The sequence below is a fragment of the Globicephala melas genome, chromosome 11, assembly GCF_963455315.2.
Source record: "Globicephala melas chromosome 11, mGloMel1.2, whole genome shotgun sequence".
Classification (NCBI taxonomy): Eukaryota; Metazoa; Chordata; class Mammalia; order Artiodactyla; family Delphinidae; genus Globicephala; species Globicephala melas.
This window is the reverse complement of record NC_083324.2, coordinates 75,898,821-76,032,353: the sequence shown is the minus strand read 5'-3', so window position 1 is coordinate 76,032,353 and position 133,533 is coordinate 75,898,821. Positions and strand designations below refer to the sequence as shown.

At 38.3% G+C, this 133,533-nt stretch overlaps 4 protein-coding genes and 1 non-coding gene across 9 annotated transcripts; 3 read left to right on the top strand and 2 right to left on the bottom strand.

The window, feature by feature from the left end:
* Positions 1-12,483: 12,483 nt before the first annotated feature.
* Positions 12,484-34,214, top strand: RHAG (Rh associated glycoprotein). Its single transcript, XM_030870503.2, has 10 exons — positions 12,484-12,646; positions 23,260-23,443; positions 23,819-23,969; positions 25,699-25,846; positions 26,036-26,202; positions 28,298-28,435; positions 28,982-29,103; positions 33,025-33,098; positions 33,309-33,382; positions 34,100-34,214. Exons 1-10 carry the CDS (start codon positions 12,484-12,486, stop codon positions 34,178-34,180), a joined length of 1,302 nt encoding a protein of 433 aa, XP_030726363.1. The 3' UTR covers positions 34,181-34,214.
* A 1,991-nt stretch (positions 34,215-36,205) lies between these two features.
* LOC115860872 (U6 spliceosomal RNA) lies at positions 36,206-36,313 on the top strand. Its single transcript, XR_004042564.1, has one exon. It is a non-coding gene; the product is annotated as a U6 spliceosomal RNA (small nuclear RNA).
* A 6,750-nt stretch (positions 36,314-43,063) lies between these two features.
* Positions 43,064-90,132, bottom strand: CENPQ (centromere protein Q). Of its 5 annotated transcripts, none has more exons than XM_060308465.2 (9): positions 89,719-90,125; positions 85,390-85,532; positions 84,575-84,629; positions 83,165-83,285; positions 82,508-82,576; positions 81,829-81,958; positions 76,786-76,905; positions 76,557-76,631; positions 43,064-43,117 (listed from the first exon to the last, which is right to left on the bottom strand). In XM_060308465.2, exons 1-9 carry the CDS (start codon positions 89,843-89,845, stop codon positions 43,079-43,081), a joined length of 879 nt encoding a protein of 292 aa, XP_060164448.2. In that variant the 5' UTR covers positions 89,846-90,125; the 3' UTR covers positions 43,064-43,078. The 5 variants fall into 5 exon arrangements, with proteins under 5 accessions (XP_060164448.2, XP_030726368.3, XP_030726373.3 ...); XM_030870508.3 differs by lacking the exon at positions 43,064-43,117 and adding an exon at positions 54,998-55,496 and having other exon boundaries at positions 89,719-90,132; XM_030870513.3 differs by lacking the exon at positions 43,064-43,117 and adding an exon at positions 55,828-58,456 and having other exon boundaries at positions 89,719-90,126.
* On the bottom strand, positions 53,620-54,832 carry C11H6orf141 (chromosome 11 C6orf141 homolog). Its single transcript, XM_030870516.3, has one exon. It carries the CDS (start codon positions 54,810-54,812, stop codon positions 54,237-54,239), a length of 576 nt encoding a protein of 191 aa, XP_030726376.1. The 5' UTR covers positions 54,813-54,832; the 3' UTR covers positions 53,620-54,236.
* On the top strand, positions 89,883-117,266 carry MMUT (methylmalonyl-CoA mutase). Its single transcript, XM_030870504.3, has 13 exons — positions 89,883-90,062; positions 93,414-93,838; positions 95,041-95,408; positions 98,855-99,012; positions 99,755-99,926; positions 101,209-101,457; positions 103,859-103,970; positions 105,374-105,489; positions 107,334-107,449; positions 109,024-109,155; positions 110,317-110,464; positions 112,845-113,012; positions 116,810-117,266. The coding sequence occupies exons 2-13, from the start codon at positions 93,454-93,456 to the stop codon at positions 116,936-116,938; spliced, it is 2,253 nt and encodes a 750-aa protein (XP_030726364.1). The 5' UTR covers positions 89,883-90,062; positions 93,414-93,453; the 3' UTR covers positions 116,939-117,266.
* Positions 117,267-133,533: the final 16,267 nt, after the last annotated feature.

Genomic DNA, 133,533 nt, shown 5'->3' with positions numbered 1-133,533 from the left:
AATTTCTGAAAACATTTGCCTATAAAATTAAATTTTGGGAGTTCCCTGGCAATCCATTGGTTAGGACCCTGCACTGACACTGCAGGGGGTCAGGGTTGATCCCTGGTCAGGGAACTAAGATCCCACAATCTGTGTGGCATGGCCAAAAATAAAAAATTTAAAAATTAAATTTTAACAATAACAAAAAGGAATCAGTTGTATTCTCTTTTTGCTTTTTGACATTTTGCTCTCTTCTGCACTGGTTTGATATCCTACCTTTTGTGTAAAAAGAATAGTAAATACAAAAATACACATGTAATTTCACATTTATGCAAAATGTACATGAAACATGGGAAAAGTATACCAGAAACTAATGAGATTGGTTATATAGAGTGGGTGGGTGAGAATGGGTTGGGCAGGATGGAGGGTGTCAAAAGGCTAGGAGAAAATGGGTGGGGCGTGACACTTCTCTATTTCTTTTCATATAGTTTTAGCTTATGAATTTTGTTTCACATACTCTTCAAAATAAAATATAATCAACAAGGGTGGGCAGAAAAATCCAAAATGAAATAGAAACAAGAATAAAATAAACTGTTTTGCACATAGATCAAATAATCACCATAAAGGGTGGGAAAAAAGAATCAATTCAACTAATGTTTGAATGTCATATTTGAACTGTATGTCATCTATATTTATATAAACAAATGTTCAACTCTAGTGAATAAGATTTTGTTTTGTTTGTTTTTAACATAGACACATGGGTTAGTAATTCTGAAACTACTATATATCCTATGAACACACAAATAAATAATTATAAATAATGGAAGCCAGGTTTCTCACTGTTGGAGAAAGGCTTTACACACATGGAAAGAAGGAATACAGGATTAAACCCTGTGTTGTTGCATTGGAATTGGAGGTATTAGTGTGAATTTGTAATTTTTCACATATACATAGAGGTGTTAGAAAAATAGTGAACAGAACAGAAGGAATTCCTGCCCTCATGCATGGATAATTTTTGAAACTGGAGGATAAGAACATAAGGGTTCCCAGAGCCACTAGGGACACAAACCATTCTTTGGGATGATAAAAATTGTTCGTAAAATGTAACAACAAAATGTAGTGTTAACCACTTTTAAATGAAACACATAGTGGCTTTGAGTTAAAGAAAGTTCCAGGGACTTCCCTGGTGGTGCAGTGGTTAAGAATCTGCCTGCCTATGCAGGGGACATGGGTAAGCCCGGGCGCTACAACTACCAAGCCTGGGCTCTAGAGCCTACGAACCAGAACTACTGAGCCCACGTGCCACAACTACAGAAGCCCGTGCACCTAGAGCCCATGCTCCGCAACAAGAGAAGCCACCGCAATGAGAAGCCCGCGCACCGCAATGAAGAGCAGGCCCGCTCGCCACAACTAGAGAAAGCCCGTGTGCAGCAATGAAGACCCAATGCAGCCAAAATATAAAATACATAAATAAATTTAAATCGATGTGATGCTAATTAGAAATTAAAAAAAAAAAAGTTCCAGGAAAAAACGGTTTCACGTTGGCCACATGAAGCATTAATCCTTATCCCGGCAACGTTGGCAGCCAGCAACAAAGACGGTAGTAGCTGATGAGCGGTCACTTCAGTGGCGTCCAGAAGACAACCTCATCTTTGAGATCTGGAGCTATTGGAAACATGTTCACTGAGAGTCCCCAAGCATCAGAATCCTTAGAGTCCCAGATCTGTGAAAGAAGGTGGGGTAGAAGAGTAGAAAAAGAGCAGATGCTATGGGGGAGGTAACAGGATCTGTTAGCACACATGAGAAAATCCCTGGGGGCACCCAGTAGCAGTTGGGTGAAAAGTGTAGGGTTTATGGCTCTTTCAATAGCAGGCAGAAGGGAACACCCTCTTCCCTGTCACATACATGCACACACATACATGAAAACAATTGATGGAAACTGTCTTAAAACCAAACCCCCTAGTACTGGGAAATACGATTATAAAATGTACTCTGGATCTATATATAGAATATTTAAATGTCATCAGGTGCTGATTTCGCTATTTCAAATTGAGATACTGTTTCTCTTTTGTAAGTGAAATAACACATGTAAGATATTTAGGAGTAAGAGAGACTAATGGTGCTCAGTAAATTCTAATTTACTTCTCTGTTTCACCTTAGTGCTACCAAAGTTAATTAGAAAACATTCTACATTCCAGGTGATATGCTGATTCTTTTACATTCATTTTTTGCACTTTATCCTCACAATAGTCTTTTGTCTGCATTTTGCAGGTGAGTGAACAGGGACAGGAGGGTTAAGTATTTTGTCCTGATATGGACTGCTACCCAACATCAGAGCACAGACTCAACCCTCACGCTTTTAGGGAATACACAATGCTGTTTCCTGATCTAGACTGAAATTAATTGACAGTTTGGATTAAAAATGCATTCAGACAGAGGATTTAATGGGAAATGAAATAAAGTTTTATACAAAGTTCTTAGGTTCTTTGTTCTATATTTATGGAGATGTGTTTATTTTTGACAATATGACATTTAAGACTTGTATTAACAGTTCAATGGTAGTCAGGCATGGAATACCTCCTTAGAACTTTATAAAATTACATCATGACTCAAGCCTATTGACTTCCATTTCTATTATCTTAAAAACCTGTTCTATAGTTATAAAAAAGGTGACAGGAAATAAATTAAAACTTGAAGAGAACTAATTAGGCTGGGTGCGGGCATGAAGGAGACTTCTGGAATTAGTATAGCTAGTTTCATAGCTATACACCTATGTAAAAATTAAATTGGCTATATACCCTTAAGATTTTGTGCATTTATTGTATATTAGTTATGCTTCAATTTTTTAAAAAAAGATGCAGGGAGGGAGGAAGGAAGGAAAAAAAAGGAAAAGGCAAAAAAAAATAAAAGAAAATAGGTTACTGTGATATGACAAGGAGCACAGGTTTGGGAAGAAAATCTGGTTTTTGTTTGGCGCATATCATGAGTGGAGGTATGGAGTGGCAGTTGAATATATGAGTCTGGGATTCAGTCTAGAAAGGAAATAAAAATTTGGAAATCATCTCTGTATAGTTGATACCTACAGTCATGATATTAGATTAGATTCCTAGGAAGTGATTGAAGGGATGTGCTAAATCCCAGAATATGCGGAAGCTTGGAAAATAAGATATAAACGTTCACCAAAAGTGTCAAAACAGGAGAAGCAGCAGAAAGGACTGAAGAGTATAATGTAAATGAATGTCAGAGAGACAGATTACTGTGTAACTCCTATCATTTTTTTCAATCAAAGAAATGAATCTTTAAATTCTCTATGCCTGTGCAATTACCTGAAGGAGGAAAGGAATAATTCCATCTCTAAGGAGACAGAAAAGGATCATACAGATGCTTGGGGAATATTGAAAACCTTTTGAAAATGATCGTGAAATTACTGTCAGTTGATAGCTATCAGTTAACCCTGAAAAATGATGAGGAAGGAGGAGCCGTATAAGGTGACTGACATGACAAGTGGAAGGAACCAGAAAATCTTGAAAGCTTGATATTAACCTGTGGGAAATTCCTATGATTTAAAATATTTTTCTTATCTTCTTATATTTAAAATATTTGACTTATCAACCCAATCAGGTTATACAAGCTCCTTGGAGTTATGGACGACTTTTCTCTTATGTCCCCTAAACACTCAGCACCCTGTAGAACAATATTTGATGTTCAGGGGATGTTTGTCGTGTTAAGTTGTTTCTAAACTCCTTTTCTATTTTTTTTTTTTTTGCGGTACGCGGGCCTCTCCCTGTTGTGGCCTCTCCCGTTGCGGAGCACAGGCTCCGGACGCGCAGGCTCAGCGGCCATGGCTCACGGGCCCAGCCTCTCCACGGCACATGGGATCTTCCCGGACCGGGGCACGAACCCGTGTCCCCTGCATCGGCAGGTGGACTCTCAACCACTGCTCCACCAGGGAAGCCCTCCTTTTCCATTTCTTATGTTATTATTTTTATTTTTAAATTCCGGATGGATTTTTTGGTATATTCACCCTGCAAATATGAAGAGCCAGAGCTGAAAAGGACCTTCAGAGGTTCTATGGCCTACACTCTTTTTCGAGATGAGAACACTGAAACCCTGAAAGAGGTTACAGAAGTAATTAGTACAAGTTACAGGTCTAACATTGATTCTAAACCCAGGTTCCCTGAGTCCAATTTTAGTAAGTGTCTCACTAAAACTACACTTATTCTTAAATATCATCATTGCTTACCTCTCTACCATAATCATATTTGCCTTCATTACCCATTTCAGTATCAATCACTCAAAAGATTATCTGCTTTGATTCCTTGACATTTCCTCAAGTACATCTTTATTCATTGTTAAATTTGGTCTATATTTAACTAGAACTCTGTTCAGTAACCCACACCCAGTACTCTGCTCAACATTAGCTACCAAGTAACAATTTAATAAATGGATACATGAACAAATAAGTAAATGAATGAAAAAATAACTCATTAATTGCTACAGGAATGTGTTTTGTGAGACTGACACAGATTTTTTCAGAAGCCAAAGGGTTCTTTACCAAGAAGGATGTGTTGCCAAAGAATTCCTTAATGTACTTCTTGCTAAAATTGTACATGAAAGAACACTACCTGCTCTCTAATTTAACAAAAAAAAAGAGAAGGGAATAGTGTCGGCTCCACCCTTTTGGTAAACATGGACCATCACTACTGTTTCTGTGGGGAAGAGGAAATAAGAGCCAGCTTCCCTTTGAAATATAGTAAATACAAGGAAGAAACATACATAAAGGAATATTGAAAGTTTAGTTGATTCCCAAGTCCTCTCTCTCTCCTTAACATGATGTTTATTGTTTTAAAATGTTAAGTTGATATATTGGTTGTTTGGTGCCTATAAAATTGAAAGAGAAAGTAACAGTGTCTAAAAATGTAGCATAAAGGAACGTACCACAATATATTTATTTGATCGAACAAGAACATTGAAGTTAAAAGGCAACTCTGAGCACTGATATACATAATTATATTTATAATTGAATATCCAACTGAATATCCAACACCATTATGCATATCTCTGGTGAAAAAAAAAGATAGTTTTTCATTCAAAAATATATTAAATATATACTGAGGATCTACTATGTCCCATATGTACTGATTAGTTGCATTGGGAAAGCCTGACTTGATGGAAGGTATGGATCTCGTCAACATCTTAAAACAATGTGGGCAGGTTTTATAATGTTTTCTAAATATAAAGAACTCCAAGACAGGAGGTCATCATTATTATCAGGGATGCACATTTGATTTAGCTTTTTTATTGGCAACGTGGAGTTGTGAGTTAGGATGCTGACTTGCCAAGTTTTAGGTTGAACTAGAGCTGGAGAGGATAACAAACTCAAAGGTAACATGAAAGTCATCAGTGGGGTCAAGTCACACTAATGTACAAAAAGAAAGGAAGGAAAGAAGGAAGAAAGGAAAGAACAAGGAACATTAATTGCATAACTCGATAATAAAAAAATAATATGAGAAAAGACAAGGGATACCTAAAACAATTATGTGACCATCAGAGGGATAATTTCTGCAACTTGCCGAGTCTTACTGCAAAACGACATAAATAAGAAAATCCAATAGAAAGGTAGGCAGAAGTCCTTATCAGATGATAAACAAATAAATACAATCACCAATAACATATGTAAGGAGGCCTGGCTTTATATACAGATATAAAGAATGAAAACTTAACATTTTTCATGTATCACATTGATGAGAATTTAAAGTTTAATAGTACCCAGGGTAAGGGAAGAAAGCAATCACTTTCTTATGGGAGTACACATTAATGCAAATTTGAGGACAATTTGATGATTTTTTAAATGCACATATTCTTTGATCAGCAACTTCACTTCTGGGAAACTCTTCAATAGCTATATTTACTTTATGTGTGTGAAAATGTCCAAACAAAATGATATGATTGCAGTATTGCGTGGAATCATAAAAAATTTTTTAAAAGGCTGAAAATAGCCTACGTGCTTAAATCTACATCAGGAAGGAACTGAGTAAAGACCTTATGGTATGTCTACAGGAGGAGTCAACAAATTTTTTTTTAATTTTATTGAAGTCTAGCTGATTTACAATGTTGTGTTAATTTCTGCTGTACAGCAAAGTGACTCAGTTATACATATATATATATACTTTTTTCATACTCTTTTCCATTTTGGTTTATCACAGGATATTGAATATGGTTCCCTGCTCTATAAGGTAGAATCTTGTTGTTTGTCCATTCTCTATATAATAGTTTGCATATGCTAATCCCAAGCTCCCAATCCTTCCCTCCCGCCCGCTCCGCCCTTCTCCCCCTTGGCAACCACAAGTCTGTTCTCTGTTTGATGAACTTTTTTTGTAAAGGTCAAGATAGTAAAATTTTTAGGATTTGTGAGCCACATAAGATCTCTGTCACATATTCTTCATTTTTTTCTTTAATATAGTATTGGCACAGACTTCTGATCTAGAGAATGGGATACCATGGCCAGTAAAAATCATTCATGTGCAAAGAAGGAAAAGTCATGTGAAATATTGTTTGGCAAAACCAAAAAGAACAAAACGTGTTTTCTTTATCTAAAGACCTTCTTTCTTATAATACTGGAAAAAATGGTATCCATCAGGCATATGTACATATATTTATTTACCTTTTTCCCTCCTGTTCAAATGGAAAAACTGTCCTTGCTCCACCCAAGGCCAACCATAGAACCCAAGCTCTGGAGCCCAACTCCTTTTGCTCACACGAAAAGCTATTTTTTTTCCTTCACAGGAAAATTTCACATTGTTGTCTTTGTTAATTCCTTCATTTAGACTTTCCCATTTTTCTCCTCAACCCACTCCATTCCAGCTTTCATCTCCTCTAGGCCTCTAAAATCATTCTCATTAGGGTAAGTAATACCTGAAAGACTTAGTAAAAGAGCGCCAACGACAATTAGCCCAAGAAAAAGAGCAACAGTGTCAGAGTCAGACAGACTTGCATTTTAATTGAGTCCTGGAACTTTTCTAGGTGCTGTTAGATTTTGGGAGTGATTTAGTTTCTTGGTTTTCCCATTTGTACAATGACAATAAGAAACAAACCTACCTTGATGGACTGTCTCAAGGATAATAACTTGTGTAAACAGCCTGGCAGCTATCAGGTGCCAGTGGATGTTTAAAAGGTCACTAAATACTTACTGGAAAGACACATTAGTGCCCGAAGCCCAGTATGCTGATGCACCTTGATAAAACGCAATGGGGAAAGAAGCAAGTTCCGGGAGGAAAAAAAAAAAGTTCTGCCATACTTTCTGGGAGGCCCTTCAGTTCTAACCTTATCTTTGGAAAGCAGCTTGCTCAAGACCGTGCCTGGTTTATACGACTTCCCTTTCATTTTAGCTGTACCCTCCCTTGGGCCCAACGGCCAGGACCCTAATCAGGCGGGATCTCCCTGGAACCCAGATACAAGTTTCTGTCCCCACCTTTCTCCTCTACTATCATCTCCTTCTCTTTTGTTCTTTATTTTAATTTTGTACAGTGGAATTGCAGCTACTGCATTTTATTATGAGTGAATTTAGGGAAACATGTTTGGGACCTAATCCTTTCTTGGCAAGACTGTGGAGAATGAATATTTTTCAACATTAAAACTCTTCTCCACCTTAACCAAGTAACCAAGGTTAACATCACCAGTGATAAAACATATCCATATCTCATACTTCGTGATATGATAGGAGGAGAAGGGCAGTTCACCTCTGGAGTAGTTAACCCTAAAATCCATAACCCCAGTCTAATCATGAGAAAACATCAGGCAAACCCAATTTGAGGAACATTCTGCAAAATATCTGAGCAGTACTCTTCGAAAACATCAGAGTCTAAGATGACTAAATGCAATATGGGACTGCGGATTGAACGCTGGAACAGAAAAAGGACACTAGCAAAAAAGTCTGGAGCTAATAGTATTGTACCAATGTTAATTTCCTGGTTTTGATCATTGTACTATGACGATGTTAGATGTCAACATTAGAAAAAAACTGAATGGAGGGTAATAAGGAACTCTCTGTTACCTTTGCAATAGAGATAAATCTTAAGTTATTATTCTAAACCTAAAATTATTCAAAATAAAAACTTTAAAAATCTCTTCTGCTTCCTAATGTTGATAGGATATAAACATTTTAGTGACTTTATTATTTAAATAGTATGCCTTCATTTTTCCAATTTATTGTCCTTATATCAAGGTTTCAAATTTTTCCCCCAAACTGCCCCATACATTTGCCACTGTTAGCTTTTTAGTTTGTTTGTTTTTTGTTTTGTTTTGTTTTTTCGGTACGCGGGCCTCTCAGTGTTGTGGCCTCTCCCGTTGCAGAGCACAGGCTCCGGACGCGCAGGCTCAGCGGCCATGGCTCACGGGCCCAGCCGCTCCGCGGCATGTGGGATCTTCCCGGACCGGGGCACGAACCCGTGTCCCCTGCATCGGCAGGTGGACTCTCAACCACTGCGCCACCAGGGAAGCCCTAGACTGAAAATTTTTGAGGTAGCAAGGAGTTACCTCCTTAAAAAGGGGATGTTTTTATAGAATGTCAACTATGGCTCAACACTTAACCCATAGTAATGATCAGACTTGAAGATTCTTTGTACCTGACCATTGGTTGGTGAGATTCATCCATTTAACAGGCAGGGGTAAATACATGTTAGTGATCCCCACACTTTCCATAGTAAAAACTACATTTAAATAAATATAGAATTATATTTTAAATATATAATATAAATGTATAACAGTCCTCAACAGAATAGAAATGTAGTTTTCATATCTTTTGATTTGAAAAGTACATAGGGTATATTTTTTTTTCTCAGTGCAAAGTTTGAAGTTCATAGCAATTTTTAGTATTCTGCAATAAAGCCATTATGTATCAGGGACAAAGTTTGGGGACATCTGTCAAATAACTATATGCAAACATAAAATATTCTCCATTATCTAGATGTCCTCACTGGGGAAAAGAGTGCCCCAAGTAAGAAAGTTGACGTCTATCTTAATTTGATAGTACCTTCCAAATTAAAGTAAAATAAAATATAATAAACAGAAGACAGAGCTAAAATTAGAAATGTCTTCCTTTAATATTTCAGAAGATTCTTTGACATTTTTCAGTACCTTGAGATCAGCAGGAACCTAAATTATCTTACATAGAAAATGAAATGGTATAGCTGAAAGACGTTAAATTTAGGAAATTGGACAGACATGTTTGGCCAAGCTCTGCCTTCTACCTGCTGTGCAACCTTGAGCAAGTTGCTTAAACTCTCTGAGCCTCAAGTTTATTATCTGTCTATAGAGTTCTACTTGGCAAAGTTAGCTTTACTGTCTTTGTTAAGCATCATTTCACAGGTCCTCTAGCTCTTCTTATGCAACGCCGATCATATGAGGGGTGTTGAATTAACTTTTCTAAGGTGCACAGGATCTCCTAGGAAGATTTTGACTAATATTCCTCTAATTGTCCCTGGGATGTAGAGTTAAGGAGATTTATTGCTATAAACTAAGGTGTCCATGAGAATTACCAAGAACAAGAAATGATGAGGAGATTCCTGAGGTAAAATTACATTGAAACAAAGGGGAAGTAAGGCCATATTTAAAACAGACTTTTTTTGTTTTTGGCTGCTTTGGGTCTTTGTTGCGGCGCGGGCTTTCTCTAGTTGTGGTGAGCAGGAGTTACTCTTCATTGTGGTGCGCAGGCTTCTCATTGCGGTGGCTTCTCTTGTTGCGGAGCACGGGCTCTAGGCGCGGGCTTCAGTAGTTTTAGCACGTGGGCTCAGTAGTTGTGGCTCGCGGGCTCTAGAGTGCAGGCTCAGTAGTTGTGATGCACGAGCTTAGTTGCTCTGTGGCATGTGGGATCTTCCCAGACCAGAGCTCAAACCCATGCCCTCCTGCATTGGCAGGCGGATTCTTAACCACTGTGCCACCAGGGAAGTCCCCAAAACAGACATTTTTAACCAGGGTTCCATGGATAGAGTTCAGGTGGTCCATATACTTGAGTAGGAAAAAAAGTGCATTTAATTGAAATTCAGTATTTCCATTAGTAGTTTTATGACTTTGTCACCAATAGAAATCCCAAATAATTTTCTCTCATATTATTCTTGTTCCAAATATCTTAAAATAATGAGTAAAAATTGTTTATACTCATACTCCTACTTTGAAGTTATACTAGTTATTAGAAATGCCACTAGATCTTGTTATTTTCTATATTATGAAGATGCATCTACATCAGACTTTTGGATTTTATTATATTTTGATCAATGAATTTCAATGCAACTGGTTAACTTGATAATTCTATGCATGTTATTTTGTACATTTAAGAAATATTTCGAGAAGGAATTCAGAGGCTTCAACAAACTGCCAAAGTGTGCATAGCACAGAAATGTTAAGAACCCTTGGCTTAAGACAAGGGCCTACACCTCAGACAGCTGCTTTGGGCGTGCTGGAGCTCACTCTGGTCCTGTAACCCAGCTCGGTGGTAATATTCTGGGAAATAATTCCACAGCCATGTAGGATGATGAGGAAAGACAGGGCCCCCCAGCTAGAGCCCTGAGAGGTGGAAAGAGCCTTTTTGGGGACAGGAAAAACCTTTTCTTCACTAGATACATATGGGATCGTAGTTCCTCGACCAAGGATCAAACATGGAATTCAGGCCCCCTGCAGTGGAAGCTCAGAGTCCTAACCACTGGACCGCCAGGGAATTCCCTGTTACTTGGTTTTCTACAACCTTGTGTAGAGTTTATCAGCATTAGTACTTTGCCTTTATGATCTGTTGGAATTATCACGAGCACCCTTTGGGCCACTGCAAAACCGAAACCACAGTGGAGGACATACATGTGTGTCCCCGAAGTTAACCATCTGAATCCACTCCTGTGGTGCCGTCTTTCACTCAGCACGATAATCTCTAGGTCCTTCCGTGTCACTGCAAATGGCATTATTTTGTTATTTTTTATGGCTGAGTAATATTCCATTGTATATATGCAGCATTCTTTTTTTTTTTTTTTTTAATTTTCCTTTTTTAATTATTTTTGCGGTACACGGGCCTCTCACTGTTGTGGCCTCTCCTGCTGCAGGGCACAGGCTCCGGACGCACAGGCTCAGCGGCCATGGCTCACGGGCCCAGCCGCTCCACGGCATGTGGGACCTTCCCGGACCGGGGCCCGAACCCGTGTCCCCTGCATCGGCAGGCAGACCCTCAACCACTGCGCCACCAGGGAAGCCCTGCAGCATTCTTAATACTGAATGCAAGACCCTTTATAATCCAGCCCAGCTACCATTACAGCTTTATCACCAGATACCCCACACCTGGTCCCTCCCCATTTCTCCCAGCTTTACTTAACGAATTGCTATTCCTCAAATATGCCGTGTGCGTCCAAGCCTTATGCTAGTCCCTCTTTCTGTTTTACTGGTAAAGCCTATTTATTTTTTTAATGCCTCCATCCATAGCATTTCATGTGCTAGTAGTGTTCTTGGGCCAAGACAAAATGAATTGCTGCCTTATTTATGTTCCCCAATACTTTTACGAACACTTACATTACTTATCTGTTTTTATACGATCACTTGCTTACATTCCTGTCTTCCCAACTAGATTAACTTCCTCAAGGAAGTTAATAGACCCCTTCTATACTTTGCTTACTTTTGTGTCTCCTAGAGGGCCCAGCTCAGTGCCTGTCATACAATTAGCAGCAAGTTTCTGCTGAATTAAAGTTACATTAGAGACTAGACACTAGAAATAATGCCACTTGCAGCAACATGGATGGACCTAGAGATTGTCATACTGAGCGAAGTAAGTCAGACAGAGAAATACAGGTATCATATGATATCACTTATATGTGGAATCTAAAAAATGGTACAAATGAACCTATTTACAAAACTGAAATAGAGTCACAGATGTAGAAAACAAACTTACGGTTACCAAGGGGAAAAGTTGGGGGAGGGATAAATTGGGAGATTGGGATTGACATATACACACTACTATATATAAAATAGATAACTAATAAGAACATACTGTATAGCACAGGGAACTCTACTCAGTACTCTGTGATGACCTACACAGGACTAGAATCTTAAAAAGAGTGGATATATGTATATGTATAACTGATTCACTTTGTTGTACAGCACAACATTGCAAATCAACTATATTCCAATAAAAAGTTTTTAAATTAATTAAAAAATTTTTTAATTTAAAAATGTAATAAAAAGGGGAAAAAAGAGTCTAGACACTTGTGTGCAATAGATCATTTCCATCAGCTGGCTTCTTTCAATCTATATTGTATTTTCTTCAAACCAGCATTTACAACAGTTTGATTACAGAGCATAATTCACTCCAGTGGATGGGGCGTTTTCACCAGTCTTGCCCATTTTTTTTCTTGCAATGTCACTGGAGTGCCTTGAGCATGCAGCCTAATTCTACACACAGAGCAGCCCTTCTGTCCTTATCAACCTCCCACAGACCGCGAAGCCCTCAGTGTGCCTCTGTCCTTTGCCACAAACATGAGGTTCACGTTCCCTCTCATGGCCATTGGCCTGGAAGTTGCCATGATTGTTTTATTTGGATTATTTGTTCAGTATGAAACGGATCAGAACGTTTCCCAGCAGCCCAACAGCACCAAGTCACCTACCGTGGATGTGGACAGATACCTTGACCTGTATCCTCGTGAGTAAGCAATCTGCTTCTTATTGTACATTTTTGGGTTCTCAGAATGTGGACCCATTTTAGGTTCTCAGAATGTGAGGTCTGTGAATACCGTAACCCCTAGCACTCTACATGGGAGCTCTTTACAGAATTATGTGATAGTTCTGAGTGCTAAGGTTATTATAAGTTTATGCTGGGGCATCTGGTCTCTGTAGTTAATGTGTTTGGATAGAATCTGTGTTTATTAAAATATGAGAACAAGAAGCTGAAAATGTAAATAATTGATCAGTGTTTTGTGTTGTCTACATGCTGCTAAATGACCTTATTTTTCCCTTCATCACTAGTTCTGCAAGGTATAAAAATATCACCCCCCCAAAAAAAAAGACTCAAAGTTAACTTTGGAGGAGAAAGAGTAGAAACAAAATGGAATATTGAGAAGGAATTCATGTAAGGGCCTTAAGGTATAAGAAGGGGTATTAAGGATGATACAGGATGTAAATGATGTACTCAAGGCTTTATAATATTCTGAAAGGAAGACGGTTTGTTCCTCTGAGATGAGAAGAAACGTGTGAACTACCTGACATATTTTAAAAGCAGGACCCTTCCCTGGGAATGGCAACTGGAGGAAAGAACGGATATAGTTTCAAGTTTGGACAGGCAGGCTATAAAATACTTAGTATAAAAATAATAACTACCATTTACTGACTGCTTACTATGAGCCAGGCATATTCATCACCTTGTTAACCAGGGAGGGAGGTTGTGATATAATCTTGTTATATAGACTGTTTATTCAGTGAGGCACAAATAATTTTAGTATTTATTATTTATTAAGTGTTAAATTTTATTAATTTATTCAATTATTTTTGTAGCGATATTTATTATAGTTCTATAGCATATGTCTAAGCTTTTTAAAGAAAATATGACATTTGTTCTCTCATTCCTACACATTTTTGAGGGAGTTTACATAATGCGGAGTAGTCTCATGTAGAAACTGTGACCTAGAGTTGCCAAGCGACTCAGCCAAAATGCACATTCTCAAGTTAAGGGCAGAGTTAGGACCATAAGTCAGAGACTCAGGGTCCAAATCTAGTTCTCTTTACACTACATAGATATCCAAACGGGTTCTTGATTAAAGAATTTTATAATTTGCAAGTTCAAGAACACCAAAACAGAAAAGAATTCTGTTCAACTCTGTATGCTTTTGTACATTTTGTTTCTTCCTCCAGTAAACATTTTTACTATGCACCAAGCATGTGCTACCGCAAACTTACTCAAAGATGAAACAAGTAAGATGTCTTTATTGTAAGACTCCACTGTTCGGTGCAAATGTAAACGAAGAGCTGCAGTATGGCATAGAAATAAAATGCCAAAAATATAATCTAAGATTAGTGTTATTCAAATAAAGTTATCTTAAGAGATCAAAAGCTCTGTAATTTGCATAATTCAAGCTGAATTCTCTCAGTTCCAGTGTCAACACTCATAGGTAAAACTTCAATTCAGAATTTGAGATAAAAGCCAAGTTGGAGAGAAGAGTTACTAAACATGGTCATTTTTTTCAATTGCCTAGCAATCATATAACTTTTATACTCTGCTTGCAAGGAACATAGAAATCCATTCATTTTATGATGCATTAAGAAAATATCTATTTAGCTCCCAATTCTCATCAAGCAATCTTCGAGGTCCTAGGCTCTAGGCAGTAAATAAAGCAAAGCAAACAAAGCAAGCAAAGTCCACGCCCTTGCTATTACCGAAGTGGGGTCTGGCTGCTCGCCGCTCAAAAGCCAATAAAGAAGCAAGTTTGGTGGAAAGGAAAGTTTGCTTTATTATAGATGCTGCAGCTGAGGGGGAGGGCAGACTCCTGTCCAAAGGCCGACTCCCCCCCGCCCCCCCGACAATCAGGGCGCAAGAGCTTTTACAGACCGAGGGAGGGGGCTACATGCAGAAAGAGCACAGTCAGCTCTGACAGTCCTCTTGATATTGGTCATCAGTGGTCTGATCAGTGTCATATTGATTGTTTTAAGTACTGTTAGTCTTTAGTTCCAGGGTTGGTTTGTTCCCATTTCGTTGAGGCCAATTCTCAGAATTGTGACAGCTTATGTCATGGCTACAGTCTGTTCATCATGTAGTTAACTTCTTCCACCTGGCCGGGGTTTCAGTGTCTATAAGGCAGCTCACAGCATGTGGCTCAGGATATTATCTATATCCCATGGGGAGGAACTAAAGGTCCTTGACTTTGGTTAATGACTAAACTATTATTATTTAGTCTTTTTTGACTGCTATTCTTTGCTTCTGCATTTTCTCACTTCTATTAAACTTATTCTTTGGCTACAGTTTTTCCACAGACAAAAGGCAGGTGGAGAACATGGATTGCGGGAGGACTGTAGGGTCCTGCTCTATTTCATTATAAAGTTTACATTCCAATGGGGAAACCCAGACCATATATATATATATACACACACACACACACACACAAACAAACACATATATATATATATATGAATAGATATATATTCAATATGTATATATATATTCATATTCACATATGTACTGTGCTGGGAGGGGAAAAGCATTTACACATATGTACATATGTGTATATATATACATATACATATGCATATCTGTGTATAATACAAGCAAATATATACATGTATATATTTGCTTGTATGTTATACATACACACAGCACACAGCCATACACTAACACACACACACTCACATGGTAATAAAATGCCACAGCAATAAACAAAGCAATATTTAAAAAATAGATGTACCTGGACCAGGGGGATATCCTTTCAGCCTTTCTCAACCAGGGTTATGTGAATGAATTAAGTCTTACTAGCCCAAGGCATCCACTGCATACAATTAATTAACTTCTCTTCTGTGCTTCTACAGTGGTACCAATCCTGTACCATCTTTGAGAGAACTAGAAAATAGTTACTTAAATCATTATCTTGTTCCATGGTTTAAATGAGAAATCTGATTGAGAAAGGCAGTTAATGTAGAGTCTGGATAGGTCTTTTTGATACGAAGTGACATTAAACAGAACTAAAAGAGGCAAGAGAATAAGCTATATGGAAACGGAACAAGGACATTTTATATGGAAGAAACAGCAAGCGCAAAGGCCCTGGGGTATTTAGTATGTGCAGTGGGCAAGCAGGGAAAACAGACTCAGAAGTGTGAGAGTTCGGGTGCTACAGAGCCTTGTAGACCGTTGTAAGCAAACTGTTTTTATTCTGAGTCGATAAACAATTGGAGGACTTTGACAGGAGGAGTATGATATGATTTAAGTTTTAAAGACATTCTTCTGGATGTTACGTAGACAAGAGTTTGTAGGGGATCAAGGGAACAACTAGGAAGTCATATTACAAGAACCATCTAGTAATCCTGAAGAGATATGAAAGTAGGCTGGACCAAGGTCATAATGGAGGAAGTTCCGAGAAATGGTCAAATTCTGGCTATAACTTGAAAGTATCGCTAAAAGGATTTTCTGTTATATCAGCTGTATCAAACATGAAAACAAGAGAGGGATCAAAAAATGATATCTAGGGCAGGATTCTTTTTCACTTCTTTAAGGAAACATCAAATCACAGTTGCCAATAATAATAATGATTAACAGCCAACACAGACACACACAAACCACAACATCTTCCTCACTATAAGGGCAGTGAAGCCAGGACATAGGCAGGGGGCGGGATAAGGGAAGAAGAATTTAAGCAATAGAGGCCCCTGGGGGCCCAGAAGAAGGGCATTACACAGAACACAAAGTGAAATTTTACATGGAAGGCAGTCTTCACTCATTCAAAATGCTCCCCATAACTCAAGTCTATACACAATTAAAAGTTCTCTCTTCTGTAAGGTGGCTCCCAAGATCTAAAATTCTGGTTAGTACTAATCTTCCAGTTCAGCTATGTTATCACTGGTTAAAATATTTTGTAGAACAGCCCTAGAAACCACACAATTATACTAATTATACCTATATATTTTTTCCTACATTTCAACAATTGATGTACATCAAACTTATGCAACAGCATAAGTCACTGGAGAGAAGATTATTAACTATTCACTCACTAAGAAGTAAAGTTCAAGTCAGGTCAACAAACATTTGGGGGCACCTACCCAGCACCATGGACGGTGCCAAGTTCAGGGGTTCAAGCACAGAAGAGGCTCATTTCCTGCCTAAGAAGCTCACAGGGACTTTCACCAGTTCTCAGTTGCAGTGTGGTGAAAGCTATGAATTTTTCACAAATAAATAAAGTAGGACCTTAATTTACATTTAAAATAAATTCAATAGGATATAATTTTATTCATCTCTCTCCTCTCTTGCATTCCTCACTATGCAATGCAGAGAAAGGGGTGATATCACACAATCCTGGCATCTGCTCCCATCCCAGGGCACAACTACGGAAGTGGGCAATACACCTGAATATCACATTGCATGTCATGACGGACCCCAGAGAAACTCACCTGAGGAACTAGATACACTCCACGGTTTTTGGCCTTCATGGCACCCAGCAAAGTGTTGGCCAGTTTGTTGAGGCAAATAATTTGATAAAGGAATGACGTTTGGCTGTGACTGTCAACTAATCCTTGCTAACACATAGCAAGACTAGAGAAAAGTTTAAGGAGAAGGCTCCTTGAAGGCTGTTAACATGTTACTAGAGATTCTACAAACACAAGGTCTTTAATGCCTACAGGACATTAAAACCACATCAATGAACTTTATGTCCTCTGTTAAACATTAGAATCCATTAGTCTATCTTTTTTTTTTTTTTTTTTGCAGTACGCGGGCCTCTTACTGCTGTGGCCTCTCCTGTTGCGGAGCACAGGCTCCAGACGCGCAGGCTCAGCGGCCATGGTTCACGGGCCCAGCCGCTCCGCGGCATGTGGGATCCTCCCGGACCGGGGCACAAACCCGTGTCCCCTGCATCGGCAGGCGGACTCTCAACCACTGTGCCACCAGGGAAGCCCCCATTAGTCTATCTTGAACTTTGAGTGGATCCCATGTGTGATCTTGTTACACTGATCATTTGAAAAATACTGATTCACAGTTACGCAGATACTCCAAATGTTGACATAGTTCATTATATAATATCAAAAAAGGATACTTGTTAATATCACCAACAATCTCACCAGAAACCCCAAGAAGTTTCAGAAAGCTGGCAAGCTTGTAGTGGCAGACATAAATATTCTGAAATTCTAATTTTTAATTTACTTCTAATTTTTTAATTTACTTCTTATTTAACCAAGTATAGTTGATTCACAATGTTGTGTTAGTTTCTGGTGGAATTCTAAGGTTTTTTTTTAAAACTCAAAATGTATTACTGGCATACTGTGAGTTCTTTTCATTGAAATCATAACATCACTTCGTTCATTTTTCAGAAAAAGTTAATACCCATTTGAAAAACCATAGTTTATATCAATCTTTTTTCCAAAAAAAAAAAAAATGGAGTTCTGTGGAAAAGTTGCTCACTCAGTTCATAACTCAAACAATAACAAACGTGCTTTTTCTTTTCTGAGACAACCATCATGTTTCAGTAGTGCTTTACGTGTAAAGACATGTATGAGAGGGTTAATAGTTACAATTAATAATTTTTACTGATTCATCAAGGAATTTGTAAGTAAAACTGGCTTTTTTTACTGCAAGTGTGTGGTCAGGAAGAATACCAGACTACTAATTCAGTTTGGTACCACTGCTTTCATTCATGCTAAAGTACAAGTAGTTTTCTATACCATTGTTTTTCATCATCTGCGGAAATATCAACACAGTGAAAAAGTCAAATAACATCCTGAATTAGAATTATCATAAAAATAATTTTAACCTCAGATTCCCTGAAAGTGTTTCCAAGATGCCCAAGATGTCTGCAGATCACACTTGAAGAATTACTGAAGATATAGGTAAACTGGCAACGAATGTACACAGCACTAGAAATTATTTTATGAATTTCAATACCAGCAACAGATTAGTATGATGATTTATTTTTAAAATCTCAATTTAAGAATATGCTCCTATATTTATTCAGATATCATTCAGTTCATTTATTTATTTATTTATTTTGGCTGCGCCGCACGGCTTGCAGGATCTTAGTTCCCTGACCAGGGATTGAACCCAGGCCAGGGCAGTGAAAGCACCGAGTTCTAACCACTGGACCACCAGGGAATTCCTCATTCAGTTCATTTATTACAAAAGATTCAGCAAATCTAGATATACGTGACAGGCAAAAGGTTACAAAAAGTGCAGGGTAAATGATTCCTAGGAAATTGTTTGCTGCTATCCTAAGTGATACAATGCTTGAATTAACATGCTGTGTTTTATAATCTAACAATAAGATACCAGCCTCCTGTATGCTGCCTTTGAGTTGACTCATTTTGTTTACTTAAAAGGACTGGAAGCAATGAGCACAAATAGAACCCATATCTTGCCTTCTAACTACCATTTTCCACTCAGAGGCTCATTCCAGGTCAGGGCAAAGCAAGCTCAATGTAAGCCAAGTGTATAAAGACTAATGGGGGCGTGCCAAGAGAACACAAGATCCTACTTGAAAGAGCACCAGCTAGCCAAACTGGGGATAAATAGAGCATTAAAAATAATAATGGTATGACGGTAATAGATTATAACACACTGAAACAAAGAAAAATTGATGATAAACGGGCACAGACAAGCACATAAACAAATGAAATTAAACCAGAGGGACGTGCACAATGTTACAGCTGTGCCCGGCAACACTGTGCAGAGCATCTGGTGCTTGAGGGTCATCTAGAAGTATGCCAGGTAAAGAAGTGTTGGGTATAGGGGAATTCCCTGGCGGTCCAGTTGTTAGGACTTGGCACTCTCACTGCCAGGCCCCCGGGTTCAATCCCTGGTCAGGGAAGTAAGATCCCACAAGCCATGTGGCGTGGCCAAAAGAAGAAAAAGTGTTGGAGGTGGGATGGGGCAGACATTCTAGGCAGCACGCGTATACAGGAAATAGAGGAGAAAGAAGGTTCTATTTCATTTTTCTGTTGGTTGGTGGTGGGAGAGGGAGAGTTGGAATCCTCAGTTGCATTTCAAAGACATTGAGTTATCGGGGCTTAAAAGATACCCTAGTCCAAGATAAATGTGAAGTAAAATATAGAACAAAAATACCAGACGTTGCCAAGTTTACTTTAGAGGCTAAAGTTGACTGCTAATTGACAGAGACAGACAAATACTATAAGATATCACTTACACGTGGAATCTAAAAAATAATACAAATGAATCTATATACAAAACAGATACAGACTCACAGACATAGAAAACAAACTTATGGTTACCAAAGGGGAAAGGGAACAGGGATGGACAAACTAGGAGTATGGGATTAACAGATATAAACTACTATACATAAAGTAAATAAGCAACAAGGATTTACTATATAGCACAGGGAGTGTTACCCAATATCTTGTAATAGCCTATAATGGAACATAATCTGAAAAAAATTTTTTAAAAAAGGCAAATCACTATGTCTTATACCTGAAACTAACACAGTATTGTAAATCAACTATACTTCAATTTTTTAAAATTGCCTGCTACTGAGAATATCTGATTTAGACAAGTCTTGGCAGTCTTTAAAACCCATCAGAAGACTTCACAAAAGTTCCAATCACTAAAGAAATCCCTTTTTCCTTCTATGAAGAGGATACTTAATTCCTTTAATGGCAGAGTCTTGCACCATAAAACTAAACTCATGACCCTCTCCTTTGTCCCCACCCGCAAAAAAAAATTCCTAGTGCAGGATGAAAGACAATACACAATCCTGTTTATAAACCTTTTTATCCATACCTTTCATACAGAATCATTATTTGTCAAGAGCCTTCTCAACTTTGTAAGCTCTCTTAGATGAGGTTCTTAAAGCCCCCTTGTGGCGAAAAGCAGTAACAAGAATTAGATTTGGGGGAGGGGTGGGAAACAGTGGAGCACTGTTAATACAAGAAATTCCTCCCTCTATATAATGTCTGGTTTTCCAACAAAGGAAGAGGGGGATAGAATCTGAATAATTATTACTCCCAGTGTGAGACATTACAAAATTAGTTAAAACAATTTTTTAATTAGTTGGTTACTGCACACTTTAAAATCAGCTGATGACAGGAGGAACGAGAGTACTCTCGGAAAAAAGAATGTTTAGAAAAACAACTTGGCGTAATGAAAAAAAAAGAAAACAACACAGTGAAGACAGTAAGACTGGGTTTGTTTTTGTTTTTTTCGGTACGCGGGCCTCTCACTGTTGTGGCCTCTCGCGTTGCAGAGCACAGGCTCCGGATGCGCAGGCTCAGCAGCCATGGCTCACGGGCCCAGCCGCTCCGTGGCATGTGGGATCTTCCCGGAGCGGGGCACGAACCCGTGTCCCCTGCATCGGCAGGCGGACTCTCAACCACTGCGCCACCAGGGAAGCCCTGGGTTCTTATTTTTATTTTAGTTTTGTGATTATAAACAACTCACCTAACTTCTCTGGATCTTAAGAGTCCTGACCTAAAAACAAAATAAAATAAATGAAACAACTTATAGAGCTAGGAGAGACTTTGGGCTTCATCTAATCCAAACTGTTCTTTAAAGAGGAGAAAACCGAGTTGCAGAAAGGTCTAGGAAAATCATAAACAGTAAGTCACGCATACTCTCTGAGCTCCACTCCAACTTAGTCTATGATCTAAATCAAATGTTTACGTAAAAAAATTTAAATGGTGGTAAAACAATCTGTAAAAATAGATGAATGCATGTGGTCACCTATATTTCCAAAATCAAACAGGTTGATGTTAGTTGACAGTTGCCCAACGGCAGGTCAGGTAAAATCCCAATTCTGAAGTTCTCTGGGAAGATATGAGATGAGGGTGGGCATCCAGAATGCGGGTATAAGTCATATTATTGCCAATAGGCATTATCGCACTAGGAAAAAAAATAAGACTGCAGCATTCTCCTCTCTGAGACCTCCCTCAAAGCTGCTAAGGAGAGGGAATCTTCAGAAATCTTTTTCCTTTTTCACCCTCCTCAGACTGACTGTCTTGGGAGGTTGCACCAACAAATAAAATGACCAAAAGGCTCACTGCGTGGATGGAGTCGAAACAATGATGACGCTGTGTGTACCTGAATCAGCAAGTTTGGTCTGGTTTTCTCATTCTCTTTATTACATTTGCAGCACTCATATACAAGTGAGACTAGCTTCTAGACCACCAAAGGAACCTCATAATTCAGTCTATGATGCCAACTTCTGTCTGTCCTGGTATTTGTCATAGAGTAAGATGGTAGGGTAAGTCCCCACGGCTCCAACCAGCCCTTTTCAAATACTGGGAATCTTTGGAAAGACAGCATCTTCATCTACTTCCGGGTTTGTGATCACTGCCACAGATTAGTTGATCGGATTTAATCTGAAAAGTTTGAAAAAAATGTAGTATGCAAGCTGTGTTGGGGAAAGAGTCAGGACAGTTCTACAGAGACGAGGGGAGCCCAAAGGGAAGGTGCTACAGACTCTAAGAGTGACATTAGCCTGAAAGAAGGTTATTGGGGAGTGTCTTATGATCAACACCTGCAGCAGAAGTGTTTGGGCAGAGAGAGAAGCCTCAGCTGACCCCACCAGAAACTCTGAGACTGGTATTGTCTAGCTTCAGGTGGCCCTCTCCCGAGGCAAGGGGATGCACATGTGAACCAGTCACTGGGCTCAGGCTTCCCGAGGGAAGGCCTGTGACCTGTATAAGATAAGAGTGTTTCCCAGAGGGAAGGGAGAGCTGTCACCTGGCAGCACTCCCTACAGCCCCAGGAAATGTGAAATATAGCTTTTGCAGTATTGCAGATGAGAACACTGAAGCTCCCAGAGAATAAGTGACTTGCCCAAGGTCTCACAGTCACGTGATACAATTGGGGGATATCAGCCTACATCTCCAGAACCAAGTCAAGTATCTGTTCCTCAAGAGGATAAAGCCTTCCTTCCGTTGGCTTAGAAAGTGTTAACAAAGACATTATCCCATATGACTTGAATAATGATCTAGTAAGATTTCCAGGGCTGGTCCTATTATACACATTTGATAGATAAAGACAGCAGCTCATTCATTTAGTCAATGTTGCCTCTTTTCCTATATGCACGCTTTTATGACAGATTCAGGGGAGCAAAGGATGAGTATGCCCTAATCCCTTCAATCGGGAAACTCACAATCTAGTGCAGGCAATGGACACCTCACAAAATAACTATTACAGTGTGATACGTGCTAAATAAATGGTAATGCAATGTGACAAATGCTAAAGCTGAGGTTTGGGAAAGACAAGAGGAAATATTAATTTTCCCTGGAAATATTGGGAAAGTCTGCAAGAGCGGGTGATACTTGCACTATGCTTTGCAAAGTTTTCCTCAGGTGGAAAGTAATGGAAAACTCTTCAGGGAGAGGATGAAAGACACACTGGTATGATAGTGCATAGTCTTCCAAGAAAAGGCTCAGACACTGAATAATTTGCCCAAGGTCTCCTGGCTGGTAAGTAACCAAGCTGGCACTTGAACCCAGCCTTTGGCAGCCCAGTTAACATTCCCTTTGTAGTGTTTTCTGAAAAGGATGTAGCACTTAGTAAATGGAATATGCTATGATGTAACACTTTCTCAGTGGTCCCCTTATGCAGATTTTTTTTCCTCTGCTCTTTTGCAGTCTTCCAAGATGTGCATGTTATGGTATTTGCTGGGTTTGGCTTCCTCATGACCTTCTTGAGAAAATATGGCTTCAGCAGTATGGGCATCAACCTACTCATTGCTGCTCTGGGCCTCCAGTGGGGCACTATTGCACAGGGGATCCTGCAGAGCCATGGAGAGAAATTCCACATTGAAATCAAAAAGTGAGCACCCCTTATTTTCCAACCATTGTGTTTTCAGAGCAATTGTTTCTCTGCTTAGTCTCTTGACAGTCAGCCTCTGAACTAGCTTGCAAATTGTTATTATTATTCCTTTACCTTATTAAGGTAAAACCCTAAATGAGGTAAAGAACAGGGAGGTTAAAGGAAATGTGAGAGCAACTAAAGATTGTATGGTAATTGGAGGCGGGGGTGGGCAAGAACGTGGGAGAGGATAAAAGTAGGCCTGGGAGAAGCACCTGATGGGGACAGGTGGGGAGAGGGCCCTTGAACTCTAGACAGGGTGATGCTATAGTTCATTACAACTCATATATGTGGGGTGTGCATTATTCTTCAATGTCTTCTTTCTTCTTCCCTCAGCATGATAAATGCAGACTTCAGTACAGCCGCAGTTCTGATTTCTTTTGGAGCTGTCCTGGGAAAAACAAGTCCAATCCAAATGCTGACCATGACAATTTTAGAAATTGCTGTCTTTGCTGTCAATGAACATCTGGTTGTCGAGGTATTTGGGGTAAGTGTTCTAGTGATACTTACCTAGCTTTGAACATCACAACACATGTATTGGATGCCCACTATATTCAGGGACAAACCTTGGTGACAGTGATACCATAGCAAATAGTACTCATAGTCATCATTTGAGTGCCTACTGTAAACCAGGAGTTTTATAAACATTATTTAATTGCAGTATCACCACAACAGTGTAAAGTAGGTATTATGATGTTACTATTTATACACAATAAAACTGATGATCACAGATGCTAAATGACTTACTTGCCTGAATCTGGATTCAAATCCAGAATTTTCTAGCTCTACAACTCTTTTTATTAAAATACATTTTCTATCAATGATCAATTCCTATTTATATTTCAACTACTCATTGAATAGCTCTTTCAAAGCCTTTTATTAAAGCTTAGATGAAATTTCTTCTCCTCCGTGAAAATCTCATTGATTCTCCCAAGGAAAATAAATAGAATATTCCTGGGCACTCTCCAGTATTTTATTTATGCCTCTATTGAACATGTAATTCAAAAGCAAATACTTTTGGTAACTTTCTAGGTGTCATGTGTTGGTGATTCAGTGACAAACAAATAGTTAAGGTCTCTGTCTTCATAGGGTTTACAATCTAGTGGGGGAGACAGACACCCAACAAATGATCATACATTCAACCATCTACCTATAGAATCACGCACACATACACAAAAATATTACTGTAAATTGCAACACATGCTTTGAAAAAATAAATAGAGCGGCTCTGAAGGAGTATACCTAAAAGATCTAATTTAGACTGTGGAATCAAGGAAGAATTATGTAAGGAAGTGACAGCTAAGCTGGACCTGAAAGGTACATAGGAGTTTATCAAGCATGAAAATTTAAATAAATTAATAAATTTGTATCATTTTCCTACTTTAATAAGTACAGAGCAATGCCTTGGGTTTGGCACACTGAACTTTCCATCTAGAGACAAGAAATGTAGAAAACTGGATCAAATCCATTGTGTCCTAAAGAGGGACCTAAAATGCGCTTCTTCAAATGAATCTTGGACCTCAGCTCATTTTCTTTTTCTTTGGTTTTTTTTTTCTTTTTTTTTTGTGGCGGCACTGAGCAGCATGTGGGATCTTAGTTCCCAGACCAGGGATCGAACCCGTGCCCCCTGCAGTGGAAGCGCAGAGTCTTAACCACTGGACCGCCAGGGAAGTCCCTCAGCTGGTTTTCATATCATCATTGCAGGGTGAAGCTTCTTGAAACTTCAAGTCTTTGAGTTACAATGAAGTGAGCTTTTACTGCAATGTCAAGCGAATGCAAAAATCATGTTTGTTTTGTATCAAGTGCAATGCATAATATTTCACTGAGAATATCTCTAACCTTGAAAAGTAACCTAAAAGGTATTGAGTGCCCACTAAGGACCTAACAGTTGAAAAACATGGTCCCAGCTCAATCTTACCACAAACTGTATTAGCTGGGTAACATTTCCCCATTTTACAGAACTGGAGATTCAAAGAAGTAGAGTAATTTGACTAACGTCACATCAAAGAAGTACCTGACCTAGGATTGAAAGTCAGTTCTGTGTGGCTCCAATGCTTGCACTTTTTTGTTTTTCCCGATCCTGTTTTATTCCCTTTCTCTGACACATTTTTTCTCTCTTCATCTTTTTTTCTTTAACCCATGAAGCAGTTCTTTCATTGACCTCCCTCCTGTAGTGAGTTTCACCTCTATTTACATGAATGTTTTGCCACCCTCAGGCCTCTGATATTGGAGCATCAATGACCATCCATGCCTTTGGGGCCTACTTTGGTTTGGCTGTAGCAGGCATCTTGTATCGATCAAGCCTGAAAGAAGGGCATCGCAATGAAGAGTCTGTGTACCACTCGGACTTGTTTGCAATGATTGGTGAGTTGGGATGAACTTGCCTGATTCTTGTCTATTTGGTCAGACGCAAGGGAATACCCCTATTTTCCCCTAACTCTTAGATAACAAAGCATAAAAGGAAAGACATCTTGTCCATGCCCAAAGCAAACGGCTTCCCCTGGACTGCCTTCCATATTCAGAACGAATACCCCTTTTTGTGATTTACTACAGGGACTCTTTTTTTATGGGTATTTTGGCCCAGCTTTAATTCGGCCATCGCTGATGCTGGAAAGAACCAGTACCTGGCCATCGTAAACACATACTTCTCTCTTGCCGCCTGCGTGGTTACAGCCTATGCGTGCTCCAGCCTTCTTGAGAGCCGAGGCAAGCTCCATATGGTAAGTGCCATGTTAACTCCCATGGAACTTTCGCTAAGCGACCCTGATGGCTGCTCTGATGACTAGTTCACTTCTGCATCACTGCTGAGCTGCCCGAACAAATCACAACACTGCAGACCTTGGAGAATAATCTGAAAACAACATTCCTTTATTCTTCAAATGTGTACTCTGGCAAATCTAGTAGGGAATATAATTATGCAAAAATGAAAGATCTGAAGTGTATTTCTTTAATGATAGAGCTAACTGTCCCCAAGTTCTTAGAAAATCTTTCTTAGAAACAGGAATTTCTACAAGAGTAAAAAAAGAGAGTGGGGGAATGCAAGTTGATTTTCTAACAGCAGATATTTCTCTCAAAGAAATAACAACTAAATGTAATGTGGGATCCTGAATAGGATTCTGGAAAAGAAAAGGGATATCAGTGGGGATACTGGTGAAATTCAAAAAGGTATTTAATAATATTACACCAATGCTAATTTCCTAGTTCTACAGTGATGTAAGACGTTAACATTGGGGAAAACTGGGTGTGGTATATATGGAAACTCTCTGCAATATTTTTGTAACTGCTACATGTCTAAAATTATTTCAAAATCAAACTTTTTTTATATCTCCCCCAAAATAGTCTTTTGAGTTTCTTGACTAAGAGCTTAAAGAAATATCAGTGAAGGAATAATCCTCAGATCAGCCACTCTTCCTTTCTGAGCTGAGGGAGAAAAAAGATATTGTACCAAAATACTACTTTCTTTTTTAAAATTTTTTTAAATTAATTTACTTATTTTGGCTGCGTTGGGTCTTCTTTGCTGCGTGCAGGCTTTCTCTAGTTGCCTCAAGCGGGGGCTACTCTTCATTGCAGTGCACGGACTTCTCATTGCAGTGGCTTCTCTTGTTGCAGAGCACGGGCTCGAGGCGTTTCACTAGTCGTAGCACACGGGCTCAGTAGTTGGGCTCACAGGCTCTAGAGCACAGGCTCAGTAGTTGTGGCGCACGGGCTTAGTTGCTCCACGGCATGTGGGATCTTCCCAGATCAGGGCTTGAACCTGTGTCCCCTGCATTGGCAGGTGGATTCTTAACCACTGCACCACCAGGGAAGTCCCACTAAAATATTTCTAAGCATAGCTAAGGACATGTATTTCAGTTCTCTACAAATTGTTTCATGAGAAAAAACTGAAAACAATAAAAGGAAGCAATCGTACATGTACAGCTCAGTGGTTCTCTTTCAAAAGCACTGATAACCTGTCTTCCTCTGGCAGAACAGTCAGAATATGATTTTTCTGAGGAATTCTGGTAAATGGAAACTGGTTACTCTTTCCTCCACCCTCAAATGTTCTCAGAAGAGTGACACTTGCAAAAGCTGTTGTCTTTGATGTGTAATGTGTACTTTTCAATGTCTCTAAATCCCCTCTTTGATTATTGGAATATCATGGACTCTGCAAAAGCACACAGTGGCCACAGGCTTCTTTCAGTTCACGGTAACCACAAATGCATTCCAAAGCTGCATAAAAAGGCAGAACACTGCCAGAATAACTGCTGTATATTCCCACCCTCCTACTACAACTTCTTTTGATTTCCTCACATCCCTCTCCACACTGGTCTTACTAATCTGATCTCTCATGCATGACCAAAGAACCCTACAACAAGGATACCAAGTGTCAACTTCTGGGAAGAAAGGCCTTCTGAAATTACAAAGAACCTTCTTCTTAAAAAGGAATCCTGGGACTTCCCTGGTGGCACAGTGGTTAAGACGCCACGATCCCAGTGCAGGGGGCCTGGGTTCGATCCCTGGTCAGAGAACTAGATCCCACATGCATGCCGCAACTAAGAGTTCACATGCCACAATTAAGGAGCCCTTGAGTCGCAACTAAGGAGCCTGCCTGCCACAACTAAGGCTGAGTGCAACCAAATAAATAAATAAAAATTTTAAAAATAAATAAAAAGTCCATTCCCCAATAATATTAAAAAAAAAAAAAAGAATGAATCCATAACCCTCCCAACTGAAGAATGTGTGGTGTATGGAATCCACTGAACCCACGATTGCTACAGTCCTTCTGAACTCCTCCTCCTTCCTCTCACCTCACTCACATTTCTGTGCCCTACACAGGTTCACATTCAGAATGCAACCCTTGCTGGAGGAGTGGCTATAGGCACTACTGCAGACATGGCAAATACCCCATACTATGCTATGATCATTGGGAGCATTGCAGGAGTGGTCTGCGTGTTTGGGTTCAAGTTTCTGACTGTAAGTATTAACAAGACACTCTGAGTCAAACTTTGGATCTGCCCCATCTTCTTCTCACATCCCACCAACAGAGAAAAGCTATGAAAAGTCCTTTCCTAAGCACCTCTCCTTGGGTCATTCAACATGTCAGTGTTCCAGTGGTTTCTACTCTTTCTTGCTTTCTTTTTTTTATGTCAGTTACTTATAACAGTATGAACTGAACGTACTTGTATTGCTTTCCTCAGGGCAGTTCCATTAAAGGTTTTGTTGTTGTTGATGTTTGTTTTGTATAATTAAGGACTCTGAGCCCTATTCATGGGATTTAGGATACCATCAGTAGTTAAGAATGAGTAGGAGTTAAAGTCACTCACCTTCAAATCTATCTACATAAGACTGAAATGAGCAGTTTTGCCACCAGTGTATTCAGATTCTTTGATGTAAGCAGGTGTCAGATAAAGATGGAGAACTGGCCTGCAGATAAAAGTTTTCCTGCATGGTCATTGACTTCAGTCACACAGCTCTCTATACTTAACAAAATAATAAAGCTTCCTCTTTTTACAATTTTAGCCATTTTTCACTACTAAACTGAGGATCCACGATACGTGTGGGGTCCATAACCTACATGCCTTACCTGGTGTGATAGGAGGCCTCGCCAGCATTGTGTTCATAGCCTTGGAGACAGCTGACACGTGAGTGAAAGAATGGGTTTTCCTGTTCCCCAAGGTCAAGTGCTGTTTTCTTACTCTTAGAGAAACCCAGTGATGAGAGAGCTTTTTCTTTAGCAGTCCAGACCACAGTTCGTAAGTACTGTTCTTATAGAAGCCAAAGAGACACAACCAAGATAAAAGAATTGTATTGGAAGATGTTTCTTAACTAGCATTATTAATGTTTATTTTTGTTTAATTAACGTGTTTATTTAAATTTCTCTATCATAGGCAACTGTCTCATTGCAGATAGGACAATTTGATCATCACATTCAGATTACAGTAGGCTTACTCTTTTACTTGGTCCTACCAAAATCAAGCATATGGGGCATATGTGATGAACTGGCAACCTTTGCATCCAATCCACACAAAGAAGAATGAGTTAGCATAATGTGGAGAGCATTTGGATCTGGGGAATCAGAAAGACTGGCATATGGTTCCAACTTTGCTACCTAGTTAAGTGGCTTTTGACAAGTCACTCAGCATTTCTGGTTCTAAGTTTTCTCATCTGTAAAATGAGAGACTTGTACTATTTATTCTCTGAAATCCCTTCTAGGCTCTAACAGACTTAGAGTCTTCCCCAAGTGGCCAGAGAAAGAACAGCCATCAGTCAAATTTAGGAGAATGGAAGTGATGCCATAAGCCATGAGTCGTAACTTTATGCAACAAGATTGGAACAATTTGAAATGAATGTCATCCATGCAAAACAGCTAGGAAAATTGTAGAGTTCAGATCACTCAGGGAGTAAGGAAGGAGGAATAAAAATGCGCAATTTTTGATTGAAAACATGAGGAAAAGGTGAATGTGTTTGATGATGTCTCAACAAGACCACTGGCTGGAGTTATATAATATGAAAAGAAAGTGTTTCTCTTCCATTTTAGCAGATTAAAATATTACCATGTTAAGACCAGTAATGATAAATATTTGAAAAACTTGCTTCATCATATTTTCTACTGAATAGAAAATTTGCTTCCTCTTCATGTGTATAGGTGACCCATTTCTTCTGTTGTTGTTTTTTGTGTTTTTTTTTTTTTTACTACTTTTGTAAATTTGGAGGACAACCCCAGAAATATCACATCTTCTTTTAGTTCTTTCCAGGACCCAACAGAGTGTTGAGACCAAACACTGATGTATTTTAATGCAAATCAAGTGTGACAAAAGTTTGAGTTAAAGAGTTCAACTCCTAAGTATTATAGTGTGTAAACGTTCTGCACACATACTTAAGAGGTGTCTCAGGATTAGAAATAGAGGAATTCTTGAGCATCATGCCTGGATCAATTCCATAGATGCAATAAAACTAGTCTGTCTGGCTCTCAAAGGCTGGGTCTTGCTGGGTGGCCAGATTTGGGGTAGGTTTCATGGTTAAGAGTCCAATCCTTGGGTATACAGGTTTAGCAACTTCTTAATTTACTCAGGAGGCATTGAGGGGGGCAAGCCTTGGAAGGCCCATTCACATGTGTGGGTAAAATTCACACATATTTCACACAGCAGATAAAATACATTTGTACAAGAGCCAAATCTATTTACTCACATGTGTCTATTCAGAATATTAAAATGCGAATCGGGTTTCTTGGTAAGCATAGAACAAGGAGAAGTTAATATACTTAAGGGACATTTTTTCAAGTTATGGCAGCTTTACTCTAACAGTGCTGTTAATTTTGTCTAACGCTGTGTTTTCCAAGCCTATTTTATCATGGAATAACTTTCATCAAAAACATCTTTTAATACCTTGTAAAAGGTCTTGGCAGATTCTGGTAAAATTAACAGGCAGCTTACAATAGAAGAAAATCAGATGAGTTAAATACATATTAAATATTCAACCTTGCTAGTAATCAAAGGAATGCAAATTAAAACAAGTTATCCATTTTTCAGTTATCAAATTGATAAAGATTTAATAAATTATAATACTGAATGGTGGCTAAAGTGGAAAAATGGGGATATAAATTGTATAAGGTCGTATTTGGAAAAGCCCTTAAGAAGAATATAAACCTTTACTGATAATCCCATTTCTAGATAGGTTTTATTTTAGGGAAATTATTGGACAAGTCCATAAGCATATTCCTAAGAGGATATATTCTCACAGCATATTTAAAAATATGAAACATCAGAAGCAACCTAAATACCCAACCTATAGAACTATAATTACAGTATATTTGTACAGTGTAATACTCTAGTAATTAAAATTATGATCCAGATCTACATTTACTGACATGAAAAAACATTAAGATTTAATGGGAAAATCAGTATCATGACATGCTTGCATTTTTATAAAAATACTTGCTTATATTTTACATGTTTATACTGATAAGATTGGAGGGAAATTAAACTTTTTCCCTTCTTTTCTTAATTAGTGGTTTTGAAATTTTTACAATGATCATATATTACCCATACAATTTTTTCTTTAGTAGAAAAAAAGTAATAAACCCTTCAAATAAAGAGAAAAAAAGGAATCTGAGTTAAGTACATTCTTTTCCCTGAAGGATGAGGAAGAAACAACACATTCTCCTACTTCAATGGTTTGCTTTCCTGCAATAACTCAACTATTTGTTAATTGCCTGTTAAAGAGTGAGGCACTGTGCTAAGGGGATTCCCACACTCCTAGTTCATTTGACACCCTTATGCATTTCTATAGCTTTTTATCACATTCTTCTATTCCCCAAATTATAAGGAATTTTTCACTCATTAAATTTTAAGGTAACTACTTCTAAGATATAGATGCACTTTAATATTTTCAGTGAGTTGTCCCTACAATACATGGTAAAATTAGCTTTTCTGATTTTTAATTTCATCACAATTGTTTTTGGGGGGATGAAGTAAGGAGAGATGGCTGCTCACATTTGTTTTGTATATTGCTCCATCCTCAGTGCCTAGAAGGGAAGCTGGCACAAAGCAAGTACCCAATAAGTAGTTGTTGAATCAATCAGAACCTCGTACCATATTTTTAGAAAATACTAAACCCTCTAAGGAAGATCTTTTTTTTTTTTTTAACATCTTTATTGGAGTATAATTCTTTTACATTGTTGTGTTAGTTTCTGCTATATAACAAAGTGAATCAGCTATATGTATACATATATTCCCATATTCCCTCCCTCTTGCATCTCCCTCCCATCCTCCCTATCCCACCCCTCTAGGTGGTCACAAAGCACCGAGCTGATCTCCCTGTGCTATGGGGCTGCTTCCCACTAGCTATCTATTTTACATTTGCTAGTGTATATATGTCCATGCCACTGTCTCACTTCATCCCAGCTCACCCTTCCCCCTCCCCGTGTCCTCAAGTCCATTCTCTACAGCCATTATGGAGAACAATATGGAGGTTCCTTAAAAAACTAAAAATAGAACTATCATATGACCCAGCAATCCCACTACTGGGCATATATCCTGAGAAAACCATAATTCAAAAAGAGTCATGTACTGCAATGCTCATTGCAGCACTACTTACAATTGCCAGGACATGGAAGCAACCTAAGTGTCCATTGACAGATGGATGGATAAAGAAGATGTGGCACATATGTACAATGGAATATTACTCAGCCATAAAAAGAAACGAAATTGAGTTATTCGTAGTGAGGTAGATGGACCTAGAGTCTGTCATACAGAGTGAAGTGAGTCAGAAAGAGAAAAACAAATACCGTGTGCTAACACATATATATGGAATCTGAGGAAGATCTTTTCATCATTCCTGAAGAAAAAGGTAGTGCCTGTTTAAGTGCTTATAAGAACGTGTGAACTTTGATCAAGAGTTTCAAAGAAAATAAATATATGAGATAAAAGAAAAATTGTAACAAATGTTTGTTTGCTGGTATGTAATGATGCACTCTGGCCTGAAAGGGGCAGGCATGCATGCCCTCCGGAGATGAGCTTTGTTTGCTGGCTTGGAAAAACAATGGAATTGTTTTGGCCTCCTAGGTCTGCCATGGCCATGCAGGCAGCTGCGCTAGGTTCTTCCATCGGAACAGCACTTGTTGGAGGGCTAGTCACAGGTGAGCATAAAAAGTAAACATATGTTTATATCTCATGCTCTCAGCATAATAGATGATAATAAATATTGTTAAATTTAAAATTTTTCTAAAATTCTGACAGTAATCATGTAAGCTCAAGGGAATGACTTTACAACAGTATTTTAATTACTTTGCAAGTTGATTTTCCTCTTCAGCATCATAACATGACTTATTTTCTCCCCACTTTCACAGGTTTGATTCTAAAGATACCTATCTGGGGACAACCAGCTGACCAGGACTGCTATGATGATTCTGTTTATTGGGAGGTACTATATAGTGTTCTAAGGACATACATGATGACTACAGTAGGGAAAGTTTTGCTCACCTCATGTCTAGATGTCTGTGTGGCACCCCTATGATGAAATTGGTTGAACTCCCTATTTATAGAGAGAAATTGAGAAAATGTGCCCAGAAAGATAAAATCAGAAGCTATGATATTTTCCAAAGCAGAAACTAGATGAAGAAAAGACAGACTTTAGTTGGCAAGTGCCCTTTCACTCCTCCGAGGGCAATAAAAAAGCTCCTCATAAAACTATAAGAATCCTGGGCAGTGGTGTGAGATTTTACCCCACATATAAAAGTAGACGAAACAGGTGGAGCACACAAGGTTGAAGAATTTCAGTGAGTACACAAGAGGTTCTAGGACTAACAAAACATCAGCTTCTTTCCATCCTCCAGTTTCTACCTCTTTATTTCATTGACATTTTCTCCCAAATTATTTCCTGCAAAGCTTAAGACTGACAGATATTTGGATGTGTTCCATGGGATTTTCAAAGAGAACAGGTTTGGGAAAGCGAATGTAGTCAGGGTGGGCGGGATAAATATTTTTGTTTTATTATTTTTTCCCAACTCAAACAATTTTTATTTCCAGTTTTTTCTAAGCTTGAATAATGATTACAGAAAATCTTTGTTTTGATACTAACCTCTGACAAGCCCAGTGAAAGAAACTATCAAAAGTGCCCTAATCTTTTCTTTTTTTTAAGGTCCCTAGGAGGACAGAACTGGACGTGTTCAGTCGTTTCCATGAACATGGCAACCACAACCAGTTAGAACCTGAAGCCTAAAAACCATTCCTGTGCCTCCGCCTCTTTTCCCATTGCCTAGACTTGAAATAAAATGGCAGCATCCAGTGAGAATATGGACCAGAATGGATAGATCCTGAGCCCCAAATGTCCAGTGTGAAAATGTTTTAACATAATCTGGTGCTGTCTCCTGGCATCAATGATCGTTTAGTTGAAGAAGTGTGACATACAACAGATGGTCAAATGGATTCTATTCAGGACTCCCAGATTACTCCTGCCAGTGGGTAGGTACAGGGTGAACATTCCATGTATTTTCTTGTATCTTTTTTTTTCCACATAGAGGAAAATTTACAAAGAAACCAACATTTTCTAATCATGTCTTAATGTACGTACTATGTCTTCAATCCCAAAGATTATAAAACCGAAGCCAATGAAACAATAATTTATGTAAGAAATCTATATAAGAAATAAGAAAGAAACGTATGTATGTAAAGCAGTACTATGATAGTTTTTTGACTGAGTTCTCTTGATTCTAAAAATGGTCTAGTTAGTAATGTTATGTCTTTGTTTTGTCGGCTAAAAAAAAATGCACAACCTAAAAGTTGAGAATCGTGTTCTATTTGGTAGACTTTCTGAGGACATAAGCCCAGGAGACAGCCTCTCAGAGAGTTCTGAGGGACTGCTCGGAAGAGGTAAGGGAGGAACCAGGATATACAGGAGTTTTGCAACAAAGACCAAGTAGTCAGAACATCAAAAGATTACTGTTAATTAAAGACAACCAGACATCTCAAGGTAATGAATTTGGCACTTTTCTATGTACGGGAAGATGCAAGAGTCTGGGCTGCGCACCTCAGCTATCTGGGGCCAGTAGCCTGTGGGCATCCTGCTGTTTGCATCCTGAGCTCCTTCAGGGCTCACCCTCAAGAAAGGAGGTAGTGGCTAATGGCTGCAACATCCTTTGTTTACTGATATGGCAGGCGACATGTTTCATTCACAGTTTGAATATTCTTTTGCTTAACTTCCTTTGCATGTTTACTATTTGCAATAAGAGCTCAAATGCTATCTGACCAATGTCTGTTTTGTATAAAATTTCAGTGGATTAAATCTTATTATACAATAAAGCATTTGTCTTTTTTCTTTGGTGGTTAGAATTCATTTTAGTAACAAACACACACATTACACACACATACACACACATTCCTCATACTTAGTCTATACTCAGTTCAAATAAGTTGTTACTATGTATTCACTACCAAAAAAATCAAGTTAATGTCTCATAGGGTACGTTTTGAAGAACTCAGTTTTAGAAAAAGGTAACTGACATAGTCATATAAAACCATTTCTAGGGAAATAACATAAAATTTTTTTCTCTTTGTTAACGCTGAAGATTTTTCTTCTATCTCTGGAGTTCTGGTCTCTTGCCAGGATGCGCTTAAGTATCAGTGAGGCCCTGACATAATTAACAGGACTTCAGTTTCTAGATGCTAGAACTGAAAAATTATAATAACAATTAATTAATATGTCATTGCTCTGGGAAAATAGTGTAATTTATTTGTAGATCCTAAATATTTTACTAGATAAATAGGTGACTTCTTTCAAACCTGCATCAGTTTCTCTTTCAAATGGGCTTTTTGAAAAAGCTCACCTATAAAAGTCCACTGTCCCCACTCTTGATGATCATCACAAAGAATCATTTTCGACACCAGGATGTCCCAAGTCCTCCTCGTTCCTCTGATCATAAGGCGACATTAAGAGGGTCTCCAGAGAGTTCATTTGGATATGCAGGTCAATAGGTTTCAAAAAAAACACATTTATTCTAGGGTTTCCCCGGTGGCGCAGTGGTTGAGAGTCCGCCTGCCGATGCAGGGGACACGGGTTCATGCCCCGGTCTGGGAAGATCCCACATGCCGCGGAGCGCCTGGGCCCGTGAGCCATGGCCACTGAGCCTGCGCGTCTGGAGCCTGTGCTCCGCAACGGGAGAGGCCACAACAGTGAGAGGCCCACGTACCGCAAAAAAAAAAACAACAAACAAGAAAAACAAACATTTATTCTAAAGTGGCTACTTGAATGCTCGACTGGGCAGCATGTATACTAAAATTGGAATGATATAGTGAAGAGTAGCAATGGCCCCTGCACAAGGATGACACTCAAATTCATGAAGCATTCCCTATTTTATAAAGGGGGGGGCACTTCCCTGGTGGTCCAGTGGCTACAATTCTGTGCTCCCAAAGCAGGGGGTCGGGTTTGATCCCTGGTCAGGGAACTAGATCCCACATGCCTCAACTAAAGATCCTGCATGCCACAATGAAGATCCCACGTGCTACAACTAAGACCTGGTAGAGCCGAAATACAAAAAAAAAAAAAAAAAAAAGATGCATGGAACTTCCCGGGTGGTCCTGTGGTTTAGTCTTCGTGCTCCCAATGCTTCAGGGGGCACGGGTTCGATCCCTGGCTGGGGAACTAAGATCCCACAAGCCCTGTGGCATGGCCAAAAAAAAAAAAAAAAATTACATTAAAAAAAAAGATACAAGGCTTCCCTGGTGGCGCAGTGGTTGGGAGTTCGCCTGCCGATGCAGGGGACACAGGTTCGTGCCCCGGTCCGGGAAGATCCCACATGCCGCGGAGCGGCTGGGCCCGTGAGCCATGGCCACTGAGCCTGCGTGCCTGGAGCCTGTGCTCTGCAACAGGAGAGGCCACAACAGTGAGAGGCCCACGTACCGCAAAAACAAACAAACAAAATAAAACAGAAAAGCTATTATGCCTGCAGTTCCAGTTTATAATAGCAAAAGGATACAGATTAAAATCAGGTGAAAGAAGCAGCACATAAGACAGGGTCTAAGAAAGTTCCAGACACAGTCTTCCAGTGGTCCGCTCCCAGTGGAGTCAAGCGGACTGGGCTTACTAGCAGCAATGATGTGTGGCAATGTGCATGAAGTACTGGCAACCAGAAAGATCACCCAGCCTTGGCTTCCAGGGTTTTTATTTGGGCTTTGTCACATACACTTGGCCAGTCACCCACATGGCTGACCTTAGTGTTTACCCTCCAGAGACTTAGCTATTACCACACAGCCAAAGACCACACCATAAACCATATTAGCAGAGACCATACAGGTGGCCCAAGGTTCCCAGGTAAACAAATACACTTTATCAAGCAGGACATTCCAAGGTTCAGGGGTTACCTCCCAGAAGCTCAGAGCAAAGCCCAGACCTCAAACAATTACATGTTATCAGTTTACTTAATACTTATTTGAATGATGCATTTTTAGTAACTTGCTTGTATAGAACCTTTCAAAAACATCCAACTCAATGCTCACTTGTTTTGTAAGTGCAATGAATGAAAGTGGTCATTTCTAGATTGGCTATATTAGAAAGACTATAAAGACAAGTTGCTAAAACAACAACAAAAAGAAACAAAGAAATTGCTCTTTCATCAGACAAGAGCAACATATAAAATAAAATAAACAAGACAGCAATCAAGATTGGGAAGTAAACACAAAAATCTAGAAAGATTCTTCATTCAGATTGCTTGTCTAGTTTCTTTCTGTTATTTAAAGAATCTGAAGCTGAATATCTTAGACAATGCACTTTTTGTGTAATTCATGCCAGGAAGAAGATAGGAAAGTTCAGTCAGCAGACCCAAGGGTGCGCCCTTGACCTTACCACAGAAAGTTGGTGAATGAATGCATATGTGTGGATCTTTATTCTCTAATTCTTTTTTTCAGTTTTTAGCCATTTTTTTCAATAATATGTCAAACGTTAGATAATAGGGATTTGACAATGTTGAGTTTTACCTAAGCCCTGTGCTTCTGGAAACAGGGAAGTTTAAAGGAACCTCACAGTTTACTGAAGAAAAAAGAAAAAAAAAGCCTTTCCCCATATGATTAGATAAGACTCACAAAACCCCTTGTTTACCTGTGACAAGGCCAGGCACAAATGCCTATGCTTTTCCTCATAACTTATTTCCTGAACTACTCATTTCACTGACCAATCAGAACAAAGCACTTGTTAGACAAGTGTTAAGCTTCTCGCCTTCCTCCAGAGCCCTGAACTTTGGCCCACACCCAGCATGAGCCAGCAGACAACCCTGCTCAGAATAGGATGGCTTGGGGTGGGAGGTGTGAAAATTCTCTGACACTATCCCACCTGTCACCCCACTTCCATGCACCCTGTCCTTCCTGGCCTTGTTCATCCCTCTCTGTACTCCTAAGATGCTTGCAGACTTCATTATGATTGCAGCATTCACCCTACCACAATAGTCCCTTTCCCTGCCTTGCAATAATCCTTTTGAACTAAGTCTCTGCTTTCTCAGTTGTTTTTTTATTTGACAGATGTGACTAAATGTTGGGGCTATACAGATTATTTCCCGGACCGGGGCACGAACCCGTGTCCCCTGCATCGGCAGGCGGACTCTCAACCACTGCGCCACCAGGGGAGCCCTCAGTTGGTTTTTTATTTGACAGATGTGACTAAATGTTGGGGCTTTACAGATTATAGGTTACATTTATGTAAGGGAAACTAGGCTAAAATTCATACTGAGGCAAGAAAAATAAGGTAAAGTTCAGGAGTGAATATGAAAATGAAGTTAGGGACCCACTCATTTGTTTTAAAGATTCTCAGGGAATTTTTACCTGAATATGTATATAAATATATTTTTTTGTCATGTGAATATTCTTAAATCTGAAAATGCTATATGCATATATTTTATATATATAGTATGTCTATCTATGAACCTAAAATATTTTTTCTTTCTTTCCTTCTGTCTATTCTTTATTTCTTTCTAATTTTCTTCCTTTTCCTCTTTTATAGACTAGAAGGCCTCTCTCCCCTCTACTGCTTTTTTTGAGTCACTACCCAGTTGGCAGCCAAATGCTGCCCTTCCTTGCCCCCCCTCATGCTTTCCATGCCCTTTTAATCTCAGGCTTGGGCACAGGGCACAAAGCCCCTCTCCCTGAGGTTCACCCCTAAAACGTAGCCCAGCTCTGAGGCACTGAATGCTTTTGGTGTGTTTACGCCTTATCCATTCCAAAATCACTTTAAGTAGTAAATAATACCATTTAGACTGATTGGACGATTTGATTAAAAATCTCAAACTCTACTCAGATGGCCTATTTCTGGAATTCTTTGTATTTCTGGTTCATGTCTTAAATCTGAGAGATTAGTTTTTAATTATTGACTAAAGAAATTGTGGTATATGTATACAATGGAATATTGTTGAGACTTAAAAAAGGAAGAAATCTTGTAATCTGCGACAGCATAGACAGAACTCGAAGGCATTATGCTAAGTGAAAATAGATAGAGAAAGACAAATAACATATTATCTCTCCTTGTGTGGAATCTAAAAATATATATACAAAAAAAAAAACTATGTTCATAGATACAGAGAACAGACTGGTGGTTGCTAGAAGCAGGGAGTAGAGAGTAGGAGAAATAGGTGAACTATTTTTTGGGTGGGATTTTTTGGTTCTGGTTTTGTTTTTGTTTTTTTCTCGGTATTTTTAGTTTAGATAAACTGAAAAGAAAAAAAGATAGAAGAGTTCATCACCAGAAGGTCCATACTACAAAAAATGTTAAAGGAAGTCTTTCAGGCAGAAAGAAAATTATACCAGATGGAAACATAATACACAAAGAAATGAAGAGCACTTGAAATGGTGACTATTTGGATAAATACACAACTTTTAAAAAATTTCTTCCTATTTAAGTGCTTTAAAAGATAATTAAATGCTTAAACAACAAAATAACAATGTACTCTGGTATTTATAATATATGTAAAGTAAAATGTGTAAGAACAGTAGCATAAAAACCAGAGAAGAAGGAATGGACATATACTATTGTAAGTTTTTATACTATAAGGAGTGGTGTAATATCACTAGAAGATAGAGAATGATAAATTAAAGGTGTGTACGAAAACCCTAAAGCAACTACTAAAATAACAAAACAGTTTTATAGCTATTAAGCCAACAAAGGCGTTAAAATCAATTTATGTTAAAAAAAAGATAATCCAAAAGAACAGAGAAAAACAGGAAAAAAAGAGCAAAAAACACGTAACATAAATAGAAAACAAATAGCTTAACAATATCACATCAAATATAAATGGGCTAAGGGCTCAAATTAAAAGACTTATCCTTATCAGATTAAATAAACAATACAAAACCCAAATATATGCTGCCTTCAAGAAATACACGTTAAATATAAAGACAAAAATAGGCTTAAAAGTAAAAGGATGAGGAAAAGATATTCCATACTAACACTAGTCACAAGAAAGCTGGGAGAGCTGTATTAATATTGGACAAAGTAGATTTAAGAAAAAAGAATATAACAGTTATAAAAAAGGTAATTTCATAATAATAAAACAATTAATCAAGAGGACATAACAGTTCTAAATATTTATGCCCCTAATAACAAAACTTCAAAATACATGAAGCAAAAATGGATAGAACTGCAAAGAGATGTAGGTAAATCCACCATTATGGTCAGAAAAATCATTACTCCTCTCTCAATAGTTAACAGATATAGACAGAAAATCCCCAGCTTTCTTCACTCAGATCTTAGGAGATAAGGTTGATATATCCAGCAATTTTCTTTATACAGTCAGAATCAGAGCAATCAAGAAACATTTGATTGGTGGTCAGTTATCATCATTTCCAGGTGCTATATTAATTAGAGCCAGATGTGTGAATCAATACTGGGAAGTAGCAATATATTAAAGAAATTAATAGCCCAGGAATCAAGGAAACTTGAATTCTCTCACTTAATAAATACATGACCTTGGGCAGATTGGTTAACTTCTTAAAGCCTCATTTTTTTCATTTGTAATATTGGGATTATAACAGCATCACTAGGATCTATTACATATTACATTACCTATTATTATAATAACAATTTGAATCAGCTACAAGTCATTTTAATACCTGACACACTCCCATTTGGTCTGATTGGAATCTCTTTTTTGTCTCTCCCTCCGTCCTTTGTTTTAGAAAAAGAGCTTAGTTGATGGGAACACTGTTAAGTGTGGATATCACGGAAAAGATGTCACTGAAACTAACAGTCACTTTTTATGCAACGAAATACAGCCCTTTGTTCTGTGCCTGCAGCTGCCTCTTTTAGACTTGGCTCAAGGTTTTCGTTAGTGCCTGCCAGACAGGATTATCTGGGATTGTGTTCCAGCAAGCCAAAGTCATGCCAAGCAGAGGAGTCAAGTAGTTGTATATATTTAGTATCATGGCATGAAGCCACGTGGTGTGAAGAACACACTGCAGCAGGAGCAGACCTAAGTCCTAATCGTAGCTCTAGTAGGAAGAAGTGCATGACCCTTACCAAATGTGAACTCTCTGGGTCTAAATTGCACTACCCATAAAATGACAGAATTTGATACACATGGTCACTCAGTTTCCCCAAATTCTATGTTACTAGGAATGACTCTTTAGAAACAAAATGTTCAGAAGACTTCAATCATTCATTTACTCCTGCATTTATTGACCAGTTTCAATTCAGTAAGTGCCAGGAGATGTTCTGTTCTAGACATTGGGGATTCCATAGTTGGGGGCAGGGGGTAGGAATGGTCAGGGGAAGAGTCCTTGCTTTCAAGAATTTTTAATTCCTTGGAGAAAAGGAATGATACACTAAAAGGTAAATATATAATATAATGGCAACCAGTAAAAACTTGAGGAAATATTGTTATCAAGAAGGCAATAGGTAAAAGATTGTTCAATCCAGTCTATTAATATAGTTCCTTTTTCATAGTCATTCTAACACAAAAGGGAAAGATATTTCTTTCTTGTTCAAGTCAACTAGAATGAGTTATCTCTCAGATGCATGGTTAAAAGTCAGTAGCATAAAAAGGTAGAAAATTTAGTGACAGCAAAATGAAAGAGTCAACTCTGACAGAAGGGGATACAGACATAAACAAATGAAAATGCTTGTCAGGGGACAAAAGAGGGGAAAAAATGAGAAACGCCAGGTATAATTCTAAGTATATTTCAGGAGCTGTGTATTTGTTCATTCTTAACTTGTCACAACAAGTCAACCATTTATGTATTATTACTATTTTCCTCAGTTTAAAATAAAGAAATTAAGGCTCAAAGAGGTTGAGTAACATGCTGAAGGTCTGTGCTAGGATCTGCACGCAGTTCTCATTAAGTTAAAAATCAGTGCTCTTGGGCTTCCCTGGTGGCGCGGTGGTTGAGAGTCCACCTGCCGATGCAGGGGACACCGGTTCGTGCCCCGGTCCTGGAAGATCCCACATGCCGCGGAGCGGTTCGGCCCGTGAGCCATGGCCGCTGAGCCTGCGCGTCTGGAGCCTGTGCTCCGCAACGGGAGAGGCCACAACACTGAGAGGCCCGCGTACCGCAAAAAAACAAAAAAACAACTTATTCCCAGTCTTCCTAAATGAGAAACAGACTTTCCCATTTTTTAGAATTATGTATCATTATTAGCATCCGGGATGTGCTTTATCCTAAAATTCTGCACAACATTCTCATAAAATAAAATTCCACTCGATTGAGGGAAGAATGTAACACTTTGTGTTTTCAATTCACTTGAGGTTATTTGTGATGGTTGCCCAGGATAAAATTATTTCATCACTAATGATTCCTTTTCCTCTTTCAGAAGAAAGATACATCTACGGACTGTTTCAGTGATGACAATGTGGTGGCACTTGTTAGTAATCTGTTTGCAGCAGGTACAGAGACCACGGCCTCCACGCTGCGTTGGGGGATTCTGCTCATGATGCGATATCCTAAGACCCAGAGTAAGTCTTCTAAAATTCAGAGCATTGTCTGAAGGAGAGGAAGCAGAAACTCTTGGACTGGACAATGCAGAATTCTAGAGTTGCCCTGATACCTTAATTTTTACCCTTGAGGATAGTTTGTACCTTTAGTCTCCTCGTGATATAATAAAGTAGATTTTGCCCTCTAAGCAATCTGAGATGGTCTGAAGGCATCACTACGTGCAGGTCCCCAGAGGAGCCCTAGGAATAGAGGCCTGGAGGTGGAAGCAGTGGGGGGAAAAGATGAGTCAGAACTCAGAAAGCACTTGGGCTTGACTTTCACATTTAAAGAAAATGGGGAGACTGTTTCAATACCCGCCTCCCACCGCAGACTGTAACCGTGCTCTGTTTTATCCAGAAAAGGTCCATGATGAGATCGCCAAAGTCGTGGGTGCCTCGAATGGCACACCGAACTCAAATACCTTACGAAGACGCTGTCATTCACGAAGTACAGAGATTTGCTGATATCCTGCCCGCAAGCCTACCCTGTGCAACCACCACAAATATTATATTTAAAAATTACTATATTCCAAAGGTAAGGGTTTAAGAAGAGGGGTGAGGGGAAAGGGAAAGAACATCATGCTGCTCAAAATCACAGAGGCGCTGAGATGAACTGGTGCGAGCTAGGTAGAGCGTTTTGTTAGAAAGAGCCTTGGAGTTGTGGAGCATCTAACTGAACCCGTGCTACTGCTGTTAGGTCCTTTCGTTTCCCTGAGCCCCAGTCTTCTCTTTCATGGAATGGAAATAATCTAGCACAACTATGAGGAGAAAGTCCATGTATGATGCCCAGGCATATAAATGAATGAATGGATGAATGGCTGAATATTATTTAACAAAACACTTAAAAGCAGTTGATTGCTTTCTGTCACTTGAAAACTATACCAATTCCTGTGATAAAACAGCTAGCCACAATGATAGTATGGCAAAACTTCCTTCAAGAGGAAACTGATTCACCAAGCTGAAGCAGTGAACATTGCCCTCGATTTCAAGGCAAGCTTTTGCTTTTATTATCATCTTAGTGTAGTTTTAGTTTTCAGAATACTCTTTCCCATATCAAAATTAAAACTACTTTTGTTGACAGCCCTACATTGTTTCAGAGTATGTGGCAAGCTATGGAAGTGGGGTAGCTTACTTCTGAGGATTTGTTTTGATGGGCTTATTCGATTTAGTTTGTCCACTGTCACTGTCCCTGGAGATAAAAGATCAAACCTTCACGGAGCCCCCAAACCCACCAGGAAGGCTCAGAGTCACCAAATGAGGACTATTTAACTCCCATCGTATGAATTTAGCAACTGGAATTTATCAAAAGTTAAATAACATGCTGTTATCACATAGCAAATACATGACTAAGAATGTATTCCCAGTTCTGAATCCGAAGCTTGTGTTTTTTAGTAGGTACCGAATGAACATTTGGTTGAGTACATGACTACTCCACACTCAATCCTAAGCCCCACCTCCCCCTTCTCCACTTCCTATTCCTTCTAGAACACACTGCTTCACAAAAATTGCCAACCAAGGTCACCGTACATCTTAAAGAGCCACTTTTTTAGGAAGAAGTTTCATCTCTGTCACTAATAACACTTTTATCTCTAGGGCACTGAGGTCATCCCTGACCTCTGTGCTTTGGGATCAAACACAGTAGGGAAAACCAGACACATTTAACCCTGAGCATTTCATTTCCTTAACTCTACCAGGAAGCTTATCAAGAAGGAAGCTTTCATGCCCTTTTCAGCAGGTAAGGCATCTTACTTGAGAAAGGTGATTTGAAAAATCTGGAGAGATTTGGCTTTGTCTTAGGCCAGTGCTAAGGTTTTATATCTTCCCATGTGGCACTAAACTTCAGAAATATGGAAGAGTCCTCCCCCGGCTTTCAATTGGCTGTAGAACATTAAGCATCGGAAGGACATTTTCTTAGGGAGTCCTTGAAGATTCCTTGTGGGTGAGGCTAGGGCAGAGCCTCAGGAATTTGAAGAGAAAGTCAAGCAGGGCAACGATGGGCAAACCCACTTCATTCCAACCAGAGAAGCTTTGTTTTAATTGTGTAAATACCAGTGTTTCTCTTAGGATTTCTTGAAGAAAGCAAAGCGGGGAAAAGAAAAGAGCTTTACATTAAATTTGAAATCCATGAACTAAATGAACTTACTCTATAATGTCTGGATTTCTAAGAACCTGAAATGAGTTCTCCATTTCCAGAAAAGAATCTTAGCAAAACTTCACCATAAGCAGTTTGTCATCTTTGCACTTGTACAAACAATGGCTTAGCATCACTCCAGATTCCCATTCAGTGATGGGTAAACAGCAGTCACCCAAAAAATAGGCTTTCTTTACCTACTGATAACTAAGGGATGCAGAGAGATAAAAAGCACAATCCATTCTCCTAGTTTTTACACACAGACACACGTAGGCACAGGATGATATACAAGAAAATGTTGCACGTATTCATGACTCCTGCTTTAAAATGAAAAATATAATATCACATCTGGAACAAGAGGTAAAGTAAATGAAAAGTAACATACATGTATTCGCAGTGTTTCGAGCTCAATTTCTCTCAACACTTCCTTGCATTATAGTTTTGGGGGAAAAAAAAGCCACAGAAACATAAACAATGATCTCTGGAGGATACGCCAGCTACATCTAACTCCAAACCTTCATTTTACAAGTGGAGAGATACATACTGATTTCCAGAGTCCTTTATCAGCTCTTGGACTTACTACTGTTCATCTTTAAAGAAATTATGTTCTCTATGACACCCTGTGAACAATAATTAATTTGACTTTTGCTCTTGAGCTCTGACTGACACTGTGTTCAGGGCTTCTGTGGTTTCTCACGCACCTGGACCTGGAGCTTCTTTGGACTACAAGGCAGCAGCAGATAGATTTTTGCAGGGTGGCCCCATCCTTAAAGGATTTTGCCCAGCTTACCTCAGGAATTCTAAACATCTCTAGATATATATATATATTTTCTACTTAGGAAATCTAGGAGTAGTAATACTATTTTTTATCATACACAAACAGAAATATTACTAAAATATAATCCCAAGTGTCACAATAAGAAAAACTATTATAAAATCAATTTTATGCCTGAACTGTGAGAGCTAAATCTCTCCAAACCCTCATGTTTCTCTAGTTGTGTTTGAAGGCACTCTTTTCCCCAGTTCTATCCATATCACTTATTACTTACTGCATTAAGATAGAGATTTTACTTTCTCTTATATAGGGATTAACAGAAACAGCTTTGATTCGAAATCAGGAAATCTGAGTTTGAATTCCAACCCTTTCAGTCCCCCATTTTTATGACTTTATGACTACATGTTGGCAGTGGTATACTTAGTGAATGTGACACCAGTAGCAGATAATTTTTAACACCAATATGAGAAAATAATATTCAATAATAATCATAAACTAAAACAATAACTTTGATCCTTCTGTGAGTCTGATGTAATAATTATGTATGTAAACTACTGTCAAGGAACTAATAAACTTTAATAAAACTGAAATGTCTGCAAAAGAAACCGAACTACTAAATTATACAATTCATGGGATATTTTATTTTCTTGATTCATTCTTTAGTTTTAAAATGATGAATAATAAATTTCATGTTAATTCTCCAAATCTAATAAAACTGTTCATGTGTGAACTAAATTTGCACTTATTGAACAAAAAATATTACATTTCGCTGTTTCCCTATTTAAAATTTTATACATGTCACATATAATGTCAGAATTGAACTAACTCTAGCTCTTTTTCTAAATCACTACAACCACTGGGTTACAGTTTATATTGAATCTACTCTTTTTTTTTAAAAGAGTTTTTTTTAAAAAAAATAATTAATTAATTTGGTTGCACTGGGTCTTAGTTGCGGCAGGTGGGCTCCTTAGTTGTGGCATGCAAACTCTTAGTTGCTGCATGCAAACTCTTAGTTGCAGCATGCATGTGGGATCTAGTTCCCTGACCAGGGATTGAACCCAGGCCCCCTGCATGGGAGCATGGAGTCTTAACCACTGTGCCACCAAGGAAGTCCCTGAATTTACTCTTAAAATGAAGTAATATATAGGGGTCAGAGACACAAAGTGCATTCCAAGTGAGTAAGAAAGATTCTGAACTCTTAGGAATTTACTCTCTAAATGAATGCATATAACTGATTCTGTGTGTGTGTGTGTGTGTGTGTGTGTGTGTGTGTGTGTGTGTGTGTGTGTGAGAGAGAGAGAGAGAGAGAGAGAGAGAGAGATTGACTTGGGGGGCAACACTGAGAGTTCTTTAAATTATCTTCCACATAGAAAAAAAATAATAAAGGACAATGAAAATGTGCTCATTGGAGGCTTACCTCTGTATTATTAAAGTTCAAACAGTAATCACAGGAATTTTTTAGAATTTAGATCAACAATAGATTTTTTTCAGAGACAAGTATTTTATTACTAAGTCCGTGGTGATGACAAAAAGCAGACAGGCTTTTAGTCCAGCATTATCATTTTTTTTTTTAATCTCTGAAGATGTTGTACTGCTTATTTTTCACTCTTGGGGCAAACCTTGCCCATTGCCTAAATATAACCCTGCCACTGAATATAGGTCACAGAACCTCCTTTCTTCTACTCCCATATTTTGATTTAGTATTATTTCAATTGTAAGTTTGCACATTTTCCCATCCAGTTATGTTGGGATGGAAAGACTGTAAACCCTGAACCTATAACCTCAGAAATCTGGGTCAATATTGAGGCTGGCTTGGGAAGTCCATAGGCTTGCACAGGGCTTCTCTCTGAAACATGGACATCAGTGGTCAGAGAATGCTTACACAAGGTGACTGTGTTCACAAGCCCTCCCCTTCAAGTTCTTTTGATTTGGTAAAGATTACCTGGTGCCCCGTATACCTCCCTGTCCCTCTCCCAGGTAAGTTGAATTCCGGTTATTCAATTGTACCGGCTTTTCCATGGACCTAGCAGGCTTTCAAATTAAGCTCAAAGTCACAAGAGTTTTTAGAAGTAAGACATGTGCCTAAGGATGATCCAACAGGCACACAAATCAGCTTTAACACTCATGGTTCCAAGCCTGGAGCAGGTTGTCCAACAAACCAGCCTTAAGATTAGGCTTGTGCACTAACCAACCTCAGCGATCACTGGGTAATACCTAGGTGAACCCTGACTTTTCTCTCAGTAAGGTAGTACTAGTCTATTACATAGCGTTTTGGGTGCCAACAGTCAGGGCTGAACTATGCCAAAGCATATTTCACCCCATGAAGAAACTACTTGCAGTGCTGCATTCTGGATGTTTTTAAGAAATAATTATAACATGATTTTCTCCAAAAAAGAATTCTGTGACTGGACCTTCCAGAATTCTGTGACTGGGTCTTCTAGTTTCTAACAGAAAAACAGTCTTAGTAAAAGCCACTGGTTTGGGTTTGATATGGTTTCTTGTGTTGTATGCCTTTTGCTCTTAAAAACAAACAAACAAACAAAACAAAAGCTGGTTAGGATAAAAATTAAAATCGACAATAACAACAATAGTAACAATAATAATAATTTTGAGTATTTATTGTATACCAGGCACTGTTCTAAGTAGTTTAAACTTACTCCTAGAAAAAAATCCTGAGGCTGATACTATTTACCAGGTGGTAGAATTTGAATCTACAACCTGTGGAGCAACTAGCCTGGGAAGGCAAACCACAGCCTCTGCTGCAATCAGGTCAGAAAGACCAGAACTTACTTGGTCAATGACTGCGTCCCTATTTTTCTCTTTTCTTTTTTTTTTTTGCACCCTTCCAACTCAGGACCTACCAGAGAGAGCCCTAAACCATTATATAAGAAGCCCCTCTTGATAGCCCACCTCTAGCTTTCCCATGCTAGTAGCTTCCAATCAGAGCATACACGAAACCCCTCCTTTCTTCACTGTTGTCAAACAAAAATTGTACTAGACCGAGTTAAAGAAGCAAGGAAGACTTTATTCAAGTCTATTGCAATAGGGGAGAGAGACTGAACTCAACTCTTTTGAAACAAAAGGTGGGACAGCTTTTAAGCACTGGGGTGAGCTAGTGGAGAAGTACTAGAGGGGGAGGTTGGTCAAAGCCATTAAGCCATCCCTGTTTGCTAACTAAGGCTTATGAAGTTGGGCTCTGACCCCCCCCCTTGCAGAGACTGGGAGTCAGGGGCCCCCATCTTTCTAGATTACATTTCAAAGGGATGGCTTCCAGATCCTTGAGAAAGAAGGTCCTGTTCCTGGGTTGTAAAACTGGCAAGACGTTGGAGATTTATATCTCAAAGGGGCAGAGAAAGAAATTTACAATTGCAAGTTTTCTCAAGTAATGCTCTAAAGAGCTCAGCAGCTATAGTCAGGAAGAAACCTAAGGTTTAGTTGAGCTGAGAATAAAGTTAAGATCATCTTGGTCACTGTAAAACTTTCCCACTGCCCCGCCTGCCTTTGCTCCCTGGCCCAGTGCAAGTGATGCTGGCTGACTCCCTTTCTATAACCAAGCTCTGAATAAACAGCCTCTGTTTGTCCTACTTTTGTGAAGCCTGCAGCCTCCTAAAAGTAGTCATTCTATCTTACACTTAGAAATCTGAGTTTGAATTTAAATTTATTCCTTGCTTTAAAGCTAACCAAGTCTTATGTTTTGTTAACTATTAGCTACATTGTGCCTAATAAATGATTATAATTCCTTATTCTTTCCAAAGTAAATTGGACTGTTTCTTATCTTCATCTACAGAAGAAAAGTTACAAAGATTTGCCCTCCCTAATGAAAGGGCAAAATACTGACCAGGGTTATAAGAATGTCAGGGTGTTCAAGAGTCACAGCCTGCTTTCTTATCTGAATCAGTTGATTCAAATTCAGGCTCTACCTCTCTCCCCACCCCTGGCAATTCATTACTAGTGGCTGGTGAGTCTTGACTCAGCCTGCAAGTGTTGTAATCGGGCTTTCTTTAATGACTTCCTGCCCTCTTCCCTTAAGGGGATTTTTAAGTAAGTATTGTTTCACATTCTTAGACAATAAAAGAACCACATTTCTGAAATAGTTTGAACTCCAATAACCAATCAATCTTTCAGTAGGAAAACTTTAGAATAATAAGGCTCTTTAAAAAAACACTGCGAAGCTTTTTAGAGATCTCTTTGCCAATTCACAAATCAATATATGTTTCACTCTTTTGTAATCTCTAAATGTTTTCATAATTCTACAAAGTGTTATTACCATGGCATTGTTTTCCATATAGAAAAAGAAAAACCTTTACGTTTCCGTAAGTGACAAAGTGGGATACAGAACTAAATATAGCATATATGTCAAGGCTTCTCAAACTTCAATGTGAATCACCCAGGGATCTGGTCAAAATGTGAATGCCGATTCAACAGATTTAGAGTGGGGCTTGGAATTCTGCATTTCTTAAAAAACCATTCTTGGAATGTCCAAGCTTCTGGTTCACAGACCCCACCTTGGATAGCATCAGTATACGTTAGTTTACATAAAGACAATACTCAGATTTTATATACAGTTTATGATCAGAAAAGTGTATGTATATACACATTAAAACATCAAATAAATAAAACCAGACTGGAAACATACCAATTACTAAAAGAGATTTGGGGTCATGGGTGAGTTTTTGTTTTCTTTTATTCCATTTTTCTTTTTCCTCACAAAATAACATTTCCTCAAATTTTTTTGCAATGAATATAACTTTTTCTGTTAACAGAAAGCCTTTTCTCTTTCTCCTTTTTTCTTTCTTTCTTGTTTTTAAGCAGAAAGGCACATCAAGTGCTGGTTATGACCAACAAGAATAAGATCAGCGAGTCAAATGTAATGACTCTCAAAGGTGATGGAGGCTGTGGACAAAGGTTAAGAGAGGTTGACACTTGCTTGATCCATGGCAGTTATGTGACTATAATATGTGTCTTATGGTCACTTGAGTGGTCAGCTGGCTTCCAAAGTCCTTGCTGTGACTCATCCACATAAGACAATTGTAGATGATCACACTTTTGGTGAGGTGGAGGTAAGACCACAGAGCCAAGACCCAGTCATTCTCAGAGGCTTCTTGGTATTGAGGATGCCCAGGCTTCCCTTCAGATTCACTCCCAGGACACGGTTTGGTTTCTTTTTGTTTTTTTTAATATATTTATTTATTTATTTAGGCTGCATTGGGTCTTCGTTGCTGTGCGTGGGCTTTCTCTAGTTGCGGTGAGCGGGGGCTACCCTTCGGTGCAGTGCGCAGGCTTCTCATTGTGGTGACTTCCCTTGTGGAGAAGCATGGGGTCTAGGCTCACGGGCTCAGTAGTTGTGGCTCGCGGGCTCTACAGCACAGGCTCAGTAGCTGTGCCACATGGGCTTAGCTGCTCCGCAGCATGTGGATCTTCCCGGACCAGGGCTCAAACCCATGTCCCCTGCATTGGCAGGCGGATTCTTAACCACTGCACCACCAGGGAAGCCCCCAGGACACTGTTAATTGGGAAAAGATTCCTCAGCTTCCTCCCATAGCAGGGTTCTGCTTGGATTGGGAAAATCTGTGAAGCAAATTCAGTAGACTTCAACTTATTACTTTTTGAATCGGGGAGACATCTGTTTATAGAAGACGTATAAGCACATTATAGGCAGTTAGCAGGGGGGTTAAGTGCTTTAAAAATAATTTTTACTTAAAGGAAAGAAAATTAACCCAAACGTATTTGGATTAAAGGAGTCCAGCTGACTTGAATACTTTTTTGACAGAAAGGAGATGAAATGAAAATTAATTGTGCCTATTCTGCTTTTCTGAGATGACAAGGGCATCAGATTTAAAATCCCTGAGGGCAAACAAACTAACCTGACAGGTCCTAAAGAAAGTACTCCAAGCTCCTACCTGTCAAGGGGAACTAAGCAGTCTGAGAAACCTCTTCAAAGACTGTCAAACATGGTGTACCTTAGGCCTCTTAAACTTAGGATGAATCTTATCACAAGCTGTGGGTGTCTGTGTGTATGTGTGTGTGTGTGTGTGTGTGTGTGTCATTACTAAGGAATTTAAATTTACTGATCCATTAAATGGTGGGAAAAGCTAGAAATAAAACTTTTGTTTTAAGAATGCAGAAAAAAGTCCATAAAAACCACTGGTTTGGGTTCTATAAGATTTCTTGTGTTGTATGCCTTCTGCTGCTTTTTATTAAATAAAGCCCTAAAGCCTGGTTAGGATGAAAGTGAACTAAACAATAACGATAATACTAATAATCGCTCACTTTGAGCATTTATTATATGCCAAGCACTGATCTAAATATCTTTCATCTAACTTAATCCTAGGAAAAACCCTATAAGATTGATACTATTTATTATCCCTATTTAACAAATAAGGACCCAGAGGCACAGAGAGGTGAAACACTTGCCCAGTGTCACAGTTAGTAAGAGGTGAAGTGGTTGTGAACCCAAGTAAGCTTAAGTCCTGAGTTGGCTCCATAGGGAAGGCAACAGAATGCCGCTACCGTTTTTGGTCAACTTTAAAGAGGCTTTTCTTGTCTCTATTCAAAGCTCTATCACATGGGGCATATGTTGACTCACAACAACCAAACTTATTGAGTCAGGTCTGAAATTTGTCTGCCAAGAAGTTTAACCTCACACTGGAGCCAGGCAGGGTTGTTGGATGAAAAGATCATTCATTTCATGGAGTCTGTATTACCTTTTCTACCAACCAAGCAGTTTTGAGCACAGATGAGCTCAGGTGCTGAATTCCTCTCTCAAGTGAGGATCACACTGAGAACTGCTAGTGGTAAATCTCAAGCCCACAGGCCTGGCCAGACTCAGGGACATCAAGGTGATCTTAGTAGTTCTCATAACTGACTGAGTCAGAAAACCTAGGCTGCCCTCACTCATCTTTTGACTCCCTAGAATTAAGTCCTAAAGGCATCCCCAAACTTTTAGGAGGGAGATGATCATATTCTTACCTACTTAGTAAGCATATGCAGTAACTAGCTTCGTGACCTACATAAGCCACATGGCTTCTAGGCCTAGGTTGACTCAACTGTAAAATAGGGACATATCTTACCTATCTTGTCTGCCAAGAGGCAAGAGGTGGATCAGATGCTATTTGAGGGCCTGTCAAGCTCTAAACTGAAAATAAGAGGCAAAGGAGGAAGAGTAAGGGAGGGGGCCCTCCCTGTTCAATAGTTTACTCCTCAAAAGCCAGAGTCCCATTTGTTTTTTTAATTCCTGCAGTAACCAGATAACACCTTCAGTTCATCAGTTCATCTCTAGAGGGGGTGCTTTGCTCCTAACACACCTCCAAACCAGGCCCCACTACTAGAGTTAATAAAGATGGTGTTTAATAAAAAATAAACAAAATAAAAATGAGTTGTTTCAATAGCATCAGAAGAAATTTTTTTTCCAACAGTATCAGGAGAGATTTTTTTTCAATCCAGTCTCGACTACAAATCTTATTAGTAAGAAACTTCGAATAAGAATAAGATACACAGTCATTTTATGGCAAACTATATATTTCTATCTACCTTTGGAGCAGAAGATTTATCTGCAGTGTTTCAAACATTAAGATAACTAAAAATTTCATATTAATAGCATTTTTACTGAACTAAATTAAATACTTGGGGTAAAGCCCTTTGAAATAGCATTTCACCTTCAAAATTCAGTCTTCTGTTTCCTCCCCTTCTTTTCCTAGCTCCTCTCTTTTGTTCCTAACACTTAAAGGTAATAAAAACATTTAAAAAAAAGAAAGAAAGAAAGAAAGAAAAAGATGTGCACACCAGAAGACAGTAACAAAAAACGATTTTGTTTTACATTTTATTTTCACACTTTTTACTTTCTTTTTCAGTTTCAAAACAAGCCTCTCTCCCCATATATTCCCACCCCCACCCTTCTGCAGAGAGCAGACTTCAAACTTCACTTCTGCTTTCAGGTCTTAAAGAGAAGGGGAGGGCGGGGAGGCAGAAAAGTGACCGAGAGTTATCTCAAAATAAAAATTAACAACAGATTTTCTTATTCCAAAATTCCCACGTTCTGCCAATTTGAAAATAACATTTCCTCCCCTCTTCTAAGGTCCCCAGACCGTCAGAGTATTTAAGCCACAGTATAAAGGAGGTATCGTGTTGCTTACAGTTCTTCAGTCTGCACTGGGTGCCGTGCGCCTCCCTGAAGCCTCTTAAAAGGTTCTTGCTGTCGGGTAATTTCAGGCTGGAGTTTCCGGAAGAGCATTTTCTTTTCTTAAGGATGAGCGCTCCTTCACTAACTCCTGAACGTTCCTCGGGCTCCTCTTCCCCACTGAATCTCCTCGGGGAGTCAGGTCCTGAGGGACCGTGAAACTCTCCCTCCGCGGCGTGGACACAGGGGTCTCTCTCTCTCTGTGCCGAGGGCTCGGGATTCTCCAAGGGTCCCGGCGCCCCGCAACCGGTCTCACTCCGTGTTGGCGGTGAAAGTGACCGCGGTCATGGAGCGCTCCTCGGTCAGCGTGGTCATGCAGCCCTTCGCCCACGCGACCTGCAGGAATTCTTGTGTCACCTCATAATCCACGACCCGGACGAGGAGGGGTTTGGGTGGGTCCCCCGGAGCTCGGGAGGGAGCGTCTACACGGCTGCCAGAAATTCGCTTTTCCCTTGGAAAGAGAGGCGAAGGGCAGTCGGGTTCCCGGTCCTGTCCTCCCGCTTTGAAAAGGTCCTCCTCATCGGCCACTTCTTCCCGTACGGAGTCCCCCTGAGTCCCCAGCCACCTCTCCGGGTGCAGAAGAAAGAGCACTTTCTCTCGGACCCAGGAGTCACAGTCCACATTCTCTCCGGGGCAGTGCTCGTGGGCGCCGCACCGGCTGCTGCTAGCCCCCGCTACCGAGGGGTTCGGCGCGCCCAGGGCCAGGGGAGCCCCGCGCCCCGCCTCGCGCACAAACGGCCGGGCGCACCGCCCGCTGTGGGGCGAGGCCGCGAGATTCGGAGCCCCGCGCGGACCCGGGGCCCCCATCCCGAGTGGAGGGCCATTCATCCGGTGGATCTTCCGCCGGTTCTCGCAGAGAACGCCAGCGGAGCTCTGGAAAGCGCAGGACTGCCGGTCGGCCGTGGGCGTGGCCTCCGAGCACCCCGCCTCCCGGGCCTGGGACTGTCCCCGCCCCCTCCCGTCCGCGCCTCCCTCCCTTTCTCGCGGCTTTCGGGCTTTTCAAAGGCGAAAAGCCTCACTTCCCCCGCAACCCCACGATCGCTCCTCCTCTTCTTACCTGCGATCCTAGACCTGCGGCCGTGATCTCATTTCTGAGTCTTTCCCCTCTCTCTTCTCAGTTCTATCCTAGTTTCCAGCCCACCACCGTTTGTCTCTAAACAACAGGAGACACCCTTGCACTGCACACACACCCGCACTGCCCCACGAAATGCCCAACACAGTGTATGTCTTCTTTCCAAGGACTCTCCTTGGAGTGAAGGAACATGGAAGTTAAAAAAAAAAAAAAGTCTGATTTAATCAAGTTCTTCTGATAAAAGTTTCCGTGTCCACTCCGAATCCACCCTCACCATCCTACCAAGATTATCGAATGTAGATCAAAAGCATCTGATTGGGAAAGTTGAGCCCTTTGAGCAAACGCCTTTGTATTGTTTGTTGTTCTTCGTAGGAAGGCGGGAATGTCACACCGGTCTTCATTTTGGTTTTGGCCATGCTCGTCCAAAGGGGCATAAGTGCCTTTGATCAAACGAAAATAAACAAAACCAAACTGCTATAAGAACTTAAGGATTTAGAATTTTGTGTTCGTTTTTAAAATTTCCCCTTTCACTACTCCGCTACCTCCCTCACCCCCACCCCTATACACACACACACACACACACACACACACACACACACACACACACACACACACACACCTGTTTAACCCCAGAAGTTAAAAATACATAAATATGGATCTCTGGGTAGGCTTTCAGAATCTCTCGTTGCCAGGCCCTCTGACACACTTAACTTTGCCTGAGGGTAATGCGGAAAGCTAGCTAACAGAAAAAAGGAAGCTTAGTTTGTGATTTCCAGTTTGTCCTTGGTTACAGGTCCCTGCTTTATTAGAAAGTGTTCACTTTTCCTGTCTGCTTTAGAAAAAAATGACTGCAATGGTGCAAGTTTCTGCCCATACTTTGAAGGACCAAGTAGTATGGTGAAAGATATTTTGGAAAGAGAGGACCTTCTGATGTCTGCTGACTGGATACCTGAACTTGGGCCAGTTACTGCTAAATTACAATTAACTAAATTTTTCGAGTGTATTAGGCAAGAATTGCTCTAAGCATTCGATATATTTAAACTCATTTATTCTTTTCTTTAAAATAAATTTCTTTTTGGCTGCATTGGTTCTTCATTGCTGCGCACAAGCTTTCTTTAGCTGTGGTGAGTGGGAACTACTCTTTGTTGCGGTGCGTGGGCTTCTCATTGCGGTGGCTTCTCTTGCTGCAGAGCACGGGCTCTAGGCGTGTGGGCTTCAGTAGTTGTGGCTCTCGGGCTCTAGAGCGCAGGCTCAGTAGTTGTGGCGCACGGGCTTAGTTGCTCCGAGGCATGTGGGATCTTCCCCGACCGGGGCTCAAACCTGTGTCCCCTGCATTGGCAGGCGGATTCTTAACTACCCACGCCACCAGGGAAGCCCAAACTCATTTATTCTTCACAGCAAACTAACGAAGTAGCTCTATAGTCTCCTTGAGAACTCTGAAGCACAGGGAGGTTAAGATCAAATACCAATAAACAGTGGAGCCAGGGGTCTCACAAGTTTAAATGTTTGGTCCTATTTTAAATGACCTTCTTTAAATGTTTGGTCCTATTTTAAATGACTTCATGTTCTTTTCTGTTCATTTACTTAACCAGGAATCACTGAGTGTGTGCTCAATGTCAGCTACTGTTCTAGGTGATGGAGGAAAGAAGCTGAATTGCTTGTCCTGTTGGAATTTTCATTCTTTACATCAGTTACATACATCAAATTCTCTGTTCAAACGTAGGAGATAATAAGTTAACTTTAACGCACAAGAAAATCAACTGCAGGCTAATGCCCTACACTACTCTCAAAGATTCTGCTCTTATAGGTTTCGGGGAGGGCTTAGAATGTGGATTTTTAGCAAGACCCTCAGCAATTTTGATGCTAGTGGTTCATAGACAACATTATAAGAAACATTACCAATGATAATACTCTAGATCATAGATAAACTCTAGGCCTTTTTTTGCTGCTTTCATGTGACAATAAGAACACTGAGTTTTCCTTCCTTGCAGGAATATTGGGAGAATTCCAATGAAGGTACCTGTATTCTGAGGGAAGTGTAATGTAAACCACAAGATTTATTGCTTTCAAATTTTCATGCCAATGGGGATTGGGTGAGGGATTAGAGTGGGCATGGGGAATGGGGAAAACCTATTTGCTGAGGAGTGAGCCTGATTCACCCACCATAAAGCACCTGAATTTCTAGATGTCAAAAAGTTGTGTATTAATGCATAAAAGAATGTTAAGAGGAAATGCCAAATAAATTAAACTTCAAAGAGATAAAGTCTAAAAAGAACATAAACAAAGAAATAGGCAGCTTGCCTTCAGGATAGTGGTGTCTGCTATGCTTTAATATCTCACAGTGCATAAAACCCTGATAAAGGGTGCTGATAAAGTGAACCCATTTACTTCCCCTCTGAATTGCCTACTACCAACTCTAATTTAAGGAAAAGAGGCTTTGTCATAAGGATATTAGGAGATTTGTTAGGAGATATTGACAGATTTGTTGGGAAAGTGGGAATATCAGACTTTAAAACAGGTAGAAATCAAAGCTGTTGCCGAGGGAATAAGGAGTTGGTACAACAGGAACAGATTTCTCCGCTGGATGGAATGCACTCCGACTCTCACACTTGTCCCTGTGGCATTTACTCAGGAGTCAAATTCCACTCAGAAGTATCCATCTGGCTCAGTTTATGCAACCTGCTTACCCCTTCACAATACAGGACAGTAAAAGAAAAGGTACAGTCAAAGAAGCCTTTGGGGGATCCCCTTGGCTTCTGTAATGGAAAAGCAAACAGCTGGACTTCCCCCACCTAATAAAACTGTATGGTAGGGAAAGGTAACATTCCAAAAAAGTAGTCAGGGTGTTGTTAAGAATTTTTTTTAAATTGCACTAATGTCTATCACACTAACTATTATAAACAGAGTGTGGATATGGGAGTGACAGATAGGGTATTCTGGATAAGGCAACATTATGAGCAATGGTGCAATGGTGAATATGGAGGCAGGTGTAGAGAATAGTTTTGTCCTTGACATTTCTCTTCTCTCACGTCTAAAACACTTTCCATGATTTTATCCATCCCGTGGCTTCAACTGCAACCTGTACTCTGATGATTCTCCAATTTATATCTCTATTGTAGACCATGATGCTTATTTCCAGACTTGTGGTAGATTGTATTATTGTCTCAAATTATTTATTTCCTCATCCTGAAAGAAGATCGTACTTCCTGGCTTGTGTACCACATGACTTGCAATGCTCCTATTCCCATACACTTCTCTACCCCACTGATGTTGACTTTGGCCGTGTGACTTGCTTCAGCTTAAACAGGTGTGACGTTGGATGCATCTGAGCAAAAGGGAAGAGTCATTGCAAGGTTGGCCTTGGGCAGGCTCCAATCAGAGCTGCCATCTTTGCTGTGATCTGGGAATGAAGACAGTACATGGGACAGAGCTGACTGGAATCCAGCAAAGTTACAGCAGCTGATACATATTCTAAGCAAGAAACAAACTTTTGTTACAGTAAAACAATGAAATTTGAGGGTTGCTTCCTACCACAGTCTAACCTAGTGAAAAATGTTTCTGTTCAATTTTCTATTGGACACCTCTTTTGAATGTCACTTGAGAACTAAAATGTTGACTGCCATATCAGTAAACAAAGGATGTTGCAGCCATTAGGCCATTACATTACAGCTGCCCAGACTGTGGGCCCTGAGGGAACTCAGGATGGAGGCAAAGGGGCTGCCCACTCCAAGCCCATCTAGCCATCAGCCCCGGCAGTCACCCCTGACGGTGCACCTAAGGAAACTCAGGATGAGAAAGCATAGGATAACTGCCCCAGATAGCTAATTGGCCCCAGATAGCTGGGGTGCATAGCACAGGGATGATTTCAGTGAGCCCAGACTCCTGCATCTTCCCAAACATAGAGAAGCGCTAAACTTAACTTGAGATACCCGATTTTCTTTTATTAACAATAATCTTTTGATATTTCAACTACCTGGTTTTGTTGCAAAAACTCCCCCCTCCCACCCCCAACCCCCGCCCTCTTCGGAGCAGTCTCTCTTGAGATGCTGTCTCCCAGGCTTGAAGTCCTAAGAATGTCCCCCAAATAAAACATAACTCTCAACTTTTATGTTGTGCTTTTTTTTTTTTCAGTCAACACACTAGAAACCTAAAATATCTAAAACTGAACTCATTATTTATTCTCTTAAATCAGTCCCCTCTTTCAAGTGTTCCTTATCCCAAGGATTAGCTTGACTAGCAATTCTATTGTTTTCCCTTTCCCTCAGTGGCTAGACCCACCCCACATATCTAATATTTAACTGAGTGCTGATGTGTATGTATTTCCTCTCTGCCCCTACCTCTCCAATCCCCATAGCTACAAAAATAAACTCAGACCCTTAGGCATGACATAAAATATCTTCATAATCTTACCCCAGCCTATCACTGTTTATAGTTTAATGAATAAATGAAAAAAGAAACAAACAAGCCACCTAAATGAACACAAAGTGCAAGTCTGAGACTAGGGTGAGGTTATTGTGTATAAATAAAATCCAGACTGATTATGGATAGACCTTGAAAACTACGAGCCTTTTAGAAGAGATTCTAATCATATTTCCTTTGACAACTAAGGTTCTCGGGACCTGAAGAACTCAGACTGTGCAAAGAAAATCTACACTGGACTGAGTCAGGTGACTCTGATGGGCCCTGTTATCTTGGGCAAGTCTCCCAATGCCTCCAAATCTATGTTCTCATCTGCAAGGTATAAATAGTACCTGTCCCGTGTGCTTCCCAGGGTTTTCGTGGAGGTCAAATGAAACAATTCTGGTAACACTTTGAAACTATGAAGCTTGCAAAATATTTTAAATTTACTTTTTTTTTTTTTTTTTTTCGGTACGCGGGCCTCTCACTGTTGTGGCCTCTCCCATTGCGAAGCACAGGCTCTGGACGCGCAGGCTCAGCGGCCATGGCTCACCGGCCCAGCCGCTCCGCGGCATGTGGGATCTTCCCGGACCAGGGCACGAACCCATGTCCTCTGCATCGGCAGGCGGACTCTCAACCATTGTGCCACCAGGGAAGCCCTAAATTTACTTTTTTAAAGTTCATTATTGTTTTTTAGAACTGGGAACCCAAACCACAGTTTTTAATGAAATCCTTAGGGAAAGATGCAGAAGTCAGTGGCTGGAGCTAGACAATAAGTACCAGACTCATAATCTTAGAACAGAGGAGCTAATGTTATTAGTTATAAATTGGAGAAAAAAGAGGAAGAGAGGGAATGTGGCAGTTCTGGGGATATCAAGCAGCTTAGCCCAGTGGTCTGAGATAAAATGAAAACTGAGGCAAATTTTTTAAAAAGGAGTCTTTGTTTTAAATTTTGTATTACCAAAGGGTGTGTTCCTGGGAGAAGAAGAAAGAGGCTTAGTTTACCTAACATGTGGCCCTGAGACTAACGTGGTATATATGTATGATATTTTTTGAATGAAACATTTAAGCACATTGCCTTTTCACTCCACAGAGAGTTGGCGACCCTTAAAAGATGTCGGCCAGGTACTTTGAAAGGACAAAGAATGCTAGGTGTGCCAGTTAGCTGCAAGAAATGATGCATGTAGCACTCTGAATAGTAGCTGCATAAAGGGGATTTTTAAACTATAATTCATTGTCAGCTGCCTGCATTATCCAACATTTTAAAGTATATTCATCATCCTCCTCTCCTGTCAGAGATTAGGATTTAAGACTAGGCTCTCTCATTGACTATGAATAAACAACTTATTAAACAGGAAATTTTGTCATTAGTAATTGAGTTGGCATTTTATGATAATAAAGAACGAATGTTCTTTACCCTATACTCATCTTCAGCATAAACAAAATTTGACTTGTTCAACAGCAGCCCGTAGTACTATTCCAGAGATAATTCAATCTTTGACTCAATATGGGTGAATTAATACTTATGAAATACTTCATATAAAATAATCACTCAGGTTAGTAAAATAAAGGTCATGATCTTAATATACCCAATCTTGATTAGTTTATAATAAAATATTTTTAATGGGGCAAGGCAATTTTTCTTCCCATTACGTTATTTTATTAACCAATGTGCATGTGATCAGATATGGGGTATAACAGCTGTAGAAATCCTCAGTGATATTTTACATCTAGAGAGATTTCATTCCCCAAATATCTAGCTGTTATAATTTGCTATGTTTTATCAACAAGAAAAGAGTGGCTGGAAAATACTGAGTCTCTCATTTAGCAAGTCTGCAAACGAGTTGACCTGGAATGTCTAGGAACTCAAAGAAACTGTTAGTAATAATCCCTTGTTATCTCTTATTCATACTTCATAATTCATCCCTCCAGGGCAAGGCTTGGACAGAATGTTGTAGTAGATTAAACTGATCATTTAGTAACCCCACTGCTTATCTCTACTCCCCCTTCTTTCTCAACTCTTTTACTGAGGACAATCTTATGTTATTTTCAAAGCCATAAATTCATTAAGAAAGGCATGGAATTTAGCCCTCCTTCAGTTTAACACTCCTGATAGGTACCCTTTCCTCCTTTCCTCTGACCATGCTTTGTGTCTCTTTTACCTCTTCTCTGCACTTTCTCCTCCTTTTTTTTTTTTTCTGGTCTTTTATGCAGTTCCTTCCTTCCTTTCTATTGTGATATAGTGCAGAATTTGAGAGCGTGAGTGATGGAGCCAAACTCCCTGGATTTAATATCTACCTTTGCCATATATTAGCTGAACGACTTTAGGCGTCCTACTTAACCTTTTTCTTACCTTAGTTTACCCATCTGAAAGCTGGGGGTAAGAATAGTACCAATCCCATAGGGTTGTTGTTGGGAACAAATGATTTAATATGTGTAAAGCCTCTAGAACAGTGCCTGCCACATAGTAGATGCCATTTCCTCTAGAATAAATGAAGGCAGGGATTTTTAAAACTTTTGTTCACCACAATGTAACTATCACTGTTGTATCTCCAGTACCTAGACCAGTGCCTGATACCATTGTTGAAATAATTAATTTTCTATTTCTACTGTGTTTATCTTTCAGTGTTTTTCTTTGGAGCTCTGCTTCTTCTTTCTTTCCTCCTTTAAGACCTCTCTGTTTCTACTTCTGCATTCTTTGCCTCTCAGGTTTCCATCATCTATTGCTCACCTAAATTGTCTCCTATGTCTCTGGGTCTAAGGTTTTTGAGCAGAGTCAAACATCACAAATTCAACATTTATCAGTAATTATTAGTCATGGAGTTTCCAATGAAAAGAGAAAGAAGAACTCTTGAGTCAAGGAAAACTGAGAATAAAATAATACTTTAAATACAATATTTTACATTAAATTTGTGGTGACCTGTGTTTGTCATTTATACATAGGTTAAGCTGCCTGTAAAAATCTGCCACTTTCTACCATTAGTTTTATTTTGATTCAAACGTAAAAGTAGTTAAAAGAAGAGTGTAATAAACAGCTGTTGTTCACCTGGATTCACTGATATTTTATCATATTTGATCCCTCTCTGTCTTTACACACACACACACTATATAGACATTACTAGGAATTATTTGAAATTAAGTTACAGATATCATACTTTACTGCTAAATACTTCAGCATGCATCTTAACAAAATAAATGCCACCACATTACCAATATCGTACTTAAGAAAATTTACATTAATTCGATAGTATCATTTAATGTATCATAATAAATTTTTCCCAATGGTCTACAAAATGTGTGTTTTAGAGTTTGTTCCTCTGATCCAGAATTCAATAAAGGTTCATGAGTCGCAGGTGATTAAGTTTCTTAGTCTCCTAAAATCTAGAATGAAGCACTCACATCTTTTCTTCCCATCCCTGATATTAACTTTTTTGAAGAGTTCAGGCCAATTATCTGATGGAATGTTCCATCCACAATTTGGATTATTCTGATTCTTCCCTTATGATTAGATTCAGGTTACGCAGTCTTGGCCAGAAATCTATGTGGTGATATATTGCACTTCTCACTGCACTGTATCAGAAGGCACACAATGTTGGGTTCTTCCACTGCGGCTCATGCTAAGTTTGACCACTTGGTAAAGATGGTGACCACCGGTCATCTCCATTATACAGGTCCATTTTACCCTTTACAATTTGTAAGTAGTAATAATATTAAATAAATTTTATTTAATAACAATCCTTGCTTGAGTTAATTCTTAAATTGGAGATTGCAAAATGTCAACTTTCTAATTTGCCATTCCTTCTACATTCCTTAGTAGGTATTCTTCTGTAAAGAAGAGTTTTTGTTTGCCAGACCACCTCATTTTCATATCATTGTGGATTCAAGGATTTTTTTAAAAAAATTCATGTGTTATAATCCACTACATTATTGTTATTTTCGATGCTGTTATATATGGTATCAAATTTGCCAAGTAGGAAGTTTGTTGTACCAGTTCTGTTTTCTTTTGACATGACCAATTTTTTTTTTTTTTTAAATTGAACCCGGGTCCTTGGCAGTGAAAGCGTGGAGTCCTAAGCACTGGACCGCCAGGGAATTCCCAACATGACCACATTTAGTCTCGAGCATTTCCTTACTTTCTTGCCCAAGGTGTTCTTTCCTTTTCTTCTTTCCTTTTCCTGTTCTTCAGCCTTTTCTCCAAGAGTTCTATTTTCCCTGAAAGGTATTTATGAAGATCTGACTATCAGGGATGATCATTGAGTGTTGTTACTTGTAGCCCTTTTCAGTCAACAGAGCCAAAGAATAGATGTTATTTTTAATCCCAGGTTCCTACATTGTTCAAAAGTCAAAACAATATAAAAGGGATATATATTCGGGGAAGTCTTATTCCCATCCCTAACTCCACTACTTATAGGTCACTTAAAAAATAGTTTCTCGTTTAATCTTCCTGTGTTTCTGTTTGCAAAAGAAAAGTTAGCAGAGATCTATTTGATATACACTAATTTTCTCATTCTTTCTTACATACTCTTGTACATGTAGCTTTTTTCCCACTTAAAAACGTATCATGGAAATTACCTCAAATTACATCACAGAGAACTTCCTTGTTGCTATAAGTGCTTCACTGTGTAGATGTGTTGTAATTCATTCACCTGGACCTTGAAGGATGGAAATTTAGGTTGTTTCTAAAAGTTTGATATTACAAATAATATTGGAGTGAATAACCCAGTGCAAACATTGGTTTTATATTTGTGGAGGAATCCTCAGGGTAAATTTCTGGAAGTTGAATTGCTTGTATAAATGCGTATGTATTTTATTAGACGGTACTGAATTCCCCTCACTGGAGTTGTAACTTTCCTACTCCCACTACCGTATATGAGTATGCCTATTTTCTACAGCTTCAAACTTGGGTTCTCAATATTTTTTAAAAGTATTGCACGACAGTTTAATCACACTTTTTTTTTTGAGTGAAGTTAAGCATCTTTTCATATGTTTAAGGGTCATTTTATTTGTTTTTCTGTGAACTAACCATGTCTCTTGCCCATTTTTCTATTGGATTTGAGTAAATTTTTTTTCTCCTCTCAGTGTTAAGGGTTCTTTATATTTTATGGAAAATAGTTCTCTATTTGTGATATAAATTGCAAATAGTTTCTCCTAGTGTGTAATTTATATTTTGACACCAGATCTTTTGCCACTGAGAAATCACACACATGCACACATACATATGTATTTTATTTATCAAACTTAATTTATTACTTCTGAATTTGGAAAGCCTTTCCTTATAAAGGAACCAACCAATGTTTTCTTCTAGTATTTGTATGACTTCTTTTCTTTTTAAAGGCTTTATTTATATCTTGGATCAATTTGGAGTTTATTCTTGTAGAGGTATGAAATATGAGTTTAATTTAATTTTACTTTTTTTCAGATTGCTATCCATTTGTCTCACTGCCACTTATTTAAAATTCCATCTTTACCCCAGCGACTTGAGATGCCACTTTGATCTTATTTTAAACTTTCCTGTGTACTTGTTATTTCTGGACCTTTTTTTCCCCTTTGTTCTGCACAATCATGTGCCATTACTACACTTTATATAGGTTTTTTTTAATTAATTAATTAATTAATTAATTAATTAATTTATTTATGGCTGCGCTGGGTCTTCGTTGCTGCGCCTGGGTTTTCTCTAGTTGCGGTGAGTGGGGGCTACTCTTCGCTGCGGTGCGCGGGCTTCTCATTGCAGTGGCTTCTCTTGTTGTGGAGCACGGGCTCTAGGCATGCGGGCTTCAGTAGTTGTGGCTCGCGGGCTCTAGAGCGCAGGCTCAGCAGTGTGGTGCATGGGCTTAATTGCTCCACGGCATGTGGGATCTTCCTGGACCAGGGCTCGAACCCGTATCCCCTGAATTGGCAGGCGGATTCTTAACCACTGTGCCACCAGGGAAGTCCCTATATAGGTTTTATAGTATGTTTTAATGTTTGTGGGGTTAATCTCCCCTTTTAACCTATTTTCTTTTCCTGAAATTTGTATTGTTATTTTTGCATATTTATTTTCCATGTTCTTAGTCTCAGGAATCTGATGAAAGGAAATAGTCAAAAATGCAGCAGAGAGACTTCCCTCGTGGTCCAGTGGTTAGAACTCGGCACTTTCAGTGCTGGGGCCTGGGTTCAATCCTTGGTCCAGCAACTAAGATACCATAGCTGCACAGCGCAGCCAAAAAAAAAAGCAAAAATTCTAATGGGACAACTAGAAATATATCAAGTGCTCTCTTTGGGAAATAATCTAGAACTAAAATCTTACATCTCGTGTTCACTGCAGTAACTGCATGGTACTAACTAAAGTCTGATAGTCTCACTGGATTATAAGCAATGTCTTTTAACAGTGTTTAAAACCTAGAGTATATTTTGCCTTGGAAACACATAGATCTGTTAGAGGGAGAGAAAGCCACACATCCATTAGGAAGAAGAATACCCAGATGTTAGCTATTTTTATTTGTAACTTTTAAAATCACAAGAGCCAGAATAAGGGGGAGTAAACAAAAGTTCACTCAAGAAAATAAAGTTCACTCAAGAAGTGAACAGGGACTTCCCTGGTGGTCCAGTGGTAAACAATCTGCCTTACAATGCAGGGGACTTAGGTTTGATCCCTGGTCAGGGAACTAAGATCCCACATGCCATAGGGCAACTAAGCCCTGTGCCCCTCAGCGAGAGCCCACGTGCCTGCAAACTACAGAGCCCACGCACCACAACTAGAGAGAGAAAACCCACACTCCTCAACAAAGATCCCTTGTGCCTCAACGAAGACCTGACGCAGCCAAATAAATAAATAAAAATAATAAATAAATAATTTTAAAAAGAAGTGAACAAAATTGGAACAGGGCTGGAACACACATGCCACCAGCACTGCTGAGGTTGGAGTGGGTAAAGAAAAGGGGAGAGGCTGGGAGTGGCTTCTTTCTCTCTTTCACCTCATTGCTCAGGTACAGTAAGATCAGAAAAAGCAAAGGGCTGTCGGCAACTGGGTTTTAATAGCTGGAGCCAAGATTTCTATCAGAGATTGAGAAACATGGGTGAATAGAAACTTGGGGAAAGAGAATTAGGCTGTTAATGTTACCTATACTGACACAACAATCCCTCCATCTGCATTTTTTTTTTTTTTTTACTATTTTTATTTTCCCCAACTAAAATAATTTTAATGCTAACATCCCAGGTTAGAAGGGAGAAATCACCTTTGTTGTAGGTGCTGTGCTATTCCATCGGCTGTGTTTTACTTTCAGTTTTATTTTTTCTCTGCTCCTAGTGTTTACTGAGATTAGGGAAAATGGATACAAAACTTTAGGTATTATCACAGACAACTTAAAGAAATTTAATTTAGAGTTCTTTCATGTTTTTTTCTCAAAATTCAAATCACCAAACAAAAATTCGTCATGAAAAATGCAAAATGAGTAGAAACAAAACTTGTGTTATTAAATGAGATTCTATTCTAGAGGATGTCTAAATGTCCTCCGAAACTGCCCTGCCTTGTCCAGCTCCCAAAGTTTGAGCAGACTGAAATCTCCATTCTTCCTCTGTATTTCCCCTCAGTGAGTCTTAGGCAGAGTGAACATTCATGCTCACTAAATACGCAGGCAATTGCAAAACCCAGTCCGCATCCACCCAGAGCAAAATACAGATCTCTGCAGAGTTGAGCATGTTGCCTGTACTGAGTCCTCAGAGAGTTCCTAGCTGCCTGAGAGGCCAATTAGCATAATAATTCAAAGTACAGGCTTCAGAATCTGACAAACTCAGGCTCTGATCACGACTTAAAATCTGCATAACCTTTGATGAGTCATAACCCACCCCCCAGCCAGAATTCCCACAATAAGATAAATCACACACACACACACACACACACACACACACAAAAGTATATATAAAATTTGGCACAATTATCAGCATGTAGTTAAATGTTAAGTAAACAGTAGGCACATTATTATTAGTGAGACAATAAGGCACAGGGCTATAATAATGATGCCATGTACCAGCTGGGAGTGACCCTCAGTTATCAATGCTAAAGATAATGAGAATCCCTGGGGCAGAAACTAGACCACATTCTCCCGAGAGATTTATGGACCCCAGTTACTTAGACCTCTTCCCTCTGGCACCAACGACAAGCCTCTAGGTAACAACTGGCTCATGGTGACCTAAGCATACTGTCACTCCCAAGGAATCATATTTTTTTATTAAAACAAAGCTCTCCTTCAGCCAGTTTCTTTACTTTTCTAAGAATAAACACCTAAAATTTAGATTTCCTCTAATCTTTGTAGTCGGGATGTTTGTGACCTCCATGGGGTAAGAAACCAATATTTTCCATATGGCTAAGTCAACTTTATCCAGACTAGATAAATCCAACCATTGTGTTTGTGTCTGCTTTTATTGCAGATAGAAGAACATAGCTTGTGATGTTTATCTCTTCCTTTATTTTCCTTGAAAGATATGCATACATAATCAATTGGAATCCAAATTAAAACAAAAATTCTGATAAGGATAAAAGACTAATAAGAGTATTGATTATAATCATTTAATCAATTTAATCATTTAAATTTCCTTTATGAAAAAGATACTTGGCTTAGGGAAAAAAAAGGTTGAAATCAAAGTAACACTGTTCTGGCTCCGCCTCTAGCACTGATTATCTGTATGATCTCAAAGAAGTCATTTATTTTCTTTGGCCCGCAAATCTTCATATGTAATGAGAGAATTAAAGTTTATCTTATCAAAATTCTCTGAGTATGTACATATGCATACAGAAACATGAAATAAATGTAAATATATGTGTATGTATGTTTACATGTGCATTTGCATATCCAGATTCACACCTACATATGCATCTTAGTTTCCCATGAGAAAGCAGATTATAAACAAGGGGGCTGGAATAGGTGATAGGCAATGTCCAGTCCTATGCCGACATCGTCTGTTTCGAGCTTTTTAAAAAATTTTTTTATTGATGTATTTGTTTTTGTTGTTGTTCGTTTGTTTCTAGCTTTTAAAATGCCCGTATCTTCATTCCTCCATCCAAGGCAACTGAGAAATGGAAGCTTGTTAGCAGTACAAATTCTCAGGCCTGACCTCGGACTTACTGAATCAGGGGCTGTGGGGAGAGGCTCAGCCATCTGTGTTGCAACCTGCCCTCCGGGTGATTCTGAAGGGCACTAAAAGGTGAGAACCACTGCATTCAAACATTTCCAGGGAAGAACTATATGCTAGAGTCCTAGGCAGAAGTGGAGAGACAGTAATTAAAGGGAAAAAAGCAGAATATTCTACAGAGAACTTGAGTCACAGGTGGTAGGAAGAGCGTTTGGGGAAACAGCAGTGGCAGGCACAGGGGAGCATTATTTTGGGTTGTAGGGAACTGACGTGGTAATGAGAACACCGAGCAGAAGCCCAAGCAGCAATAAGGAAGCAGTAGCCACGTGCTGCCGTGTTAAATCACTTGTTCTCATGCAGTCATTTCTGCTCCTTTGCGAAGACCCTCTGACTTTAGAACCTTCTTCCTACAGTGGATCGCAAAGGAAGATAATTATCCTGTTTTTACCCATAGCTGTCTCTGACCCCTATAGTCATTACTTTAGAAACTTGAGACAGGGAGAGTTAGGCATTCCCAGCCTAACCCTGCTTGTCTTCTGGTCCTTTTCAAAAATTTAAGGTTCTCCTGATTCTAGTTTTAATTTTTCCCCTCATTGACAGCTAGGAGCATGTGTATGTTCAGAAAAAGGAAGAAAATTCCTGGAGTTCTAATGGGCTAGGGGTGAACTTGCCCAGAGAAAGCTGCAGGGGTGAGAATAAGCCTATAGAATCGACCAGGCAAGAACTCGGCTTGAATGCTGTTTAGGAGGCTGATGGAGAACACGTTGTCATCCAGGACATTGCCCTGAGAGGGGAATCCCTGGCTTCGCAACTTCCTGGCCAGCGTGAGGGCCACCAGCTGGCTGTAACCTTTCCTGCGATGCTCTGGCAGGGTTTAGCCATGGCACATGGTAGCAAACTGGTCTGTGACAGACCAAGACACGGGGTTCCCCTTGTCATCATGGACACACACTCGGGAAGCAGGAGATGAGGTTGGCAATGTACCAATGACACTGTTCACTGCCGCCCCAAGACCAAGTCCGGTTGAGTAGATAAGCATCAGCAACACAGGTAGGTTAGTCGTGCGGAAGAACTCATTCTCGAAGAAAATGACATGAGAAGAAATACGAACTCGGTATCACGGGACCACAAACAACTACTTCTCTTTATACCGACTCAAACTGAGAAATCATCCTCGAGATAGTGCCTTGCAAATACCAGAATATTTTCAATAAATTAGAATCTGTCACTCACCACTTATAAACATCTTTTAGGGTTTCATTTCGGATAGGACACAACACTCATTATATTAAATTTAAGTCTTTCCTTCGAATTTTATGCCCCTTTGTTATTGTCCTCAGAATAGATGAGGCAAGTATTTCATTTTTCTGTAAAACAGATCTCAGACTTGATCTTATTAACTCCTGAAATTGCTGACACCCTCTCTGAGGGCCTTAAACAAGTCCAGATTCTTGGGCCCCTAATCGTTTCCTTGGTAAAAAATAAACGTTTTAGGATAGAATTTCTATCTTTATGCATCCATGACCAGAAAAAGAAATACAAATTTCTTAATATTCTAGGCATACGTAGATGCTCAAGAAATGCTAGCTCTTCCAGACCTTTCCCTAAAAGATCTGGAAAAAGGTTAAAAAACCCATGACATTAAGATAAAAAAGAAAAAAAAAAAGAAAAGATAAAAATTGGTGCAATTTCTGAGAACTGAGATGGATTACTTAGTTGCAACTCTCTGGGGCTGGTTGTGCTTCCGAATTTGCTTCCACTCTTGAAATTATCAGTGTCCTAAAACCATCCCCACTTAAGAGCCTGGTAATGTCATTCTCACTATGTCCTTCTTTATAAAGAACACTTTTGTGTTTTCTTTCTATTAGTGGTTCTGCAGTGTTAGCTCACATTCCAGGCATTCTGTGGGCTCTGGCACTGGGTCACTCATCTAACAACTAAGCAGGGGGAAAGAATAAATAAATACAAGCAATAACGGGCTCAATAGGCTTTTTCATTTAATTCTTGAAAATAAACTTCAAAACAAAGTCAAAGAAGCCTCAGGCAGAAATGTCACTGCAAATAAAAACACTAACACATGTGTTTCAGGAGTGACAGTGGAGACTATGACCTTGTATGTGAAGGGCAGATATCCAAAATAAGGTGTCCAAATTTGGGTAATGATGTAGGTGTTAAAGACAAACTGTAGGACTTCCCTGGTGGTGCAGTGAATAAGAATCCGCCTCCCAATGCGGGTTCGAGCCCTGGTCCGGGAAGATTCCACATGCCGCGGAGTAATTAAGCCCGTGCACCACAACTACTGAGCCTGTGCTCTAGAGCCCACGAGCCACAACTACTGAGCCCACGTGCCACAACTACTGCAGCCCGCGTGCTGCAACTACTGAAGCCCCTGTGCCTAGAGCCCATGCTCCACAACAAGAGAAGCCACCACAATGAGAAGCCCATGTACAACAAAGAATAGACCCGCTCGCCGCAACTAGAGAAAGCCCACATGCAGCAACGAAGACCCAACACAGCCAAAAATAAATAAAAATTTAAAAATTTTATTAAAAAAAAAAACAGACAAACTGTCTAACTTCCTATGCAGAAATAAATCTGATTTTAAAAAGTCTGACTGGGGATCGAGGAAAATTTAAAACAACATCTCAGGGACAGGACAGTAAACAGACTGTGGGAAACTCTAAAGGACAAACAGCCTGACCTTTTTTACTTCCTAGCTCTATCACCACTTACTATTTGAGTGATCTTAAAACAAAGTTACTTAGCTTCCTTTGTCTCTGATTATGCAGGATGGGAATAACAGTGATTGCTACGAAGTTTAATCCCCATAGGGTTGTTATTAGGATTAAACATTGGTATAAATGCATGTATACATGTAATGGGCTTAGAATAGTGCCTGGCATATAGCACATATCAATAAATATCAGCCATTTTAACCATTGTTATTTTTGTTATACAGCACTGTCATTCCATTTGAAAACTTACCTTAATTTTAAGGACCTCCTTGGGGGTGGAAATGGGTAAAACTGGCTAAGGCACATTTGTTTCTGTTAGTTAAAAAAGGAATAAAGTCTATGTAAAAAAAGTGCTCTATGGTAGTTTTATTGTATTTGGAAAACGTCCCTCCTTCATCTTCCTCTTTGTCCAATTTTAACAAGTATAACCAGTCTTTGGATACAGTTGCTACAAACAGCTGTCACTTTAATGAGGAGACAAACACCTAAGGCAAGAGAAAGTGGTTGTGTGGTGGTTAAGTGGGGAGAAATACATTCAAGGGTAGCAACTCTTAATGAGAAAACTAGTTAGAACAGAAAAATGTATCAGTCACTTAGGACAGAATAAAGCACAAATGGGAAATTTGAATTTCTCTCTGCTTTTGCTTTCCTTCTTTCCTCTCTCTTCCTTAAAGCTGAATTTCTTGACAATGAATGAAACCTGAGAGGATTTAGGATACTTCTGTTTGGAAACTAAGCCAACCTAAATGATTCAAATATTAATGTTGACAGGTGCACCTGCATTTATTTCTGGTAAATAGAGAATGCCAAGAAATTCTGTCCAAATGAAAGAAAGTAAATCCCTTAATTTTAGGTTGCTGGGCAGGTGTCTCATATTTAAGCAAAACCTGTTTGTTAAACATATGCCCAACGGAAAGCTGGAGAATGGTAGAACCCATATAAAATAATAATTTTAAATGACTGACAGTAAACTGTGTTTCTGTAACATCTGTACAGGCTGCCTTCCCCCACCCCAAATTACAACATTTTCCCTCCTTCCTTCAGCAGCATTATTGGGGACCCATTTTCCTGTATGTTCAGCGACTTTCCCTTTCAGCCTTTGTCAATCTTTTCCAATCTGATAGGTGAAAAAGTTTTGCTGTTTTACATTTTTTTTTTTTTTTTTTTTTTTTTTTGCGTTACGCGGGCCTCTCACTGCTGTGGCCTCTCCCGTTGCGGGGCACAGGCTCCGGACGCGCAGGCTCAGCAGCCATGGCTCACGGGCCCAGCCGCTCCGCGGCACGCGGGATCCTCCCAGACCAGGGCACGAACCCGCATCCCCTGCATCGGCAGGCGGACTCTCAACCACCACGCCACCAGGGAAGCCCAAGTTTTGCTGTTTTAATTTGCATTTACATGATTATTTTAAGGTTGAAAATCTTTCAAGTACTTACTGGCCATTTATGTATTTTCTTCTGAGAATTGCCCATTTCCCTATTGGTATTTAATCTATTTTTTACTGGTATTTTAGAGCTCTTTATGAATAAAGATGTTATTTTTGTTTTATATATGCTATAGATATTTTTCAGTCTGTGCTGTGTCTTTGGCTTGGTTTTCTAATTTTTATTTTAAAAAGTTCAGTTTTATGTAATGATCTATTAATTTTTTTTTCTTTATGGTTTTGTCTCTGTTTATATGAATAATACAGGCATACCTCAGAGATACTGCAGGTTCAGTTCCAGACCACCACAATAAAGCAAATCTTGCAACAATTTTTTGGCTTCACAGTGAATATGAAAGTTTCGTGTACATTGTACTGTAGTCTACTAAGTGTACAACAGTATTATATCTTAAAAAACGTATATACCTTAATTAAAATATAATGGTGTTGGAAAAATGGCATCAATAGACTTGCTCAAAACAGGGTGGCCACAAACCTTCAGTATGTAAAAAATACAGCATCTGCGAAATGCAATAAAGTGAAGTACTACAAAACAAGTATGTCTGTCGGGCTTTATCTACACTGACATCAGTTATTTATTCATAAATTCTATTCAGTTTCTATTTTTCTATTTAATTTTATTTATTTTGAATCTATTCTGTCATAAAGTAGGAATATTTACCACCACCCTCCACCGCCATCCCCAGTGCGGTTGGTTCGCTAGCTTTCTCAAGACCATTTATTGAATAATTTATTTTCTCTACATTTTATTTGATATTCTATCTTTATTACAAGCCACATTTTTACACCATATAGGCTCCATTCCAAAATATTTATCTTTTAGAATTTAAAGTTTCTGGCATGGGCACTTATCAGTCACCGGAGAGAAGGTATATGATAGTTGGCATGGCCTGTGTATGTGAGAATTTAGACAGATGAGGATACTACATAAGATGACCATCTGAATTACTGGGACCTTTTGCAGTTGAATTTCAATTTTATTTGGGTCTGTAATTAACTCTTAAATTCTTCACAAAGAGTATACCACAATTCAACCTTTGAAGAAAATATTGTGTATGTTGCCTGCTACCTGCCAGAAGATACTGTACGTCTCTCAAAATTAGATCATGTACTTTTCAAAGCTACAAGAGGGTAGTATGACCAGTTTATGCATGGTAGAGAACTACCCCTCAGCAACAGTGGTAAGTTGAAATTCCTGTTGACTTTCAATCAGCTGTTAAACAGATGTTCTGAGGGAAACAGCAGACTTAATGTAACTCCTTCATCCCCACCAAAAGCGATTATAAATGTCATGGTTAATGATAAAAGTGATTTGGGGCTCTACTTGCCAGTCTAAAAACACAAGGGTTTTTAAGTTTTAAGACATGTTGTGAAACCTTTTTCCTTTAGTTGCTTTGCCTGGCATGTAGCAGACAGTCCAAAGTATATACTGTAATGTTCTCTTTAAATGCTGCACTATAGGTTTCCTTTCTTGAAGACTTTATTTCCCTTAAGATCCATTAAGGTCCTTTTTGACCATTATTTCCTAAGATCTTTTTTTTGACGCTTTTGCTGAGCTGCCCAGGGTTCCCCATGACGTGTGGTCTCCCTCACTGCAGTGAGCACTAAATCCAACTTAAAATTTAACTGAAGCTGTCTTCCTGGTGGTCTCAGCCTGGAGGGCATTAACAAAATTATAGCACCCTCTAAATTAACTGACAAAACATTCTAGGTTAGACAGAAAAGTAATTAAATTACAGTTATTTTATTTTATAAACAGATAAAAGCAACCCAGACAATATACTGTGGTTGGTTAAAAATGATTTTTAATATATTTAAGTGATAATTTCTTCACGTGTATATGCTTATTATCACAATGAGAAAAGATTTAGAAAGAAGGGATTTTTTTTTGGTTTGGTGTTTATTTTAAGGGAATAAATGAAATTGGGTTCGTTTTTAACAATTTTATGAAATAAAGGTATGCTCTGATGAGAGTAGAAAATAAATATTCAACATCTATTCACTAACCTAACCAAAGAAATAAAATGTTCATGCTACCTCTAAAGTTAAAGACACCTGGCAGATATTAATTATGCCACAAAAAGTCTAGGGAGTTATGTAAAAGAGCAAAGGCATTTGGGGACTTCTAGAGTTCCACATGACCAGACAGAAAATGCAAGTCATCAGCTAAAAAACAATATTGATACCAAACACTTACATGTTTATGTGCTAGGCACTATAAACACTTTACATATGTTAAGTCACAGTATCATATTTCCTCTGCACTAACCAATAAATGAACTCTATTCAGCCATTATAAACCATCAGATTGTGGCTGTTCTCATTTTAGGGTTTAAGGCAAATAACTGGAAATACAGCAACATAAATGTGAGTTCCTAGATGTGGGAATTGATAAAAACAGTTTTCAAGGCCTACATTAGATGTATACAGGTTAATGGTAGATTTATAGAGGTTAATTTTAAAGTGCATATTACGAGAATCCTGAAGAAGCCTCAGCCCCGGCAATATCACGTAGAATAACATTTTTACAAATTCGTAAACATTAAATTCATATGGAACAATCTACAAACAAAACAAGACGATAAACTCTTTAAGAGGCATCCAGTCTTTTATAGACTTCTTCAATGAAAGTTAACATGTTTTTCATCTGGGGTGAATTATGGAGAACATCTAAGTCCTTCAGAAGAGCGTTCTGGTTTGGAATTAGCATCAAAATTTCTTTCTGTGAGCATGACAATAATTCATTTTTTAAATTTTATTTTTTTGATAATCAATATTACCATTATATTAGCTTCAGGCAGACGGCATAATGATTTGACATTTGTATACACTGCAAAATGATCACCACAGTAAGTCTAGTTAACATCTATCACCAAACACAGTTACAAACTTTTTCTTCCTTGTGATGAGAACTTTTAGATCTACTCTCTTAGCAACTTCCAAATATACAATACAGTATTAACTCTAGTCACCATTCTGTCCATTACATCCCCATGACTTATTTATAAATAACTGGAAGTGTGTACCTTTTGACTACCTTTACCCATATAATTAGTTTTTAACCTTTCATTATGAAAAATGTTATATGTATGTTATTTAGAGAGAATGGTATAATAAACCTCATATAATCTTCACTCAGTTTCAATTATCATCAACTCACTGCCATTCTACTTTTAAATCTATGGTATTCTGTTTTCCCTCTGCCCATTCCCATTCCTCTCACCCTAGGTAGATTTGAGACAGGAAAATTTTGTTACTTTCTGGGGAAACGTAAAGCCTTTCTACCACTGTAAACACTTACACTATAATACCTATGGGAGTCCTTTGCAAAGGTAAGTTAGCATTGTGCTGTGTACACCCAAATGGGACACAGTACTGTCTTACGAAAAGTTGCACGCGCCATTATCAGAAGCACAAACAAAAGCAGCTGTCAGGATTTGCTTTCAGAAACCCCTCCTACAGCCATGACTGCACAAATGTGGACACAGAACTGTCTTAGGAAAAGCTGCACATGCCATTATCAGAAGCACAAACAAAAGCAGCTGTCAGGATCTGCTTCCAGAAACCCGTCCTACAGCCATGACTGCACAAATGTGTAAAGATATATGCGCAAGGATGTTCCTAGTATTACCTGTAGTAGCAAAAATTATTTATTTCCATCATTTTCACAAATTACTACATTATGGCACATCCATACAATGGAATGCTATACCGCTATTGACAAGAATGATTATACTTATACACTTATATGTATAACGATTATACATATATACAATTCGTAACTGGTGATGCAGTTAATATGGTAAATTGGTACTTACCTGAAGTATGGGTGCTTTGAGACTCTTCTGAGAAAGTTCGGGAAGAGAGAGTACCTCTCTATCTATTTGAAACATCTAAAGTAGAAAAAGAAAGCTACAGATTATTTCATAAAGCTAGATTATTTCAAAAGGCTGACTTCTCTTATCACACTCAAAAGCTGTCTGGGTAGAATCTAATCATGAAAAATTATATCCAGATTCTAGCGATACTTTTTTTTAAAACAATTACCTGTTTTACCTTCCTTTCCTCTTCTTCTACCTCACTTCTCAGAACATGAACTTTGTTCTTTAGGCTGTGAATATCCCCAGTCATTGACTCTACGGTCTCCAGCATTTTATCTGTTTCTTCCTGCATCAGAGAGAGAAAGCTAATATTTTAAATTAAATATACTATTAAATGAAACCCAAACAGCTATTAATATATACATACATATTTTAAAAACACCTTATATATTGAAACACTTCTGGAAGAAACTGATAATTTTTCTTTCAGAAAACAGACTCCCTAGAAATTGATTTACCAATGGAACAAAGATGTATGTGACGCTTTCCTCAAAAGCTTACCAAAACTGCGGGCATCAGATATCCTGGAAGACCTGTGTGAATCTAGCAGAGCCCAAGGACTGATGGCAACAGGTACAGGAGCATTCCTTAAGCGGTATGTAACAGCAGAGAAACTCTAACTTTAATTTAGGAACATCTGAGTGCTATTTTCATTTGCCAAAAGAAAGAAATGCTGAACATTAGGGCAGAGATAGTAATAGAAAATGAGTGGCAGTTTCCCACCTAAAAAAAATATATATATCTTATGGGGGAAAACAAAGAGAAAATAAGAAATGAATGAAATGAGTATAATGATATCAGGGGTGTACGGATTGCAGGCCACACATAGAGTTAGCCAGCTTCCAGGTTTCTAAATGGTATTAAGTACTGCACTGCTTTCAAATCTAGTCCTAGCAACAGCCAAGGATAGCACTGCCCCTGGGGATCAGGGAACAAGTAAAGAAGCCACACAGAAGTCATACAGAAATAATAACTCTTAAATCCTGCGGAGCGATATGGCTGATACTTACGTCTACATCATTCTCCAAATACTGGAAGCCGAATTTTTACCGTCAACTACAGTAATTTTCCTCAACAAATATATTATGGCTTCTAGTAACCATTAAAAAAGGTACCTGCAGAGGTCTGCAACTGCCCATAGGCTGTTTTTGATCAGTCCAAGAGCTATGAATGGTTTTTACATTTCTAAAGGATGGTTAAAAAACAAAACAAGACTATGCGACAAAGACCATACATGGCTCACAAAGAGTAAAATGTTTATCACCTGGCCCTTATAGGAATAGTGTGCTAATCCCTGAGTACCCAAGACTTTGGGTCTGTGAGCTACACTTATTAAACCAAATAACGTCACATTCATGGGTTCCAGGCATTAGGACTTAGACATATCTTTTGGTGGGCCACCATTCAACACACTACAGAAGGGAATGAATAATAGCACTGAATAAAGGAAAGGGTTAATGTAATAAGAACTAAAATTTTTCAGTATAATTAAAAAAATTAATTTTGTTCCATTGCTTTGGTTATCTTCTTTGGGTATTCATACCATACCCATGCTGTGTCTTTTTTGCCAAACTTTTATATTTGTCACTTTTTCTCAATACCTTAAAAAAATGTCATTCTTTCTTTTTGAGTCTTAAAATTTTCTCCTTACTTTACCTTTTATTTAAGTATTATTTGTTCTGTTCATTTGCTTATTGCTCCTTCTAATTTAGTCTGCATTACTGAAAGTTTTTTTTCCTTTAGCTCTAATTCTTTCCTGAATTCCATAGCTTCATTTTTTATTATTTCTAATATTTATGACTTTTTTCATACCTTCTATTCTTTTTCTAAATTTCTTTCAGCTCACTTGGGAAATTAGGTTAGCATTCATCTGTTTTGTGAACACATATTTTTGGCATGCTTTTGTTGTCTGTAGAAATGTTACTTTTTGTCCTTCTTCTAATATTTTCTTATGTTAACTCTGGTTGTGAGATCCAGAGAGATTAAAAACTATGCCCCAGGGCTTCCCTGGTGGTGCAGTGGTTAAGAATCTGCCTGCCAATGCAGGGGACACGGGTTCCAGCCCTGGTCCGGGAAGATCCCACATGCCGCGGAGCAACTAAGCCCGTGTGCCACAACTACTGAGCCTGTGCTCTAGAGCCTGTGAGCCACAACTACTGAGCCTGCGTGCCACAACTACTGAAGCCCGCACACCTAGAGTCCATGCTCTGCAACAAAAGAAGCCACCACAATGAGAAGCCCGCGCACTGCAATGAAGAGTAGCCCCCGCTCACTGCAACTAGAGAGAGCCGGCGCACAGCAATGAAGACCCAATGCAGCCAAAAGTAAAAAATTAATTAATTAATTAATTAAATGAATTAAAAAACAAACAAAAAAAACTATGCCCCAGCAGGTCCTATACCATCTTCTCGGTATCTCTAAAAGACTTTGTTCACCACTGCCTTTCCCTAGCACCAGCAGTGAGAGTTCAATGAATGTGTCCTTGTTGCATGAACACAACTTCTCTTACTGATACAGGTTTTGGAAGGTCATCACCAGCAGTAACTCTAGGCTGCAGTATGAAAAAGCCATTCTAAGTAAGGCACATTGGACAGATAAAACCTATAAACTCCTAGTTCAAAGACTCTTATGCCAATGAAGAACTCTTATGCCCAAAATGCCAACAGTGCTTCAACTGAGTAACTGACTGTCAAGCAAACATTAGACTGTTGTGATGTTATAAGAAATATACCTTTGATTTTCATCCCTGATTCCTGGCACAGAGCTTCCAAATCCTTGGCATTTTCTGAATGACAGAAGTGGGAGGAACACTTTTTGTGATTCATAATAAGCCCCTTTCAACCATACCTGAATTTATGCTAATGAATAACTCATAGAGGATGGAGGCTGGTTGCCGAGCAACCTAAATCCTGTGATCAGAGGGCTGGAACATTCAGCCTGGATCCTTGATCTCTGAGAAGGGGAGAGGGTCTGGAGATTTAGTTAATAATAGATATGCCTACATGCTGAGGCTTCCATAAAAACTCTAAATTACTGGATTCAGACAGCTTCTAGATTGGTGAACACATGGAGGTGCTTGAACAGGCATGGGAGTTCCGTGCCCCTTCCCATATACCTTGCCCTATGCATCTCTTCCCTCTGGCTGTTCCTGAGTTGTATCCTTGATAATAAACCTGTAATAGTAAATAAAGTGCTTTCCTGAGTTCTGTGAGCTGTTCTAGCAAATTATCAAACCGGAGGAGGAGGTCATGGGAAGCCCCGATTTATACTTGGTTGGTCAGAAGTACAGGACGCTTGGCCTTGCACTGGCATCTTAAGTGGGGGCAGTTCTGTGGGACTGAGCCCTTAACCTGTGGGGTCTGTGCTAACTCCAGGTAGTTAGTGTTAGAATTGAATTGTAGGACACCCAGTTGGTTTCCACAGAGAAGTGGAGAATTGCTTGGTATGAAAACCCCACAAATTTAGTGTCAGAAGTGTTGCGAGTATAGAAAAACAGTTTTTTCCATTTAAGTCTATTTATGCTTTTGGCACACGGAGATCCAGTTTTAGGTGTAAAAGACAAATGCCTCCCAGCGTTACAAAAATCACACTATCATTTACTGTCTCTGATTAAAGACTATTTACTATCTCTGATTTAGTACTTTATGCAAATATTAAATGTTAAAATAACATTTACCATTATTATACTTTAAAACCTTTTAAAATAACCTTTAAAAAAAAGTCAAACTCATAGAATCAGAGAGTACAGAAGTGGTTGCCAGGTGCTGGGGGCGGGTGGGGGAAATAGGGAGAAGTTAGTAAAGGATACAAACTTGCAGCTAAAATGAATAAGGTTTGCGGATCTAATGTAAAACATGGTGACTATAACTGATATTACATAACTGAAATCTGTATTATATAATTGAAACAGAGTAGAACTTAAATGGTCTTACAAAAAAAAAAGTGAGATGACAAGGGAAATTAACTAGATGGGGGAAATCCTTTCACAATGTATAGTTACATCAAATAACCATGATGTACACTTTAAATATCTTACAATTTTGTCAATTATATCTTAGACAAAGCTGAAATTTAAAAAATAACCCATATTAATGTTATCCAACTGTTCATTAACTGGGGGAGCTAGTGTCAGTACTGAAAATATACTCTTGCAAAGTAGTAACACTGGGATGAAAGTTAAATTCAATCGCATACAATGAAGAAAGTGAGGCAACCACTAAAAAATACCACTCTATAAATTTAGAATATATGTAGAGCTGTTGCTCACAAATAAATCCTTTCATTGTTATTCTCAATCATATGGAAAATCTGGAATGACCTATTTGTGAATGGTGAGTTATTAGAAATCGTTAGGGATGCATTCCTTGCTTAAACTACCACCACCTCGTATTTACTAACAAAGGTTAACAAACTTACTGCTTTACAAAGTTGAGTTGCTAACAAAGACCATATCTACAAACTACTTCAAAATGGCAAATGGATATATGGTCCAATCTGTTTTAGTTTTAATAATTATTTAATAAGCCCCCGAGGCTGCTTTTCTTAATTGTTCAAGTATCCACTAATTAAAAGCCTGCAGTTTATCATGACAGCTAATATTATCTCCCACTATCTTCTACAGAATAATGATTAAGAATCACTTGCCCTGAAATTGGACTAATAGGTTTGCATCATAACTGTGAGCACTCTAAGGTTCAGCTAGAAATGCCAATATGTCTCTTTTGCACACTTGTAAAATGTGAAATATAGCACAGGTCTCTTTAAGTCATTAAGGGCTATAACTGTAAAGTGCTTTGAACAGTGACTAGAACATAGAAGGCCCTCATTACATGTTATCTATAATGATTATAAAAACAGTAATGATGATGATTGTGTTCTTCTTGCCAATAAAGTAGCAGATACAGGACAGAAAAACTAATATAATGTGTTTTGAAATGCTATAGCATTTAGTGATGAATTCCTATAATCTGATATTTAAAGTCTGATGAAAAAAATAAGACTGCTACTTAATTACAAATATATTAGAAATAGTCTTAATTTTAGAGGCCCAAAGTTCAGGCAAAGTTTTTGCTTTGTTAAAAATAAAAGTTAATGAAAAACCTGGTCCAAGATCTAGTATTTGTTATTAGAAGAATATCATGACAATTTAAAAAACTTTTTGGTCTTTCCCCCCTTCCCCTCTAAAGAACTCCCTGTTCAAACTTCATACCTGCAATAATGCCAGACCCTCTTCATTAGCTCTGTGCTGTGTCCTTTCCATGTTCAGTAGACTTGACACATGAGTTAAATCTTGCTGCTTTTTGGGAGGGACTTTCAGGGTTTCACACAGTTGCAGCAATCTTACGGATAGAATAAAAACATAACTTTATTTTTGAGTACCATTAGTATCATTTTTGTTCTTTTGTTTGAAATACTGTCATCCTCTTTTTTCTTCCCTCATACTCCCAAGGGCTGTAATGTTCTTTTTTTTTTAAATAAATTTATTTATTTTATTTATTTATTTTTGGCTGCGTTGGGTCTTCATTGCTGCACGCCAGCTTTCTCTAGTTGTGGTGAGCAGGGGCTTCTTTTGTTGTGGAGCACTGGCTCTAGGCACGCGGGCTTCAGTAGTTGTGGCACGTGGGCTCTAGAGCACAGGCTCAGTAGTTGTGGCGCATGGGCTTAGTTGCTCCGCAGCATGTGGGATCTTCCCGGACCAGGGCTCAAACCCGTGTCCCCTGCATTGGCAGGCGGATTCTTAACCACTGCGCCACCAAGGAAGCCCTGTAATGTTCTTTTATTAACAGTGGCTAATCTTAGCAATAAGTCACCCCCGCAAATTCCTGACAAATCATCATTTAACCTTTCAATTATATTTCAATCATTTTTTAATTGCATAACTGTATTACCTTTTCTTTAGGAAGTTCAGATGATACTGAATTTTTTCATTTTCTCTAATACTGTTACTCAAAATTGCTCTAGAAGAGAAAAAATAGGGAATGAATAAATATTAGTTTGAAACATAACTAGTATAATCTGTTTACTTTTTCCCTCTGATATCTTTCAAGTACCCCTTTTTACTAGCCAGGCAGAATCAATCACTTTTTCTTTTATGTTAAATATATTTAAAGCAGAGGAATAATCTAAGTTTTTTTTATCACATTATATTGTTGTAATTAATTTATAGGCCTGACTCTTCTGATAGATTTCAGCTCCCTGATGGCAGAATCCTGTCTCTGTATTCCTTTTGGCATGTTAGCTTCCACATAAAGTGTTAATTTGAGCTAACTTCTTCCTAAAGTATCCCTCACCAGAAAAAGTTGTAGATAGCAGATCAAGCAAAGATTTCAATTTTATTCCACTGATGAAATTCCAAGTTTCTGAAATTAATCAAGACATTTTTGCTGAATGCTAAGGCCATCAAAAGATATTAAATAAATCTTCTTGCAAAAGAGAAAAACACCCTATCACCATAAAGTAGATAATAACATTTAAAAGGATACTGTCTATAGGAAACATATAAGCAGAAATAAAAAGAGTGAAATGGAAAAAAATTTCATACTCACATTATTACTGATTCCATCATAGTTTGCAAATGTTCTCTGCTACTCTTCGAAAGAGGTTGCCAGGTTTTTCTCTTGTGGGTTGCGATCTTTACCTGTTTTAGATTAGCATGCTTTGCTTGTCCTGTCACCGGTGAAAGAAGAGACTCTGGTTTTTCTAGAAGTTTGTATGTTTTTACTTAAAAAGTGATTCAAATATAAATTTATCTAAAAGAGCTAATGGAATTATCAGAACCAATACTATGAAGCTGTATAAACTATTTAATTTCCTTTTTATTGCATAGCCATAACAGGCCAGGTGTTGAATATGAATATGCTATTGTTATGTTAACTAAAATACTATTAAGTGATATTGAGGATACAAACTCAAGACAATCTTAAATAAAGAACCAAGCTACAACTATTAGGATTCAACACAAAAGTCTGGTTCTCAGAAATGACCTGAATTAAAGGGCTTCATTGAGAAGACTAGAAAATGATTTCTGCCAAATGTTGGATGGCAACTGAAACAAAGGAGATTAACCAAACCACAAACAGATAATCAGTGTCTACTAGGTTGTTGATATTATTCTACTTATAAAAAATAAACAAAGGGGCTTCCCTGGTGGCGCAGTGGTTGAGAGTCCGCCTGCCAATGCAGGAGACAAGGGTTTGTGCCCCGGTCCGGGAAGATCCCACATGCCGCGGAGCGGCTAGGCCTGTGAGCCATGGCCGCTGAGCCTGTGCGTCCAGAGCCTGTGCACCGCAACGGGAGAGGCCACAACAGTGAGAGGCCCGCGTACCGCAAAAAAAATTTAAAAAAATAAAAAAATAAACAAAGGAGGTACACTATTGGCTCACATGAAGATTAGTTTTGGAGAGAAGGGAGATTAAATAATTACATTTCAGGTATGCAAAGCATTACAAAAGAAAAAGTCCAGTGCACTATGGAAGTATAAAACCGGAGGACCTAACTTGGTCTAGGGTGAGGAGAGGTAGAAAATTCTTCCATGCTGAAGTGATGTTTAAGTAAAGATGACTATTCCAAACTAATTTACTCCAGACAAACTTAGTGGTTCCAATCTAATCTAAATAGTGGTGGCAAAAGAGAAGCATATTTGTCTCAAAGAGAAGTCAGTAGGTGTGTCTGTATATCACAAATCAGTAATAATTCAGACTGGGGTACACTTTGAATTTCTCTTGCTCCTTTCAACTTAGAGCCCTACACAGTATTTTGCTACAGGTGGTAAGTAAAATTTCAGTTGACCAAAAGAACTGACCAACCAGTACTACTTATTCTTGTAAAAATAAGAATGTAACTGTTTATTACTGTCTTTTGCTTATGCAGAACTCATAAACAAGATGCTGAGAATTTTTTCATAAATATAGATAGCTTGGGAAAGATAGGTTAAACAAGACATAGAAAAGGAATACCTTCAGAAGACAGGTGTTTTGGATGACTTTTATTTTTTTTCGCTGTGTTTCTAACCTAGAGGGAAAAACACATGTGCATGCACAAAGAATTAAACATTAGACGAAAAGATACTGCTATTGCAATAGATTTGTCATGTACGTTGGAGAGAATTCATACATCTTCTGGCAAGACAGAAAAAAAGTATATTGCTACTTCTAATGAAAAAGGATGTGTATTTATCACAAGCAGAGGATATACTAAAGCAATTCGTGAACAATGGTGATAAAGTATAATAGAATTTCATATGGTGTCAAAGAATGTTTTAAAGAAATCATACTCATCTTGCCTGTGAAACAGTGTTATATACTTTTCCTGAAAAACAAATATAGGCATTGTCTAATACAGGGTAAATAGAGAAAAAAATGTTGATTATTTCTTTTACGGTAGGAAGAAGCTAATTCCTCCGAAACTAATTTTTCTCTATGTTGATAAAAATCTCCTCCATCAATTGACAGATTCTCTTGTCTTTTAACATATGAATGCCATAGAATCTGTATACTATATTCCCAGTCTTCCTATTTAAACACCTTAGCAATGCCCCATCGCACTTCTTCCCTAAAGAATTCTCTGATCAATATCTTTAGAAATTGAGGTAAACAATTTTTATGTGAGAACTTTCACAACCCATGTTGCAACAGCTCCCATATAACAATATATGTGGAATATGAATTACTATAATTTGTAGTAAAGCTGACCTTTAGTCTTCACATACTCCTTTACATAGAACAGATACTTCTAATCAGAGTCCTGAATGATAAACTTGATATTTCATTACCTCTTTCTCTGATAACTCCGCTTCTTCATTATCAATTTTTCTTTTTGGATTTCTTTTTAAATGTTGAGACCTTTTCTTAGAAGGATTTGCTTTGCTAGACATCTTGATGTAAACAGAACAACTATAACAGTGCTTCAAAATGTCTGTAAAGATAAAAAGAACACTAAAGACTTGTTTTATTAAAAACATTTTGTTAAAAAGACTACGTATAAATGTTCCAAATTTGCCTGTAAAAAAAAAAATCATAAAGAAAGTTTTGGGATAGTATTGTGTGTTTTTAAAACATTTAAATATATTTTAAAACAAATAACATTGGTTCTCATTAGAGTAAAGATATCTAATTCAATTTCATTCCTAAAAATTTCTTCCATTTGTATGGCAATAAAAAATCTTATGTAAAAACACTTTTACACCTCTTTATACTCCCCCATACAATAACGTTATCTCTATATTTAAATTCAAGAAAATGGAAATATATAGTGCTAAGTTATTTTACTCTGGTCACAGATAATGTCAACTCAAAGAATAACATTCAGGCCTTCTTATTTTAGGCTTAATGGATTTATCATTCAACTTAACGTCAAAGATGGGAGACGATAATTTTTAGGATTATACCATGAATCTACGTTGTAGAAATTCATGTGGTAAATTCACTCATAAGGAATTAAGAATTAAAAAGTTAAGTTTTAACTTTTACTGGGTTATGTGCATTTTAACAAAAGCACAGAAGTATACTGATTACTCTGTCTTCTCACACATTACGAAACAGGCACTGGAGTGGGGATGAGAATGTTAATGACAAAATTTAGAATAATTCCTTTTCCCCATTTAATAGTTCTTTATCACCAAACTCATTTCTGCTAAAAGAAACAGAGGGATAAAATATATACTGCTGCATTAGATCATAAAGAGCAGATAGCTAAGAAATTACGTACACGTTTGGTATAGTACACGTGAACACAAACCCACATACACACACACAAGTATGTGTGGTGTGTACATTATATATACATATTTTTCTAGACATATATAGTTAGATATATAGAGAAACCAGTCACCATTCCTTTTCTAAAAATTCAGAGTTTATCACATTACTACAATTTAAATATACATGCAGATTTAGAGACAGACATTAAAGTGGGTACTCTGGATAAATCTATTCTCTCAAATTTTAAAAGGAAAAGTTCAAGCTTTTCTTTTTCCCGTAAGACAAAAATAGTGGGAAAGAAAGAATTAACTGAAAGATCACAAACCATACTTGGAGACTACATGTCAGATCAGTTACAAAAAGCAGTGGAAGCTAAAATACACTTTACCCTGCTTTTGAACAATGTGGTACCTTGTTCTACACCCAGTTTCCTCTGTTGCATTCCCGAAATGTCAAATTCTCTCAACTTGACATCCATGCCATATACTTCCCCTACTTAAAAACCAATCCATATGAGAGTTTTGCTTGTGGACCTCTCCTGGAAGGACTGCCATGTACAGTACAGTTGTTCACTGAAGAGCATCCAGGTGAGAGAACAATTGAAGGCTGAGATTTAGTCCTCATTCCATTTAGGAGACTAAAAATGGTGCAAATTCCTTCTCACTCTTGTTATTGAGAGATGAAGTATATGTCCCCTTGTCTTAAATCTTACAGACTGTGCAGAAGTATATGTCCCCTTGTCTTAAATCTTACAGACTGTGCAGTGGTTTGAGCAGTAGAATATGGTGGAAATGATTCTGTACCAGTTTCCTGGCCCAAATATGAAGAGACTAGCAGCTGCAACTTCCCCTTGCTTGGAATATTTGCTCTTGAAACCCAGCTAGCACTCTATGAGGAAGGCCAACACGGAGAGGAACTAAAGACCCAGGCAAAAGCCCCAGCTGAACTCCCAACCAATAACTAACACCAACGATTGCCAGCCTTGCGCATGTACCTGAGCCAATACACTGCAGCTGACACTGCGTGGAAACAACCCTACCAAGTTGCTTCCAATCCCAAATTTTGGAACAAGATAGGTAATTTTTTTTAATTAAAAAAGAAAAATCCTTCCGTAATACCTACCTTATAACATCCAAACTCTTTACCATAACATTTATAGTCCTTAACAATCTAGACCTGCCAAGCTTTCCATACTTCTCTCCCGCTACTCCTCAACTGCATCTCCCTCTCCAGATAGACTGGATTTCCGGAACACATTTTGAGTAGTGCACATACTCTACCCGAGCTGCTCTCTCCTGTCTGTGCCCAACCTCCTCCCAGATCATGAGCCACCTGCACCTGAAAGCCTTCCTAACTACTCCACCTCGACGCTCTCTAAAAGTCTGTGGGCTCTTACGGTCTCTTTCATTTGGCACTTATTTATAGCTTGGTTTTGTTCATCGTTTTTCTTGATATTCTTTATTCAGTAACATGTAATTCAGTGCTACTCCAAATTTGATTTACAAACTGTTTGTTACAGTCTTTTAAAGTACAGACATTAAAAGTATTCATTTAGAAACTTTTATGGCAATTTGACAACAATTTTATATATGTTAGATCTGGCCAAAAAATAACTGGCTTTGTTTTTTCTTTTTGTTTAATTTTTCTAATAATTCATAAAAAAAAGACTTTCTTTTTTAGAGAAGTTCTACGTTAACAGAAAAATTCAGCAGAAAGTACAAAATTCGAGCATACCCCCCCTTCCCTACTATCAACATTCCATACCAGAGCAGTGCATTTGCCACAGTCCCTGAACCGACATTGACACATCCTATCACCCAGTCTACGGTTTACATTAGGGCTCATTCATGGGTTTGGCTAGTATTCAGTTTTTTAAAAATTGTATTTTACAAAAGTATCAGTTGTGACTGATTAAAAATTAAAAAAAAAAATTGGTCCTTTACCACAGACAGTCTGAAAAGCTCTGTTTTCACTGATACCTACTTGAGGTAATTAGCCATACTGCAGAAAGTTCCTCCACCTCAGCACTATTAACATTTTGCATGGGATAGTTCTTTGTTATGGGGGCTGCCCTGGGCACTGTGGGGTGTTTAGCTACATTCTTGATCTCTACCCACTAGATGCCAGGAGCCCCTCCCACTCCTCCAAGTTGTGACAACCAAAATTGTCTCCAGACGTTATCAAATATCCGCTGGTGCAAAACTGCCCGAGGTTGAGAACCACTGCCAAGAGCCAGCCGGGGATGAGGACAAATTGTCCAGGTTCCAAATCCCAGCTCTGTCATTTAACTAGCTGTATAGCCTTGGGGAACTAAATTTGCTCACTTTCCCCACGGCTAGAAGTATCAATATCAAAGGCTTTTGTAAAGCTAAAAGGTTGTACAGAATACATAAAGTGCCTAGAACTTGGGACACAGTAAGAACTCAATAAATAAAATAATCTACTGTTACCATTGGGCTAGTTGTAGCATATACAAAAAGGAAGAGTAAACTTTGGCCTGTTTTGGATCCACAGGAAACCACAGGCTAGTGATAGTAGCTAGAGACATATGAAAACAATTCCTATGTATATTCAATTATACACAATGCGACAAATGTTACGAGACAAATGAGTGAATATCTCAAATTGGTGTGGGTATTGGGGGGGGGACATACAGAATTCAGAGACAAAAGTAATATTTGAATTACATTTTGAAATATTTAGCCAGAAGGAAGGGGAGTAAAGCATTTGAGAGAAAAAAAGCCCGTTGGCAGGACACTTCAAAAGAAACTGGTCTGTTCAGGGACAGAAAAAATTCAGAGAGGCTTTGACGTGTACGGGAGGAATGGACAGAAAAAAAGACTGGAACTGTAGTTTGCAGCCAGACTATATACTGCAGTAAAGAATGTGTTTTTTACTCTGTAGGAAACAGGGAAATATTCTAGGTTGTCTTGTTTTCTTTGCCAGGGTGCTGAAACTCGTGGAAGCCACCAAGCTAGACCTCTGTATGGGCACAACGTCTGGCAAAACTGCAAATACACAATGTTTACCTCTTGACAAATGAGGCCTCGGGGTAGCGAACGCTGCCGACGCAGCTTCCTTAAGGCTCAAAGGCACTCATCACTAAGGCTGCACTTCGCCCCACGACTCACTGCGGGAGAGGTTAAGGAGGGAGAACAAGGATTACAATGATTCGGGGAAAGGGGGGAGGAACCATGAGTGGTTTCACTCCCTCCTTGCGAATCAAATACCACTTTTTCAATCGCTGGCTCTGAAGGGCACACCTGTTCGGATCTCCCTGCTCTTTGAAAACCACCTCAAGCTCCTCAAACACGAGTCGCCGAGTTTGCCACCAACGCGCCGGACACAAAACTCATCCCCAAACTGGAGCCACCGTCAGGGAAAGCGCTTTCACTACTCACCAAAGACGCCTCTTGAATCCTTCCAGGTGCCGCGCTCAGAGAAATTCGCGCCAAAACCTTCCACAGCCGCGGAGACCCGGAAGTGAACCAGTAGAAACCGGAAACGCTTGTGGAGAGAGGCGGGCATCTAGCCACGTCCCTAACGTCATCGGGAGCGCTCCCGCGAGAGTTCAATGAGATTGGCTGGAAAGAGAGCGGTATCGGCCGACGCCCCCGTTCCGTCCCGCTGGCCTTTGCGTTTGCTTGGTCGCAGGCCCAGCTTTGGGGACCTTTAACTTGTAGGGCTGGGGGCGCCGAGGTCCAGCCGTTCTCTCCCGCATCCGCGGTCCGAGATAGGCCGACCCGTGAGTAAGACCGTGCACCTTGAGGAACGTCAGCCTTTCAAATCCCTCCGTTCTTCAGACTCCTCTCTCCCCCCATACCTGTCCTCTGAGCCTCGGTCCTTTCCCTCCTCCCAACCTCCCAACTTCCTCCTTCTTTACTTTACGACTGGGAAGGGATCCCACTCTCCTCTACTTGCTTCTTAGGTTTAGATTCTCCACTGACCGCTCTCTTTCAGCGAGGGGGAGTCCGGAGGTACTACAGGATAGAAGGTGCCTTTAATGTCCCAGAGGCCATGTCGCCATCTTCCTTGGCCCCCTCAGGCACTACGAAGTTTCTCTAGGCCGAGGGCGATTGTAGATTTCAGAGAGATGTGCTGGCTTCACAGCTGCCTTCCGTCTAGGCCGCGGTGATTGTGAGGGTTTTTTGTAAGAGGTGGCGGGGGTGGAAGTGTCTTTCTGTGTACAGATGAGGGTGAGAGGGGGAAAGACAAGTCTAAGTTGACATGAAAGTGTAAATTACTAACTTGTTCTCATTTTTATCTTGAAAGAGCAATCCTTCATAAGCTCGAAACTCTGAATAATCTGTTTGTGTATGTGTGTCACAGTTAAAATCATTTAATGATTTTCTCCCAGTATTTTCTTATGGTTAATGATTTATTTACGCTAATAGTACATTTAATTGGCATGCTGTATGTTGTCCTCTCCAAGCTAGCTTTTCTTGAAGTATTAGTGCGGAACCACATGTAAACAAACTTGAAAGTTATTTGATTCAGAGCTGTATGTAGGTGTTTTACCCATATTTTTTGAGGGTGTGGGGTCAGGCTTGCTTCATCGTTGCTCTTTAATACATTCTAACCATCAATAACTTATTATATTTGCTTTGCATGTTGCTTCTTTGGATGCTGAAGCCTCTCTTGATGGATATGAGAAGACTGCAGAAATCCTGTTGCCATCAGCAGAAGTTGTGTTCTTATCTAAAAGTGATGGCTATTTCCAACCGTTACCAATTTGCCATGCAATTTTAGGAAGTCACTTATATAATATAAGGCTCTTTCCTGTCATTTATCCAGGTTTAGAAAAGCCCTACCTGTATTTTGTGTGAAATGAGTTTGATATTATCTGTCTGCAATCTGGTCTCAGGCAGTTTTCAGATTACTTTTTATATCATTACTACCCTAATGGTTCAGTTATAAATTAATTATTTTTCTCACCCACGTTTTAAGCTGGTACCTGTAGTTTATGGCTCACAAGAACTTGGATGACAAGGACCCCATGGATTTAATAGAATAAAAATCATTGTAGTTAAAAAAAAAATAGGAATTGTTTTTGTTGTATTTCTGTTTCGAGTTTGTTCTATGCACTTTTTTAACTAGTTGAACACATTGCATTTACAGTTTATCTTTCACTTAATACTTTTTGAGCCTATCTCCTTTTTTAAGAAACGTGCATAACGTATTTTAAATTTTAACTTATGTATAATATACTTACAGATAAGTGCACATATCATAATTGTAAAATTTGAGGCATTTCCACAAACAACACATCTGTATAATAGGAATTCAGATCAAGACCATCACCCCAAAGCTCCTTTCTTGCTCCCTTTCTCTCCTAGTCAGCATACGTAACCACTCTTCTGACTTCTGACATCAAAGATTAGTTTTGCTGATATCCTAAACATATTTTAATAGCTATATAAAATTCTATAATTTATATATACTGTAATTCACTTATTTCTTCATTGTTAGACATTGATGATGTTTCTAAGTTTTCTTTACTACAAGTAAAACTATAGGGAACATGTATTTTATCTAGTAACTTTCCCAGGACTGATGGCCCTCAGTGGAATGGCATAATCATTTCAGAGACCTTTTGTGCGTATTGCCAATTTGCTTTTGGAAATAGTTAAATCAGTTAATACTCCCACCGGTGGATTGTCTTTTTGTTTCACAACTCCCTAACAAATGTTGGGTATTCTTATTTTCTTTTAAGCTCCAAATTGATAGGTAAGAAATAGTATGGAAAATAGAATTTTAGGCTCACTTTGCTGTTGCCTTATCTACTGCATGGCATGATGAATATATTGATAAAATTTGCAACTCAAAATCTTTTAAAATACTAGGCTCTACATATTGAGACTATATAACTCTGACAAGGATTTAGTAACTCAGGTGAACAGTTACTGCTTTTCTGTGTGGAATTTTGATCAAGCCACTTTATTTCTGTATTTCTCTGGACTTTAATTTCTACATCTGTAAAATGATGAAATCGGACTTAGTCACCTAAAATGATGAAAAAGACTGCTAATTATCAGGAATATACAGCTCTGATGTTGGATCAGTTTATAGAATAGAGGAGAATATATACAGTATATGAAATTTTATATATGTGTGTTTTCTATAAACATAAAACATATAAAGAAATATTTTATATGAACATAAAAAAAACGTTCTAATATATTGTAGTGTGGGAGATGATAGATGTATAAAGAGGGAAACAGAACTCTGTGGTATGGATTACTGAAGAGGCCATTTAGCTGAGCTTGTAGTTTCAGGGACTGGCTGTGAGTATATTAGTTAAATGCTTCCTAGGTTTAAATGCTAGGTCTTCCGTGCCTCAGCTTCCTCATCTGTAAAATGGGGATAATATTAGTACCTATTTCTTGGTGGTGTTACGAGGATTAAAATTACTGCTCTACATAAAGTCCTTAAGGAGTGCCTGTCACATAGAAAGCCCCGCGTACTGGAGGTGATGCCTTAGCCAAAGAAGAGTATCTAGGTCGATGGAAGAGCAAGAGCATGTCCCGGAACTTTGACGTATGCAGGGAACTGTAGGTAATCCAGTATCTCTAGAACACAAAATGTGTAGAGGTCAAAGGCAGAGGTGATTCTGAGAGATAAGCAGGGATCAGGTCATGGGGGCCTTGAATACCTGTTTCGTTCACCACTTTTTTCTTCAGCGTCCAACACTGCCTGTCATAAAGTAGGTGTTAAATAAAAACCTTTTGAATGAAAAAGTTAGTTAGGAGGCAACGCTCGATCCTCTACGTGATGCAGAGCCTTTGAAAAATTTTACGAGAAGTGTGATACATGATCATATTTTCATTGGTGTCAGTGTGTGGAGTGAATGAGAGGGGGTAAGACTGGTCAGTAAAACCAACTAAGAGTCTCTTGAGGGAGAGGACTAGAACTAGAACAATGATAGCAGTTGTGGAAAAGAGGGACCAGAGTTATAAAATATCAGGTGGAGGGGGCAGCGGAGGAGAAGAGATGAAATCATACTGATATACCCTTTCTTTCTCTTTTCCCTTTTCACCAAAAGCTCCTATTTTGCTGCTGTCTTATAAATACATATGCACTGTGTTTCTTTTTCTAGGTCAGTTCTTGTTCCTGTTGGGTGTTTTCCATGCTCCATCATGCTGACGGCTAAGAGTCGGCTTTTTTTGCTTTCACCTCATCACCTGAAGCAGCTGAAAGAGTCATCAGGCTCCAGGCTTATATGGCAGCGACTTCTGCATCAGCAACAACCCCTTCACCCAGAATGGGCTGCCCTGGCTAAAAAGCAGCTGAAAGGCAAAAACCCGGAAGAACTAATATGGCACACCCCAGAGGGGATCTCCATAAAGCCTCTGTATTCCAGCAGGGATACCAAGGACTTACCTGAAGAACTTCCAGGAGTAAAGCCATTCACACGTGGGCCGTATCCCACCATGTACACCTTTAGGCCCTGGACCATCCGCCAGTATGCTGGTTTTAGTACTGTGGAAGAGAGCAATAAGTTCTATAAGGACAATATTAAGGGTGAGATTTTAGTGAGACGTAATATTTATGGTCAAACATACACTTCCTCATCTTGGTTTTTTTGAAGGGAGGCTGGTTAATTTCTATAAAGGTAATAGTCACTTTATAATTTTGTAGTTAAGGCTATACTCTGAAAAAAAGTGAATGTTTTTCAACTTCCATGGTCAAAAAGATAGATGACCCAGAATAAAGTGCTAAATTCTTGAAAGTAAACAATACTTACATGCACATTGTGTAAAAGGAATTAGGTGAAGTGAAGCTGTATGAAGAAAAGAGACCTTGGCTTTGCCTTTGAGAAGCTTTTACTTAAAACCATCAGGATAGGAATTGGAGGGGAAAATGCTTTAAGTGATGACCCAAGAAAGGAATAAACAAATGATCATGTACAAATTTTAGTTTTTTGCGTGGTTTTCATAATTCTATTTCCCATAATATTTGAATGGTCAAGACAAGAACAAAAATAAATAAGCGAGCATACAAATACTAAATTATGTTAACTATATACAAACAGCCATATCTTTTCATGATTAAATATATTTCTATCAAAAATTGTTAAGATAGGGCTTCACTGGTAGCACAGTGGTTAAGAATCCACCTGCCATTGCAGGGGACACGGGTTCAAGCCCTGGTCTGGGAAGATCCCACATACCACGCGGAGCACAACTAGGCCCGTGCACCACAGCTAGTGAGCCTGCACTCTAGAGCCCGCAAGCCACAACTGCTGAGCCTGCATGCCACAACTACTGAAGCCCATATGCCTAGAGCCTGTGCTCCACAACAAGAGAAGCCACCGCAATGAAAAGCCCGTGCACCGCAACGAAGAGTAGCCCCGCTCGCGGCAACTAGAGAAAGCCCACGGGAAGCAACGAAGACCCAACACAGCCAGAAATAAATGAAAAATTTTTAAAAAATCGTTAAGATAAAAAAATCTTGAGATGGACATGAGATATGTGACACGTTTGGTTCCATCTATCCTTTATTATAGTGAAGTCTGGAATTCACTTTGTGTATTTTAGCACATGAGAAACAGCAGACTTTTAGTAGGAAATAAAGTATTTTATTTAAGTTTGTTTTGAGCATAAAAAATGTTTATTATAAAAGTATAATTTGATGAGATGAATCAACACTAAGTAGTGTTAAAGAAAATCAGTTTACTTTGATGTCAGACTCTAATCCTACATTATTTTTCTTTATATATTTAGCCGGTCAGCAGGGATTATCAGTTGCTTTTGATCTGGCAACTCATCGTGGCTATGATTCAGACAACCCTCGAGTTCGTGGTGATGTTGGAATGGCTGGAGTTGCTATTGACACTGTGGAAGATACCAAAATTCTTTTCAATGGAATTCCTTTAGAAAAAATGTCAGTTTCCATGACCATGAATGGAGCAGTTATTCCAGTTCTTGCAACTTTTATAGTAACTGGGGAAGAACAAGGTGTACCTAAAGAGAAACTTACTGGTACAATCCAAAATGATATACTAAAGGAGTTTATGGTCAGAAATACTTACATTTTTCCTCCAGAACCATCCATGAAAATTATTGCTGACATCTTCCAATATACAGCAAAGGTATCCTTTGTGGTTATTATAGATTTTGCTGTAGTTCTTTGAATGTAGGAATTTTTATAAAATGCCATAGCCTAATTTGAATTTGGTAATTGAGTCAGAGTAATAGTTGTAGTATAGAGTCAGGGTGTGGGTTTTGTGTTTATGTGTGTGTATTGTTTTTATTTTTTGGTCTTTAATGTACTAGTTTTATGGTCTGTCATTACCTGTGGGAATCTGGGCAGTAGATATTTACTGTATTTTCTTTATTAAAATTTTTATTCTCTGATATTTGTTAGAATCAGGGAGGGCTCATAATTTACACTTCTTTTATTTCTCTCCAAAGTTCAGATCCAGTTGTGAATAGACACTGGTGTCAGACAGATGGGGATCAAAATATTAGCTTTATTTCTGCAAAAAACTGGATTAGAAGATAACACTTATATCTGTAACCACAATGAGGTCCCTAATATTTCACCCCTGAACTACGTTCATTTTCCCAAGATTGGTGAGAAAATAAGGTTCTTATAGTATTCCTATATTAGCAGCAATCCTTCTACAGGGAAACATAAAGCTTCTTCATTTCCTCTGAGTAATTCATTTATATTTTCCCCCATCATTCCCACTTTACTTTTTGCTGGCAATGCTCTCTTCTTACCTACCTTAAAATTAGACCATTATTTCATAGCAAAGGGCACATCTCTCCTTCATCATCAAAGCTTTTTTTTAATCTCTTTACTTCTTGTAATTGCTGTTATCTCCGAACTCTTGCTAGCATTGCCTGCTCTCCTCATTTGATAAACTTTATACTTTTCAATTTTATTGCTTTTCATAGATTCCATCTGCTCACATGAATTGTATAGAATACATGCCTTTCACCTTTTTCAGTTTCAAGAACACATGCACAGGAGGATTGATTTGAGCAGTATATGACACACACACATACACAAATAGCAGTAGCTTTAAATAGGAGTCAATTCTGTTTCAACTGAAAAAAGTTGGACGGTAGACTCAAGGTCTTGGTTGTATGGAAACACCGCAGTCGTGAGGATTCCAGCCTCCTTTCATTTGGCTTCTCTATTGTTTGTGTGCCAGCTCATGATTAAGGAAGTAGGTGGGCCGGCTGTGTTTGTGTGGGGAGAGGACCTAGCCCCTCTGATTAAAGGTGAACTTCCAGAAGGAACAAACCAAACTTCCACTTATATCTCAGTTGACAGAAAGAGGTAAGATTGGAAATGTAGAACACTTCGGCACTGAATGTATGGTTCAGGTACAAGAGGAGAGTAGAGAATGGCTATTGGAGTGGATAGTACCAGTCTGCTGTTATGTACTTGGGCATTTAACCTTGTGAAACACTAATGTCATCTACAAGTTCAAAATTGCTTTATATAATCTTTCATATAAGTGATAAAAGTACCAGTTTCAGATATTGATCAAGTATGTTATTTGAAGTAACTAAACTTTTATGTTGTTCCTCTAAAAAATATTTAATTGTGACAAAATACACATAGCATAAAAATTACCATCTTAATCATTTCCAAGTATACAGTTCAGTGGCTTTAAGTACATTCACATTGTTGTGCAACCATCACCACCATCCATCTCCGGAATTCTTTACATCTTGCAAAACTGAAACTCTGTACCTATTAAATAATAACTTTCCATTCTCCCCTTCCTTCAACCTCTGGCAACCACCATTCTACCTTGTGTTTCTATGAATATGACTACTCTAAGTACCTCATATAAGTGGAATCATACAGTATTTGTCTTTTTGTGTCTGGCTTATTTCACTTAGCGTAATGCCCTTGTTTCATCCATATTATAGCCTGTTTCAGAATTTACTTCCTTTTTTTAAAAAATTTATTTAATTTATTTATTTTTGGCTGCGTTGGGTTTTCATTGCTGTACATGGGCTTTCTCTAGTTGCGGTGAGCGGGGGCTACTCTTTGTTGGGGTGCATGGGCTTCTCATTGCAGTGGCTTCTCTTGTTGCTGAGCACGGACTCTAGGCACACAGGCTTCAGTAGTTGTGGCTCGTGGGCTCTAGAGTGCAGGCTTGGTAGTTGTGGTTCACGGGCTTAGTTGCTCCGCAGCAAGTGGGATCTTCCCGGACCAGGGCTTGAACCTGTGTCCCCTGCATTGGCAGGCGGATTCTTAACCACTGCACCACCAGGGAGGCCCAGAATTTACTTCCTTTTAAAGGCTGAATAATATTCCAATGTTCCCAGTGTTTGTACTATTCTTAAAAAAAATTCTACTATTAAACTCCTCTCAGTAGAGAAGCACATGTTTGTTTCCTTCTCGTTTGTAACTCCAGATATATTCAAGTAGTCTCTCAATTCCATGTAATTCAATCCCCTTATTGCTTTTGTGATGAACATTTTTCAAGAACTCTTGGTTAGTTATAAATAAAATATTTGCAAATGTAAAATACAGATAATCCATACCATACACTAGCAACAGCTAACCTTTTATGATGACTTACTGTGTACGGGCATAATACTGTACTAAGTTGTTTAGATGAATCGTTTCTTTTAATCCTACAACAATTCCATGAGGAAGGTAGAGTTATTATCTCTATTTTATAGGTTAGGAAACCAAGGGATAACAAGGTGAGAAACTTGCCTATAGTCTTCTGGCTAGTTAAGTGACATGACTAGAATTTGAGCACTCTGACTTGAGTCCATGTTCTGAACCAACTGTAATGAGTGTCTGATTTAGTTTTTATTATTTTATCTTTGGTTAATTCTTGGAAGGATAATCGTTTTTTGGTTCTGCAGGTTCTGTGTGATATGTACCCCACCTAATGTGACATTTTAGGGGGATAGTGGATTAGTAGTTGTGGTAGAAGGATCCTGTCTGAATTATCCTTAGCATTAAATGTCACAGTAAATCAAACTGAAAACTTTGATTTTTAAGCCATGCATTTTCTCCTGTTTTGATATATAGTACTAGCACTGAACCATTTTCTTTTTTTACCCACTGTGTACTTATTCATATTCAATGAGTTCATTCAAATAAGATAATTAATAACTAGTTAATAATAATTAAATTTATACATCTTCAGCAGATTCTCCCAAAGGTTTGAGGTCTTAGGACCTCTTATGAGGTCGAAGTCATGAGTTTGGAATTAAAGATGTCATCATTCAGTTCTTGGGCCAAAGGTTACATTCCTAACCTCAGCCAGCTAATTTCAGAGTTTAACTTTCGGTGCTAAATGGTGGTTGGTGATTCTTTTTCACTAGAAAAATAAAACAGGTACAGTCCTTACAGTGGTTCATTGGATCAGCCATTTTAATTGGAAAGTGAATTGAATGTAACTAAACATTAAATATTTTCAGTTAATATTATGAACTAATTAGTATATCTGAATCGAATATCATTTTAAAATAGTATTGTCTTTTAGAAGATAGATTTAATAGAACCTTTCTTATATTTTTATTTACAGTTGTATTTTTTTATTTTATATAGCACATGCCAAAATTTAATTCAATTTCAATTAGTGGATACCATATGCAGGAAGCAGGAGCTGATGCCATTCTGGAACTGGCCTATACTGTAGCAGATGGGTTGGAGTACTGTAGAACCGGACTCCAAGCTGGCCTGACAATTGATGAATTTGCACCAAGGTGAGTAAATTAAACTCAGATATTGCCTCAACATTAAGAAAGTTCACAGGACCATTTTATGAGTGTATAGCAAAAAAAATATATATATATATATATGTATATATATATTTTTTTTTTTTTTGTGGTACGTGGGCCTCTCACTGTTGTGGCCTCTCCCGTTGCAGAGCACAGGCTCCGGACAGCGGCCATGGCTCACGGGCCTAGCCGCTCCACAGCATGTGGGATCTTACCAGAACGGGGCACGAACCCGTGTCCCCTGCATTGGCAGGCGGACTCTCAACCACTGCGCCACCAGGGAAGCCTGCAAAATATTTTGATAAAAATGAATTTGTATATATAAATATACCAGATTTTTTTTATGTTTTATATGAGTGATAAAGAGGGAATAAGCCAATACTGTTTATAATTAAAATTCAGAATTAAATTTTACTGTACTTCTTGGTAAATTAGAGGAATTTTGGCCTCTGCTGTTCAGAGAACACAATCGGCACATTTGACAAATAATATTAAAATGTAAATATGGTTTTCAAGACAGATTTGCTTTTGTTCTTTTAATATTTCCATTTTAAAATACAGAAGTCATCTATTATTACACGTTTAAGGTTACTGAAGTACATGTTTTGTTTTTAATTCAAACTAAGTAGCTTGAAATTAAAATCTGAGCTTTTTGTGTGTATGTATATGTGTATGTGATACAATTAATTTCCATTTTATAATCAAATTCTGAACTTTACTATTTTAGGTTGTCTTTCTTCTGGGGAATTGGGATGAACTTTTATATGGAAATAGCAAAAATGAGAGCTGGGAGAAGACTCTGGGCTCACTTAATAGAGAAAATGTTTAAGCCTAAAGACTCTAAATCTCTTCTTCTAAGAGCACATTGCCAGACTTCAGGATGGTCACTTACTGAGCAAGTATGTATAACATTTAAAGTGTAGAATTTTAGTAAAGTCATATATTTTCTTCTAAGCGCTTGGTATAGTCAAGAAACAGATTTAAGAACTTATCTGCTAATATTTGAAAATCATAATTATTCTGAAGCGTAGTGCATACTTATATTTGTTTTTATACAAATTATAATAAATAAATAAAATTGGCCCCCTCTGTTGGTTAACAATATAAAATCATTTAAATCTTAGCTTACATGCAGGACTGTGTATTTTACTTTTTTAAAAGTAAAAAAATGTGATGATAAGGAAGAAGTACAAATTATAATTTAAGTAATATTGTCTTAAATAATTTTAATGGTTAAAATTCTTAACACAAAACTTCCTCATTAAAATTTGATTTTATACATACAAAGTTTTTTATTATAGTTGTGTTTAAATAAGCATGCATGCAAACAAACAATTTAAAAACTATTATCACTTGAGTAATCTATTGAAATTTCATTTCATTAAAAAATTATGTGGTGGTGATCTTTTTTAACATGCATTTTCTTTACATATTAAATTATTTTGATACATTAAAATAATTTATAACTTTAAAGTTACATTGCTTTTATAAATTTAAAACAAATAAAAACTAGTAGTCTCCATATTAAATATGATTTCAGGTACTTATAAATGGAGAAAAATAGATTTCAGAGTTGGAAAGAACTTTAGTAATTGTTTTTGACTTAGCCTCCTCATTTTTACAGCTAAGGAAGCTGAAGTTCAGAAAGGTCCAATGACTTGTCCAAATCACAGTTAGGAACAGAATGAACTAGAAGTCATATTTCTTGTCTTATAGTCCATTGTTCATCTGTTTTATTAATCATTTATTAATAAATCATTGTCAGTTTTGTGTACCTCATTAAGGTAGATACTTCAAGGTATACAATAATTAGGAGATAGTGAATTATGAAATGAAGTATGTTAATAATCTACGTAGACAAAGTGTACATTCATGATGCACTTATAGAAGACTATTTAGGCAATACAAAAATAAGCACAACAAATACTTATATTTCAGATGATTATAAGAGGCAATGTTTTAGTGCCTAAGCACAGACTAGATCCTTTGGCTCTTAATCCTAAATCTGGTTTGTTTACTTATTTGTCTAAATTTATTAGATATTCTGAAGACTAATACAGACTTTGGCAAAGAAAGTATGCATCAGCCACTGCTTAATCATTGTCATCTTTTACGGCTGCAATATATATCAATTGTTGCCTTGTTTTGTTTTGATTTTTTGCCTTTTACTAAATGTTTTAGGATCCTTACAATAACATCATTCGTACCACAGTAGAAGCAATGGCAGCAGTGTTTGGAGGGACTCAGTCTTTGCACACAAATTCTTTTGATGAAGCCCTGGGTTTGCCAACGGTGAAAAGTGCTCGAATTGCCAGGAACACGCAAATCATTATTCAAGAAGAATCTGGGATTCCTAAAGTGGCTGATCCTTGGGGAGGTTCATATATGATGGAATCTCTCACAAATGATGTTTATGACGCTGCCTTGAAGGTCAGTTTCTCCTCTTTGAAACTTTGTTTATAAGATTTACAGATTTATAAAGATTTATAGATTTTTGATTTATAAATCAAATCATTTATAGATTTATATCAAGATTTATAAAGTGTTTCAGAGAAAAGGGAATTTTAGATTTGACTTTATAGTATTTAAAACTGAAGCTTAATTTAAAAATACATTTGTATTTGTATTAAAGTATTTTATTTCAAAGAGTTAAAAAGACAACTAATGTTAAAAGACTATAACAAAAAAGCAGTTCTTTCTCCTCCACTTGCATGTTTTCCTGCTTCCTTGAGTCAGCTACATCTTTTTGTTTGTTTTTATCTCCATGTTTTAAAATTACATGTATATACTCTTTGTTCTAATTCAATCAATTTTAGACCTTATCTACTGCTTTGCTAGTATGGTAGCTTTGTATTTTAGCTGGATCTTGTCCCTTCTTTCCTTTGTCCCATATTACCAATATAATTATATCTCAATGTAAATCCTTCCTGAAGTCCTCTATATTCTCATTTGATTTAGACTGGTTTCTCTCTAGACCGTTGTTGTCCTTGACCTTCCCTTTGTCATTATTGTCAGAATCCTTTTCACCTCTGCTATGTTGAATCTATGTCCTGAATCCTGTCTCTTTGTTGATTATCCCTTGTTATTTTGAAGCACATCTTATGGGCACCTCCTAAAAATGGTGCATGGGAGATGAATTAGTTGAAACTTTGGATGTTTGAAAATGTCTTTATTCTACTTTCATATTTAATTGATAGTCTGGGTTTGAAATTTTTCATTTGGGAGTTTGTAAGCAAATTTGTAAGCATTCACCTACTTTTTATTCTAGCTTTCTATATTTCTGTTCAGAAATCTGATGCTATTCTCACTCAGGATGTCTCTTTCTGAAAGTTTCAGGATCTCTTCTTTATTTTTGTGTTGATGTACCTTGGTGTGTGTATTTTTTCCTGCACTGTCCCCTTTGGTGGACATTTTTCACATGGTCCCTTTTTCGTGTTCTCATAGCTCTGGGAAATTTGTCGTGTATTATTTCTTTGATAATTTCTCTCCACTCATTTTCCTTTGGTTTCTCTTTTTAGAACTTATAGTTATCAGGAAAGCCCCTCCTTAAATGATTTCTGACATTTTTATCTGTTCTATAATGCATCTTTGAGTTTTTGTTCTGGTTTTTTGGAGAGTCATCACCTTTATCTTTCTACTTAAATATTTTAAAATTTATATATCATATTTTTAATTTCTGAGAGCTCATTTTTGTTTTCTAATTTTTCCTCTTGCATTCATACTAGTTGTTTCATTATTACAGAATCTCTTCTTTTTCTGAGGATCATTATATTTTTTGAAGTTTTCTTTTATATCCTGTATTGTCACTGTTTCCTCTGTGTGCCTTTTTGTTTGCAATCTTATCATTCAGAATGTAGGTTTTTGTTTCAGTAAGACCTCTTATCCTTGCCTCTCCCTGTACTTGATGTTTCATAGTCCATTGCTTCTCTAGTTCAGTAAATTTTGGTTTTCCTGATAGAATGGGAGAGAGGTAGTTGCAAATTCTCAAGTAGTCCCCTTCTTTTTTAGCTTCTTAGAAGATTCTTGGCTTCTGTTGAATCCAGTACAGGTTCTTCTTTCTTGAATCCATCAGCAGAAAGCCAGTTTGACCTTGCTCCTATCTACGAAATCGTATTCCATTCCACCATCCATTTTCCACTGTCTCATGTCTATATGAGGCTGTGATTGAAGATTTAGGTATTTCTTGATGTCAGTAATGCTAGAGTTATATCATTACTCTGCTGCTCAAATTGAAAAATAAAATGGCATTTTGAAATATACTTTTTAGAGTATTTATGTAACCATGAAAACTTTATTATGTAATTAAAAATGAAAATTACAGAATTAGTGTTATCTTTAGTTGGCTTCTAAGACTTGAGCGAGAGATTTTTGTGTTTTCCAAAATATACTTTTTAGTTTATCTGTTGTCTTTTTAAATAATTTTAAGCACAGAATATCTTTTTTCTTATTGATATAATTGGCATATTAACATTGTATTAGTTTGTGTACAATGTAAGGATTTAATATATGTATATATTGTGAAAGGATTATCAGAATAAGTTTAGTTAACATCCATTACTACACACAGTTACAGGTATTTTTTCTTGTGATGAGAACTTTTAAGATCTATCTCTTAGCAACTTTCAAATATATAATACAGCATCATTAACTCTGCAGAATTTCTAATTAATGCTCTGTTGTTATTTCTTTTCTTATGAAACATTAAATTTACCACTAAAATAGTTTATAATTTTATTAACATTAGTAATTATATAACATAACACATTTGTATTGTTTATTAAAATATTTTCATCTTCTCTTCTAGTTTTATTAATCTGTTTTTCCTTGTTAGCTCATTAATGAAATTGAAGAGATGGGTGGAATGGCCAAAGCTGTAGCAGAGGGAATACCTAAACTTCGAATCGAAGAATGTGCTGCCCGAAGACAAGCTAGAATAGATTCTGGTAAGATAAAGTAGAAAAGTTTATATGTGAAATCCAGTATTTAAAAAGAAATATTGGGGCTTCCCTGGTGGCACAGTGATTGAGAGTCTGCCTGCCAGTGCAGGGGATGCAGGTTCGAGCCCTGGTCTGGGAGGATCCCACATGCCGCGGAGCAACTGGGCCCGTGAGCCACAGTTGCTGAGCCTGCGCGTCTGGAGCTTGTGGTTCGCGCCGGGAGAGGCCGCAGCAGTGAAAGGCCCACACACCGCGATGAGGAGTGGACCCCGCTTGCCGCAACTAGAGAAAGCCCTCGCGCAGAAACGAAGGCCCAACACAGCCAAAAATAAATAAATAAATTAAATGATGTAAATTCTATTTAAAAAAAAATATTAATTTCTGTTTGAAGATAACATATAAAGTTAGTAAAACAAAAATTATAGAAAAATGAAACTTGGATAAAATGTTTCTCATGAATCTATATGTATCTATCTCTGTGTTTGTATTTTTGCATGCCTGGATGCACATAAGCAAACATATGTACAAAGTATGTGTGGAGGTTTGCCCATTTATTACGTGTATATATGTGGGTAGATATCTCCACCATTTTGAAGATGACATTATTATTGGTCATTGTGCTCTGCATTGGACTGTTCATTTATTTATTCATTCAATCAGCCAATACTTTTTTAGTCTTTAGTATTTGAGACACTGTGTTATGTCTGGGCATACAACTGTGAATGGGACAGACATGGTCTCTACACCCATAGAGCTTACATTTTGGTAAGAGAGAGAGAGAAAATGAACAAGTAAACAAATAAATAGACAAAATAATTACGGATTATGGTAAGTTTTATGAAGAAAATAAGAAAAGAGGTATATCCTGAGGTAGGATATACCTCTTTTCTTGGTGGGATGTCTTTAGCTAGAGTAATAATCTGGTAGTTTGAGGCAAAATATATTTATAGTGTTAAGGAAGTATAATTTGTAATTCTGGTTTATCACTTATAGATTTTAAAGGTATTTTTTGTTTAAAAGTGATTGGCTGTAAGAGGATTCAAGAAAATATTACAGAAGCCATTGCATGTTTGTCTTCTACCTTATAAATCTTAGTTGGTAGCTGCTACTACAGTTTTAATTTTGTAGTGTTAGAAGAGAGTTTATCAGAAACTCTGGGAAAGCATATAGTTTGGGTGAATAATCAAAGCCCTCCCTTACAGAGATTCTGATATATACCTGTCTTTTCCCCTCCTATCCCCATTCCATATTGGTATTCACTGATCTATATTGAAATTTCATTAAGAGTAAGAATACTACTTAAAAATATCAAACTTATAAGGAAAATATGTGTGGTGATCAGAGCATTACTGTTAGACAGTTATTTGTGAATAGAATCTACATATTATTTTCCTCTGGGAGATTAACAGGTTCTGAAGTAATTGTTGGAGTAAATAAGTACCAGTTGGAAAAAGAAGAATCTGTGGATGTTCTGGCAATTGATAATACTTCAGTGCGTAACAAGCAGATTGAAAAACTTAAGAAGGTAATAACAGCTGTCATATTTTGAACGTTTTCTGTGTGCTGGGCACTGTCCAAGCCCTCATGCTGTCCTGCTGCATTGTTAGAACCACCATATGAAGTGTGTATTATTTCCCAGCATTTTAAAGGTAAGGAAACTAAAGGGAGATGGAGAAACTTGCCCAGGATAAATAATTAAGCATCCAAGACTCAAATCTCTAAGTCTGTTGACACCAAACACTCATGTTTTTAATCATGATATCTGCCTCTGTGAAACGTATACATTCTTATTAAAAACCACACCTTAATAACAATGCCTTCTATAATTTACACATTTGAAGTAAGGCTTAGATGATTATATAACTCACTCAAAGTTAAAAACAAAATTAAGTTCAGAGTCCATATTTGAACCCAGGTCTTCTCACTGTAATTTATTTCCATGTTCCTGATACTACTATGAAAGAATCATTTGCTTTCAATTAAAAAAAAAATTCAAATATATTTGAATAGTGCTTTAGTAAGATACAGTTTAGAATGAAAGATATTTAGATTGAAACTAGAGAACTGTTTTAATTTCCAGTTTCTCACTGAGATGAACCAAAGTATATAAAATACTAAAATAGATAAAACATTAATTCTTACTGCTGTAACCTATATATTTCTATTGTATGAAGCTACTTTGGTCTCTTAATCTCTGGCTTTAGTAATTACTGCTATTTCTAAGGCAGGAAAGTTGAAATTTCTTAATGGTTTTTTCTGTTAACTTTCCCTATGATTGTTTAAGATAGGACCTTTTTCCCCTCAGTTCACATGTTCTTTAAGAATCCAGTAGACTTTGTCCAGTTAGACTGTATGTGTAACTTTCAACTTCCATTTGTTTTTTCTATTAGAGTTAATGACAGATGTTTAATGATATTGTTTCCTTTTTCACCCTCATTCAGGAGATAATGACTCCTCTCCCACATTTTTGTCATTTTTTAAAGGGTCCTATTTAGGATGTAGCATTATATTTCCAGTGGTCACAAAAGTCTCAATATTTATTATATTTGGAAAACTGCTTTTTTCCTCTCTTGTACTTAAACTCTCTTAAACACACAGCTTGAGGGCATCCACTTACCATAAATGATGATCTACCTTATTTTGGGTAAGAGTGAGAAATTCAATAATGATAATGGGTTTGGGTTCCTCCTTGCCTTTAATATAAATTTTCTAACCCACCTCTGCTTATAGATATGATATAATTTTAGTGGCATCTTAGGCAGTATCATATTTTAGACTTTTTTACAGGTGGTGAAAACTTGTAAAAAATTGGATTTTAGGTAACTTTGTTTAGGCAGGTTGTTGGCAGAGCAGAGTAGAGCTAAGACCCAAGGGAAAATGTTTTTGACTACACTTTTCATTGTCTTTCTCTCTCTTTTGCAGTATTTCTCATTGTCTCTGTCTCTTTTTCTCTCGGGATTATTTTTAAGTAGAATAGCAATATACATACATATTATTACCAATAGACTATTAATTAGCTAAGGGAAACTTAAAATATAACTGAAATATTCCCTAAGTTGTAATCTGTTAAGTAGCATATACTACTTGGGAGGGTCAGCACTATTATTTATTATTGCCCTGCTTGTTTCTGAATTATCAGTGTTATACAGAATTTAGTATTATTTTAGGAAGTCCTTAAATGTTGAGGGAGTGAATAAATGTAATGAATATCAATGCTAGGAAACATATTATTCTCTTCTATTTTTTTCTTTTGTTTTTAAAGTTAGGATTCTGGAACAATTTCCATATGATATAAATAAGAGTATAATCTGATCTCTGTTTTATTCTCTAATCACATCTATGGCCCCTTTCCTTACCCTTTTCTGTAAGGTCAAATCCAGCAGGGATCAAGCTTTGGCTGAGCGGTGTCTCACTGCCCTGACTGCATGTGCTGCCAGTGGAGATGGGAATATTCTCGCTCTTGCAGTAGATGCAGCTCGTGCAAGGTAAGGATATGTAAGTTTGGAGATTTCCAAATCCTAAAAGTTGACCAGTTTAGTTTTTCAGGGTGTACTTAAATAAAAGGCTGATTCTATAAACCATGTGAGCCTAAAAGAAAATATTGGAAACCAAAAAAAAAAAAACCTTGTTTTTCTTCAACATCTGTGCATTTAAAACATTAATACATTTTGAATGAAGTGTATTAATATTCGTGTATTTCCCTGTGGCTCAGGACATTTGGAGCTATTATAATAAACCTGTGTCACTGATTTACAGGTTGAAGTTTGATGTACTTTCAAGGATAGGGAGACATTATTATGTTGGACAGTAAGCAAACCCGCCCTTTGTCCAAGCTGGACAGTATCTCTGTCTTCCAAGGCTGTGTACTATGTAGACATCTCTGAAAAGATAGTCCAGCATAAAGGCAGTCAGTGCTTTGCCTTACAGAACATGCATAAAAGCAAGTGACACAAAAACTTTTCTCCCAATATACGATAATGTCAAAAAGTAAATTATTTTTGCTTTTCTTGTTTATTGCTTAATATAATGGACTTTTAAGTTGTTTCAAGTGCTTAAGGGATGGAGTATATCGGTTGTTTTTTTGTTTGTTTTTCAGTTTTAATTTCCTTTTTTTTTTAATTTCTTAGAAGAAATAAGATGACTTCCCTGCTTAAAATCCTTCAGTGGTCTCCCAGTCCTTTTAAATTAAAACCTAATCTTAACCATGGCTGCAAGACTGCTGGATATGATCCTTGCCTACCTCTCTGACCTTGTCTTATCCTACTTCCTTTGTTATGCTGTGTACCAATGTCCTTCTTTCTATTTTTAGAACATAAAACATGTTTTCCTACTTCTCAGAGCCTCTGCATTTAGCATTTCCTTTTCAAACACTTTTCCCTCTTAAGTTCCCTTGTGTGTCTCTTTCTCATCATTTAGGTCTTAGTTCAGAAGCTGTATCTTCATATCTTCAATATCCCTAAAACATTTTTCCCAAACACCTCATTCCATTTTGCCTATTTTACTGTCTTTATAGTACTTATTACCATATGAAATTATCTTATTAATTTATTTGTTTGTTAGTGCATTATCTGTATTCCCTAACTAGATGATAAATTCTGCAGGAGCGGGTACTTTTTTTTTTGGTCTTATTTATCACTGTATCTCTAGCACTTAGCAGTGCTTGGCCCATATTAGGCACTCAAGACGTGTTGAATGAATTAATAACCAAATGGAATATGCTAAAATATTTACTTTTTATCAAAAAATATCAGTAGGAATTTTGGTCTTTGCCCATTTGTATTGTTAAGCAGTGAATTATTCAGTAACCTTTAGATGCTTGTCTATTAGTAGTTTTTAGGTCATTCGGTCATTTTACAGTAAAGGCATTCAGAATCATTTTTTTTCATAAGTATTCTGAGGAAAGATCCTATCATGAATGCAATAGAAAGCATTCAGATTTAGATTTTTGACAGCCTATTTTTGACTTAGGTAAGAAAATATGTCTAACTATATTGAATGTTAAGTTAAATATTTTTATCCCAAATAATGATGTTAACAGAACTTCCATTTAATATTTTAGATGTACAGTTGGAGAAATCACAGATGCCATGAAAAAGGTATTTGGTGAGCATAAAGCTAGTGATCGTATGGTGAGTGGAGCCTATCGCCAGGAATTTGGAGAAAGTAAAGAGATATCATTTGCTATCAAGAGGTAATATGTGAGGTTTCTTAAACCAGAATGTCATCTTTTCTGTTAACACAATCCCCATGAATCTACGGTGGGCTTAATTTTTTCATATACCACTGGAAAATATTTGACTTGTACTTTCCTCTTAATCTGTAGCTTTACGAAAATAATATTTTGAACTTTCACCACAGTCCCCTTTAGGAGTTTCTCATTTCAAGCAAATGTTTGTTTAACTAACATTGATATTGCTTCATATCCTCCAGGTACTTAGATTTCAATCTCCTTACGATGGTACATTTTCATATTTTCTTAAGTTTTATTTACATTGTTTAATTGCTCAAATAATTATAAAATCTTACTTTTCCTATTTGAAAGTAAATATTTGGTTGCCATCTATGCAAAAATTAAAATCACTCATCACTGGGCTGACAGTAAATAACTGTCAAACATGATTTGGAAATATGAATTAATATAAATTGATCATGCTTCTGAAGTGTGAGTAGTAGCTTCCTGATGATTAGTTTTCTCAACCACTGTAATAAATTTTCCATGAAAAATATTATGTCACTACTCATATATGAAATAAATATCAAAACAGCCAAGGTGAAAGTCATCAAAATGGAACATTTTTTTTTCTTTTAACAAAAATAAATTTGTTTCTTCATGCTTTTTCATCTGAGGTGTAAATTTATTGATTTAAGCAAGCAAGTATTTTGATTATACATTAAGATACCACATTGAGGTCACCTTGGGGGAGTTCACACTTGTGAAGGGTAAGTGAGATATGGACAGTTCAAAACAGCTAGTGAGTCACGTATATGTACAAATACTTCTTTTTAGTTAGGCATTTTTTAGTTTATATTTAACTATTTCTGAATATTGTACTCTGGGGACTGTCTTAAGTTGTAAAGTTGTTATTTCCTTATCTTGCTTCACTTTGATGTTCTCAGTGTTACAGACTTACAGTCTGTGCCATCTTTCAAATTTTTTTCTAAGGGGGGAGATGGTAAACATACTCAGGCTTTAATGGAGTTCTTAATGTGAAACAGAGATATTAACAAAATATGAGTAGACAGATTAGATGTTTTAAATAAACTTGAAAGATTTACTGCAAATAAATTAGAGTCTTATATCTTACCTTTGGGCAATTAATATATAACTGTTGTATTTTAAAATGTTCCTTAGGGTTCAGAAATTCATGGAATGTGAAGGTCGTAGACCTCGTCTTCTTGTGGCAAAAATGGGACAAGATGGACATGACAGAGGAGCAAAAGTTATTGCTACAGGATTTGCTGATCTTGGTTTTGATGTGGATATTGGTCCTCTTTTTCAGGTATTGAAAACTGTGGGAGGAATTTCAAGTACTATTGCTACATACTGTGGATAGGTCAACTGGAATGAAGACTAAAAGAGTATTCATTGCATTTTCACCAGGAAAGAAGTAAATCTTCCTGAAGAGGCCCAGCCTTTATAGTCTCCCATAAGAGTTTTCCCATTTGGGATTTTAATATATTACTCTAGAGAGGCTAGAAGAAATTGTTACTATAAAGAGCACAGACTTCTGGAGATATGTCCTGAACTGTGTTGGTAGATAAATATGTAAATGTGTTTAGAGTCTTAGGCATTTAAGGTGGGTTTTGTTAAGAATCTCAAATATGTTTCAGATTAAACAAATAGTATACACTGTATTTAGATTGCTTTCAGTCTTCCTCTAAGTTGAATACTTTCCCATTCTACTTTTTTACTTACATTTTGCTGTCCTTTTGCTTTAGTTTGTTTGTTTTAAATAGTGATCAAATATAATGCATTTTCAATATTTAGTGGTTAGCTTTTGGGAAATAATTTTTCATAAAATAAAAGAATTTTTAAAAAGTGTTGTCTAAAGGAACATTGGCATCTAAAGGAATTTCTCAAATAACCAAAAGTTCATTTCCCCATTATATACCATCTGCAAAAATATAATTTGTCTTTTAGTACCACCAACTTTGTTAACCATAATTCTACATCATTACAAAAAAAAACTTATCTGTGGCTGAAGGTACAATCATGCAGTTCTCTGATGACTGATTTAATTAAAATTAGATTTGATGTTTTTAAAATTGCAACATTTGATCATTTAAAATACAGTTTAATTTATATAAACATAAGGCATGGAACTGAATTGTTTAAATGGAATTTTTTAATATAAATTTACTTATTTATTTATTTATTTATGGCTGCTTTGGGTCTTTGTTGCTGCACGCAGGCTTCTCTAGTTGCAGCGAGCGAGGGCTACTCTTCGTTGCGGTGCACAAGCTTCTCACTGCAGTGGCTTCTCTTGTTGCAGAGCATGGGCTCTAGGTGCGCGGGCTTCAGTAGCTGTGGCATGCGGGCTCAGTAGTTGTGGATCTTGGGCTGTAGAGCTCAAGCTCAGTAGTTGTGGCGTACGGGCTTAGCTGTTCCTCGGCATGTGAGATCTTCCCGGATCAGGGCTCGAACCCATGTCCCCTGCATTGGCAGGCAGATTCTTAACCACTGTGCCACCAGGGAAGTCCCTAAATGGAATTTTAATCTAATCAATTTTGGTAGCATGTATGATATGAATAACAAATCATGCTTAAATTAAATGTCTTACCTCTAAGAAATCAATAGCAGGAATATGCACATTTTTAAAGGTTTTAATTTTGTGTGTTAATATTCTTCACAGACTCAAGGTTTTACCAATATGTTGTATGACTTACCTAGAGATCTTCTTGAATGTGGATCCATTACTGAGTATAAAATCTTTTGATTCTGCACTAAAATTATGAGCCTTAAAATCGTGCCAACTCAGAAAATTCACAGATTTTGATAGTATTTTTAGTGCTTATAATTGTGCATTGGTTTCTCAGGTGGCCTTATCCTTCCCAGTTGTCTCAATTTACATTACATTTACAATAAGAAACTTGTAGTTACTTTTTATATGAAATGATTTAAATATATGTGTACAGTATCAAAGCAATGTCACGGACTCATTACAGAGCAGATATGATCTTTGGTAATTCAATTCATAATAGAATGTTTGAAAACATCCTTTATGCTTCTATATCCCAATGGTTAAATCAGTTAATAAATGAGAGGCATGCCCTCCTTGGCACCATCCTTTCTCTTGTTTATGCACTTTCCTGGATGCTATAGCCCCTTAACTAGTTTCTATAGTTCTCACCTTATTTTGCTCCATATATTACTGTTAATTCTGTGTTTCCATGGGAGAATGAGGTCCTGGAGCTTCCTAGCCCACCATCTTGTTCTTTCCCATTCTATTTTAAAACCTAAGGCTCACTTTTTCATGTTGCATTTTATGTTCAGTCTTTTACTTCTTTATAAATCCTATCCCATGTTACCTCTCAGTAAATGTTGATAGTGAAGACAACAGATGTATTTTTAAAAAATTATAATGAAGAGATAATATATACTTTGCCTATATTCCTACTTTATCTTGAACATTTTGGGGGGAATTATATTTTGATGTGACTTAAATCTAATTGATAGTTTGTAGTGCTAGAAGCAGATATAGCCCTGGTGTTTATTATAATAATTGGATGAGTTGGTATTTGATGATGAAATATGAAGTTATATTCACTTCAAGATTTTTAATGAGGAAAATCTTAGAATGTTGATTGAAGTAGTATAACACTTTAGAAACACTTTTCGGAATAAATAATGATTTGTCTCTTTACTTTTGAATTGTTCAGACTCCCCGGGAAGTGGCCCAGCAGGCTGTGGATGCAGATGTTCATGCTGTGGGTGTGAGCACACTCGCTGCTGGGCATAAGACCCTAGTTCCTGAGCTCATCAAGGAACTCAACGCCCTTGGACGGCCAGATATTCTTGTCATGTGTGGGGGGGTGATACCACCACAGGTATTGTTCATCTCCTACATTTTCTAGTACCATGATGGGAAATCTGAGTAGCTTATTCATAGTCCTTTAATTTTCTATATACTTTCTCTAAAAATTTGTTGCAGATTTAGAGCCAGATCATTTCCTAGGTCATTTACTAAGTAAATTCTATAAAAGTGGTCCATGTTGTTTTCTATTCAGACTATATTATAATTCAATATGCATAATTTGATTTAATAATATATAATGATTATATGAGAGAGTTGCCTCCCTACAAACTCGTCACCTAGATAGAGATCTATCTTCTTTATATTCAATAAGCAATGACGGAGAAGGAGCAGGATAAAAGTAATAAAATCTCACAACTGGAGTAGCAAAAAATGGTGAACACACAGTGACTATATCAGCCCCTCCCTAGAGGTAGAGTGAGCACCCCTTGTCCTAGCAGTGGAGCCAGTCCTTTAGTCAGTCAGTTGGTAGCACTTACTTCTGTTGTTTTACAGTCACTGCCTTGTCCATTTCCTGCCTGTTCCCATCCCTAAATGTTGCCTTCACTCAGCACTGTATAAATTACATGGTCCTGTAAGAGCCCCTTTTTCATGAAGCTAATTTGATTGGGGAATAGTTTTCTTAGAGCCAAAAATACCTAATTCAGATATAAATGGAGTCAGCCTGTCCTAAAAATTATTGGCTGAATGGGGCAGAGGTGGATGCTTGAACAAAAAGGTAGATCCTCTTAGGAAAGGAGAAATGGGTGCTAGGTAACAATAATGTCAATTAATTTATTAAGGGGGCAGGGACACCTTCCTGATAAGTTAAAATAGTTGAGATATAAATTGGGTCTATTTCCAATTTAATTTTTAATTATATCAAATTTTCTTCTTTTACTAAGAATGGAAAAAGTATTGAGTTACACGAACTTTACATGAAACTGCTCCTAAGTAAATGATTCATACATACTATAAAGTCCTCACCACTATATAGCAGGAATCTGTCAATGACATGTGATCTTGTGCCCATGTCTACAATTGTTTTCCCTCCATTACAACTCAGAATATAAAATAATGAATATACTACTTAGGAAATGAGAAAATACACATATGTATGAGGTTGTGAGATTGGTGACAATGTGGGGCTGGTGACCAAGCTATGTATTACTTATTCTCTCTAACAACACAATACTTAATGTGTTACAGTCAACACAAAACTGCTTTTGTTAGCACATTTGCTCTTATCTTCATAAATATAGTTTACTACTTGGGAATATAAAGGGCTTTTAGTCTTTACTGCTGTCTGTCTGTGGAACACTTCTATCTATATTGCAGTTTTAGAGTCTATAATCCCTAAGCTCTTGGGCATGATATTAAAATTTAAGAACCAAAATAATTAGGCAGCACAAAATACTGGCATTGAAATATGAATTGAGAAGAAATGCAGGCCTGTTATATAAGTGAGCTGACATTTTCAAGAAATATATTTTGTATAAGTCTCTGGATATTTAAATTACCTAGAATATCTGTAGGTGTTTGCCATACTTTTTTCCCCATGAGTTTAAAGACTAAGGATCATATTCTATAATGACACACTTGTGTGTTAACATGGGTATCCTTTATAATATAATTATATATCAGTTAACACCCATGCATTTTTCTCATTATTTGTTTCCAGTAAATATATAAAGTGTTGCTATTATTCAACTGAAAGTCTCTTAGATTTTAGATTAGAAAGCACTAATACATGGCGGTTAATCAAAATGATTGAGCCATTGCCATTGTGGAGCTTATAGCGATAACACATGTTAAGTGCCATTGCAGAATTATGGTATTACAAGAATATTATAAGGAAATAATAGAGATAGAAAAGAAGTAGCTGGGGGATAATTAGCATGACCATGTAATTAATCATCCAATGTGATCACTTTTAAGAATGAAAATGAGTACTACTAAAAAGGATGCTGCAAAAATAATCCAATTAAAAAATGGACAGAGGATCTAAATAGACAGATGTCGACAGGTACATGAAAAGATGCTCAACATCATTAATTATCAAGGAAGTGCAAATCAAAACCATGCGGTATCACCTCATATCTATTAGAATGGCTATCATCAAGAAGATAAGAAATAACAAGCATCGTCAAGGATGTGTAGAAAAGGGAACCCTTGTGCACTGTTGGTAGGAATGTAAATTGGTGCAGCCAGTATGGAAAACAATATAGAGACTTTTCAAAATGTTAAAAATAGAAGTACATATGATCCAGCAGTTCCAATACTGGATATTTATCTGAAGAAAACAAAAACAGTGACTTGAAAGATATATGCACCCCCACGTTCATAGCAGCATTATTTACAATAACCAAGACATGGAAATAACCTAAGCGTCCATCAGTGGATGAATGGATAAAGAAAATGTGATATACACACACACACACACACACACACACACACACACACACAGAGGAATATTATTCAGCCATAAAAAAAATGAAATCTTGCCATATACGACAACATGGGTGGATCATGAGGGCATTATGCTAAGTGAAATAAGTCAGACAGAGAAACAACAAATACCACATGATCTTACTTATATGGAGAAGAACAGATTGGTGGTTTGCCAGAGGCAGTGGTAGAGGGTGGGTGAAATGGGTGAAGGGGGCCAAAAGGTACAAACTGTCAATTATAAAATAAATAAGTCCTAGGAATATGTGTACAGCATGGTGACCATAGTTAATAGTACCGTACTGCATATTTGAAGGTTACTAAGAGAGTAGTATGTAAGTAAGTAAGTAAGTAGTACCTTAGAGACTAAGGACTAAGGACATAGTACTAAGTAACTAAGAGAGTTACCAAGAGCTCAGTGTGTTACAGAGTTTTAAGTATAAATCTTAAACTCACAACTCACAAGTTGCACTCACAAGTGCACACACAAAACTCACAAGTGCACACACAAAAAATTGTGTAACTAGGGTGACAGATAATTAACTAGACCTACTGTGGTGATCATCTTGCAGTATATACACATATTGAATCATTAAGTTGTATACCTGAAACTAATATTATGTGTCAATTATACCTCAATAATTTAAAAAAAAGACTCATGGGAAAAAAAACAAAAAAGCTGTTGCAGCAATAAGCACAAACCAGAATGTCCTGGAAGTATGATCATCCTAGTGGGTGAGGATCAGGGCTTTACAGCACATCCTAATACAAATATTCTGATGTTAAAACAATCCAAAGCCTGGAGCAGTATTTGTGCCCTGGGAATCTTTTCACTCAAACTTTGTGTAAAACTAATAAACAGCAGCAGCAACAACAGAGAATTTTTTTAAATGAGTTAATTTTCATTTCTAGAAAACCTAATTCCATCACGAAGCCGAATTCAAAGTACTACACCATTCACTAGCTGTAGACAAAATTACCTTGGAGGAAATAAATAGCCTTGTAAATTTAAAGCTATAATGTGTTGCTAAATTTAACACAAATAATGGTAAGTAGTAAAAATTTAGGTGAGAGAAAATTATGGTTTAGGGCTCAGAAGTTCTCAATTGGTGGACCATACAGCTTCCCACCACAAACAACACACTGGGGTGTTTGGAAAATGGGCAGGATGTCTTTTGTTCTTTTAATGTCTTGGAGTACTAACGGTGGTGCTAGTGGCAGTTCCAATCAAGGAAGAAGTTTTCAGCCCCAAATGCCAAGAGTGTACCGGATGAGAAAGTTTGGGGCGTTGGGGATAAAGAAGAAAGGACAGCATTCATTGTCCTTTTGTTTCATTTTCTTGAAATTAGAAATATTGTCCTACTAATTAAATTCTTTCAACAGGATTATGAATTTCTGTTTAAAGTTGGTGTTTCCAAGGTATTTGGTCCTGGGACTCGAATTCCAAAGGCTGCCGTTCAAGTGCTTGATGATATTGAGAAGTGTTTGGAAAAGAAGCAACAGTCTATGTAACATCCTGTTTTTGTTTTAGCTTTCTAAACTATTCTTTCACTAATGATCAAAGAAGCCACGTCTTCAAATTATTCAGCACCTAATATGTGCTTTCCTGAAAGCTTTACATTCAAGCACCTGACTTATAAGAATGTTGTTATGCTATAAATGTGTATGTATAGTTTCACTTTAATTTTAAAAATTAAAAAAGTCCTTAAAAACTCTCTATAACGTATGCTCAATACTTTGTCAGAAACTCTAGACAAAGGTATTATTTTTTAAAATTGTGCTATTTATTTGAAAGATTTCTTATAAACCTATTTACTTTCTATTTTAAGAATTAAACAATGCCTAAAAAAAAATCTGACTAGTCCCATTCTTTAATTTAGTTTTACATTGACTTGAACACCAGAGGATGTAATCCATATATGTAAAATAATTATACCTATCTTGGAAAAAATAATGGGAGTGTTTATGTAGGGACTATATTGTGATTGTAGTCCTCAGCCAAATTCTACCAGAATTACTTCGTAAGTGTATTATATCAGACCCAAAGTTGGAATGGGGAGGCGGGGGGGAAATGGCAGAATATTCCTTCAGGTCTGACTTTACTTTCTTCCTGAACGTGAACACGTGACCCTGTTATTGCTAGGCTTGGCTTAAGACTCAGGAGAGTGGATCTTTATGAATAGTCCCTAAAATGAAAGTGCTCAGGCTGTTACCATGGCTTCCTCCAGAATGATGATGTGAACCGGGGGTGTCTGTATCTGAAAAGGCAGTGGTGTGATTCAGTCTGAGTCTGAAGGCCTGAGAACCAGGGGAGCGTGTGGTGTAAATCCCAGTCCAAGGGCCAGAGAAGAGATGAGATGTCCCAGCTCAGTTAGATGGAAAAAAGTGGTGAATTCCTTCTTCCTCCAATCTCCTTCCTCCTCCAGGCCCTCAACAGACTGGATGTTGCCCACTCACATTGGGGAGGGCAGTCTGCTTTGCCAAGTCCACTGATTCAAATGCTAATCTCAGCCAGAAACACCTTCACAGACACACCTAGAAATAATGTTTAATCTGGGTACCCCATGGCCAGTCAAGTCAACGTATAAAATTAACTATCACAGAGCCCTTTGACATTGCTAATGGGAATGTACAATTATACAGCTGTTGTGGAAGGTGATATTATTCCTCAAAAAAATTAAAACAGTTACCATATGGCCCAGCAATTCCACTTCTGGGTATACATGCACAAGAATTGAAAGCAGGGAGTTACTCAGATATTTGTACATTAACCTATGTATATTAATGTTAATGGCAGCATCATTTACAATAGCCAAAAGGTAGAAGCAACCCAGGTGTCCACTGACAGATGAATGGATAAACAAAATGTGGTATATACATACAACAGAACACTATTCAGCTTATTTCTAAAAAGGAAGGAAATTCTGACACACGTAATAACGGATGAATCTTGAAGACGTTATGCTGAGTGAAATACGCCAGTTACAAAAGGACAAATATTGAATGATTCCACTTATATGAGGTACATAGAAGAGTCAGAAAGTAGAATGGTGCTTGCCAGGGCCTGGGGAGTGCAGGGGACGGGGAATTAATATTTAATGAGTATAGAGTTTCAGGTGGTGATGGTTGCACAACAATGTAAATGTACTTAAAGCCACAGAACTTTACACTTAAAAATGGTTAACATCATAAATTTTATGTTTTGTATGTTTTAACACAACAAAAAAGTATTTAGGACAGCCCTGGCATATGGTGCATGTTTTATAAATGTTAGTTGTTATTATTAAACAAGAATGAATGTTAAGTCATGAAACTGGGAAGGTAGGCGCTGACCGATTTTGTACAGTTCAGGGATTTGGACTTTATCCTGAAGATAAAGAGATTCATAGAAGGGTTTTAACCAGGGAAATAATCTGATGAGATTTGTTTCAGCATAACAGCTGTATGGAAGATGCCTTTTAATGGAGTCGAGACTGGAGATAAGAATTGAGAGACTGTTACAATAATATAATACGGAAATTCTAAGTATCTAAGCTTATCTGCTGCTTAGGTGCTGCTCAGAGATGGCAAAGATGGAGAGACTATGATCTTATTTTTGGAAGATTGAATCGACAGAATCTGGCTTTTGTCTTTAAAAAAAAAACAAAGGCTCTTGATCCTTAAGTATTTGCTGTGTGGAATCTGCTCTCCTCTCACCCATTTTAGTTCTTTTGTGGACCTTTTTTGATGTGCAGTGATTTCACGACTGGATACACTGGCATAATGTCAACATTAGGAAATGTCAGAATTACAGGATTTGTTTTCTAATAATTTTTTGGTCAATACCAGAGCTTTAGAAGCTTTTCCGGCTTTGGAAGTATACTAGAATGATGTCTCTAGGCATCTGAAGATGTCAAATCCTTTCCTTTAATGGAAATATAAGTGTTATATAAATATGAATATTATAATAGTAATATAGGCAGTGGAGGAGAGCTTCGAAGATGCAGCCTTTCTGAGCAAAACCTGCATAGAAGTAGGAGGGATAAGCAACAAAAGAAAACCGGATGAATTCTTCTGATTTCCATTTCAGGGAGTGGGGATTCATTTAATGGGGTGGGGATGGGGGGCTGTTAAACAGCTCTAGGTCTATATTCACAGACAAGATTATGCTATTCATCACCATCACTCTCCACTAGTATCTGTATATTGCTACCCACTTCATACTACTCAAAATTCTTTTCTTTAAGAAAGAACCTAATAAAATCATTTATGTTAAGGCATAAATATCTGCTGGCACTGACCATGTTTGTTTTATCAGGAGTATTTTTATTTTTTAAAATTTATTTTATTATTTTTGGCTGCGTTTGGTCTTCGTCGCTGCGCGCGGGATTTCTCTGTTGCGGTGAGCGGGGGCTACTCTGTTGCGGTGTCTGGGCTTCTCATTGGGGTGGCTTCTCTTGTTGCAGAGCATAGGCTTTAGGCGCGTGGGCTTCAGTAGTTGTAGCTCATGGGCTCTAGAGTGCAGGCTCAGTAGCTGTGGCGCACGGGCTTAGTTGCTCTGCGGCATGTGGGATCTTCCCAGACCAGGGCTCGAACCTGTGTCCCCTGCATGGGCAGGCGGATTCTTAACCACTGTGCCAGCAGGGAAGTGCAACCGGGGTATTTTTATTTTAAATGAAAAAAAACTTACCAAAGTGATGAATATCTAAATATACTTGTTGCTATTTGGTAGACACTCAGTAAAAATGATGATGATGATAATAGTAATGGTGATCGCAACTAATGTTATTTCTACCAATAGGTAAATCCTGACCCATTTCCAACAATTATGGACCATGCTTTAGACCATTTGACGAAGTTTGATTTTTATAAGTACCTTAAAGTTGAGACATAAAATTAAAAAAATGTATATTTTTTCTACTAAGATATTCTTATATAATTTGTGCTTATCATTATGAAAAATGGTCTCAGCATTCAAAACTATTTTCAAAGAAAATTATTTTGGTTTTCCTGATTAAACAATATTATTGTTTTCTGGTTCTCAGATACTCCTTTTATGTTATTTGATTTTTCTACTCTACCTGTAGGTGTCTCCCTAAGTTCAGGATTATTCTATTTCCCTGAAAATATTCGAAATGATGCCCATTCTGGCAACCCATAGGTGCTATAAACAAAATTTCTTTAATAATCTACTTAGATGCACCTAATGTCATCCTTTGTGATTGTGATCTATGGTTGATAAAACTAAATGTTGATAATTGTTCATGAACTGTACTGCGTTTGTGCTAAAATGAGCAATTCATTAGCAGTGAAGCTAGACTATGACCTTGGATATGAGATTGCTATTGAATTCTATTCAGTAAATCCATCCCTAATTCACACTAACTCATTTTAAGTTACTAATTCTTCATGGCATGTTTCCTCCCTCTGCACTTGAACCTCTTATTGTTATACTGACCTTCTCTTTCCATTTACCATGAGATCGGAGAATGATATTAGGAATATTTATACACAACGCAATATACAGATGCCGTTAAAAGTCCTTTAAAAAAGAGAAATGCAGAATTTAATAACTTCTTTCAGGATTACTCGAATATCCTTTTGATTCTGAGACCATGGACAAAATATCAATTCAGATAAATGCCATGAATTCATGTAATGTGTACTTCTATTGGTTGACTCTCAGTTGTTAAATTCTAATATGCTGTTACTTTTTATTTTCTTTAATTTTTGGCTGTGTTGGGTCTTCGTTGCCGCGCGCAGGCTTTCTCTAGTTTCGGCAAACGGGCTACTCTTCGTTGTGGTGTGCAGGCTTCTCATTGCGGTGGCTTCTCTTGTTGTGGAGCATGGTCTCTAGGCGCGCAGGCTTCAGTCGTTGTGACTCGCAGACTCTAGAGTGCAGGCTCAGTAGTTGTGGCACATGGGCTTGGTTGCTCCGCGGCATGTGGGATCTTCCTGGACCAGGGCTCGAACCCGTGTCCCCTGCATTGGCAGCCGGATTCTTAACCATGCACCACCAGGGAAGCCCTAATATGCTATTACTTTTAGAAAATAAAGACATACAAGATTTTATTATGTTTTAGCAGAGCTCCACGTGGCCAGTACGCATTACATATGTTTATAGAAAAGAGACATTTTCATGTTAAATTATTACCAAAATAGCCTAAAACTTGTAGTAGAGTAACATTGATGATATTCTCAGATTTTCTGGACTATCTTTACTTCAGACAATCTGTCCTATTCTCTCCTTTAGTTTTCTCATTCTCGTTAGACCATATGGTCATCAGAGCAATGTTAGTGACAATTTTCTGTCAGAATAAATGGTTATCTGGACAATAAGTTGTGAAGGACACTAGGCAGATGGCTGTCTTTACCTCTAACATGTTCTTTGGTTTAAGGTATCAAGACCTCTAAAATTATTCTTCAGAATTACAGATATATCTGATAAAAGCCTACTATTCAATTGAAAATTTAAATTTGATTCTAAAAGCATTGACTGAGAGGGCTGTTGCTAATTCTGCACGGTTGTGCACTGCCCACCTCCAGGGAGAGCCATTTACTTTGTAGTCTTGCACTGTCACAGCCCTGCATACTTTGTGCTGCTGTTTTCCACCTTGAAGGGGGCATAACGGCAGAGCCCATGTCAAATGTTTGTCTTAAGGATTAAATGAGATAGTGCATGGAACCCCCTTTGAACTGTGCAGCCTGCAGAGAAAGACCAATCAACGTTTTCTATAGTAATTATTACACTTTATGCTAGCCTCACTTCTAGCCCTTGGAAATAAAAATAATGTGTACATACGACATGGTTCCTCTCAAGGAGATGGTAGCCAGTTTGCAGGAGATGAACTCACAGGAAGATTGTGACTACATGATGTGAAGGAAGTCTCCACATGATGCTGTGAGAACACAAAATTTCTGACTCTCATCGAAGTCACTGCTCAGTTGGACAATAAATTTGTAGACCAAGAGAAGAAATAATCAACTAGGATGATTTCAAAGATGCCACCCCCAAATATACTTTCTCACATGCTTAGTTGTGCTGGAGATTCCTTTAACAGCAGACCACATCTTTAATTCTAGTTAGGACTGAGAGTAAACTGTAACTCTGGGAGAAGTGTTGACAATTCATATTAGATCTTTTTACGCACATACATTTTGATCTGGGAGAGAGTATAAAGGAGCTAAGAGAATAAAAAGGGTATTTGTGTGAGTAATAGAATGGGGGCAGGGGCAGAGAAGAAGGGAAAATTGAGGCACATTCTTGCGATGGGTTTTCCTGAACAATGGGAAATTGGCAACAAAGGTTTTTTTGGTTGTGTGTGTTTTTTTTTTTTTTTTTTTTTTTTTTTTTTTTTTTTGCGGTACACGGGCCTTTCACTGTTGTGGCCTCTCCCGTTGCGGAGCACAGGCTCCGCACGCGAAGGCTCAGCGGCCATGGCTCACGGACCCAGCTGCTCCGCGGCATGTGGGATCTTCCCGGACCGGGGCACGAACCCGCGTCCCCTGCATCGGCAGGCGGACTCTCAACCACTGCGCCACCAGCGAAGCCCAATTTGAGTATTTTTAACAGGTATGTATGTGTGTATTTGTGTGCATGCATGCATGTGTGTGCGTATGCATGCACAGGAAAACATGTTTTACTTCATATTTTTGCTGAGGGTCCTCTTACTGGTACTGAAGATATGCGGGTGATGTGGAAGCAAACTATTGTGGGTATTGATGGGTATAATGCTTTCTATTTATAAGATTTTTTCTTTTTATTCAATACACATTTATTGGGAAGCTTGGGTATGCCCGCAGCCTTTCCAGGGTCCCGGGGAAACGGAAAGTAATAAGAGACGAGAATCTAAGAACCCTTGGCCTGTGTGCCCTGGGAGGGTAGGTCGGGGCTGTCTGGGTCCCCGCTGGGCCCCGAGATGGGCGCAGGGCATACAGTAGGGCTCACCAATTGGTCCCGGAAAAAACGCGAGAATCGATGTGCCACGCCCTCCGGGCGGAAACAGACCCAACACTGCCGAGGCGTCCCGCTGCTTCCGGGAGCTCCACCTGCGGACAGGGGGAGCCTGAAAAGGGTCGGACCCGCTTGCCTAGCGCCGTCTTCGGGGTCCTCGCAGTTCAGAAGACCGACTGAGGTGAGTCAGACGCGTTTCGGTCCAGGCCAGTAGCTTCAAAGCACCCTCCATCCCTGCGCCTTCCACCCTTTTGGCTCCGAGGCCATGTTTGTTCAAGATTCCACCCGCGAGGCCTCCCCTCTTCTCCATCCTCGACTCCTGCTACCTTTTGGAACCCTCGGCGCTCCCCCTGGACACGTCCTCCTGCCCAGTGACCGTGCCCCTCTCAGGGCGCCCCCAGGGCACACGGAGACCCCTCCCCACCCTGGCCGGGCGCCGGGGATCTGGTAGCGAATCCCTTTAGCTTTTCCCTCTAACCTGGAGCATACCTTCATGAGCTGGTGCACGGCCCTTTCCAGATTCTTGGACAGCGATACCGTAGAAATGAATATCGCTTCCTCAAGACTCTTAGACAAGCAAAGCTTTTTATTAGAAGAGATAGAATGTGCACAACGGAGAAAGCGGGGGGGGGGGGGAAGGGCCAGCTCCCCAGGGCAAGTTGCTTTTAAAACAGAAGACAGGTGTGTCTCATAATCACTGATAATTTCTTTAATCAGCAGTAGGGGGCTCCAGGGTGGCTGTCAGGAATGGGAAGTGCTTCTCTGAGAGGAAAGAAATGCAGGAGAATTTCCTGCAAGAAAGCACAGGAACGGATAAGGTGCAAATGTATAGTTGAGCTTTTTGTGTTATGGCAGCTAGGTGTACTCGTCAGTGTAACGGAGATAAAGTTAATCTTTTAAGCCTGTTTTTTTCCCCCTTCTGGGACTCAGGCCCCCAGGGCCCTTGTTCTTTGGCTTCCAAGGCCTGTTTTGCCCAAGGCGTTCCCTGGTCCTTTTCCAAAATGGCTGTGCTCTTGTCTTCCTGTCTCAGATGCAGTCAGGGGACTCCAGCAGAGCCTGGGAAGGAAACCCTCAACCCCACCCCGGGGACTAGGGCTGGGGAGGGAGCGGTGCCAGTGTGTTGAGGTCACTGTCTGGGGGCCTCTAGTTCTAAGATTCTGATTGCAATATGAAAATACATTTCCTTTTTCTTCTTTTCATTCTGTTGACCAAGTGGCTTCTCTAGGCATGTGTTTTTTTAATTTATTTATTTTGAAGTATAGTTGATACACAGTGTACAATGTTGTGTACAGCTGGTGTACAGTGTGTATATATATATTCTTTTTCAGATTTTTTCTGTTATAGGTTATTACAAGATACTGAATATCTGCGTTATATAGTAGGTCCTTGTTTATTTGCTTTATATCGATATGTAGTACTGTGTGTATGTTAATCCCAAACTCCTAATTTATCCACCCCCCCATTTCCGTTGGTAACCATAAGTTTGTTTTCTACGTCTTTGAGTCTATTTCTGTTTTGTAAATAAGTTCATTTGTATGATTTTTTTTAGATTCCACATATAAGTGATATCATTAGATATTTGTCTGACTTACTTCACTTAGTATGACCTCTAGGTTCATTCATGTTGCTGCAAATGGCATTATTTCATTCCTTTTTATGGCTAAGTAATATTACATTGCATATACATATATATATCTCTCCTCTCTAGGTTTTTTTGGTTGTGTATCAGCTCAGCCTCTGTGAATCATGTCCACTTGTGGAAAGAGCATGGACTTGGGCATTAGATTGACCCAAGTTCCAGTTCAGCCTTTTTCCAGATGTTGGATTGTGGGCAACTTCATCTGCTTGTCCTGCTGGGCCTCAGTTTTCTGTCACCCTCCTTGAATGTTTTGTATATGAATATGTGTCTCAGAGTAAACACTGAAGAATGTTAGTTTTACTTCCCTCAGGGAGGGAGAAAAATGTGTGGGTTATCCAAGAAGACAATGACACAATTTTTCACTCAGTTAAGACTGGAAGGGAAAAAAAAAAATCAGATTTTCTACTTTACTTTGACTACTAAAGATACCAGAGGACACTAGTACATAGGATATGTTATTTATTTGGTCTGTTTCCAAGGTGTGGATTTGTGATATATAGAAATCTACAACAGTAAAGCCAAAGTAAGTTCTAAAAATGGATTTGATTTGCGTCACCTTGTCAGCTTAGAAACAATACTATGAATACAAGTGACAAAGTCCTAAGGAAAGGCAACAGCATGCCACTTTGCTGGGTTTCACAAAACTTAATTTTCCATGCAATCTCTAGTGCATTAAAAAAATGAAATGTAACATCAGTGTTGAAGGGTGTCTCCAGATGGCCTTTTATTAGCTGCTGAGAAGGCTGCTATTATTCTCCATCAACTGTACACATCGCAACAACAATTCTCACCTTTATATGCAATAAGCTATCACTGTTGCATGAGATACTAAATGACTCTTGGAGGACTGGTCCCTGAAATATTTTTTGAAAGGCCATGTGCAGGCAGAGTTCACATGACCACAAATCTGAATTTGTTCTATTTACTTGAAGGTCAGACGGTGTTGGTTTGCAACCTTGGGAGCTCGGTGGGTGAAATCTGAAATTGGCTTCCATACGTGGAGGGCAAAGAGAGAACGAGGAAATAGGTAGATCGCTCCAGATTGGCAGGTGATAAGTTTTAATAGGCAAGGGAGCTTACACCTGAGGCTTGTCTTGGATGAGTGTAAGCTGAGTAGATCTCCACACCCATCCATCAGAATCTTAAAAGTTTATGTGGAGGCCTTGACTGGGTTCAGTCACGTATTCAGTCCAGATGGTCTCAACAAAACAGTGCTCTCTCAAGAATTGTCCTTGAAATGTCTTCGGCTATGGGAAAAGTGGGTGGGACGTACATTCCAAGGAAAGGGAAGGGGGTGAGGCACCTCCGATTGCCTGGGTTCAGCTCTTGGGTCAGCTGGTGGTCATGTCCTCTTAATGACCTCTCCCAGCAGACAATGCCAGTGAATACTTTTTGCTTGTTTTTTGTACTTTTAATAATTTCTGCTTTCTACCTCTCTTATGAGAGTTCCATTGAATGGAATAATCTCTGAAAAATTTTAAAGTGGAAAAAATTAATTATTATTTGAGACTTTATTCAACTGAGCACATCCCATCAGCTCAAGACTAGAAGTTCCTTTGTAAGGCCAGGTCAACTTAGTTTTTTAAAGAATACTGAGGGTAGGGAAAATGTTTAACTCCACTTTACATTAGCGTACAGAAAATTTTTGTCTACTTTCTGAGCTTCCTGCTGCTTTCCAGCATCTCTCCCTGTTTCTAATTGCATCATTTTCATAAGGATCTGCATAGAGCAAATTCATTCAAAGTTCCCTACTGGTACAGATTTAAGAAAAAAAAAACCTAGAAAGATGTAGAAAAGGTAGGGCTAAATAACTGTGTTTTAGGCGAAATTTTGGATGGAACCTAGGTTCTTTTTTTTTTTTTTTTTGCGGTACGCGGGCCCTCACTGTTGTGGCCTCTCCCCTTGCGGAGCACAGGCTCCGGACGTGCAGGCTCAGCGGCCATGGCTCACGGGCCCGGGATCTTCCCGGACTGGGGCACGAACCCATGTCCCCTGCATCGGCAGGTGGACTCTCAACCACTGCACCACTGCGGGGGACACGAGTTCGTGCCCTGGTCCGGGAGGATCCCACATGCCGCGGAGCGGCTGGGCCCGTGAGCCATGGCCGCTGAGCCTGTGCGTCCGGAGCCTGTGCTCTGCAGCGGGAGAGGCCACAACAGTGAGAGGCCCACGTACCGCAAAAATAAAAAAAAAAAGAAAAAGAATATGGCACCCTGGCCAACATCCATCCTGGCTGGTTGGTGTTCATGTCAAATGATCTGGGAACCAAAAATAGTTGCGTAGGAAGAAAATAAACTCATTAACAATGAACATCACATGTGGAGGGAGAAGAGAGCTGAATAAAAGACTGTGGTGTCCTACTCTCTAAAATCTGCCTACATTCTTTTTTCTTCCCTCAGCTATTCATGAGATATTGAGTTCCATGTTTCTGTCAGAGCATTTACTAATTGGGGCTACATTAAACTCTGCTGTTAGAGCACAGACTAAGTCTAATTCACATTGATTTTCTCCACAGTCTAAACTTTGCACAAACAGTAAGTGCCCAATAAATACTGTAGAATTAAACTTCTCAGTAGGGCTTGCATTCATGACCCCTGTCTTAGATTTACCTATTCACTGGGTATTCATTTTTTCTTGTCTGCTCATTTCCTCTTCTCCTAGACTATTGGCTGATTTTTGGTGGCGATCTGCCTACCTAGTTCCAATTCCAGTTGATCCCTGTGATTTCTAAGTTTGTTTACTAGTAGACTTACAAGGTTGAGGAAGCTTAATTTGTACTATATTACTAGTCTTCTTCCATACTGAGATTCAATTTCCTCCTTAAAAATATGGAAAGGGTAATTTAATCTATTTTGCAGGGCAATGTGAAGATTAAGTGAGATAATTTATTCAAAAGGACTTTGTGAACTGTCAATCACCATACAAAATGATGTTATTATTAATTGTAAGCTCTTTGAGAGTAAAGTGTACCTTGTACCGTGGCGGGTTGTGTTGACTGCTGAAGCATCCTACAAGCCCCTTTGTGTTTCCTTGCTGGCAGAATCCTCCTCCTGCCGTAGAGGCTGAAGATGCCTAAATACTCTCTTGGCTGCATTCTCCAGCAGCTAAGACTTGGGCAGGGGACCCAATTCTAGCCAATAAGACCTAAATGAAAATCAGCTCTGTGGTTTCTGGGAAATACTTAACTCTCTTATTTGAAAAATGCATGAAAATAAAATATCCTGTCTTCTGCCTCTCTGTGGTTGTCTAGAACTCTGATGGCGATCATGCCACTCCAAGAAGAGCCAAAAGGGAGAGTCAGTAATTTAAGAGTGACAGGGTGGAAAGCTGTATGGAACATGGGCCTCTGATTCTATTGAGTGACTACTGAATGGAATATATAAATATATAAATGGAATATTTATAAATGGAATATTTCCTGCTATCAGTAAACAAAGGATGTCACAGTCACCAATGATTGCAGCCCTCCAACATGGGCTGGTGAGCCCCGAGGAAACTCAGGATGGGAAAACACAGGCTCCTGGCCCCAGATCGCTGAGGTGCATATCACAGGAGTGATTTCAGTGAGCCCAGACTCTTGCATCTTTGCATATATAGAAAAGCTCTAAATTCCTTAACTTGAGATGTCTGGTTTTCTTTATTTAACAGTAATCTTTTGACTTCCCAATTACCTGCTCTTTGTTGAAAAACCTCCTATATAACCTGGCTCCTCCCCTCCCCTCCTCAAAGGAGCAGTTTCTCAGAGTTATCTGAAATGCTGTGTCTCGGGCTGCAGTCCTCATTTAGTCCCAGATAAAACTTAACTCGCAGCTCTCACATTGTGCATACATTTTTTTAAGTCAACACTACACAGACCCCGGAACTGCCTGGCCTCCAGAATTTTTGTTATGGGGGAAAATAACCGTTCTTACCAATTAAACCAGTTTTAGCTGTGTATTCAGTTGCTTGCACTGAACGCGTTCTAGCTAATATATATTTCTAATATATCCTTCACAATGTCAAGACCAAGTTTGTGTTCTTTTTTCAAAACAATTTTTTTTATTGAGGTGTAATTGGTGTACAATGTTATATAAATTTCAGGTGTACAACATAGTGAGTCACAGTTTTGAAAGGTTATACTCCATTTATAGCTATTATAAAATATTGGCTATATTCCCTGTGCTGTATAATATATCCTTGGTGGCTTATTTTATACACAGTAGTTTGTACCTCTGAATCCTCTATCCCTATCTTGCCCTTCCAGCTCCCCCCTGGTAACCACTAGTTTGTCCTCTATATCCGTGTAAGTTTAGGTTCTTAAATACTCCCTGTTTGATTATATTTCTCTTCATCACATGTTTGTGTAAAATGGGTACTCATGGTCCCAGGCTCCTCGCAAAGGCAAAGAAATTGCACCCTAGGAAAACAAAGACAGATTGTTCAGATTATAGGACCTTGTCCTTAGCAGGACTCCACAGGCCCAAGGCCTGAAATAAACTTGACTTAAATTGAAAACAGACATGCTGTAGGCAAATACAAAGATTCACTGGGAAATGGAGACCATGATTGAGGACAGTGCTTCCAGCTGACTCTGCAGACTGGCAATGCAGAGCTTCACAGCCTCTTACTTAAACAGCCCCACACTTGCTTCATTGTGGTGAGTGCTGTTTCTTCTCCACTTCTTCCTACTCCTCTTTCTCATCCCTGGGGTGAAATTTGTGTGATTTAGTGGGCCCTATAACAGTTTAAATTCAGAAAGACTGGTCACAGATATGCTCAGAAACACTCAAAATCGTGTGTATGCTTTCTAAGGGAACGGCCCTTAGAAAATCCCAAGGCTATCATTGAAAATCTGTATCATCTAAAATAATCCATCTAACATTGTTTGTCAGGCTATGACCATAATATAGATGGTATCGGACGCATTTTACCAGTTGGATAGTCTTCATTGTTAAAGCTTAGCTTTCTAATTTGATCCTAGCCAGCCATTAACTCTCGGCATGAAGAGAAAATATTGCTTGAAAGACTGAGAAATGCCCTCATCAGGTGATTGTGTTGGGCTGCTTGTGTTGAGAGCCCACTGGTCATTAGTGGCTACAACAGTTTTATGATCTATTAGTTTGCTTGGTGGTGGCATGATGACCCTAACACTGACCACAATGAGGCTCTGTTTCCCACCACAGCTGGAGACCTGTGGAGCCTCCTTTTAGATGTGAGGACACAGCTCCTAACATTGAGAGTTCCCCAGAGTGACAGATGGAGTTTCAGTCATCCAAGGGCCCAGTCTTCCTTCTCTCATAACTGATATTGCTGCCAAATTCAGCAGTTTTATCGGCTGCTGTGAAGACTCTTAATGATCAAAGCCAGTCGTACTGTTCAATGAGGCAGAAAGAGGACACAGATGTGAGCAGAAAGGCATAAAACCAGGGAACACAGATGAGAGTGAGAAAATTCAAATCAGTGATGGAAACCCTGTCTGGAAAAACTCCCTGAGTCTAAAAGTGTCCACAACAGAGAAGTCTCCAGTGCCCAGGGCTAGGTGGTGAGAGAGCTCTTAAGAATGCCCACCCAGGGTGAACTTGGATTTGGATAATGGCAAGACTGACACCAAGGAGGATTATTGGCAGTGGGTCTCCAGCAGCGTTAGCCTCTTAGGCACCTGTGGTCATTTTAGCTCATCTGCAACGGGTGAAGAGAACAGGTTGAGCTGCCTCAATGTTAAATGTGTCTCAATTGGAAGAAGTGCAATATCAGAAATGGCCAGGAGAGGTCAGCATTCAGGAAGCTATGGGAGGACTTGGCTGTTTGGGGAAGCTGTGAGAGCCACAAGCAATCCAAAAGTGATGGGAACCTCTGACACAGAAAGGAAAGGTGTGGCTTTCTCAGGGACTTGAGCACGCAATAGGTTTTTGGTGAGTATAGCATGGTAGGATTGCATGGGCCCAGTCTTTTCAAGGCCCAAGACTAGAGCTATTTATTGTCTTTATAATTGCTTATCTCCTGCTATTTCTCCTCAAATACACAATATACTCTTTTCTTTCATCTTTCTGTTATTAATGCTTAGCACTTTTTATAATACTTATGTCTGTCTAATACATGTACACACATATATAAGACAGATAAACACACATATGTCTGCAAATTGGATTTGTTTCTGAGTGTTTATCCTAAAATTTGCAACTAATATCGTCATGTCATTAAATACTTTTGAAAGCATAACTGTTAATGACTGTTTCCTATTCCATTGACTGCATATAAGTAATTCATGTAACTATTTCTTTATTGCTGAGTTTTTAATGTTCTTTAGTGTGGGGGTCTACTTAAGCTCAATGCCATCCTCCTTAGGGAGAGGCCAGCTAACATGCTTTTTGTGCTTTGAGGACAGAAAATTAAGGAAGCAGCTTATTATAGTAGAAATTACTCGGGATTTAGACTCAGCAGATCTATATTTCCATCTGAGGTCTACCCTCTCTTAGACAATCATGTAATCTCTTTTAACTTTAGTTTTATCACCTATAAAAATAGGATTAATCATATATGCTTTACGAGGTTATTCTTATTAAGTTAGAATGTTTTTGTGAAAATGAGTTAAACATTGGGAAAACAATGGCACTTAGGGCTAAAACTATGTATATATTTTAGGAATTATAAGGGCTTTTCCTTTCTAAGCGAAATCTTTAGGAGAGGAGGAAAACTAAGCAGCAATAATACTCATACCAGTCAGGGTTCTTGGTTACAAAAAAATAGAAACCAATTCTGGCTAAATGGAATTTATTGAAAGGGTAATACACAGATCTCTGAATTTAAGGGAGGGCCGAAGAAATAGACTAAGAAAACTGACCAAAATTTGAAGTCATGTCACAACCAAAATTTCATCCTGGAAATAGGAGCATCCCTTTCTACGTTATCACTGGACTGGCCTCCAGGAAGTCAGTCCCTGTTGTCAGAAGCATCTTCATCCTTAGATGCTCTGCTAGTGCTTAACTCTTAATTTCACCACAGCTGCTCTGAGTAAACAGATTCTTTTTTAAAATTTTTTTAGACAAATGAAAACATGTTTTATTTACAAGAAAAAAAGTCTGTACACTATGTACACATAAAAATATACAAAACCAAATTAGAAAATATCAAAGTATTAAAATGTGTACAAACACTTTTAAAAGGTGACTCCTGGAAAACCTCAAGCCTTAATTCGTTTGAAGAGTACACATTTCAATTTTAAAAATTATCATACAAAAAAATTCCCAAAGCTGTTAAAAAAGTTCACTGGTTTCCACCGGAAAAACTTCATAAGGATTTTATCTAGAGTAAAACAGGGGATGTGTGGTATCATAAATGTTAGGTTTTAACACATTCCTTCTTTAATCGCTTTCAACGTTTCTATAGTTTTTATAGTGTATGTTCTATCCCTCTTCTGTTAAATTTATTACAAATTTGATCTTTAGGATGCTATTTTAAATGAGTTTTTCAAAATTTCATTTTCAGATAGCTCACTGGTAACGTATAGAAACACAGTTGGTGTTTGTATATTGATCTTCTACCTTGCAAATTTGCTGAATGCATTTTATTCAGTTAGCTTTTTAGTGGATTCTTTAGGATTTTCTATATGCAATATCATGTTATCTGAAAATGGAATAGTTTTACTTGTTTGTTTCCAATCTGGTTGCCTTTTATTTCATTTTCTTGCCTAATCACCATGGCTAGAACCTCAGTACGATGTTGAATAGAAGTGGCAAGAGTGCATATCCTCATCTTGTTCCTGATCCTTAGGGGAAAAACATTAAGTCTTTCACTATTAAGTATGATATTAGGTCAGTTTTCCATGGTGCCATTTATCAGCTTGAGAAAGTTTCCTTCTATTCCTAGTTTGTTGAGTTTTTTGGTTTTTGTTTTTTTGTCATGAAGTGGTATTGGATTTTGTGCAGTGCTTTTATTTTGCACCTGTTGGGATGATCATGTGGCTTTTGTCCTTTATTCTACTGATATGGTGTATTACATTGGTTGATTTTCAGACGTTAGACTACTTGGTCATGTCGTACAATTCTTATAGATTCTGCTTTCTAGTTTTTTATTGAGGTCTTAATTTCCTCTGAAATTTTTTGTATTATTTTCTCAAGGTTCAAAAATTCAGTTGGGACGTCTGCTGGCTAATGTTATGTCTGACAGCCATGCCCCAACTGCCAGAGGGCTGGGAAAGACACTTTTTTTCCTTTTCTTTTTAGGTAGTAGGAGATGGAACCCCACCTCTACTCCCTCAAACAGAAAAAAATGTTTGCATACTAGACATCCCAGAATGACAAATATTCATTTTAACGTTCCATACAAACAGCCACATTTTGGAAGGCATTATTTTGTGTTGTGTATTCATATTCATATTTATAAGCATATATAGAATTATACCGTGAAAGGGGCAAGTTTTTTTGATTTCATAAGGTGAACTGAATCACACCCTGTTTTGCATTTTAACTTTGATGTGCAGCCTCTTTGGTGCCTCTGGGGTAACAATGTAGGCAGAGGAGAGGTTTACTACCTAAATTACAGGACGCCAGTGTTAGT

What these genes read in the sequence shown, in the direction of transcription:
- RHAG (XM_030870503.2), top strand. Translation starts at nt 12,484, where the DNA reads ATGAGGTTCACGTTCCCTCTCATGGCCATTGGCCTGGAAGTTGCCATG. An exon ending in ATACCTTGACCTGTATCCTC is followed by an intron (nt 12,647 to 23,259) that starts GTGAGTAAGCAA and finishes GCTCTTTTGCAG; the next exon opens with TCTTCCAAGATGTGCATGTT. An exon ending in TGGTTGTCGAGGTATTTGGG is followed by an intron (nt 23,970 to 25,698) that starts GTAAGTGTTCTA and finishes TGCCACCCTCAG; the next exon opens with GCCTCTGATATTGGAGCATC.
- C11H6orf141 (XM_030870516.3), bottom strand. Translation starts at nt 54,812, where the DNA reads ATGAATGGCCCTCCACTCGGGATGGGGGCCCCGGGTCCGCGCGGGGCT.
- CENPQ (XM_030870508.3), bottom strand. Translation starts at nt 89,845, where the DNA reads ATGCCCGCCTCTCTCCACAAGCGTTTCCGGTTTCTACTGGTTCACTTC. An exon ending in GGATTCAAGAGGCGTCTTTG is followed by an intron (nt 85,533 to 89,718) that starts GTGAGTAGTGAA and finishes TTATCTTTACAG; the next exon opens with ACATTTTGAAGCACTGTTAT. An exon ending in ATGATGGAATCAGTAATAAT is followed by an intron (nt 82,577 to 83,164) that starts GTGAGTATGAAA and finishes TTTCTCTTCTAG; the next exon opens with AGCAATTTTGAGTAACAGTA.
- MMUT (XM_030870504.3), top strand. Translation starts at nt 93,454, where the DNA reads ATGCTGACGGCTAAGAGTCGGCTTTTTTTGCTTTCACCTCATCACCTG. An exon ending in ACAAGCTAGAATAGATTCTG is followed by an intron (nt 103,971 to 105,373) that starts GTAAGATAAAGT and finishes GGAGATTAACAG; the next exon opens with GTTCTGAAGTAATTGTTGGA. An exon ending in ATATCATTTGCTATCAAGAG is followed by an intron (nt 109,156 to 110,316) that starts GTAATATGTGAG and finishes AATGTTCCTTAG; the next exon opens with GGTTCAGAAATTCATGGAAT.